Genomic DNA, 144,179 nt, shown 5'->3' on the forward strand with positions numbered 1-144,179 from the left:
CACACATTTGGGCCCCTAGAATGCCAGGGCAGTATAACTACCCCACAAGTGACCCCATTTTGGAAAGAAGAGACCCCAAGGTATTCGCTGATGGGCATAGTGAGTTCATGGAAGTTTTTATTTTTTGTCACAAGTTAGTGGAATATGAGACTTTGTATGGAAAAAAAAAAAAAAATCATCATTTTCCACTAACTTGTGACAAAAAATAAAAAATTCCAGGAACTTGCCATGCCCCTCACGGAATACCTTGGGGTGTCTTCTTTCCAAAATGGGGTCACTTGTGGGGTAGTTATACTGCCCTGGCATTTTCCAGGGGCCCTAATGTGTGGTAAGTAGGTAAAGGACCTGTGAAATCCGAAAGGTGCTCTTTGGAATGTGGGCCCCTTTGCCCACCTAGGCTGCAAAAAAGTGTCACACATCTGGTATCTCCGTACTCAGGAGAAGGTGGGGAATGTGTTTTGTGGTGTCATTTTACATATACCCATGCTGGGTGAGAGAAATATCTTGGCAAAAGACAACTTTTCCCATTTTTTTTATACAAAGTTGGCATTTGACCAAGATATTTATCTCACCCAGCATGGGTATATGTAAAAAGACACCCCAAAACACATTCCTCAACTTCTCCTGAATACAGAGATACCAGATGTGTAACACTTTTTTGCAGCCTAGGTGGGCAAAGGGGCCCAAATTCCTTTTAGGAGGGCATTTTTAGACATTTGGATACCAGACTTCTTCTCACGCTTTGGGGCCCCTAAAATGCCAGGGCAGTATAAATACCCCACATGTGACCCCATTTTGGAAAGAAGACACCCCAAGGTTTTCAATGAGGGGCATGGCGAGTTCATTGAAAAAAAATAATTTTGGCACAAGTTAGCGGAAATTGATTTTTTTGATTTTGTTCTCACAAAGTCTCCCTTTCCGCTAACTTGGGACAAAAATTTCAATCTTTCATGGACTCAATATGCCCCTCAGCGAATACCTTGGGGTGTCTTCTTTCCAAAATGGTGTTATTTGTGGGGTGTTTGTACTTCCCTGGCATTTGAGGGTCTCCGCAATCATTACATGTATGCCCAGCATTAGGAGTTTCTGCTATTCTCCTTATATTGAGCATACGGGTAATGAGATTTTTTTTTTCCGTTCAGCCTCTGGGCTGAAAGAAAAAAATGAACGGCACAGATTTCTTCATTCGCATCGATCAATGTGGATGAAAAAATCTCTGCCAAAAAAAGAAAAAGGAGGGGAAAGGCGTCTGCCAGGACATAGGAGCTCCGCCCAACATCCATACCCACTTCAGCTCGTATGCCCTGGCAAACCCGATTTCTCCATTCACATCAATCGATGTGGATGAATAAATCGTTGCCGGGATTTTTTTTTTTATATATACAAAGTGTTTGCCAAAGTATATGAACACCGCCACCTCCTCAGCTCATATGCCTCGGCAAACGTATCTTTTACTGCAGAGGAGAAATCTCGTCTTGCAGCGCCGCATACACCGACTTGCGTGTAATCTGACAGCAGCGCAATGCTTCTGTCCGAATGCACATCAGTGCTGCAGCTGGTCGATCGGTTGGTCCACCTGGAAGGTAAAAAAAACAAAACAAAAAAGAAAAAACCAGGCCGCAAAGCAATAACTTTATTAACTTTAGAACAGACATATTAACTTTTTTAAACTTTTTTAACTTTTTTACTTACCGGTAATTTTTTTTTTGTTTAGTTTTTTTTACCTTTATAGAACAAACCTCTCCTTCCCCATGGGACAATGTGCAAAGCGCAAATCACCCAAAGATGTGGCGAAGTACGTTATGCACTTTATCCCAGGTGAAAGGAGAGGTTTGCAGCAGCTGAGAGTAAAAGGGCCCTAATAGCCCTGTGTGCCTGTCCTGTGAGATGCAATCCCTATGCTAGGTGTACCTGTGTGTGGTACTTCCGGAAACACTCACCAAAGCATAGGGCAGGGTGGTCAGGACAGTCAGGACAGAAATAGCGGGTGTCACGCCTTATTCCACTCCTGCTACAGACACGACATCTTTTTCGGGGTGACGGTTGGGTTGAGGTACCAGGAACGACACTGGGGAAATGTCGCTCGTGTAGACGGCTAACTACACTGGTGGATGGGGCCACGGAACCTCCTGGGTAAAGGAGGTTCTTGATGATCTCTTCCTGGAATTTGAGGAAAGATCGTGTTCTCCCAGCCTTACTGTAGAGAACAAAACTATTGTACAGCGCCAATTGAATTAAATATACAGACACCTTCTTATACCAGCGTCTGGTTCTGCGGGAAACTAAATACGGAGACAACATCTGGTCATTGAAGTCCACCCCTCCCATGAGCGCATTATAGTCGTGGACACAGAGGGGCTTTTCAATGACACGGGTTGCTCGCTCAATTTGGATTGTCGTGTCTGCGTGAATGGAGGAGAGCATGTAAACGTCACGCTTGTCTCTCCATTTCACCACGAGCAGTTCTTCGTTACACAAGGCAGCCCTCTCCCCCCTTGCAAGACGGGTGGTTACAAGCCGTTGGGGGAAGCCCACGCGACTAGTTCGCGCGGTGCCACAGGCGCAAATCCGTTCTAGAAACAAATGCCTAAAGAGGGCCACACTTGTGTAAAAATTGTCCACATAAAGATGGTACCCCTTGCCGAATAAGGGTGACACCAAGTCCCAGACTGTCTTCCCACTGCTCCCCAGGTAGTCAGGGCAACCGACCGGCTCCAGGGTCTGATCTTTTCCCTCATAGATCCGAAATTGGTGGGTATAGCCTGTGGCCCTTTCACAGAGCTTATACAATTTGACCCCATACCGGGCACGCTTGCTTGGGATGTACTGTTTGAAGCCAAGGCGCCCGGTAAAATGTATTAGGGACTCGTCTACGCAGATGTTTTGCTCGGGGGTATACAAATCTGCAAATTTCTGGTTGAAATGGTCTATGAGGGGCCGAATTTTGTGGAGCCGGTCAAAAGCTGGGTGGCCTCTGGGACGGGAGGTGGTGTTTTCGCTAAAATGCAGGAAACGGAGGATGGCCTCAAATCGTGCCCTGGACATAGCAGCAGAGAACATGGGCATTTGATGAATCGGGTGCGTTGACCAATATGACAGCAATTCATGCTTTTTTGTCAGGCCCATGTTGAGGAGAAGGCCCAAAAAAATTTTAAGTTCGGAAACTTGGACTGGTTTCCACCGGAAAGGCTGGGCATAAAAGCTTCCCGGGTTGGCGGATATAAATTGTGTGGCATACTGGTTGGTCTCTGCCACGACTAAGTCCAAGAGCTCCGCAGTCAAGAACAGCTCAAAAAATCCCAGGGCCGAACCGATTTGAGCCGTCTCAACCCGAACTCCAGACTGGGCGGTGAAAGGGGGAACTACAGGTGCGGCTGAAGTTGGTGACTGCCAATCAGGGTTTGCCAGCACCTCAGGGATTCTAGGGGCTCTACGGGCCTGTCTGTGCGGTGGCTGCGACGGGGTAACTACTGCACGTGCCACCGTACCAGCTTCAACTGCCCTTCTGGTGCTCGCCACGTCACCATGTTGTACGGCAGTGCGGGTACTAGGTCCAGGGAGGGCTGCGCTGCTGGTGTATGCCTCACCACGTGATCCGGCAGCGACAGCCCCACTCTGCTGCTCTTGAAGCGGATCCTGCATAACCTGTGGTCTAGCGACACGGGGCCGGGTACGCCTGGTGCTGCCAGGGACCTCCACCTCCTCGTCCGAACTTTGGGTCAGAGAGCCACTGCTTTCCACAGGTTCATATTCTGACCCGCTAGATTCATCAGATGAGGGTTCCCACTCCTCATCCGACTGGGTCAGAATCCTGTAGGCCTCTTCAGAAGAATACCCCCTGTTTGACATTTTGGACTACTAAATTTAGGGGTATTCCCTGAGACTACCCAAGAAAAAAAGCAAGCCTGTCTTACAAAGGGGAGGCTAGCGAAGTACCGGAGGCCGCTGCGGTTGATAAAAAATATCAAAACTGATTTTTTTATCGCCGCAGTGCGTGTAAAATGAATGTGCAGTGATCAAAAAATATATATTTTTTGTCACTGCGGTGGGGCGGGCGTGGGTGAACGCACGTGTGGGCGACCGATCAGGCCTGATCGGGCAAACACTGCGTTTTGGGTGGAGGGCGAACTAAAGTGTCACTAATACTATTATAGATCTGACCGTGATCAGTTTTGATCACTTACAGATACTATAAAAGTACAAATGCTGATTAGCGATACGCTATTCAGCGAATAAAAGTGACTGCGGTGCGGTGGGGTGGGCGCTAACTGACGCTAACTACCTAACCAAGGGGCCTAAACTATCCCTAAAACCTAACAGCCAATACTAGTGAAAAAAAAAAAGTGACAGTTTACACTGATCACTTTTTTCCCTTTCACTGGTGATTGACAGGGGTGATCAAAGGGTTAATTGGGGTGCAGGGGGGTGATCAGGGGCTACAGTGAAGTGTTTGGTGTACTTACAGTTCAGTCTGCTTCTCTGCTGGATCCAACCGACGAAAAGGACCAGCAGAGGAGCAGAGAAGCCATATAACAGATCATATTTACTAATATGATCTGTTATATGACTTTTGATTGGATTTTTTAAAAATCGCCAGCCTGCCAGCCAATGATCGTTGCTGGCAGGCTGGTGACGAACTTCTTCTTTGAATTTTGCCGGCCCGCGATGCGCATGCGCGGGCCGGCTTGGAGCGAAATCTCGCGTCTCGCGAGATGACGCGTATATGCGTGATTGTGCGCAGCGCTGCCACCTCCGGAACGCGAATCTGCGTACAGCGGTCCGGAGGTGGTTAAAGGCGCCCGCTGCAAATTTTGGCATCATGAACAGGATGAATCTGTGTGTCTCACAACTACAAAGCCTATAGAATTTACAAAAACCCCTTTAAAAATGACTTTGTTGAATTTGCTGCGGAGCGACAGGCGCAAAACTGGCATCCAAAGGATTCATTCGCCATTTTTGCCGGTAATTGCGCATCATCTTCTTGCACAGACAGCGCGGGAGAGTAGAGGAATGCCCCTGTCTGAAGCGCGAAAATCCAGCCCTGCCCACAGGGAACAACATCCTAGCAAAGAGGAAGGAAGGGGAAGCTCCACCCCTGAAGCCCCTCCTTCTTCTCCAGTTGGTTTCAGCCAAGAAGAGACAAGATGGCGCTCCCAAAGCCAAATTGGGGAGAAATGTGTTGCGGTGATGAGCTACCTGCACTGTGCGATGACCTGAAGGAGATCCGGGTGTCGCAGCTCATGAGAAGATCAGGGAAGAAGCTGCCCACGTTCCCCATGCCGGCTGGCACTGCGGGGGCGGACGGAGTTCCCACTCCGCCGCCCAAGAAGCATGGCACCTTTTAAGGGCTAAATCCGATGGTGCCCAAAGAGGTAATAGCCCGTGCTTGCGATATGTGGGATTACCACAGAGCGATTGAGGACTGGGCAATCAGGGTATGGGATCGACCCCAGATCAGGGACCCGCTTTTAGAGAGGAGGACCGGAAGCGTGGTGTGGTTCTTGGTAGAGACGGGGTCTGGCTTTATTAGGGATGACAAGACCGGGCAGGAGCTTAATGTTAACAGACGCTCCGTGAAGCGCCCTTACCTGCCTCAGGACTGCCACAGCCTCTATAAGGGAGATGTGGTGGATTACGCCCTCATGGAGTACCTTCAAGGGCCCTTTGCTGTAGCCGTGACCTGCCTGGAGAAACCCCTGGTGCCGCGGATGGAACCGGAGGTATTGCCGGATGACGCAGCTGCAACAGGAAAGTAAAACTTTTTGGTCTAAACTTCACTCGTCGTGCTTGGAGGAAAAAGAAGGATGAGTTGCATCCCAAGAACACCATCCCTACTGTGAAGCATGGGGGTGGTAACATCATGCTTTGGGGGTGCTTTTCTGCGAAGGGGACAGGACGACTGCACTGTATTAAGGAGAGGATGAATGGGGCCATTTATTGTGACATTTTTAGCAACAACCTCCTTCTCTCAGTCAGAGCACTGAAGATGGGTCGTGGCTGGGTCTTCCAACATGACAACGAGCCGAAGCACACAGCCAGGATAACCAAGGAGTGGCTCCGTAAGAAGCATATCAAGGTTCTGAAGTGGCCTAGCCAGTCTCCAGACCTAAATCCAATAGAACATCTTTGGAGGAAGCTGAAACTCCGTGTTGCTCAGCAACAGCCCCAAAACCTGACAGATGTAGAGGAGATCTGTGTGGAGGAGTGGGCCAAAATCCCTGCTGCAGTGTGTGCAAACCTGGTCAAGAACTACAGGAAACGTTTGACTTCTGTAATTGAAAACAAAGGCTTCTGTACCAAATATAACACTGATTTTCTCACGTGTTCAAATACTTATGTTCAGCAGTGCAAGACAAATAAATTCTTTAAAAATCATACAATTTTTTTTTATTCTGTCTCTCCGAGTGGGAATGCACCTACAATGTGAATTTCAGACCCCTCCATGATTTCTAGGTGGGAGAACTTGCAAAATAGCAGGGTGTTCAAATACTTTTGTTCCTCACTGTACGAGAGCTAGGCACTCTTTTTCGATAGCTGCATAACTGACCTCCCTGGGCAATAGTTTCCGGCTCAAATAGGCCACTGGGTGCTCCCCCCGTCCTCTCCGACCTGGCTTAACACTGCCCCCAGTCCAAACATGGAAGCATCTGTATGGATGATAAAACGTTTGTTAGGATCAGGGGCAGCTACAACAGGTGCATTTCCAAGAGCTTGTTTCAAGGTTTGGAAGGCTGTCTCACACTCTGTGGACCACAGGACCTGTCGGGGTAAGTTTTTCTTCCTCAGGTCTGTCAAGGGTTTGGCCAGGGCGCTATAGTCAGGGGCAAAGCGCCTATAGTAACCGGCTGTCGCTAAAAAAGCCATAACTTGCGTCTTGGTACGGGGAGTGTGCCAATTGGCAACAATTTTCAATTTTAGCAGGCTCCGGTAGTTGTTTCCCACATCCTACCCTGTGTGCCAGATACTGAACTTTCGCCATACCAATGTGACACTTCTCGGGTTTCAAGGTCAAACCAGCCACTCTGATCCCGTCCAATACGGTCCCTATGTATTCTAAGTGGGCTTTCCATGAGTCGCTGAAGATTGTTATGTCGTCTAGGTATGCGCACGCATAATCCTGAAGACCATCTAGGAGACAATCTATCATTCTTTGGAATGTAGCTGGGGCATTCTTCATCCCGAACGGCATGACCCTAAATTGGTACAAGCCGAACGGGGTGATGAAGGCGGATTTCGGAACAGCATCCTCAGCTAGGGAAATTTGCCAGTAGCCCTTGCATAAGTCGATAGTAGTTAGATACTTCCCTCTAGCAATACGGTCCAACAGTTCGTCTACCCGGGGCATCGGGTAGGCGTCTGTAACCGTTTTATCAATAAGTCGCCGATAATCTATAATCCCGCTTCAGTACTAGTACCACCAGTGAAGCCCATGGGCTTTCAGAAGGCTCAATGACTCCTAAGGGGAGCATCTCCATTATTTCTTTATGCATCCCTTCCCGGACTGCCTAAGGGATGTGGTATGGGGGGGTTGCCTCAACTGACCCTGGCCTGGAGTCTCTACTCTGTGGGTTGCTAGTCTAGTGTATCCGGGCTCCTGAGAGAACGTGGCCTGTTTGGCTTCCAGAAGGGTGATCGCCTGTGTCCGCTCCTGCGGTCCCAGCTGTTCCCCCAAGTGCACCAACCCTATGGCCCTTTCTCTCTGGTCACTCCCTAGCAGATCAGGTAATGGTAAGTTATCCGTATCCTCAGAAGCTAGGGCACATACGGCTGCTACTTCCTCCTCTCTCCCTTTGTACTCCTTGAGCATGTTGATGTGAAATGTGCCCTTCACATCCTTGTTCTCACAACTGGCTATAGTGTAAGTAGTGTCACATATCTTCACAATATTCTGGTATGGTCCCTGCCAGGCAGCCTGTAGTTTGTCATGCCGGACCGGTTTAAGCACCATAACCTTCTGTCCAATTTGAAAACTACGGTGTCGGGCCTTCCGGTCATACCATACCCGCTGGCGCCGCTGGGCCACCTGAAGGTTCTCGCGTACCATCTGAGTCAATGCCTCCATATGGTCTCTCAACTCCAGCACATTTGGTACCACCGGGATCCCTGCTGACTCTGTGGCCCCCTCCCAGTGCTCCTTAATAAGATTGAGGGGTCCCCTCACTCGCCGCCCGTATAACAGCTCAAAGGGTGAGAAGCCCGTCGATTCCAGCGGCTCCTCCCTATAAGCAAAGAGGAGGTGAGGCAGGAAACGCTCCTACTCTCTGTAAGCACCTGTGAATGTCTTCAGCATTTGCTTCAGCGTTCCATTAAATTGCTCACAGAGACCGTTAGTCTGGGGGTGAGACCTTCCATAGCTGATGTGTTATGGTCGCTGTGAAATGGGTACCCTGGTCAGATAGAATTTCTCGGGGAAATCTTGAGAATACCTTAACCACGGCATCGCTGCTGTCTCAGCCTCAATATTGGGCACCGCTACTGCTTCGGCGTACCTAGTGGCATAATCCACTATGGTTAGCCAGGGGCCCTATTAAATCCACCGCTACCCGACTGAAAGGTTCTTCAATGATGGGCATGGGAATCATTTTAGCTTTAGGGTTGTCACCTCTCTTACCCACCCGTTGGCATACTTCACAAGTTTGACAATATCGTCGGACTTCATTAGAGATTTCTGGCCAGAAAAAGTTTTGGGTTACCCGGTATGACGTCCACCGAATTCCTAAATGGCCAGCTAAGGGGATGTCGTGCCCAATTCTCAACAGCTCCTGCCTATACTTTTGTGGAACTACTAGCTGACATTTCTGTTTGGACCCTGAGGCATTTGTCCTAGAATCGGTTAGCCTATACAATCTGCTACCTTCCCACACATACTGCTCCCCCTCCAGTCCCCCTTGATCAGTTACAGATTATTTCCGGTATTTTAATAAGGTGGGGCCTTCCGCTACCTCTTTCCCAAAGTCCTCAGGGGTATCCCAGGGTAGGGGCCCTACTGTCGCTGTCGGGGAAGTGGATCTTACCTGGGTCTCTGGAGTTTGTGAGGGGTTTTCTGTAGCGCGAATCTGGGCTCTGGTAGTTACAGCGTGAATCTCCTGGTTGGGTGTGGACATAAAGGCAGACGTAAGAGGACCCAAATCATTGCTGAGTATCACATCGGCGGGCAAATTCTTCATGACCCCCACCTTCACAGTTCCAGACCCCACACCCCAATCCAAATGAACCCAGGCAGTAGGGATTTTATAGACGGCTCCCCCTGCCACCCGAACAACAATAGATTTGCCTGGCTGCTCGTTGTCGTTGTTGAGCAAATGTCTCTGAATCAGCGTGATGGTGGCCAGTGTATCCTGGAGGCCTTGGACAGTTTGGCAATTAACCATCACCAGTTGACGGTGGTGGTGTTGGTTGTCCCCACTAGCTGCCTGTACCGAATTGGCTTCATGAAGGAACCCCAGGGGCTCTTCTCTGGTTAACTCCCGGGCCTCTCAAGTAGTGAGGACCGGGTAATCAATTGAGTGAACTGCTGCCCTGGCGTTGGTACCTGCTGGACGATTCCAAATCGGTCGGGGATGTTCCAGCGGACAGTCCCTGCGGTAGTGTCCCACTTGCTTGCACCGGAAACAGCGAGGTCCAGTAGTCGGTGAAGGTCGATAGGCCGCTGCTGCAGGTCGCTGAGGTGGTTGATGGCTCCCCCCTGGGGGTTGTGCTGGGGCCTCGACCCGAATTGGTTGGGGTTTGGGGAGAAGTCGTTCTGGCTTCCGGGCCTCCGTGTATTCATCTGCCATTCTGGCTGCCTCTTGCAAGGTGAGAGGGTTACGGTCCCCACTCTTTTACATCTGGCTGGAGCCACGTGAAGAATTGTTCCAGTAGTACCAATTGTAGTCCTCCAGGGTGGTAGCCTGACAGCCATTCACCCAGTGGGTGGCTGCCCTATGCAACTGGCAAGCCCATTTTGCGTACGAGTCCAACTCCGGAAGGTGTGGTGCAGAACAGAGGCACGGAACCCCACGGAAGCACTCCGTAATTTCTCTCTGTTCCTCCACACCACAAAAAAATATATGTTCTGTTTTTTGGCAGCGCGGACGGATCACGGACCCATTCAAGTTGAATGGGTCTGGATCTGGATCTGTCTGCGGCAGCCGCACGGATGTTGCCCGTACATTGGGACCACAAATTGCAGTCCCTAATGCAACGGCCACGTGCATGAGTCCTTAGACTAATGTGCATAGCCACCTTCAGGCAGGAGTGTAGTGGCAGGAACACGTCCAGCATGAAACAGACAGAAGTTATTCTGTACATCCCGATGGACTGTATTGTTCCTGTTTGAGGTAATAAATACCATTAATTACCAAAACTAAATAAATCCCACATAGGGAGCGCCCACCCCCTTTCTACTCTGGGCTTTCACTTATAATTAGTAGATGAGCGAGTATCAATTAACTCCTGAAATGCTCCTTCTCTGAACTATAATTATAGGGATTATATAATTATTGATACTGATGGCTCTTAGATATCTCTCAAATGCTGAGCTTGGAAAACCTGTTCACATCAGTGGGGGTCATTTACTAAGTGATATACGCCAGTTTTCTGGTGTATATCTGTCGCAGATTGCGGCGCAAAGGTTATTTGCAGCTCAGTCTCATGGCAGCACAACTCCCATTACTTAACCCCTTCAACCCCGGGCCTGTTTTCACCTTTCTGCCCAGGCCATTTTTTGCAAATCTGACATGTGTCAATTTATGTGGTGATAACTTTAAAACGCTTTTACTTATACAGGCCATTCTGAGATTGTTTTCTCGTCACATATTGTACTTCATGACAGTGGTAAAAATAAGTAAAAAAAAAAAACATTTTTATTCATAAAAAAATACCAAATTTACCAAAAATTTGGAAAAATTAGCAAATTAGCAAATTTAAATTTCTCTACTTTTATAATAGATAGTAATACCTTCAAAAATAGTAATTACTTTACATTCCCCATATGTCTACTTCATGTTTGGATCATTTTGAAAATTACATTTTATTTTTTGGGGACGTTAGAAGGCTTAGAAGTATGGAAGCAAATCTTAAAATTTTTCGGAAAATTTCCAAAACCCACTTTTTAAGGACCAGTTCAGGTCTGGAGTCACTTTGTGAGGCTTACATAATAGAAACCACCCAAAGTGACCCAATTTTAAAAACTACACCCCTCAAGGTATACAAAACTGATTTTACAAACTTTCTTAACCCTTTAGGTGTTCCACAAGAATTGATGTAAAATGGAGATGAAATTTCTGAATTTCACTTTTTTGGCAGATTTTACATTTTAATCAATTTTTTCCAGTAGCAAAGCAAGGGTTAACAGCCAAATAAAACTCAATATTTATTACCCTGATTCTGTGGTTTACAGAAACTCCCCCATGTGATGGTAAACTGCTGTACGGGCACACGGCAGGGCGCAGAAGGAAAGGAACGCCATATGCTTTTGGAAGGCAAATTTAGCTGAACTGGTTTTTAGATGCCATGTCCCATTTGAAGCCCCCCTGATGCACCCCTACAGTAGAAACTCAAAAAAGTGACCACATTTTGGAAACTAGGGGATAAGGTGCCAGTTTTATTGGTAGTATTTTGGGGTACATATGATTTTTTATTGCTCTATATTACGTTTTTTGTGAGGCAAGGTAACAAAAAAATGGATGTTTGGCACCGTTTTAATTTTTTATTTTTACAGCGTTTAACAGAGGGATTAGGTCATGTGACTTTTTTATAGAGCAGATCAATACCTAATATGTATACTTTATTATTTTTTTCACTTTAGCACAATAATAGCAGTTTTGAAGGAACAAATTATCATATTTTAGTGTCTCATAGTCTGAGAGCCATAGCTTTTTTATTTTTTGACCGATTCTCTCAGGTAGGGTCTCATTTTTTGCGAGATGAGGTGACGGTCTGATTGGTACTATTTTGGGGGGCACACGCCTTTTTGATCACTTGCTGTTGCAATTTTTGTGATGTAATGTGACAAAAATGGCTTTTTTTTACACAGTTTTTATTTTTATTTTTTAATGGTGTTTACCTGAGTGGTTAGGTCATGTGATATTTTTTATAGAGCTGTTTGTTACGGACGTGGCGATACCTAATATGTATACTTTTTTTTTTTCATTTTAGCACAATAATAGCAGTTTTGACACAAAAAAAAAGATGTTTTAGTGTCTCCATGTTCTGAGAGCTATAGTTTTTTTTATTTTTTGGGCAATTGTCTTAGGCTCATTTTTTGCGGGATGAGGTGACGTTTTATTGATACCATTTTGGGGGGCATACGCCTTTTTGATCGCTTTTTTTTACACAGTTTTTTTTTTTTTTTTTTGGTGCCCGCGCGATTACTATGACGTACTATTATGTCAAATTGCGGGAACTCATTGGTTCCCATGACGAAACAGTACGTCAAAGGTCGGGAAGGGGTTAAAGGGGTTCTATCCTCTGGATAGATCATCAGCATCTGATCAGCGGAGGTCCGACACCCGGGACCCCTGCCGATCAGCTGTTTGAGAAGGCAGCGGCGCTGGCAGTAGCGCCGCGGCCTTCTTGCTGTTTACCGCAGGCCTAGTGATGTCACAACTAGTATCAATGGGCAGGGCTAAGCTCCATTCAAGTGAACAGAGCTTAGCCCAGGCCATTGATACTAGTCGTGACTAGAGATGGCCAGTACGCACACATGCGATCTGCCATCTTAACTACCTGTGCCTCGCCGGACTTGTCAGTTAAGATGGCAGATCGCATGTGTTCGCGGGCGAACACTGCGAACTGGCCATCACTGGTCGTGACGTCACTGGGCCTGCGGTAAACTGCGAGAAGGCCGCAGCGCTACTGCCAGCACCGATGCCTTCTCAAACATCTGATCGGCAGGGGTTGGACCCCCGCCGATCAGATGCTGAGGATAGATCATCAGTTTAAAAAAACTGCAAAACCCCTTTACCAAGAATACTATAAGAGAAACAATAAATAAAGACACAGACAATGTGTGGATAGAATCGGCCGCGATTTTTATTTAGGGTTAAAATAAATAAAAAACAGAATAAAATATAATAAAATATCTATCATTTAATAAATAACTAGCTAAAACCAACATACCATACTGCACCCCTACAACAAACATCGCGACTGAAGAGGGGGAGGGAGGGAGGGCACAGTACTATAACTCTTCTGCGCCCCAACTGACACGAAACCCCAGATAACCGGTTTTAAATAGAGGAATCCTTCCCGCCATTGGAGATGATGACAAATCACAGCTGTCAGATTTTCCCGCTCTGGTTCAAACATCCAATTAAAACCCCTAGCAACCCGGGGCAGATTAGGACAACAGGCTCCCACTTCAGTACAGCTGACCTCAAGTTGACCTCATCTCCTCAGGTTCAATTACCTGCAATAAATAAATGTCACAAAAATAGATGAGAATAAGGGGGGGAGAAATAGCGAGAAACCCCAAAAATGTACAACCATATACATATAACTCCAAAACTGCCAGAAATGGCTTAATAGGGAGTGTTCCACCATGTGTCCCCACGAGCGAAAGCTCTTTGGGGGCCCTGACATTCACTTCAATGGGGCTGAGCGCAATTCCAAGCACAGCCGATATACACGTACAATGTACGGCGCAGGGCTCGGGAAGCTGCGAGAAGGCCACGGAACTCACAGGAGCGCCGGTGCCTTCTCAAAGAGCTGACCGATGGGGGTGCCAGGTGTCGGACCCTCACCGATCAGATACTGAGGATAGGTCATCAGTTCTAAAGTCTCAGAAAACCCCTTTAATTACTTATTGTGAGGATAGGTCATCAATGTCAGGAGCCTGAAAAACACTTTAACCACTTCCTGACCGCCCATTGACTATAAACGTCCTGGGCAGTCGGGTTTATCTCTGAAAGGACGTTCTGGAACGTCCTTTCGTGCAGCTGCCGAGCGGGGGGGGCCAGCTGTCAGTGACATCAGGGCACCCCAGAGAGATGGCAGAGACCGTTCCTGTATGTCCCTGCCTTCTAGATCGCTGTATACACAGCACTCAACAAGCGCTGCGTATACAGATCAGGAAGCGATCTGCCGCTTCCTGTCCCGGCCCGGTGATCATGTGACCGCCGGGGCCGGGAGAGTGCAGGAGCTGCCGAGTCTTCCACAGACCTCGATCAGCCCAGCACTGAGGCTGTACAGCACAGTATAAGGGCTTGTTCACACGACCGTGTGAAGCCCGTGCTGTGGACCGCAACTTGAATGGGTCCGCGATCCGTACGTTCCGCAAAAAGATAGAGCAAGTTCTATCTTTTTGCGGTGCGGAGGCACGGAACGGAACCTCAGAAAGCACTCCGTAGTACTTCCGTAGTGTTCCGTTCCGTGCTTCCGTTCCACACCATTCCGCATCTCCGGATTTGCGGACCCATTGAAGTGAATGGGTCCGCATCCGTGATGCGGAATGCACACGGAACGGTGCCTGTGTATTGCGGATCCGCGCAGCACACTTTCGTGTGAATGAGCTCTTATGCTGTACAGCCTCTCTGGGGGTGTATTTCCCCTGTAACTGGGGCTACTATGTCAGCCCCAGTTACAGGAGAAATCAATAGTGAAAAAATAAAATAAAATGAAGTTAAATGTTCCCCAGAGGTCTTGTATGACCTTATGGGGTACACAAAGTGTAAAATAAAACATAAAAAAAAAAAAAATTAAAATGTTTTGAAAAAAAAAAAAGTTTCACTTAAAAAAAAATCAATAATTCCCCCCAAATCGATTATTTAAAAAATGTAAAAAAATGGAAGAAAAAAAAAATTTGACATATTTGGTATCACCGCGTCCGCAACGACCGGCTCTATAAAAATATAATATAATCTACCCCATCAGGTGAACGCCGTAAAAAAATAAAAATAAACATTGCGCTCACCTCCCAAAAAACATAATGTTAATCAATCAAAAAGTCATATGTACCCCAAAATGGTAGCAATAAAAACGTCACCTCATCCCGCAAAGAACGAGCCCCCACACAAGACCATAGCCATGAATGTACTATGTTACTATGTTAATACTTGAGTGTGAAAATGAAAAATTACATTTTTTTTAACAAGAAAATGGTGCTTTAGGCCCAAACTTTCTTTTTCACAAAAAATAACAGGAGAATTATTTTTTCATTTTCACACTCAAGTATTAACATAGTAACATAGTACATAAGGCCGAAAAAAGACATTTGTCCATCCAGTTCGGCCTGTCATCCTGCAAGTTGATCCAGAGGAAGGCAAAAAAAACTGTGAGGTAGAAGCCAATTTTCCCAACTTTAGGCCTCATGCACACGACCGTATGTGTTTTGCGGTCTGCAAAAAAACGGATGACGTTCTGTATGGCATCCGTTTTTTTTTTGCGGATCCGTTTTTTTTGTGGATCCATTGTAATAATGCCTATTCTTGTCCGCAAACTAGAAAAAAATAGGACATGCACAATTTTTTTTGCGGAGCAACGGAACGGACATACTGATGCGGACAGCACACGGTGTGCTGTCTGCGTTTTTTGCGGACCTATTGAAATGAATGGGTCCACATCCTATCCGCAAAAAAAACGGACGGACACGGAAACAAAATACGGTCGTGTGCATGAGGCCTTAGGGGAATAAAAAATTCCTTCCCGACTCCAATCAGGCAATCAGAATTAGGCCTCATGCACACGACCGTTGTGTGCATCCGTGTCTATTGTTCCGTTTTCCGTGATTTTCTGCGGACCCAGTCAATGGGTCTGTTGAAAACTCGGAAAATGCACCGTTGTACATCCGCGTCCGTGATCCGTGTTTCCTGTCCGTCAAAAAAATATGACCTGTCTTATTTTTTTGACGGACAACGGTTCACGGACCCATTCAAGTCAATGGGTCCGTGAAAAAACACGGATGCACACAAGATTGTCATCCGCGTCCGTAGGCTACTTTCACACAGACGGATCCGCTGATCCGTCTGCATAAAAGCTTTTTAGATCTGAGTTTTCACTTCGTGAAAACTCAGATCCGACAGTATATTCTAACACACAGGCGTTCCCATAGTGATGGGGACGCTTCAAGTTAGAATATACTACGAACTGTGTACATGACTGCCCCCTGCTGCCTGGCAGCACCCGATCTCTTACAGGGGGCTGTGATCCGCACAATTAACCCCTCATAGCCCCCTGTAAGAGTTCAGGTGCTACCAGGCAGGAGGGGGCAGACCCCCTCCCTCCCCAGTTTTAAATTCATTGGTGGCCAGTGCGGCACCTGAAGAGTTAATTGTGCGGATCACAGCCCCCTGTAAGAGATCAGGTGCTGCCAGGCAGCAGGGGGCAGTTATTACACAGTTCTCAGTATATTCTAACTTGAAGCGTCCCCATCACTATGGGAACGCCTCTGTGTTAGAATATACTGTCGGATCTGAGTTTCACGATCTAACTCAAATCCGATGGTATATTCTAACATAGAGGCGTTCCCATGGTGATGGGGACGCTTCAAGTTAAAATATACCATCGGATTGGAGAAAACTCCGATCCGATGGTATAATAGGGACTCCTGACTTTACATTGAAAGTCAATGGGGGACGGATCCGTTTGCAATTGCACCATATTGTGTCAACGTCAATCGGATCCATCCCCATTGACTTGCATTGTAAGTCAGGACGGATCCGTTTGGCTCCGCACGGCCAGGCGGACACCAAAATGACTTTTTCCTTCATGTCCGTGGATCCTCCAAAAATCAAGGAAGACCCACAGAAGAAAAAACGTTCACGGATCACGGAACAACGGAAATCCGTTTTGCGGACCGCAAAAAAAACTGGTCGTGTGCATGAGGCCTAACTCCCTGGATCAACGACCCCTCTCTAGTAGCCATAGCCTTTAATATTATTACGCTCCAGAAATACATCCAGGCCCCTCTTGAATTCCTTTATTGTACTCACCCAATTAAAAATTCTATGAAACAGCTGTTGAGTGAAGTGCTCGCTACACCCTATAAAAATTCCTTGGGTGGTATAGTTTACAAAATGTGGTCACTTTTTGGGGGTTTTCACTGTGGGGTTATCTCAGGGCCTCTTCAAATGCAACATGGTACCCAAAGACCAGTCCAGGAAAATCTGCCCTCCAAAAACCATATGGTGCTCCTTGCCTTCTGCGCCCTGCCGTGTGCCCAAACAGCGGTATACGACCACATATGGGGTGTTTCTGCAAACTGCAGAATCAAGGTAATAAATATTGAGGTTTGTTTTGTTGTTAACCCTTGATGTTACAGGAAAAAATTTATTAAAATGGAAAATCTTCAAAAAAAGTTACATTTTGAAATTTCACCTCTATTTAGCTTTAATTAAGTTTTGAATAGTTTGAGGGGTGTCATTTCTAAAATGGGGTCATTTATGGGTTGGTTCTATTATGTCAGAACTGAACTGGTCCTTAAAAAAGTTGACTTTGGAAATTGTCTTGAAAATTTAAAAAATTGCTTCAAAAATTCTAAGCCTTCTAACATTCTAAAAAAAAAAAAAATGACATTACTAAAATGATGCCAACATAAAGCAGACATATGGGGAATGTTAATTAATAAATATTTTATGAGGCATCACTATCTGTCTTAGGCCTCCTACACACGAACGTGTGCGGCCCCTGGTCATGCTGCGGGCCGCAATGCACGAACACCGTTGTGGGGCAGCCGCAGCGGATCGCGGACCCATTCGCTTTTATGGGTCCACGATCCGGCCGTTCCGCAAAAAGATAGGACATGTTCTATCTTTTTGCGGAACGGAAGTACGGGACGAAACCCCATGGAAGCACTCCGTAGTGCTCCGGTAGGGTTCCGTTCCGTGCTTCCATTCCGCATCTCTGGATTTGTGGAGCCATAGAAGTGAATGGGTTCGCATCCGTGATGCGGAATGGCCACAGAACGGCGCCCGTGTATTGCGGATCTGAAAATGCGGTCCGCAATACGGCAACGGGAGGCACAGGAGGCCCTAGGGCTAATGCCCACTAACGTAAGGGCTCCATGCCCATGCTGCAGACCGCAAATTGCTGTCCGCAATGCACCGACCGCAGGGCAGTCGTATGCAGATCACGGACCCATTCACTTGCATGCACTACTTTTTTGCGGTGCGGAGACATGGCCAGAAACACCACGGAAGCACTCCATAGTGCTTCCGTGCGGTTCTGATCCATGCTTGCACACCACATCTCCGGATTTGGGAGATGAATGGGTCCGCATCTGTGATGCGGAATGCACACGGCTGGTGACCCATGTATTGCGGAACCGCCGTATGCGTTTCGCAGCACTGAGCCCTTACGTTCGTGGGCATGAGCCCTTAAAAGCAGTGAATCTTTTCAAATTTTCGTTAACTTTTGGATTTTTTAAAATAAATAAAGGTAAAACATATTGACTCAAATTTACCATTAGGCCGAATGCACTCGGACGTGAGCGGTCTGTGGTATCCCGGCCTGGCATCCTGCTGACAGCGCACGGCGTCATAGCAACCAATGACGCCATGCGCTCCTGCTGTCAGCAGGATGCCAGGCCGGGATACCACAGACCGCTCACGTCCGAGTTCCACGGCCGCGTGCATTCGGCCTTAACATGAAACATTCTCAGAATGGCCTGGATACGTAAAAGTGTTCCAAAGCTATTACCACATAAAGTGACACACGTCAGATATGCAAAATTAGGCCTGGTCAGGAAGTGGTTAAAAAACACGATAACCCCTTTGAGGCTACTTTCACATCTGCGCTTTCCCTTTCCGCTATTGAGATCCGTCATAGGAAAACGCTTCCATTTTGTCCCCTTTCATTGTCAATGAGGAGAAAAAAAGAACTGAGCGAAACGGAGTGCTCCAGAATGTATTCCGTCCCATTTGGTTGCGTCCCCATCGTGGATAGAATAGGGGCTCATGCACACGAACGTATGTATTTCGCGGTCCGCAAAAAATACGGATGACATCCGTGTGCATTCCGTATTTTGCGGAGCGGAACAGCTGGCCCTTCATAGAACCGTACTATCCTTGTCTGTAATGCGTACAATAGGACATGTTCTATTTTTTTGCGGAACGGAAATACGGACGTAAGAAAATGGAATGCAGACGGAGTACCTTCCGTTTTTATTGCGGACCCATTGAAATGAATGGTTCCGTATAAAAGGGAATGGTTCCCGCAAAAAAAGGGAAGGTACTCGATGTGGTGTGGAGCAAGACGGGTCCCTCCTGACACACTGTGCTGCCCGTCCTGTGAAGTAGCCCTGTTGGTCAGCAGGTTCTGTGGTATTGGGGTGAAGCCCCCGCAGCACTGACACACGTGTGCACGGGGTAAACATTCCCGCTGTGGACGTGACATGTGTTGTGGGAGGAGTCATACATGCTGGGGGGGGGGGATACTCTTCCATACTGGGGGGTTCACAACCGAGCCCACTCACAGATCAGGAGGGGGCGTGATCACCCGCCCCCCAGGACCTCCCATTAACCCCACAGACGCCGGACAAAGACGGCGGCCGCATCAGCAGCACTTGTTGCAGACGGCGCTGTGGCTCCAGGACTGTAGGGGTTAACAGGAGTCCTGCTGCGGGGATCCGGCGGCGGAAGTGGCGCGCGCTCCCGGGATCTGCCAGGGTCCGCTGTGTGCACAGTGTACGGCTCCGCTCTCCCGCTGCCCAGCATGTATTCACCCTGGCCGCGGCTGCTGGGATGGACACCGGGGGGATGCTGATCACAGGCTGGGTCCTCTGCCTGCTGCTCCGGACTGCGGGGGCGCAAAACGGTGAGTGGGGCCGGGGGGCTGCCCCGGGTATATACGTGTACATAGTGGGGGGCTGCCCCGTGTGTGTGTATATACGTGTACATAGTGGGGGTCTGCCCCTGGTGTGTGTGTATATACGTGTACATGGTGGGGGTCTGCCCCTGGTGTGTATATACGTGTACATGGTGGGAGTCTGCCCCTGGTGTGTGTGTGTATATACGTGTACATGTGGGGGGCTGCCCCGTGTGTGTATATACGTGTACATAGTGGGGGTCTGCCCCTGGTGTGTGTGTATATACGTGTACATGTGGGGGGCTGCCCCTGGTGTGTGTGTATATACGTGTACATGGTGGGGGTCTGCCCCTGGTGTGTATATACGTGTACATGGTGGGAGTCTGCCCCTGGTGTGTGTGTGTATATACGTGTACATGTGGGGGGCTGCCCCGTGTGTGTATATACGTGTACATAGTGGGGGTCTGCCCCTGGTGTGTGTGTATATACGTGTACATGGTGGGGGTCTGCCCCTGGTGTGTATATACGTGTACATGGTGGGAGTCTGCCCCTGGTGTGTGTATATACGTGTACATGTGGGGGGCTGCCCCGTGTGTGTATATATACGTGTACATGGTGGGGGGCTGCCCCTGGTGTGTGTGTATATATACGTGTACATGGTGGGGGGCTGCCCCTGGTGTGTGTATATATATGTGTACATAGTGGGGGGCTGCCCCTGGTGTGTGTGTATATATACGTGTACATGGTGGGGGGCTGCCCCTGGTGTGTGTGTATATACGTGTACATGTGGGGGGCTGCCCCTGGTGTGTGTATATATATGTGTACATAGTGGGGGGCTGCCCCTGGTGTGTGTGTATATATATGTGTACATGGTGGGGGGCTGCCCCTGGTGTGTGTGTATATATACGTGTACATGGTGGGGGGCTGCCCCTGGTGTGTGTGTATATATACGTGTACATGGTGGGGGGCTGCCCCTGGTGTGTGTGTATATATACGTGTACATGGTGGGGGGCTGCCCCTGGTGTGTGTGTATATATACGTGTACATGGTGGGGGGCTGCCCCTGGTGTGTGTGTATATATACGTGTACATGGTGGGGGGCTGCCCCTGGTATATACGTGTATATATATATGTGTACATGGTGGGGGGCTGCCCCTGGTGTGTGTGTATATATACGTGTACATGGTGGGGGGCTGCCCCTGGTGTGTGTGTATATATACGTGTACATGGTGGGGGGCTGCCCCTGGTGTGTGTGTATATATACGTGTACATGGTGGGGGGCTGCCCCTGGTGTGTGTATATATACGTGTACATGGTGGGGGGCTGCCCCTGGTGTGTGTGTATATATACGTGTACATAGTGGGGGGGCTGCCCCTGGTGTGTGTGTGTATATACGTGTACATGGTGGGGGGCTGCCCCTGGTGTGTGTGTGTATATATACGTGTACATGGTGGGGGGCTGCCCCTGGTGTGTGTGTGTGTATATACGTGTACATGGTGGGGGGCTGCCCCTGGTGTGTGTACATGGTGGGGGGCTGCCCCTGGTGTGTGTGTATATATACGTGTACATAGTGGGGGGCTGCCCCGTGTGTGTGTATATGTACATAGCGGGGGGCTGCCCCAGGAGTATATATTCGTGTACATGGTGGGGGGCTGCCCCTGGTGTGTGTGTATATATACGTGTACATAGTGGGGGGCTGCCCCGTGTGTGTGTATATATACATGTACATGGCGGGGGGCTGCCCGGGTGTGTATATATACGTGTACATGGTGAGATTACTGTGTGTGTACCTGCATGTGGTGGGGGACTGCTGTGTGCATGTCTGATTGCTGCTGTATTACACAGGGATTGTATCTATAGAGAGGCGCTGGTGTATATTACCGCACAGCGCACTGTTACATGTGATGCCCCTGGTCCTCCCTGGCGGTCTCCTGAAGCCCCCTGATAACTCTTCTAGTGGGTGTTGTGGACTATGAATGACATCTTGGGAGGACGGCGATTTGTGCTGTGGTTTATTGCTGAGATCTTCTTTCTTTATTTTTTTTTCCCCGCTCCACATTTACTAATTTACAGATCCCTGAAATCCATCAGTCATTACCCTACACCAGTCCCCCCCCCCCCCCCCATCCCACCAGTGTACTGTGATGTGCGGCTGCCCGCTCCCCAACACACAGACCAACAATAGAAAAAAATATATATATATGTGTGATATGTTTTATTTCTATTGTTGTTCGATGTGGTCCGGTATTGTGTGTACTATATGATCTCGCCCCTCTCCATATAGAGATGATACTGTATGTCTTTTACACCGGCCATTGTGTGTATGAAGAGCTATAATGATGCAACCATCCGAATACAGAGTTTTTGGTGTTTTTGTGTCATTGTTACATCTGATAAGAATTTTCCACATGGGTCACAGGAAATATTACCGCACTCTGCCTTTTGCTGCTGTTCTCTGGGGTTTCCACTGGAAAATTGTTAGGATCCCAGTGAAATCTGTCTTTGTGGATAGTGGTAAATCTGTTCCGCGGTCACAGCATATTGGGGCGGATGTAGCGGCGTCTTGTCGTTGTCTGGGGGTCCTGGAAGCTGCTGAGAAGTGGATGTCCCATTTATCAGACAGCTTAGGTATATATTTTTTGAAGATAAGACACTTGACATTTCTGAAGAGTCAAAGTGGAATTCCCCTTTAAGGACATTGTCCAGGCGTGGGCTGGTTTACTGCTGTCTGAGTAAAGGTATAAAGTGGCAGCAGTATTGCGGTATAATATATGGTGGTGTCATTGACTTCCCGTAGTAGACGCGCTGACCCTCCAGGAATCGTCGCCAGTCAACTTAGTTAACAGTAGAGCAGAATGAATGTGTTCTCAGGAGCGCGGCGATATTGATTTCTGCGCTCCAGACAGCGAGCAGCTTGTGACACGGACTCTGTGCTGTGTCTCGGGGGAGGGCAGGGGGCACCGGGTGGCAGCGTGAATGCACTGATCAGTAACTGATCTGTTCTCCGGAAAGCTTTGAAATATCAATGTGATGCCCAACCTGCGGCCCCCCAGCTGTTGTAAAACTACAACTCACACCATGCCCTTCTGTATGGTTAATGGCTGTCCGGGAATGATGGGAGTTGTAGTTTGCAACAGCTGGAGGGCCGCAGGTTGGGCATCTCTGACATACACAATCAATGTCTGACCAGTAGGGGTCACGGAGACACTTACTGGTTTCCAAAAAATAGGCGTTCTCTGTCCGTACTTGTCCCTGTTTCCGTAGTCTGTGTTAATGAAGAGTTGGGGCGCGTTCACACAGCTGTTGTCGGAACCATTGCAGTTTAGGGGGGCGTTCACACAGCCGTTTTTTTTTATCAGTCTATTGCAGGGATTCTCAACCTGCGGCCCTCCAGCTGTTGCCAAACTACAACTCCCAGCATGCCCTAATAGCTGTATGCTGTCCAGGCATGCTGGGAATTGTAGTTTGGCAACAGCTGGAGGGTCCACAGGTTGGGCATCCCTGGTCTAGACGTAGGACATGTCCCATTTCTGGTCGTTTTTACTGCCAGACAGACCCCAATCGATGGGCCCGTTTTGAACAGAACTTTGTTTAGGCTCTGTTCACATCAGCGCTATTATTTTCCGTTCTTCTCTGTTATAGGAGCAGAAGAACTGAAATAACGGAAGTGTCGGATCCAGCACATAACTGACATGAGCAGAAACTAACAGATCCCATTGACTATAATGGGATCCGCTTGGGAGAACATTATTTTTTTTCCTGCGGGGAGAACTTTTCTCTCTGCAATTTTTAATGAAATCTGTAACGGAAGCCCAAAACGGAGCCTTCTACGCACATGTGAACATAGCCTTACCGTACTTTCACACTAGCGTTTTTCTTTTCCGGTATTGAGTTCCGTCCTAGGGTCTCTATACTGGAAAAGAACTGATCAGTTTTATCCCCATGCATTCTGAATGGAGAGCAGTCCGTTCAGGATGGATCAGTTCAGTCCCTCTTACGTTTTTTGGACGGAGAAAATACCGCAACATGCTGCAGTTTTCTCTCCGGACAAAAATCCTGAACTCTTGCCGGAATGCCGGATGCGGCATTAATTTACATTGAAGTGTATTAGTGCCGGATCCGGCATTAAGTGTTCTGGCAAAACAGATCAGGCTTTCCGGTCTGCGCAATCGCAGACCTTTTAAAGATGCAAAAAAAATTAATACTGGATCCGTTTTTCCGGATGACACCGGAGAGATGGCACCGGTATTTCAATACATTTGTCGGACGGATCCGTCTGACAAATGCAATCAGTTTGCGTTCGAATCGCCGGATCCGCCATGCTGTATCGGCGACGGAACTGCCTGCCGCAATCCTCTGCCGCAAGTGTGAAAGTATCCTTAGATAGAAGTGCAGCCGCCTGACGGCCTTAAAAATAAGTGTATGAGCAGGGTGGAAGGGGAAAAAGCAAAAAAATAATAATAATAATAAATGCCGCACCACAGCCACGTGTGGAAACACTTGCTCCATACTGGAGGCAGCAGGACCTGACAATCCCAGCGTTGTGACGCCATACGATCATACTGGGGATTATTATAGAGTCATTTATCAAACTGGTGTAAAGTAGACCTGGCCTAGTTGCCCATAGCAACCAATCAGATTCCACCTTTCATTTTTCACTGCTCCTTTGTGCAACTAAGCCAAGTCTACTTTACACCGGTTTGAAAAAAATCTCCCCCTATATTTTTGGTCTGCATCCGATCCACATTTCTTGCAGATCAAACGCGGACCCGTTTATTTCAATGAGGTCGCAAAAGATGCGCACAGCAGAGCAGACCATGTGCTGCCCGCCTCCGTGTGTCTGTTCCGCGGCTCTTCAAAAAAAAAAAAAGTAGAACACGTATCCTTGTCCATTTTGCAGTCAAGAATATGCATTTGTAACATAGGGTGGGACATGTGGAAGGGGAAAATGCGCAATAATTGCACGTGAACTGTCCACCATGACGTTGGGACACGTTCACACAAGGCAGATTTGTTGCAGGAATTTCTTCAACTGAATATTTGTTTCATGTGAATGGAGATCTCTTCTTGGCAATCTCATGGCTTTCTGCGAGACCGATTCATACGAATAGGACCAATCCGCTGCATGTGAAGTCCCCCCTACAGTCAGACAAAGGGATTGCTGCTCTCATTTGGCGGATGTGCTTTGGCATTGTGGGTGGAAAATCTGCCGCGTATTACAGAACCAGCAAAGTCTGAGAGTCTAGAAGAACCCGCACACTGCGGAACACATCTGCAGTAAAAACGTACCTGTGGTGCAAATTTTATGTCTTGAGTATTTCCAACGCATTATATACGCTTTTCGGTGCCTGTGGATTTTGCCTTGTTTTCTTTGCAGATTTTCTAGATGAATCCTATCCAAATCCGTGGCTAAAACTCTGCCCCTGTGGCCATACCCTAAAAAAAGTTCTGGTGGTCTATTCAGTGTATCCAGTGGCACCAATGAGTTCTTTTTGGATATCGGTCTGTTCTGGTAGAGGAACAGCCTGCCAAAGTTCAACGTATCTGGCATAACCGGATGGGGCTGGGATTCAGATGGACAGAAATTGGTGCTTGCCCTAGTTTCTGTCATGCAGGAAACAGGCTGGATCCCCCCCGTCAGGTCCCGTTGTAGTCAATGGCAGTATCCAGCTATGCCTGTTATGGTTGACCTCCAGAAGGCTATTCCTGTGCCAGATTACCACATATGTGAAACTACCCTCATTGATTTTTCCTGGCTGTTGGACAGACCCCTTTAAGTACTGCTGTGTACCAGTGACTGTATTTGTGAGTTATAACCTCCCTTCTGATTCTCAGCTGTGTCATGTGACCAGCACTCTGATCTCCAACTGACACCGGACAGGACTTTGAGGCTCCCATAGGAATGCATAGAGCAGGCATGGCCAACCTACGGCTCTCCCACCATGCAGTAAAACTGCAACTCCCACCATGCCCTGCTGTGGGAGTTGGTCAGCTTGCGCAGTAGTTGTCACGAGCTTTCCCTTACGATCTTAAAGGTATCGCATATACGGGCAACGGCCATGTGCGCTCCGCCTCACGGATGTGGACCAATTCACTTGAATGGGTCCTCAATCCGAAAATAATGGTGTGGAGGCACGGAGCAGAAGCCCTACCGAGCCCATGACATTTCAGTGCGTGGCTCTGCAGAGCAAAAAAAGTAGAACATGCACTATTTTTTCCGATGCGGACGCATGGTGGACCCATTCAAGTTGAATGCGTCTGCCTCCCTCAGCACCAGCCTCTGACGGTGCACGTGCATTGGGGGCTGCAATTTGCACATGTTTGTGTGAATGAGCCCCACGGCTTAATTTAGAAATGTGGACTGTGCTGAAGCTGCACCGTTCTCCCGCAGCGCAATCTATTGCGGAGATCGTAGTCTGGTCAGGCCTGGATCGAGTGGATGCCTTTCTGGTCACTGGGATGGTGCAGAGCTCTTCCAGTAACCTTCATCTGCTAATCTGACACCATTTCTGGCCTTCACTGTGCAATATACTTAGCGAATGAATGTAAGTGATGGAGGGAAGGTTGTAAATCGCACACAAGTCCCTTTACAGCACAGCGGCCGCTGATTGCCGCTTTTGGCTTTGTCATTTTGCTGTGTAAAAGGTTATAGATTTTATTTTCCACCCATCTATTTGCATCTGGTTAATTTCCAGCTTCAGTTGTCAGGGGCACTTATGTACTGTTAGCGCCATTGCTCACTTTTTAGGATACGTTATGGCTTCATCTAGGCTTTTTATATCACTACGAAAAAATTGTGTCTGTAGGAATGCATTGACGGTCTTAAAAAGTCATCAAAATCAGGCTTAATGCACACGGCCGTTGTTTTTGTCCGCATCCGAGCCGCCGTTTTGGCAGCTCGGATGTGGACCCATTCACTTCAGTGGGGCCGCAAAAGATGCGGACAGCTAAAAAAAATAACATGTCCTAATCTTGTCCGCGCTGTGCGGACAAGATTAGGCATTTATATTGAAGGCTCTCCGTGCCGCTCCGCAGATTGCGGAAGGTGCACGGACGCCATCTGTGTTTTGCAGATCCGCGATTTGCGGACAAGAATAGGCGTTTATTTTGAAGGCTGTTTGCGGAACGTGCACGGACGCCATCTGTGTTTTGCGGACCGCAAAACACACCACGGTCGTGTGCATGAGGCCTCGCAGTAATCAAGCGAAATTCTGTAGAAATATTTTTTTTTTCTTTTAAATTTGATTTGCAAAAGGACATAGACCCACATTTTATTCACAATAGATAATGGAACACACATTGGATTTTGCCGGATTAAAAAATGAACTCGTGTAGAACTTGATGGCAGCAACGCATCGTCAAAAAGTTGGGCGATGGCAATGTCTACCATTGTATATCATCACCTTTTAAGAACAGTCTGTCTGGGAATCGAGGAGAACAACTGCTGAAGTTTTGGAAGAGGAATGTTTTTCCCATTTTTGCCTGCTGTAGGATTCTAGCCGCTTTGCTGGATTTTCCGTCTCATGGTGCGCCAAATGTTTTCTGTTGGTGAAAAGTCTGGACTGCAGGCCAGCTCAGCACCCAGACTTCTGCAGAGCCGTGCTCTTGTGATGGATGCAGTATGTGGTTTAGCATTGTCTTGCTCAAATATGCAAGGCCTTCCCTGAAAGAGACGTGGTCTGGATTGGAGCAGTTGTTGTTCTAAAACCTCTATATACATTTCATCTTTGATGGTTCCTTTCCAGAAGCTTCCCACACCATCAGAGATGCTGGCTTTGGAACTGTAGGCTGATAACATGCTGGATGGACCCTCTTCTTTTGAGTCTGCAGCACACGGCATCTGTTCCCAAAAAGCATTTCTAATTTTGATTCATCTTATCACAGAACAGTTTTCCATCCTGCTTTAGCCGAGAGGAGATGGTGGCATTTCTGGATAGTCTGGACGTATGGCTTCTTTGCATGAAGCGGGTTTAACTTGCATTGTGGATAAGACGGCGATCTGTGTTCAGGCAATGATTTCTGGAAGTGTTCCTGAGAACATGCCTGTTTTAATGCAGTGCTGTCTGAGGACCCATAGATTACAAGTAGGGATGAGCGAAGCGAGCGTCGGATCCTAGATCCGAAGTCGCTTCGCTCAAAACTTCGGTTTAATGCTGTACGGAGACCTGTCTCCGCACAGCATTAGAATATACTGCCTCCGACGATGCAAAGTCAGTTATTCCCAAAGTCTTGCGAGACCTCCGAGAATAACTTTGGTATTAGTTTTTTAAGCTGGAAAACAATTTTAAGCTTGGATCTAAGCGGAGTTCGGATAAAAGTTTTAAAATTGTTTTACTGAAGTTATAAACTGAAGTCTCGTGAGTCTTCGGGAATAACTGACTTTGCCTCGTCGGAGGCCGCACATTTCGGAGACTGATCTCGGTACAGCATTAAACCAACGTCTTGAGCATAGCGGCTTCTGGTCCAGGATCCGAAGCTCGCTTCTCTCATCACTAATTACAAGCTTTCAATATTGATCATCAGCCGTGTCCTTTGCGTACATGGAATTCTCCAGATTATCGGAATATTTTAATGTACTGTAATAATTTATGTTGAACATTTTTCTGGAATTGATCAACAAGTTTTAGACCGTTTTTCACAGATTGGTGAACTTCTACCCATCTTAGCTTCTGAGAGAACTCTGCCTCTCTAACGTGCTCTTTTTTTTTTTCATGTCACTTGCTTTCAAAATTAGACTACTTTCGTGCTCACGTTTTGGGCGGATCCATCATGGGTCTTCAAAAAAGCTTCCATCATGAACGGATCTGGTTGTATTAGGCCTCTTTCACACGGGCGTTGCGGAAAAATGTGCGGGTGCGTTGCGGGAACACCCGCGATTTTTCCGCGCGAGTGCAAAACATTGTAATGCGTTTTGCACTCGCGTGAGAAAAATCGTGCGTGTTTGGTACCCAAACCCGAACTTCTTCAGAGAAGTTCGGGCTTGGGATCGGTGTTCTGTGGATTGTATTATTTTCCCTTATAACATGGTTATAAGGGAAAATAATAGCATTCTGAAAACAGAATGCATATTAGGTGATCAATTGAGGGTTAAAAAAAATTAACTCACCTTCTCCTCTTGTTCGCGTAGTTCTCCCGGTCTTTAGTTCTTTAACCACCTCCGGACCGCCTAACGCAGGATCGCGTTCCGGAGGTGGCAGCGCTGCGCACAGTCACGCATATACGCGTCATCTCGCGAGACGCGAGATTTCCTGTGAACGCGCGCACACAGGCGCGCGCGCTCACAGGAACGGAAGGTAAGAGAGTTGATCTCCAGCCTGCCAGCGGCGATCGTTCGCTGGCAGGCTGGAGATGTGTTTTTTTTAACCCCTAACAGGTATATTAGACGCTGTTTTGATAACAGCGTCTAATATACCTGCTACCTGGTCCTCTGGTGGTCCCCTTTGTTTGGATCGACCACCAGAGGACACAGGTAGCTCAGTAAAGTAGCACCAAGCACCACTACACTACACTACACCCCCCCCCCGTCACTTATTAACCCCTTATTAGCCCCTGATCACCCCTAATCACCCCTGATCACCCCATATAGACTCCCTGATCACCCCCCTGTCATTGATCACCCCCCCCTGTCATTGATTACCCCCCTGTAAAGCTCCATTCAGATGTCCGCATGATTTTTACGGATGCACTGATACATGGATCGGATCCGCAAAACGCATCCGGTCGTCTGAATGAAGCCTTACAGGGGCATGATCAATGACTGTGGTGATCACCCCCCTGTCATTGATTACCCCCCTGTAAAGCTCCATTCAGATGTCCGCATGATTTTTACGGATGCACTGATAGATGGATCGGATCCGCAAAACGCATCCGGACGTCTGAATGAAGCCTTACAGGGGCGTGATCAATGACTGTGGTGATCACCCCATATAGACTCCCTGATCACCCCCCTGTCATTGATTACCCCCCTGTCATTGATTACCCCCCTGTAAAGCTCCATTCAGATGTCCGCATGATTTTTACGGATGCACTGATAGATGGATCGGATCCGCAAAACGCATCCGGACGTCTGAATGAAGCCTTACAGGGGCATGATCAATGACTGTGGTGATCACCCCATATAGACTCCCTGATCACCCCCCTGTCATTGATCACCCCCCTGTCATTGATTACCCCCCTGTAAAGCTCCATTCAGATGTCCGCATGATTTTTACGGATGCACTGATAGATGGATCGGATCCGCAAAACGCATCCGGACGTCTGAATGAAGCCTTACACGGGCGTGATCAATGACTGTGGTTATCACCCCATATAGACTCCCTGATCACCCCCCCTGTCATTGATCACCCCCCTGTCATTGATCACCCCCCTGTCATTGATCACCCCCCCCCTGTCATTGATCACCCCTCTGTAAGGCTCCAGACATTTTTTTGGCCCAAGTTAGCGGAATTTTTATTTTTTTTTCTTACAAAGTCTCATATTCCACTAACTTGTGTCAAAAAATAAAATCTCACATGAACTCACCATACCCCTCACGGAATCCAAATGCGTAAAATTTTTTAGACATTTATATTCCAGACTTCTTCTCACGCTTTAGGGCCCCTAGAATGCCAGGGCAGTATAAATACCCCACATGTGACCCCATTTCGGAAAGAAGACACCCCCAGGTATTCCGTGAGGGGCATATTGAGTCCATGAAAGATTGAAATTTTTGTCCCAAGTTAGCGGAACGGGAGACTTTGTGAGAAAAAAATTAAAAATATCAATTTCCGCTAACTTGTGCCAAAAAAAAAAAATTTCTATGAACTCGCCATGCCCCTCATTGAATACCTTGGGGTGTCTTCTTTCCAAAATGGGGTCACATGTGGGGTATTTATACTGCCCTGGCATTCTAGGGGCCCCAAAGCGTGAGAAGAAGTCTGGTATCCAAATGTCTAAAAATGCCCTCCTAAAAGGAATTTGGGCACCTTTGCGCATCTAGGCTGCAAAAAAGTGTCACACATCTGGTATCGCCGTACTCAGGAGAAGTTGGGGAATGTGTTTTGGGGTGTCATTTTACATATACCCATGCTGGGTGAGAGAAATATCTTGGTCAAATGCCAACTTTGTATAAAAAAATGGGAAAAGTTGTCTTTTGCCAAGATATTTCTCTCACCCAGCATGGGTATATGTAAAATGACACCCCAAAACACATTCCCCAACTTCTCCTGAATACGGCGATACCACATGTGTGACACTTTTTTGCAGCCTAGGTGGGCAAAGGGGCCCATATTCCAAAGAGCACCTTTAGGATTTCACAGGTCATTTACCTACTTACCACACATTAGGGCCCCTGGAAAATGCCAGAGCAGTATAACTACCCCACAAGTGACCCCATTTTGGAAAGAAGACACCCCAAGGTATTCGCTGATGGGCATAGTGAGTTCATGGAAGTTTTTATTTTTTGTCACAAGTTAGTGGAAAATGATGATTTTTATTTTTTTTTTTTTCATACAAAGTCTCATATTCCACTAACTTGTGACAAAAAATAAAAACTTCCATGAACTCACTTTGCCCATCAGCGAATACCTTGGGGTCTCTTCTTTCCAAAATGGGGTCACTTGTGGGGTAGTTATACTGCCCTGGCATTCTAGGGGCCCAAATGTGTGGTAAGGAGTTTGAAATCAAATTCTGTAAAAAATGACCTGTGAAATCCAAAAGGTGCTCTTTTGAATATGGGCCCCTTTGCCCACCTCGGCTGCAAAAAAGTGTCACACATCTGGTATCTCCGTAATCGGGAGAAGTTGGGGAATGTGTTTTGGGGTGTCATTTTACATATACCCATGCTGGGTGAGAGAAATATCTTGGCAAAAGACAACTTTTCCCATTTTTTTTATACAAAGTTGGCATTTGACCAAGATATTTATCTCACCCAGCATGGGTATATGCAAAAAGACACCCCAAAACACATTCCTCAACTTCTCCTGAATACAGAGATACCAGATGTGTGACACTTTTTTGCAGCCTAGGTGGGCAAAGGGGCCCACATTCCAAAGAGCACCTTTCGGATTTCACAGGTCATTTACCTACTTACCACACATTTGGGCCCCTAGAATGCCAGGGCAGTATAACTACCCCACAAGTGACCCCATTTTGGAAAGAAGAGACCCCAAGGTATTCGCTGATGGGCATAGTGAGTTCATAGAACTTTTTATTTTTTGTCACAAGTTTGTGGAATATGAGACTTTGTATGAAAAAAAAAAAAAAAAAAAAAAAATCATCATTTTCCACTAACTTGTGACAAAAAATAAAAAATTCTAGGAACTCGCCATGCCCCTCACGGAATACCTTGGGGTGTCTTCTTTCCAAAATGGGGTCACTTGTGGGGTAGTTATACTGCCCTGGTATTCTAGGGGCCCAAATGTGTGGTAAGGAGTTTGAAATCAAATTCAGGAAAAAATGAGGAGTGAAATCCGAAAGGTGCTCTTTGGAATATGGGCCCCTTTGCCCACCTAGGCTGCAAAAAAGTGTCACACATCTGGTATCCCCGTACTCAGGAGAAGTTGAGGAATGTGTTTTGGGGTGTCTTTTTACATATACCCATGCTGGGTGAGATAAATATCTTGGTCAAATGACAACTTTGTATAAAAAAATGGGAAAAGTTGTCTTTTGCCAAGATATTTCTCTCACCCAGCATGGGTATATATAAAATGACACCCCAAAACACATTCCCCACCTTCTCCTGAGTACGGAGATACCAGATGTGTGACACTTTTTTGCAGCCTAGGTGGGCAAAGGGGCCCATATTCCAAAGAGCACCTTTCGGATTTCACAGGTCATTTTTTACAGAATTTGATTTCAAACTCCTTACCACACATTTGGGCCCCTAGAATGCCAGGGCAGTATAACTACCCCACAAGTGACCCCATTTTGGAAAGAAGAGACCCCAAGGTATTCGCTGATGGGCATAGTGAGTTCATAGAACTTTTTATTTTTTGTCACAAGTTAGTGGAATATGAGACTTTGTAAGGAAAAAAATAAATAAAAAATCATCATTTTCCGCTAACTTGTGACAAAAAATAAAAAGTTCTATGAACTCACTATGCCCATCAGCGAATACCTTAGGGTGTCTACTTTCAGAAATGGGGTCATTTGTACTGTCTGGCCATTGTAGAACCTCAGGAAACATGACAGGTGCTCAGAAAGTCAGAGCTGCTTCAAAAAGCGGAAATTCACATTTTTGTACCATAGTTTGTAAACGCTATAACTTTTACCCAAACCATTTTTTTTTACCCAAACATTTTTTTTTTTATCAAAGACATGTAGAACTATAAATTTAGAGCAAAATTTCTATATGGATGTCGTTTTTTTTTGCAAAATTTTACAACTGAAAGTGAAAAATGTCATTTTTTTGCAAAAAAAATCGTTAAATTTCGATTAATAACAAAAAAAGTAAAAATGTCAGCAGCAATGAAATACCACCAAATGAAAGCTCTATTAGTGAGAAGAAAAGGAGGTAAAATTCATTTGGGTGGTAAGTTGCATGACCGAGCAATAAACGGTGAAAGTAGGGTAGGTCAGAAGTGTAAAAAGTGGCCTGGTCTTTCAGGGTGTTTAAGCACTGGGGGCTGAGGTGGTTAAAAGATAAACTATGGGCTAAAGGACCTTTGGTGACGTCAGATCACATGCTCCAATCACATGGTCCATCACCGCGGTGATGGACCATGTGATTGGAGCATGTGATCTGATGTCACCAAAGGTCCTTTAGCCCATAGTTCATCTTTTGAGAAGTAAAGAAGAGACCGGGATCTACGCGAACAAGAGGAGAGGTGAGTTCATTTTTTTTATTGATCACCTACTAAGCATTCTGTTACCATGTTATAAGGGAAAATAATACAGTGAATAGACTGTCACCTAGCAACCATGCGTGAAAATCGCACTGCATCCGCACTTGCTAGCGGATGCTTGCAATTTTCACGCAACCCCATTCACTTCTATAGGGCCTGTGTTGCGTGAAAAACGCAGAATATAGAGCATGCTGCGATTTTCACGCAACGCACAAGTGATGCGTGAAAATCACCGCTCATCTGAACAGCCCCATAGAAATGAATGGGTCAGGATTCAGTGCGGGTGCAATGCGTTCACCTACCGCATTGCACCCGCGCGGAAATCTCGCCCGTGTGATCGCAGCCTTAGGCCTCCTGCACACGGCCGGTTTTTTCCCCGTTTACTGGCCGTTTTTTGCGTTCCGTATACGGTCCGTATACGGAACCATTCATTTCAATGGTTCCGCAAAAAAAACGGAATGTACTCCGTATGCATTCCGTTTCCGTATTTCCGTTTTTACGTTCCGTTTTAACATAGAACATGTCCTATTATTGCCCGCAAATCACGGTCCGTGGCTCCATTCAAGTCAATGGGTCCGCAAAAAAAACGGAACACATACGGAAATGCATCCGTATGTCTTCCGTTTCCGTTCCGTTTTTTGCTGAACCATCTATTGAAAATGTTATGCCCAGCCCAATTTTATCTATGTAATTACTGTATACTGTATATGCCATACGGAAAAACGGAACGGGAAAACGGAAACACAACGGAAACAAAAAACGGAACAACGGATCCGTGAAAAACTGACTGCAAAACACTGAAAAAGCCATACGGTCGTGTGCAATAGGCCTTAAACGCAGTGGTGGAGCACAAAGACGCTTCCTGGTGAAATGTCTCTGAATGGGTATAACGGCCCCCAGCCAAACATGCTTACCAGATAGCGTTGTGTTGCTCCAGGCACAACTCTAGGTGAAGGAGTTTTGTGAACGCTGCTCCCTCCTGATCTTGGATTCTCAACAGGGTCCCGGTGTACAAGCCGATAAGAACAATAGGTAAAAAGCAGGATCTGCTCCTCCAGCTGTTATTTATTACTACTACTCACTTCTCCAGCCTTGTGTTGCCTTGTCCCAACGTTTTTCAGATGCATTGCTGCCATCAAGTTTTAAATGAGTAATTATTTTTTCTAATAAAAAATGGTAAAATGTCTTGCTTTTCAACATCTGATCTATGGTGAATACAAAATGGGTCTATGTGACTTGTAAATTATAGTATTATCTGTTTGTGTGTGTGTGTATGTGTGTGTGTATATATATATATATATATATATATATATATATAATTACATAGTGTCCTAGTTTTTTGGGGAACTGGTCTTGTATTTTTTGTTTTTTCTTACTCCCTATGTGCTGGGGTTTCTGAACTATTTTCAAAAGAAGTAGTAGCCACTTTGTACCTGCATATATAGCGGTACTAGGCGAGTAGTCCTTCTGACACGGAGTCCAGATTGGTACTTTATGTCTCTATTCCCCCTCCTTCTGCCCACCCCTCTGTGTCACCGCAGAGCTCCCCATGGTACATTGACAGGACTCATGAGCCCATGCATGCGATTGAGAGGACCTCTGGGGGATGGGGGGGGTATAGACATAAAGTACTGATCCAGAGCCTGTGTCAGCAATACTACTCATAGTAATGTAGTACAGCAGTATATAATCAGGGAGGTGACACACATCCACAGGATACGCCTTAAATGTCTGGGACCCTCTCCAATCTCAAGAATGGGGCCCTCGTCCTACACCACTGCAAGGAGCGGTGGCAGTGTATACGCTTCTCTCTCCATTTTCTGCTATGGGACTTCCGAAAATAACCGAATGCTTGCTCTCTCTTGCTGCCTCTGGTCGCACTCTTGCAGGCAGTGGTATTTTGGTTTACTCTCCCCATGCTTTAAGATCTGACCACGTGCCTTCAGAAGGGATTATCTTGGTTTAAAACCCATAAGAAAAATCTTGTCCAGCAGGTAATTTATCGTCTGGAATAACTACAGAAAACACGCGTTTCAGGCTACTGTAGCCCTTTCTCAAAGCTAAGGGTACTTTCACACTAGTGTTAGAAGAATCCGACAGGCAATTCCGTTGCATTGCAATACTGGATCAGTCTCTCCGTTGTCATCTGGAAAAATGGATCTGGTGTTTCTTTTTCACAGATTCAAAGGTCTGAGCATGCGCAGACCGGGAAACTGGATCCGTTTTTCCCGAACACTTGGTACCGGATCCGGCATTTCTACATTTCAATGGAAATTAATGCCGTATCCGGCAATCGGGAAAGTGTTCTGGAATTTTGGCCGTAGAAAATACAGCAGCATGCTGCGGTATTTTCTCTGACCAAATACCGTAAAATAATTCTGATGCGTTTTTTTTTCCGGTATTGAGCCCCTAGGACGGAACTCAATACCGGAAAACTTTAACGCTAGTGTGAAAATACCCTTACTGACATAGACATTCACAACATTCAATAATAAAATCAACAACCAAACAGATCAAAGAATCAATTAAGAATATGCACAAGCAATTTGCGGAATGTGTGGCACGTTCAACTCCATAATAAAGAAAACCCTAATTGTGTCTCTCTCTGTACATTGTACAAGTACATTCATATTCAAAAATGCGGATCGGATGCAGACAAATGATACTCTTGTGTGCATGAGCCCTTACATGGTGGCCACCTTACCTTTTCAGCTGCAGATCCGCCTGTTTCCGGGTTCCCCCAGTATTTTCGATCATCCACATTTATTGTGGGTCGGATGAGGACTCATTCACTTCAGTGGGGCCGCAAAAGATACGTGTGCCGTTCGCATCAGTTTTTTCCGTTCCGTGGCCCTTCAGAAATATAGAACAAGTCCTATTCTTGTCAGTTTTCTGGACAAGGATAGGACTGTTCTATAGAGGACAGGACGTTCCGTTCTGCAAAATGCGGGGCGCACACAGCTGCTATCTGTATTTTGTGGATCTGCAAATTGTAAACCGCAAAAACTGAAACGATGTGCATGAGCCCTTAATGTGTTCCCCCCCCCCCCTTGTACTGGAGGGTCGCTTTAACCAACCTTATGAGGTAACGCCATTCACACCCTTTCTTTTGTTCCACCTCCTTCCCATTAGCATTTATTAAGCAAGTCATATATTATTTTTTCCCAGTATACATATTCCGTCCTGCCTCTTTTTGCTTGCAGTGCCTCGTACTTTCTAATTAGCACGTGGGCCCCTGAGGGACAATTTAGTTAATGTGTATGTAGTAATTGTCGGCCACAAATGCCTCTGGTGATCCACACTGGCCATTGTGCTCTCCGGCTACCTTCTCAAACTTTATGGTACAATTTCTTCCGTTTAGCTACAAGGTTATTACACATGTGTATTAATACTGAATATATATTATATATATATATCTGGAAAAAGTTCTGTGAAAGTTCTTCAAATGCAACATCTCCATGTTAATTCTAGGAAGCATGATGAAGCCTAAAAGCCTTGCTGGCGAGAATACAGACCTTCCTGTGTTTATTGGGAGCGTACGTTCAGCTACATGGTGAGACTGGTGTAATACTCCATAGTCAGCTGACAGACTCGGGTCAGAAAGGCAAGGAGTTGGCAGAGGGCGGCGAATGTGTCTTCGTGAACTGGTTTGGCGTTATTCAGCATGTGTATCGCAGGGAACCATATCGGATGGTGAAGTCACGCAGGCTCGCTGCTGCAGCTGTGCCCAGTTATTCCGGTCAGGAGTTGGACTTTGTTCCACTTAATCTGTTGGGCAAGGCCCATGATTCAGGCTCTTTGCTCTTGATGTTGGAATTTCTCCTAATATTAGTTTTTTTTTTCCCTTTTTAGGTTTGCCGCAAGTTTCCGGTTGTGTGTAATGACGGGGGGTGGGGGCGCTCGTCAGTGTGAGAAAACACCCAAGTGAACAGCACTGCAGGAATTGTGCGGGTGGAACAGGGGAGGAGGGGGTTACAGCATCAGCATAAAAAGTTTAACCGCTGCATTAATGGCTGAAGCTTTCACACGCGAGGCTCATGCACACAGCGGTAGTTTTGGCTCATCTCACCCGTGTGCTGTCCACATCCGTAAGTCCTTAGCGCAGACCCGCAAAAAAAAAACCTTGTCTTATTCTTGTCTGTTTTGTGGACAAAGATAGGATATTTCTACAGGAATAAAAAAAATAAGAGAAAAATGTCGGCATGCACTTGGCCGGGATGACGAAACACTTACGGCCATGTGCATGAGCCCTCAGGACTGATTCACACCGCCATTCTCAGTCTGCATTTCAGCTACATCTCATGGTCCGATCCCCGCTCCCCTGACCCAAACTGTATCAGTGTTTTCTCATGCAGTCAGTTCCTGTTGCATCGCGAGTCTGTTTTACTGTACTCATATTATGGGTCCATTCACACGTCCGTTTTGGTGTTCCGCATCCGTTCCGATTAAAAACGGAACGTTATGCGGATTCATTCATTTTCAATGGAATCCGCAAATAATCGGACAGCACTCATGGTGCTCTCCGATTCCGTGATTCCTTCCGTTCCATGGGTTCCGTTATTCGGATCCTGGAAAAAAAATATACCCTGTCCTACTATTTGTCCGATTTTGCGTTCAGTCATCCCATTCTAGTCAATGGATCCGTCAAAAATGCGGATGACATGCTAAAAGCATCCTCATGTCATCCAGATTTTCGGATCCGCAAAAAACAGGAACGTTTATCTGGAAAGGTAAAAATACTGACGTGTGAATGCACCCTAACTGTGAGTACAGGACAATAAACCTGCTACCAGATGGGAACTGACTGTCCTAAATCGCCATAATGCAGTCAGTTGGGGTCAGAGGAGCCACAGTCCAGGAGATGTGGCCGACAACACGGACTGTTTCCCCGACCGAGCACGATCATGTGAATCAGCCCATAGTTTTGGGGGAGGGGGGCGGGGGAGAGTTGGTGGACTTTTGGCATGTAAAAAAAAACATGAAATTGTAAATTTGAGACGTGATGTAGTCTACAATGAGGGACATTTATCAAGACTGCAGTTCCCACACTCCAGTCTTGATCTCCCTGCGCCAGAGAGCGAGAGATGCCTACTTTAGGGTGCTTTCACGCGAGCGTAAGTGTTTTGCGGTCCACAAAACGCGGATACCGGCCGTGTGCATTCCTCAATTTGTGGACCGCACATGGCCAGCGCTATATAGAGAACGCCTAAGTTTGTCCGCGGTTGCGGACAAGAATAGGACGTGCTCTATATATTTTTTGCGGGGCCACGGAACGGAACAACGGATGCGGACAGCACACGGTGTGCTGTCTGCATCTTTTGCGGACCCATTGAAATGAATGGGTCCGCACCCATTCTGCAAATTTGCGGAATGAATGCGTATCCATTTATATGGTTGTGTGACTGCACCCTTATTAAGAGGCAGATGCAAAGTCCCGTCCCCTTCCACTAATCTCCTTCGCTTTCCTTGCACCATAATTAGCAACTTTTTTTTTTTTTTTTTTACACTTAAAACCTTTAGAAAATGCAAGCAAAATATTGGGGGACTTCTCTTTCAGCCCCCCTTGCTCAGGAGAAAGTAAAAAAAAAACACCACTACAGAAGACGCAGTGTTTGTAGGACATTTTATAATTTGTGTAACATCTGACCGCAGTATTTAGAAAGTGCAGAAAAAATGTGGCATTTTTTGGGGGGAAAAAAACTGTGAAGCCATACTAAGGTTCTGCATAAGGCTACTTTCACACTTGCGTTTTGGGCGGATCCGTCATGGATCTGCAAAAACGGATCCGTTACAATAATAAAACCGTATGCATCCGTCATGAACGGATCCGTTTGTATTATCTGTAACATAGCCAAGACGGATCCGTCATGAACACCATTGAAAGTCAATAGGGGACGTTTTCTATTGTGCCAGATTGTGTCCGTGAAAACTGATCCGTCCCCATTGACTTACATTGTGTTCCAGGACGGATCCGTTTGGCTCAGATTCGTCAAGCGGACAGCACAAGGCTGCAGGCAACGTTTTGGTGTCCGCCTCCAGAGCGGAATGGAGACTGATCGGAGGCAAACTGAGGCATTCTGAGCGGATCCTTATCCATTCAGAATGCATTAAGGAAAAACCGCTTGTGAGAGCCCTGAACGGATCTCACAAACGGAAAGCCGAAACGCGAGTGTGAAAGTAGCCTTACATTTTCAGTAACAGTAAAAACTGTTGCATGATCGAAACCTGGCATTTATTGTGAAAATCGCCCAGATCACTGCCGGACCTCGTTACAGTGTGAGATCCAGCTAGCTGCTCTGTGCCGGGTCTCAGAACGGAGATGAGAATGAAGCCTAAAGGGTTGTGCATCGGGTCCTCAGGATAGGTCATCCGTATCTGATCTGTGGGGGTCTGACTCCAGGCACCCCTGCCGATTAGCTGTTTGAAGAGGAAGCGGTACTCATGCCAGTGCTGCTGCCTCTCCAAGATTGCCCTGCGCGTCGTCTGTCTTGCAGCGGCTGCGCAGTACAATTACAAGTGCTTGTTCCATTCAAGTGAGAGAAGAGCGGTGCAGAGTATTTTTCTCTTTGTACCCGCATCATTGAAGTCTGTGGACATAATGACTACAGCATGCAGCATTTTAAGGGAGAAAAGGGCAAAAAACTAAGTCTGTGTCGGTGTTTTGCTCCAGTGTTCTCCTGTTTTTTAACAATTAAAGTCAATGGCCGCTTTATGCCTAGAGAGTGGTATGACCGCTAAGGCTGAACAGGGTCTTATAATAATTATTATTTTTTTAAACTAGTTTGCCGTTATAAAGACCTTGTAAGGATTCTGTTTTGGCGGACTCCATGATGTGTATGAAGGTCAGAACTGCTCGTCCAGCGTGGGAGTGATGTTCCTTCAGATAACTGCTTTCATCGGGCTGTGTAATGTGAGCTACACATCTGCTTTCAGGGTCCCCCATATCCAGCGTGCATCCTGCTGTATGTCAGCTTTAAGGTCCTTGGCTATCTGGGAGACTTGCGTACCTTTTACACTGACCGACACAGCAGGCAATTATCGGGAATGACTTGTTCGTTTCCAATAATTGCCTGCTCATCAGAGGTGGTGAGAGCTGCATTCACATCTGTTTGCGGACCGCAAAACACTTCTGATCGTGTCAATGCACCCTTCCACTGCACCGATGAGCAAGCGATTGTCTGGAAGCAAGCGTTCCCTCCCAACAATTGCCTGCTCATTAGTGGTGGTGAATTTACATGTAGCAATCCCCTCCACAGTACGAGGATGAGCAATGGCTACAACTGCATTGTTTCTGGGCAGCAGAGTATTGTTTAGACAGCGCGATCTGCTGCCCAGAAAGATTGAACGACTATTTTTGCGGCACCTTCAGACGGACAGATAAAGCGCAGATGTGAAAGTAGCCTAAATCCAGCATTAGGGGTTATTTACACGACCATGTGTATTTTGCAGTCTGCAGTCCGCATAACTGCAAAATACTGATGGTAATTGTGTTGCACCCGTTTTTTTTTTTTTTCTTGTTTGTTTTGCAAACCCATTGACCTCAGTCGGTCCATGGTCCGAATATGGATGTTCTGTCTTTTGCGTAACTGACATATGGATGCAGAAAGCACACAGAAAAAAAATGCTACGCGAACATCATCCGTATTTTGCGGATACACACTTTACATACCGCACAATACATATGGTCGTGTGAATATGCCTATAGGTCAGTGATGGCGAACCTTTTACAGACTGAGTGCCCAAACTGTAACCCAAAACGCACATATTTATCGAAAAGTGCCAACATGGCAATTTAACCTGAATACTACAGTCAAATATAGTATAGTCTACTATATCTATATCTATACTATTACTTTATCATTTAGCTATAATGGCCTGCCTACATTCAATGCGCTGCCCGTGCCGTTCACATCGTGCCCTGCACTGATGAATGGCAGGAAAAGTCTAAGGCATATTGGTGCACCATAGACTTTTTTCAGGGCATGGGTGCCCACAGAGAGGGCTCTGAGTGCCGCCTATGGCATCCGTGCCATAGGTTCGCCACCACTGCTATAGGTGGAGTGCGGCCAGATCAACATCTAAGATAAAAGTGACCAGATCGGCATCAGTGGGTGGTCCATTGTCAGCAAGTTGAATTCAGAGCTTTTGCTCCATAAATAAACCCCCTTTTTCATTAGCGAATGCAAGCCCTGCGACCCATCCCTAAATTCAACACCATTGTGCAGAAATGTTCATCATCTGCATATTGCTGCTGATTCATTTACCGTGGGAGGCTCTGCTTACATACGGATGATTGGCTGTATACAAAACAACTGGTGCTTGCACTTATGCTGGGACATCCTGCTGGGGGAGGGGATTGCAGAGCTTTTCTCAGAACTATAAAATGCCGTTTTTGTGATGGGAGTGCAGGTGTATCTTGTGCGTTATGGCAGTGGTTCTATCAGTGTCTTGAAAGCACAAATTGAACTCATGGATTTCCGGGAATGGGAGTGATCGCTGGATGCAACTTTTTTTCTGTGACCTTTTAGAGCAGGCCCATTAAACGGCCAGCCTCCCTGTTTATGCTGCGTTACTCATTGCTGCATGTGCTTTATTCTCAGCCGCTAGATGGACAGTAGCGGTGATTGATGCTGCTGTGGAGTGGGTTATTAATGGCCTCTTCTACAACTCCTTACAGACCCTTATGCAATATCCATTTCTGAAAAGCTGAAGAGCAAAACTTTAACTTTTTCACCTCTTTTATATTTGCATCCTTTGGTGATGTGTTCACTATTAGTTTTCCACCTGGACTAGAGAATCGTGGAAAGATGAGCCCCCTAACGTCTATCGTGTTTTCCTTAGCTGAAGCTCTTTTGCAATGTCAGACTTGATCATGTTTTGTAGCATGTTACGGCTTTGCTTAGGACATCTTGGGGCTTGTTCACTTCACCGTTCTTTTTCCATATTTCTCTTCCGTCAGAGGATCCATTAAAGGGGTTTTCTGGCACCTATCCTCTGGATAGGTCATTGGGATCTGACACCCGGGACCCCCAACGATCAGCTGTTTGAGAACGCTCTGGGGTTCGCAGTATGTGGTTGTTTAGCGGCTGTGCTTGGTATCGCAGACTAGGCCAATTCACTTCAATGTGGCTAGGCGCCTAGGCCATGTGACCGATAAACGTGGTGTCACATGGTCTAGGCAAAGAGAAGGTCATAGTTGTACTGCCTTCTCAAACAGCTGATCGGTGTGGGTCCCGGGTGTCGGACCCCCTTCAATCAGATACTGATGACCTGTCCATATGATATGTAAAATCCAAGAAGAGTAGGTCTCCAATATCGGATCGGTGGGGGTCCGACACCCGGCACCCCCGCCGATCAGATGTATGAGGAGATGGCGTGTGCACATGGCGTCTCCCGTCTTTCCTGTCCGCTGTTGTATGGATATGTCAAAGCAGCAGCGAGCAGGGAGACGGCACATGCACACTGCGTGCGCCATCTCCCCATACAGCTGATCGGCAGGGGTGCTTGGTGTCAGACCCCCACCGATCTGATATTGATGACCTATCCTGAGGATAGGTCACCAATATGAAAAGGCCGAACAACCCCTTTTAAAGGGGTTGTCTCACTTCAGTAAGTTTCATTCATCATGTAGAGAAAGTGAATACAAGCCACTTACTAATATATTGTTATTGTCCATATTGCTTCCTTTGCTGGCGGGTTTCATATTCCCATCACATTATACACTGCTCGTTTCCATGGTTACAGACCACCCTGCAATCCATCAGTGGTGGCCGTGCTTCCACAATATAGGAGAAAGCACTGGCCTATGTGCACTGCCATGGTCCTGGCCACCAGAGCGGCTGATGCTTTTTCCTACAGTGTGCCAGTACGACCACCGCTGATGGATTACAGGGTGGTCTGTAACCATGGAAACGAGCAGTGTATAATGTGATGGGAACATGAATGAAACTGCTGCATATGACCCATTCAAACAAATTGGGATTAAAACTGCCTTTTTTTTAAATGATGAAAAATGTAACACTGATGTGAACAAGCGCCAACCATGTACAGCGCTGTGACGGGATTGTATGTCAGCAAAAATATTCTTGATGCTGCAGTGTTTGTAACTTCTGGAAAGATGAAGAATATTCGCCATATCAGGTGAACACGCAAATGCTGGAAGTCTCCTGGAAACGAAAGGTAATGGACCTTGTATGGAGGCATTAGAGAGGACCTCTCCTGACGTGTATATTAGGCTACTTTCACACTGCATTTTGGTTTTAGTTTGTGAGATCCGTTCAGGGCTCTCACAAGCGGTCCAAAACGGATCAGTTTTGCCCTAATGCATTCTGAATGGAAAAGGATCCGCTCCGAATGCATCAGTTCCGCCTCCATTCTGCTTTGGTGTCCGTCTGACGAAACTGAGCCAAACAGATCCGTCCTGGCACACAATGTAAGTCCATGGGGACGGATCCGTTTTCACTGGCACAATCTGGCACAATAGAAAACTGATCCGTCCCCTATTGACTTTCAATGGTGTTCAAGACTGATCCGTTTTGGCAATGTCAAAGATAATACAAACGGATCAATTCAGAACGGATGCAGACGGTTGTATTATCGGTGCGGATCCGTCTGTGCAGATTCATGACGGATCCGCACCAAACGGCAGTGTGAAAGTAGCCTTAGTAACTACATGCATTCTCCATGTAATAACAATTCTGGAGCATCTATTCCCATGACTTTTAAATACATAAAGGGAATCAAGTCTGTAAAGGAAGAGAGAATATTTAAAAGAAGAAAAACTACCACAAGAGGACACAGTTTTAAATTAGAGGGGCAAAGGTTTAAAAGTAATATCAGGAAGTATTACTTTACTGAGAGAGTAGTGGATGCATGGAATAGCCTTCCTGCAGAAGTGGTAGCTGCAAATACAGTGAAGGGGTTTAAGCATGCATGGGATAGGCATAAGGCCATCCTTCATATAAGATAGGGCCAGGGGCTATCCATAGGATTCAGTATATTGGGCAGACTAGATGGGCCAAATGGTTCTTATCTGCCGACACATTCTATGTTTCTATGTGCCATTCCTTTATTATTCCCTCTAGAATTTACACATTGAATTGCCAGCAGTCTGCCGTGAAGGTCCAGATGGGTGTTACCAGTTGGAGGTGTGTCCCTGCATGATCTGACACTGGCAGCTCTGATTGGATAGTGTCAGATTGTTAATGGGAACACCCCTCTGGACCTTCATTACAGACTGCTGGCAATCCTTTCATAAATTCTAGCAGGAATAATAGAGGAATGGCACAACATAGTCATAAGGATAGATGCTCTCGAAAGGTTATTACACGGGGAATGCAAGAAGTTACTAAAACAGACGTCAGGAGAGGGGACAGGTCCTGTTTAACCCTGTGTAGGCAAGTGTCTCTGTATGGTTCTTGCATGAGGCACCATAATCTCCATAATATAGCATTCTCTTATAAGTAAAACGTGAGGGGGGGGGAAACTAAATGGACTACTCTAGTGCAGGAAACTATCCTGTATGTGAATTAAAGAGTATTTAATGCAGATTAACCCTTTTGTTGCTTTCGTCTCAAGCTGAGTGCGGCTGGCGATCTATTTCACCGTTTTTGAAGGCCTGACTGGAGGAGCCTGTATTTTCTAGCATTGGGTCTTGGTAGGACAATGTAGTTAGTGGGGTGAACAATAGCCCTGAATAGGTTAAATGCATGCCTGTGCTGCCCAGCAGTAATAGCCATCATTTAACTCTGGGTGTTCTTCTATTAATGGTTAACATGGTCGAGCGCTCTGCTGAATGCGACCCTGTGGGAATATACGGGGTCAATAGAGTGAATCAATACTAGATCAGTGGGAGTCCGATTCTCGGCACCCATGCCGGTCAGGTGAGTGAAGGGACTGTTGGGCTGAGGCCTGTACTTGATGTACCAGGCACACAGCAGTGCATGGTATAGTGGCTGCGCCTAGCAGCTCAGCCTCATTCACTTGAGTGGGACTGGGACGTACAATATCCATATGACCAATGGACAAGGAAGAGGCCTCGGCTGGCTGGCAGGAGCGCTGGGAGTCGGACCCCCATTAATCAGGTATTGATGACCTGTCCTCAGATTGGTCATCGATATCGGATCGATGGGGTCCAACACCCACCGCCCTCCACGATTACTTGCTTTTGGCAGCTTGCCGTTGCTGGAAACAAAAACAGTCAGTGGAAGCAGAAGGTAATGGCCGTGTTGTCGTACTGCAGCTCAACTCCCATTGTGGAAGAAAGCGGACTTGTTTTTCTCATTCTTGCTAACTACACAACCAATTTCTCAAACGCATTGGTGACTAAGATTTATATGTTTAAAAAAAAGTTTTCACATTTAGGGGCTGGCTACACGGTAAGATTTATCGCAGAAAAGTAGCCGATGGTGTCGCAATGTGGCATACTGCGACAGTTTTTAAAAATCCATCCAAGTTGGACTGGTGTCGCAGTCGCAGCATGTTGCATTGACTGCCATTAGAAAAAAAATTGGAAGACTTTTCTGCGACAAGAAGTCACCGTGTAGCGGTATCCTTTTTGTCGAGCGACACATCGCCGTGCAGACACACCCTTACAATTTTTACTAGTGATGAGTAAATCGTTTTATCTCCTCCACAAAAGTTTTGCCCCTGCAAGGGGCATCCCCGCAGCTGAAGACGCCTCCCCTGCCCCTTGATTGAGAGGGCCGCACATCTTCACTGGCGCCTGCGCCGCTGCCCTGCTTCCATTTCCTGAGCAGCATCTATTCACGTGCTGCTACTTTGTAGTGCAGTGGCGCATGCACAGTCGCTGCTACATGCATGCCTACTCGGAGGAGCGGCTGAGATGTGTGGCCCTGTCAATCAAACGGCAGGGTGAGTGTCTTCAGCTGCAGGGACATGCGCCCCCCCCCCTGCAGGTTTAGTCCTTTGGTTGATCAGACACATTGATTTCTTCATCTCTACTCTTAATGCATCCTGCAATTATGATCACCATTAAAGCTTCGCGTAGAGGTTTAACGTGCTAATGAAGCGATCCTGGTGATTGCACCAAAGGGACATATAAAGACGGGCAGCTGCACGGACGTGCACGCAGGATCCGCCGCCCCAGTTCACTGTTCCGCGATCGATTGGCAGTGGGCAGAAATACAATTTCAAGTGTTCTCCGCTTGTCAGAGCGGTTTCCTTCATTTACTGTGCACCTAATAAAATACCCCAGTGACTTGTATTCATTTACTGGGGATGTAATGATTTGCTTTCAGCTTAGTACAAAGACTTGCGGTTCTGCCGTATCGCGGAGAAGCGACTTCTGCCAATCATTGGTACTAATGCTGCACTAACGCCGTACAAATGTGAGCATATTAATGGCACCTATAGGCCCGGGTCTGGTGATGGTGTCTTCTGGGTTCCAGATTTATCAAATAAAACCTGTGTAGGCTTGAAATGGTTGTACTACGGCAAGTTATGTCACTGTCTATTATACCTTGTGTATGAATTTCCCAGGATTCAAGATCTCTGCATGCTGTCATTGAAATTCTAGGAGATGAAAATCGGCCCTGGCTATGTAACCCTTCTGCAGGCGCACTACTCGTTACGAGAGCAGTGCCGGAATGATTTGGGCACGTGTCGTTCTCTGTAAATACAGGCCCGTTTACACTGGGGGGGTTCTTGCTAACTGTCCAGATTTGAGGATATAGCAAGCTCGTTCAGCTCCCGTTACATGGGGCAGTCATCAGTTCTGTATGTGACTGAGCGATTGTACAGACGCATACACTTTCATTACTGTCCGCAGTCTGTCACCATATATGTGACAGTGTGCTGCCGACAACTCATGGTTTTTATGCCTGCGATGCATTTGATGACAAATTAACATTGCTGCAAAGGACGCATATCTCTGAAGTGCAGTGCTGCATGGAGGCACCATATGGCGGCACGTTTCAGTGTTGATGGTTCTGTAGTACAGGTTCATACGTACTCGTGTGTCTCTGTACAAGTTCCTGCGCATGCCTCTGCCGTGGACTATTGGACAGGATAGGTGTTACATGTCGGAAGCTTTGGGGGGGCCAGGGACAGGTAGTGCATACGTCACTCCACAGGGTAGATGATAACTATCGGATCAAGCTACTGGGACTCCCCATGTTCCCAAGAACGACGGGTCCTCAACTCCTCTGTCTGAGGGCTCATGCACACGAACCTATTTTGTTTCTGTGTCTATTCAGTTTTTTTTTTTGTGTGGCCCGTATGCGGATCCGTTCACTTCAATGGGGCTGCAAAAAAACCTCAAATTACTCAGTGTGCATTCTGTTTCCGTATGTCCGTTCCACAAAAAATAGAACTTGTCCTATTATTCTCTGCATTACGGACAAGGATAGGACTGTTCTATTAGGGGTCAGCTGTTCCTTTCTGTAAAATACGGAATGCACACTGACGTGATCCGTATTTTTTGCAGACTGCATGAGCCCTGAATAGTAGTGCTCATTTTGGTCCACAACTCCATTCACTTCATTGAGGCCGATGGAGAATCGTCTACATCAGCAGCTTTGAAGTAAATGGAGCGGTGGACCAACGTGGGCACTCGGGGGACCTTCATTCTCGGGAACGCACAGGGGTCCCAGGTTCCGATAATTATTACCTATCCTATAAATAGCTGATAAATATTTTCACGGGATAACCTTGTTGTGCATGCACCATGTTTAGTATCCTAAATGCAATGTTTCGGGCAGAGCCCTCTATCGAGCCGACTCGTGTGCAGAGCGCTATAATACGCACATCTATATGAGCCCTTACAGCTCACGGTTTCTTCTCGATTCACACCCAAAGCTTAAAAGGCCTGTCTCACTTCAGCAAATGGCTTTTGTCATGTAGAGAAAGTTAATACAAGACACTTACTGATGTACTGTGATTAGGGACGAGCGAACTTGTGTTTTCAAGTTCGGCAAGCAAGGTCCGGGTTATCTAAGAATTTCGTTCTGGATTCCGCTACCACGGACCATAACTTATACTTTCTCAGATAATGTGCAAGCGCGACCACCACTGCTGGATTGTAGGGTGGCCAGAACCATGGAAACGAGCAGTGTATAATGTGATGGAAAAATAAAGCCAGCCAGCAAAGGAGGCAATATGGACAATCACAGTACATTAGTAAGTGCCTTGTGTTCACTTCCTCTACATGATGCATGCCATTTGCTGAAGGGAGACAACCCCTTTATATCAGACTTGTGCTAGGTTCCTTGCATTAGTGATACACTTGAACTTTGGAGGTGAAAAGAGAATAAAACGTGGTCCGCTATTACTTTGCAGTATGGAGAAATGCCCAGGAACACTTTTTGTCTTGAACAGCCTGAATATGTGACATTTCAGAGGCCGGGAGCATTACCCGAGCCTCTGCTACAAGGCATTTATAGACCTATTGACTGCTCTTGAATCTCGGGAAGGAGACCCTTCCTGTCACGAGGACGCTGATAATAGGCTCAGTAAATGCTATAATTATGCATCTCAAGAAAACAATGTGCATAAAGAAGAGAGAAAGCAACTTTCATTCAGGATAAGAACAACCGTGATCCAGAAATACAGAGCGACGTCATTTCCCGAGGAAAGCCCGTGTTCTGGCGCCATCCCAACATTCCTCCGCAGACCGGCTGAGGTCAGCACCGGGTTTTGCTGTTAGTGATTCTCTTCATTTTTTTTATAATGGAGCTTGCTGTTTCCTAGAACAATTGTTAAGTCAATTTGCCATTTAATACTCTTGATGTCCGGGTCACGAGAACATTGGAACGCCTCGAGTCTGTTTTTGTCCATGCGGACTGGCGGAATAATGTCGACTCCGCTTTCCTGTACACTTGAAATAATAGTATGCTGACTGATCAGATGGGGCCAAAAGAACCCTCTTGCTGCTTGGTGAATTGGGGCCTATGGAAATAACGCACGCGCTGGGAAGTTTTTCCCAGCCTGTACGTTGGGCTAAGTGCACATGCGCAGTGTACCTTTTTATTGCTGTTGATTCACTTGGCTTCCGTAGCTGATCATACACGCAAGTTCGAACTTGACCAACAGTGTTTTACGGCTTCCACCACCCAGTCTGTTATGGCAGAGCCGTCTCGATTAGTGTTGAGCGAACTTGTGTTTTAAGTTTGGCGTCCAAAGTTCGGGCTCTCGAAGAATCGCGCTATGGATTCCGCTACCATGGACCATAAAGGAATTTGGAATCCATAACAGGATTCTTAGATAACCTGAACTTAAATCACAAGTTCGCTCAACACTAGTCACGATTCCTCCGTGCACATCAGACTGGGGGCCAAGAGGTGGCTTTACAGACGTGGAGCTCGTTCACCCGACTGTAAGGGCTCCGTGCCCATGCTGCGGACCCCAAGTAGCAGTCCACAATGCATGGGCACCGGCCATGTGTACTCCATGCTGCAGATGCAGACCCATTGACTTGAATGGGTCCACGATCCCCAAGATACGGCCAAAGATAGGACATGTCTTATCTTTTGCAGAGGGAAGGCATGGACCTGGAAGCCCATGCTTCGTAGTGTTTCCGTGGGTTTCCGATCCGTTCTCCCCTCCGCCAAAGATAGGACATGTCTTGTGGATCGCAGACCCATTCAGGTCAATGGATTTGCAGCACGGAGTGCACAAGGCCAGGGCCCGTATATTGCAAACCCGCTGTTTGCGGTCCGCAATACGGGCACGGAGCCCTTGCATTGTTCCGTATGAGCCCTTAAAGGGGTATTTCCCATATGGACATTTATGGCATATTGATAGTATATGCTAGAAGTGTCTGATAGGTGCAGGTCTCCACTTTGGAACCCGTTCCTTTCTCAAGAACGGGATTCTGCTGTGAAAGGAGAGAACGCCGCGCATGCTCAACCACCTCTCCATTCACAGCTATAGAACTCCTGAAAATGGCCAAGCCAGCGCTCTATTTTAGGAAGCCCAATGGCAGTGGATGGAGAAAGGTGTACAGGTGCGGTGCGCTCTCGTTCCTGGCAGGTCCCAGTTGTTGAGATAGGAGCGCTGTGTCTCCTGTCAAGACAACTGAAGCCTTAGTACAGTGGGCCCCCTTGTGAGCCAGTAGGATCCGGGGGCCCAGTGGTGCCCACCATGCAGAAGATCCGACACTGTGTCTGTTTCTATGACGCACATGTGAACAGAGCCTGACACTCAGCGCTTATTATCACTTGCGCCTTACTTTGCTATTTTCCGTGGCATTTGTGGTCTACACTGGGGCAGGGGTGGATGTCGGTGAAATATTTTCTTGTCATCACTTTATAACTGGTAAATAAAGGATGGTAAGAATAGATTGACATTTAATGGGCGCAGTGGTGGAGCCCCTTCTCCACCCTAAATGTTATGTCTCTCCTTACTTCAGTTATATATAACCGTCTTGAAGTATGTGTAGTCTGAAGTGCGACATGTTCTCAGAGCATACTTGTGGTCTAGCTGAAAGTTGAGGACCAAGTGTCACACAGAGGAATGTCATGTCTTTGATCTTGTTTCTGGGGAGGTGCTGTTTTATCTCGGTCTCCCCTTTCCCCCCCATCTTGACCACCCATAAATCTGCTCATCCTACTTAAACCAGGAGATCTGTCAGGGATTCTGTGCTATAAAAATCTAATTAACAGATTAACAAGTTTATAATAGAGAGACTAGGCTGTGTATCCTCCACGTCTGACCTGAGAATAAAAGCCTGTTTAAGCCTCGTTTGTAGATCCGGCACAGAGCAGCCTGCCGTATCCTCTATTTCACAGACGGATCCCCATTGACTGCAATCTGGTCCAGCGGTGATCCGGCTGATTTCCGACATGAATGCCAGGTTTCAGCCAGGCAAATGCCTCTGCGTGCAACGGGTGTTTGTCCGGCCGGCATTTGCTCCTGATCCCGGAAACTGAGTTGTGAATGCAGCCATAGGCTCCATTCAGAAGTCCGTAGAATGGGTCCGCATCCGTTCCGCAATTATCCGGAACGGGTGCGGACCCATTCATTCTCTATGGGGCCGGAATAGATGCGGAGAGCACACGATGTACTCTCCGTGGCCGTGCTCCAGAAACGCGGTGTTCCGGTCCGCAGCTCCGCGAGAAAATAGAGCATGTCCTATTCTTGTCCGCAATTGCGGACAAGAATAGGCATTTCTTTGGGGGTGCCGGCCGGGTGTATTACGGATCCGCAATGCACTACGGATGTCTGAATGGAGCCTTAGGGCTTATGCACACAAACCTTATTTTCTTTCTGCTTTTTTTTTTTTTTTTTTTTTTTTTTTTTGTGGACCGTATGCGGAACCATTCACTTCAATGGGTCCTCAAAAACAACGGAAGGTACTCCGTGTGCATTCCGTTTCCGTATTTCCGTTCCGCAAAAAAGTAGTGCATGTCCTATTATTGTCCGCATATCACGGCCCGAGGCCCCATTCAAGTCATGGGGTCTGCAAAAAATACAGAACACACACGGAACACATCCGTATGTCATCCGTATTTTGCGGATCCATTCTGTAGAAATGCTATGCCCAGCCCATATTGCTCATGTGTTTGGTGATTTGGGTCCATTCACACGTCCGCATGAATGGGTCCGCATCCGTTTACGCAACCACTTTAGGCTTTATTCACACAACAGTGGAAAATGGCCGTGTAACGACTGCTTTGTCCATTTCCATGGCCTGGCAGCCCCTGAACAATATCCCCCCCCCCCCCTTCCCACCCCCACAACTGTTTGTTGGCAGTCCTTGTTTTCTTAAGGGTACTTTCACACTAGCGTTATTCTTTTCCTGTATTGAGTTCCATCACAGGGTCTCAATCGGGAAAAAACGCTTCAGTTTTAAGCCTCATGCACATGGCCGTTGTTTTGGTCAGCATCCGAGCCAAAGTTTTTGCGGATCCGTGTGCTGTCCGCATCCGTTGCTCCATTCCGTGGTCCGCAATAAAAATATAACCTGTCATATTCTTGTCCGCGTTTTGCAGACAAGAATAGGCAGTTATATTAAAGGCTGTCTGTGCTGTTCCGCAAATTGCGGAACGCACGCGGACGCCATCCGTGTCTTGCGGACCGCAAAACACACAATGGTCGTGTGCATGTAGCCTTATCCTAATGCATTCTGAATGGAAAGCATTCCGTTCAGTATGCATCAGGATGTCTTCAGTTCAGTCCCTTTATGGTATTTGGCCGCAGCATGCTGCGGTATTTTCTCCGGCCAAAATTCCGGAACACTCTCCATTGAACGGATCCGGAATTTCAATGCATTTGTCAGACGGATCCGTATCCTGATCCGTCTACAAATGATATCCGTTTGCATACGGATTTCCCAATCCGGCAGGCAGTTCCGGCGAAGGAACTGCCTGCCAGATCCTCACAACGCAAGTGTGAAAGTACCCTAAGACCAGCAGCCGAAGCCAACAGACAAGGGTATAACAAAAGTCAGGCATGTTAAAGGGAGTTTGTCATTAGAAAATGACCTGCTGTGTAAATCACTCTGTTTAACATATTTTTAAAGAGTTTTTGATGTTTTTTTAATTGTCCATGTATTCCATATGTTTAAACAAAAAAGATTAAAATTCTCCAGTTTTCGCACTGGCCACTATGTCTAATAATTTGAAGCCAGTTCTTGGTTTATACAGATTACTTTACTGTAGTTATCTTCTTATCTGTCATTCTAATCCTGCCTGTAATGATATCACCTCTGTGTATAGATAAGACAGGATCCTCCATTCACAATAGGTGATTGTCCTATCTTTTCCTTTCTTGTACTATCTGCACAGGTCACAGATCATGCCATGGGGCTGCCGTAAAGCAATTTTCTTAATGCTTTCTAAGAACAGCTCCGGCAAGATGGCCCCCCCCTTAATCACTTTCTGGAAATGGAATAAAAAATATACAATCGGAAAATAAAAACTGATTAGATAAAAAGGAGATGTGACATTTTTAGTGACTAATTTAATTTAATAAGTGACCTTTTATTAAAATCCATGACCTATTAGAGGTATATTGGTTTGGGGGCTTCTGTGTCTGTATTGTGGCTGCATGGACAGTGTTTGTGTCTCCACCTCCAGGTCCCCTGTGTTGTTTCTGAGGTATTACATGGTAACTGAGCGGGTAAATAACCAGACAGCGGTGCAGACTGGTGCCCTCAGGCCTGTCTGAACAATTTCATGCAATTATCATTCTGTTCCAGCCGTTGAAGGGCCTTTTCTCTCTTTACCTTTGCGCCCTCCTGCCGATTGTTGTCTTTAGAGTGGAGATTATTTGAGAGCAATGAGGCTTGAAGATCTGTTTGAGCGTTATGTATGTGGTTCTTTAACAGATGTGATTGGGTTTTTTTAAACTATTTTTATTATTTTTCTGTTTAGGTGATGGCTGTGGTTACACGTTTTTTGGCCCCGGAAGTGGAACTTTTACATCGAAGAATTATCCTAATACGTACCCAAACAGCACTGTGTGCGAGTGGAAAATACAAGTGAAACCCGGTGAAAGAATTCTTCTGAAGTTCGGAGACTTCGATATTGAGGATGTGGATTCCTGTCATTCCAGTTACTTGAGGATTTATGATGGCTTTGGAGCCTCAAGAACCGAACTAGGTAAGTCCTCGTATGTTGTTTTTTTAATACAGAAGAAACCTGAGACTCAAATGGAGATCTCTGAAAGCTCACATACTTTATGTAATCGGGTATGTTCCTCAGGTGATCTGGAGAAGCAACACTGAGATGGAATTCTGGTTAAAAAATGAAAAAAAATCTAAAAAGACGTGAAAGGGCTTGTCCAATCTCTGCCTCTGAAGGCCAAGGTGGGGAAAACCCCTCTAAGGGCTCATTCAGACGGCCGCGTGAATAAGTCCGCATCCGTTCTGCAATTTTGCGGAACGGGTGCGGACCCATTCATTTCAATGGATCCGCAAAAGATGCGGCATTCGTGGTTCCGCTCTGCGGAAAAGATGGAACATGTCCTCCGGCCCCTATCCGCGATCGCGGACAAGATTTGCTTGTATTCCGTTGTTTTGTTTAATAAAAATTATCTGATTTAAAAAAAGACTGAACTGAAGTCGGCTGTAGATGAACAATAAAAAATGTACTAGTAAGGCTCCATTCACACGACAGTTTATTTATTTTTGCGGTCTGTAAATTGGGGATCCTTTGCCATTTTTGTTTTCATTTGTGTTTCAGTGTGTCCCCTTTTTTTTTTTTTTTTTTTTTTTTGCGGACCGGCAAGTTAAAAAAAAGTGTAATTTTAATATTCCCACCCAGGATACTGGTATATATGCGGATCACCAGGCAACTGATTCTACAAAAACGGACGTGGATGACAGACTGTTGTGCATCCCCATTTTTGGCGGTCCCATTGACTTAAATGGAACCGTTTTTCGCAGACAAGAATAGGACACGTTATATTTTTTTGACTGACTGGAACCACGGACACAGATAACAAACGGTTGACTATCCGCATTTTCAATGGCTCCATAGAAATGAGTAGGTCCGCATAAGAAACGCTAAAATCGGCGGAACAGACGCGGAAACAAACAATGGTTGTGTGCATGAGGCCTAAGGCTACATTCACACGTCCGTAGTGTATTGCGGATCCGCAATACGCCCGGCCGGCACCCCCATAGAACTGCCTATTCTTGTCCGCAATTGTGGACAAGAACAGGACATGCTCTATTGTTTTCGGGGGCCACGGACCAGGAGATCGGGGCCGCGCTTCGGAAATGCAGATGCGGACAGCACACTGTGCTCTCCGCATCCATTCCTGCCCTATTGAGAATGAATAGGTCCGCACCCGTTCCACGGACGTGTGAATGGAGCCTAACCTGTGTATTTGTGATCTCCCGCTGCCTGCACATAAGGAAATCTGAGACCTCTGCTGGTGACCATACTAGTATGAATGACGCCATCTAGTTGAACTTCCACTTCCTAACTTTTTCTGTGTTTGGACAGTCCTGCCTTTAAAGGTAATCTGACGTAAACCAAATCCACTGGTAGCTTCGCCATGGTCTCCTTATTCGGACGGTTTTGTCCCCTTGCAGATCAGTGCCTCCGTTGCTGAGAAATCAGGGAGCGGAGCTTTTGGTTTGTCGAGGTGCAAGGGTGACTTCCTTGTTGCACCAAACTGCTCATCTACAGTGCCTTGAAAAAGTATTCATACCCCTTGAACTTTTCCACATTTTTTCACGTTACACCCACAAACTGAAATGTATTTTATTGGGATTTTATGTGATAGAGCAACACAAAGTAGTAAGTCTGTGCGAAGTGCGAAGAAAATGAGACCTGGTTCTCAACATTGTTTAGAAATAAAAATCTGGAAAGTGTGGTGGGCATTTCTTTAGCCCCCCTGAGTCAGTACTCTGTAGGACCCCCTTTCTCTGCAATTACAGCTACAAGTCTTTTGGGGGGGGGGGTCTCTACCAGCTTTGCACATCTAGAGGCTCAAATTTATGCCCATTCTTTGCAAAATAGCTCAAGCTCAGTCAGATTGGATGGCGAGTCTTGCCACAGATTCTCATTGGGATTTAGGTCTGGACTTTGGGCCATTCTGACACAGGGGTACACTTTGGTGTAAACCACTCTATTGAAGCTCTGGCTGGATGTCTGAATGGTGCAAGGCTTTGGACATGGAATAGGTAATGGGTGTGCCCACAAGCACAGGTGATGTATATGATTGCTGGGACCCCATTCTCATGAGCGGTGGGGGTCTCTGCAATCATATACGTCAAGTTCAAGGTGTGAATGGAGCCCAACAGCTTGTGTAATGTTGAAATAGTGGTGACTGGCTCAGAGGTTCTTAAAGGGATTGTTTAGGATTAGAAAAGCATGGCTGCTTGGTTTCCAACACGGCGCCACACCTGTCCAAGGGTAGTTTCTGGTATTGCAGCTCAGCCCTATTATCTTCCAGCCTATGGCCTGGCACTGTTACTAGTAGACAGCAGCCATGTTTTTCTAATGGTGGACAGCTGCTTTGACCCCTTAATGACCGCCTATGTGTGTATTTACGGCGGTCATTAATAGGCATTACCTTTTTTAACTCTTGCCTATCTGCACACTTTTACGCACATCTCGGAATGTCCAGTAGGTCCTTTGGCCTTAGTCACATGGCTGTATTATCACTTTGTTGTGTGAACCCATAATATAGCCTTCGTAGCGGTGTAGTTGGACTTGCTGTATTTCAGATTTCATATGGAAATTCTCTTGGATCCAATAAACCTGCCAGCTGTCCCGGGACGTCCAGGTGGCACCCGGAAAAAAGGTGACATCTCCTGGGCTCCTGTTTCCTGGGAACAGCATGGAGGGCTTCCTTCTCGCAGAAAGCAGCCCTACGTGTACTTTAAAGGGTATGGACACATTTGGGGCCTCTTTATTAAAAAAACAATAATAATAAATTCAGCCTCTTTTCTCTGTACAGGGTGGAGATTTTCTATTAGCAGGCTTTGTGTTTAGTTTCTCTGAGTCCCATCAACTGAGGGCTTATGTGACGCTTATCTCTGATCTCCTGAGAGCTCAAACACTCATTATAGCTCAGCTTTTATCTTACTGATAAGAATATGGCTTATATACCTTAAGTGTAAGGGTTAGATGATGGCTCAAAGTGAAAGTAAGATGCTTAAACTTAACCCTTTATGACAAAAACCGCAGATTTTTTTATTTATTTATTTTAATTTTAATATAAAGACCAATTGAAAAAATAGCCCAAAATGAGTAAAACGAAGGTGTTCATAACCTTTAAGCATATACAGCACTGAGACGCAGCCCCAACGCACCAATGTGGTGGCGTAAGAGAAGGGTCGAGGTAACGTCCAATAGCGTTTTGGTGGCGTGCCTTCTCACACCGCAAAGTCCACTCTCCTGCAGGTCAAAAGTATTATATAGCCAAGCGGCTCCTCATGGGTTGCCCTATTCTGCCTAGTGTATTAAGGGGAAGATTTATCAAGACAAGCGCTTTCTGCTCCGCCGGACGATGCACCTAATTTCTGACCAGGCACAGGCTTCGCCCTAAATTAGGCGCATCCTCCTGCAGTCCGTGCTCCTAAACAGAAATCTACGACGGCTCAGAGCTCGAGTAGATTTCTGACTTCATTTGTTCCAGAAAAGTGGCGTAAATGAAGATATGGAGCCACATTACAAGCCACCTTACCAAACCCCCTTTATGGAAAGCTGTGATGGCATTGCAAAACTGTTGCGACCATTTTTTTATTTTTTTTTAAGTTGCATCTGTGACTTTTTAACACCACTTTTCAGGCACAAAGGCGATGATAAATCTCCCCCCCGAGTCCTTTTGCTGTAATTCCGTCCAGGGCTGACGCTCTATCTCCTGGAAGGTTTATTTTGCTGGGGTCGTTTGCTTCTTCAGCCTGGATTTAGTGCTTCCACTTCGCACTTTGTGGCGTTGGGTAGATGTTGGGGGTGTGAAGGGACGTCGGCGTCATCTAGTTTTATTAGGCAGGCGACTAAATCAACAGACTCGGTGTAGAATTTGCAATCCTGTCTGCTGAAAAGTGATAAACACACAGGCCCTTAAATGGCAAGGAACTCGGGCCTGATGTGCGTCTTCGCTCCGGCGTCTGATCTTCTCCAGGTCTCTGTCTTTCCTCTTAGCTTTGCTTGTTACTAGTAACAGTTTACATAATGCTGTAAGTGACTCCTATGAGCTGCGTGCAGCCAAAAACAACTGCCGGGCGCTGTCTTACCAGCCTGTACCCTTGGCCCTCACTCTCTGCCTTGGGGCCACTGACTTCTGCATGGTACCAGTAATGGTCAATGGCGCACTACATCTTTCAGCATGCCTTGAGTCCCTTTTCATGGGACGGGGAATATTCCGTTTTATATTGACATATACACTAAATCCTTCTCTCTCTCCCCCCCCCATCTGTGGTATATGGGGCCGTTACGTTAGATGGTTTGCAAAATCTGTAGGTTTGGCTGACATTGGGTATAGTCGCATCATTTACGTATATGTTCCAGTGGTCTCTGGTTATGAAATTTTCAATATACAGTAGTCTTTTCTGGACCATCATAACTTGAAGCCATGTTCGGCATAGCCTAGGCCGTGCTGAAGTACGGTACACGCAATTGGTTGGAAGATCCATGCAATCAGCATGGCCATTTCACTATTGAAGTGCATGCAGTGATTGCCCGTCCAGTGGCGCCTCTCTGCAGTACAGTATGGTACTACATATTGTTTGTGTCTCTTTACCTATGCCATAATGAGCTGTGGACATGAGGTAAGGGCGGCTCCATGACATTGAGAACGATGCTGGATCCTGAAGAAGCTCCTGTCCTCGAGATAGGAAGTGATTTACAGCTTCCTGCAGCTCTTTTATATGTAAGGACGGGCTTTATTAGTTGGCAACTTTATTTTTCTTTAGGGTCTAATTAAATTTTATATTTGGTGTAACATTTGTGGTGTTTGAGCATCAATTACTAGCGTTTCTTCTTTTTTTTTTTTTTTTTTCTTTTTTTTGTTACAAGTCTTAAAGAGGACCTTTCATCTGGCAAAACATTGTGAACCAAGTGTTATGATCTGTACAGCGGCGACCGGGGATCTCACTGCACTTACTATTATCTGCTAGGCCCTCCGGTATGTTCGGTCACTTGGTTATAGTAAGAGGAGACTGCCCTTGTTCTCCTGGGAGAAGGAGACGCCCAGGAGAACAAGGGCAGTCTCTTCCTACTATAACCAAGTGACCGAACATACCGGAGGGCATAGCAGGAGAACGGCGCTCAGGGATAATAGTAAGTGCAGTGAGATCCCTGGGCGCCGCTGTACAGATCATGACACTTAGTTCACAATGTTTGGACCGATGAAAGGTCCTCTTTAATAAATCCTGACCTATCCCATTTTATTGAGGTCAGTCCAGGTTTTTATTTTTGGCAAAAATAGTGCTGGAGATGAAACCATTCCTGCCATCGAAAATATTGCTGGAATGTGACTGCTGCAAATGTGACCAGAACCTGTACTGTAGGAAGTAGAGGGTGGACTTTTTGGTGAACTTTTTGTAAATGACCTAAAACCTGTTTGGTGGTTTATTGATCTGGATGGAAAAGCAAAGTGTTGAAAGTTAGCAACCTATTAGCTCAGATTAGCATTTTTATTTTTTATTTTTTTTATAATGTACACATTTTGGTTATTTTTATGCAATATGAGTATATATGAATACCACAGCCACATAAAGCACTTATAAAAATATACTCTTAAAAGGCCTCTGACAGCAGGATCAACCCATCAGATCAGGCATAATGCCTGCTTAGGGATGACCTCACTTAAAACCATGCGTTTCTATCTCCACTGCTTTGCAGCATTTAGGAGAGAAGTTTTTTTTGCAAAAGTTTGTTGCAAAAAAAAGTCCAACGTATGGATAAGATTTGGGCTCCAAAAATCCACACCAAAAACACATCCAGAAATCCCTCCAGAATTGATTTCAATGGGGAATCTGCATGTTAAAACTGATGGTCTTTTTTTTTGCTCTGAAATTCCTACCTACCCTAAATGCTGTGGATTTTCCAGCTGCGATTCCACTGCAGGAAATCTGAAGATTTTACGCTGTTTGGGGCTGTATCCTAACGTTTGGGGCACTTCTAGTGTGTCCCAGTCAGTTGTACGACTTGTCATTTATCTCTTGAGGAGGTTTTATGGTTTATATCGTGTTGGAATGTGCAGTGCAAAAGCGTCCAGAGCCGAGCGGTCTCGGAGACAAGTGCGGCAGAGGAGACGTGACTCTGTCAACAAGCTCTGCTGTATTTTCAGGCAACTCCCATATCTCTGGGGCCGAGGAACAGCATTTGCTTCTACAATAAAAAAAAAATAATTATAATACCAGATTTTAACTATATTCCTTTTTATTATAGCCTTTGTTACTGACCGGCTGATAATCAATATCTTTAAGTCCAGCATCTTTCAGGCTCCATTGATGTCATATTTAATAATTTTTTTTTCTTTAAAATGGAATTGTGTCTTCAAAACAGTCCTCAGTATATGCGGCAGTACAGCAAGGGTTAATAGTGATTCTCTTTTTTTTTAACTACTTTGCTCAGTTAATTTTCTTTGGGTTTGGAGCTGCTAGGTTGAGAACACACAGCAGAATATTTCTCCGAAGATCTCGTTGCGGATCCACCGCAGTTTTGCTGCGGATTTAAAGGGAATGTGTCGCCTATAATTTTTGTTTCTGCCAGTTAAAACCAGATAGCGACACGTGTCCTTTTTTTTTCTAAAACAATTTTTTTATTTATTTTCTGATTGCAGATTTTTTTAAATTCTGTTTCCAGAACATGATTGTGGGGGCGGCCATCTTGCCTGAGTGGTTGGTAACAGCATTTAGAGAGATGCTTTACAGCCACCACGGTCTATAGACCAGGGATGCTCAACCTGCGGCCCTCTAGCTGTTGAAAAACTACAACCCCCAGCATGCGAGTTGTAGTTTTGAAAGTTGTAGTTTTGAAACAGCTGGAGGGCTGCAGGTTGAGAATCCCTGCAATAGACTGAAGAGAACTCATTGAGCATTTCCAGGGTTTTCTGGACATGGTCTGTGACCTCTGCAGAGGTCAGGAGGGAGCTGATAAGCTATGAGGATCACCTATTGTGAATGGTGCCCCTGTGTTATCGCTGTATGTGATGGGTCATTGTAATCCCTACTGTGATAATGAGATGACTGCTGAAAAATGATCTGTACAAACCAGGAAGTGGCGACTATTATTTTGCTTTAGTTGCCTCTGCGAAAACATCACCGGTAATTCTTAAAAAATGTGTAACATAAAACTTGATTTAAATAGTTTTCTGATGATACATTCCTTTAATCATGCAAAAAATTATGATGGGGTCCTGCTGGTTTCCGGCATGGATACCGTGTGTTGGGCGGACAAACGCCGGTGCCCGCAGGGTTTTTTATGTGGCCAAAACCCGGCACTGATGCCAGAAACCAGACTGATCCCATCATAGTCACTGAGGTCCTGCAGTGAACGGCAGTATCTGGCTAAGGCTACTTTTCATTGCCGTTTCGGCTTTCCGTTTCTGAGATCCGTTCAGGGCTCTTACAAACGGTCCAAAACGGATCAGTCTGCATTCTGAATGGAAAAGGATCTGCCCAGAATGCATCAGTTCCGTCTCCAGTCCGCTTTGGAGACTGACACCAAAACACTGCTTGCAGCGTTTTGGTGTCTGATGAAACTGAGCCAAATGGATCCGTCCTGACACACAATGTAAGTCAATGGGGACGGATCAGATTTCACTGGCACAATAGAAAACGGATCTGTCCTCCATTGACTTTCAATGGTGTTCAATACAGATCCGTCTTGGCTATGTTACAGATAAAACATTTTAAAGGGGGGCAGTATAACAAATTAAGACTTAACTTTTAATAAAGTAGGTATAAAAAATACACAAAAGGGACAAGCCTAGAGAATCCCCTGGTGTAATGAACCCCCAAAAGGACGAACAAACATACAATCAAACAAAAACCACAACCAAAAAGAAGTGTGCTAGCATCTATAACATATACAGAAGCCCCCAGAGGGGTATCTTGAGCGGGTAGATCTTACCGGTCCGGTAGTATTGCACAATGCAGACGTGGCTCAGAGTTACATTCACTTAATGATACCTTTTTCACCTTTTGTGTTCTTGATGATCCTTCTTTCTCACCATCAAGCGTCATGTTTAACTTCTGCATGTGCAGGGGACGGGACTGGGGGTCCTAAACTGTCTCTAGTATGCCCTAATGACATCGCCCTGCAAAGAGCGTCCCCGCCCGGAACCTGGCCCGGTTAATGAAACCCTAGCAATATGTACAGTGATACCTGCTGGGGGAGTCCAGGTCTAAATTGATGTGCAGCGTGCGTGTGGCAGGGCTCATCCATGCAGGGACACCCGGTGGTTCCAATGTCCCTGCTTTCTTGTTGGCGTGTTGAGCAGCTGCTTCATCTCGTGCTTCTCAGGAGACCGCATACTGCGCTGTGCAGAAACGCACCTCAATTTAGACCTGGACTCCCCCAGCAGGTACCACTGCACACATTGCTAGGGTTTCATTAACAGGGCCAGGTTCCGGACGGGGCCGCTCTTTTCAGGGGGATGACCCCGTATTAGGAGGTCATTAGGGTGTATTGGCCTCATTAGGGCTTACTAGAGACATTTTAGGACCCCTAGTCCCGTCCCCTGCACATGCAGAAGCTAAACATGACGCTTGATGGTGAGAAAGAAGGATCATCAAGAACACAAAGGTGAAAAAGGTATCATTAAGTGAATGTAACTCCGAGCCACGTCTGCATTGTGCCATACTACCGGACCGGTAAGATCTACCCGCTCAAGATACCCCTCTGGGGGCTTCTGTATATGTTCTAGTTGTTAGCACACTTCTTTTTGTTTGATTCTATGTTTGTTCGTCCTTTTGGGGGTTCATTACACTACGGCAGTGGTGGCAAGCCTATGGCATGGGTGCCAGAGGCGGCACTCAGAGCCCTCTGTGGGCACCCGCACCCTGGAAAAAGTCTATTGTGTACCAATATGCCTTAGACTATTCCTGCCATTCATCAGCGCAGGGCGCACTATGAACAGCACAGGCAGTCCATTGAATGTAGTCGGGTATTATAGGTAAATGATAAAGTACATGGAAGATATACTATACTGGACTGTAGTATTCAGGTTACATTGCCTTGTTGGCACTTTGCCATTAAATAAGTGGGTTTTTGGTTGCAGTTTGGGCACTTGGTCTCTGAAAGGTTCCCCATCACTGCCCTAGGGGAGTCTCTAGGCTTGTCCCTTTTTGTGTATTTTTTTTTTTTATACCTACTTTATTAAACGTTAAAGGGTTTCTGTCACCCTGCAAAACTCATATTTTTTTTTTTTGGATAGTTAGATTCCTCATAGTGCGATATAGCAGAATATAATGCTCTTACTTACTTTCATGCGGCCGATTCTTTATAAAACGAACTTTTATAATATGTAAATGAGGGCTCTACCAGCAAGTAGGGCGTCTACTTGCTGGTAGCCGCAGCAGCAATCCGCCCCCTCGCCGTGTTGATTGACAGGGCCAGCCGTGATCTCCTCCTCCGGCCGGCCCTGTCAGTAATTCAAAAATCGCGCGCCTCGCGTCATTCGGCGCAGGCGCTCTGAGATGAGGAGGCTCGTCTCCTCAGCACTCCCTCAGTGCGCCTGCGCCGATGACGTCTTCTCTGTCAATCAACACGGCGAGGGGCGGATTTCTGCAGCAGCTACCAGCAAGTAGACGCCCTACTTGCTGGTAGAGCCCTCATTTACATATTATAAAAGTTCGTTTTATAAAGAATCGGCCGCATGAAAGTAAGAGCATTATATTCTGCTATATCGCACTATGAGCAATCTAACTATCCCAAAAAAAAAAAATGAGTTTTGCAGGGTGACAGAAACCCTTTAAGTCTTAATTTGTGATACTGCCCCCCTCTAAAATAGTTTTTTTCATGATTGCAGTATATTATAGGTGATCCTAATTTGTACCTCCTTCAGCTAGGCGACCCTTTTCATGTTATGTTAAAGATAATACAAACGGATCTGTTCTGAATGGATGCAGACAGTTGTATTATCCGAACGGATCCGCGCAAAACGGGAGTGTGAAATAACAACCTGCTGGATCCGCTAAAGGGAGGTGTGAACCTATCCTTAGACCAGCACCTCCGAACAATATGAAATGATGTGCAGATGCGCACGACCAGGGCTGATGTGTCAGCACCTATACATTGAATGAGTGAAATCCAGTGACAATTCACGACATCCTCAACATAATTTTGCTTTTTTCCCACTCCATACGGATGGCTTTCTTAAAGCCCCATCCACCTAGTCTGCGGCCAGACACAGCGCCCCATCTCTACATGTGGCTGTGCATGATAATGCACCTCAGCCCCATTCAAGTACATTTTCTGTAGTACCAGGCACACTGCATTGAAAGAAGAAATGACTGTTAACGTTTTGCTACTTCCCCTAGAAGCTGATGTAGCCATGCTGGAAGTCACTTGTTTCTCTCCATTAAACCTTTCCTGTCTTTCCCACTCTGGCCAGGGGCGAAGTACTGCGGCTTGGTATTAAAGCCAGAAGACGTCGTCGAGTCCAAGAGCCATGAGGTCACAGTGCTGTTCATGAGCGGGATCCACATCTCTGGGAGAGGCTTTCTGGCTTCGTATTCCACCTCAAATAAAACAGGTATCGGTTGCTTTGCATTGGCGTAAAGCTTGATGTTGTGGGGGCTGATTGGGGTTTCCTGGCGGTTCCTCCTTACCAATGTATTGCCTTCCATCTGTGTATCCAGAGGGGATGACGCACACTACACCGACGAAGACGTGCGTTGGTTTGACTGTAAGCTTAGCTTTGCCTTGCTTTCTGCAGACGTGTGTTCTGTGTATGCAGCCAGATTTATTTCTTCTTATTTTTTTTAAACGGTTTCTTAGTTATCAGTTCCCAGGAAAGCTGGGTGGCAACAAAATTATTATTTTATTAGCCTTTTGTAGATTCCAGAATGGCAAATCTTTCTAGTTAGTGACAGTACTTTCCTGTTTATGAAGATTTGGATGATCGCTGTGGGAATTGAAATGGGTGGAACATGAAATAGATAGAGATATTGTGAGACAGCCGCTAGCGACCTCTCCAAATCCCCCCTCCTACACATGCACGTTCTGTTTGGCCAAGCACTAGGCTTGAGCGAATCGAGCTTTCGATCATAGATCCGAAGTCGATTTGTTCAGAAACGTCGTGATTAATGCGGTTTCCATACAGTATTATGATGTATTGGCTCCGTGGAGCCAAACTTCTTCCCGCAAGACTTTGGTGAATTATTACTGTATTCCTATCTGTGTGTTTAAAAACGTCTTAAAATAGGAAATCCAAAGGGGGCTTTGGTACTGGCTGGTACCTCGGTACCAAAGCCCACTTCAGATTCCTATTTTAAAATGTTTATAAATACGCAGCTATGAATACAGTAGTAATTCACAGAAATATTCATTTTGTGATACGTTTTAATGCCGTACGGAAACAGCATTAAAGGGAACCTGTCGCCTCAAAAATGCATCTACACCCGCCAGCAGTACCACATAGTAGCCCGCAGCCTGTAAATAATCATATATTTCATCCTGTTGTCCAATGCTGCGCAAGTTCAAAACACACTGTTTTATTCTCCATCAGCGCTATAGTCATGGGGGCAGCGGCCTCCCTTCTTCAAGTCACTTGCGGCCGCACTGCAGGCTGTCACTCTCAGGCAAGAGGGGACGGTTAGGGGCCGTAGTTACCTTGACTTGAAGCAAGGAGGCCGCTGCCCCCTTCAACTTCAAGCTGGCCGGCACTACAGCGCTGATGGAGAATAAAACTGCGTTTTCTGAACTTGTGCAGCATCGGACAACAGGATGAAACATATGATTATTAAGGCTGTGAGCTACTATGAGGTACAGCTGGCCGGTGTAAATGCATTTTTGAGGTGACAGGTTCCTTTTAACCACAAAGTTTTTGAACAAATCGACTTTGGATCTATGATTCGAAGCGCGATTTGCTCAAGCCTACCAAGCACAGGTCCTCTTTAAATTGCTGTCCATCTCCGTTCTGTCTCTTCCCATTGTGCTCCAGTTATTTATTTATTCTGTCCCTTTTTCTGGAAGAAATATGGAAATCTCTGCTTCTGTCTCTGAGCCAAGAAGGCCAAGCTGTTTGTTTCCTCTCCTTACGAGCACAATGCCCTTGAGATCACATCAATTCCCTTTCATTTCTTCAGCTTGCCTTAAATATAAATGTAAAGACGTCTCATCCCGAGGACACAGAGAAGCTTCGAGTATTCAGACCTAAAGGAGTGGACGCTTTAAAGGGAACCTGTCACTAGTTCTATCCCATAAACCAGGGGTGATATGTTTAGAAAGATGCCCGTGTATGTCGTGAGTGATTTGGGGTGTGTTCATTGGTGGGTCCTTTGCCGGCATGCTGTGCTGTTTTGTCCAGGGGGATGGTCCCCACTGCTGTCAGTCATCTTCAGGATCTGCCCTTAGGATGCAGCAGAACAGTGGAAATGATTAGCGGAGGTGTGGAGGCATTGTGGACGAGTCCTTGTAGTATAACCTATAACAAGAACGTTTACTTTTCACACATCTCAGCATAAATCAATAGTCCCCGTGAATAGAAGAAGCTTTGTAATATATCTGATCAGAAAAAAAATGCCTTGTTCTGCAGTTATTGGCTGTTTTCTCGCCCCCCCCCCCCCCCCCCCCCCCCCTTTCCTGTACAGCTATTAAATATGTTGACAATTATCGGGAAGAAGCATTCGTAGAAACACTTATTCCTGATGATTTCAGTTGAGAGATGAGCAAATACTCGATGGTGGCAGATTGCCTCTGATTTTTAGCAGCATGCTGCCCTGTGTAATCGGGGGCGTGGTGCCGATAATCAGTAGAACTGAACGTGGAAGGATCACCTGCGGTAGCGATCGTTCCTCCCCCATATACTTTGCATCAGCCTATGTAATAAGCCGATACAAACAAGCACTGCTCGTCCTGTCTGAAGATTGGGGAGTGTAATGCATCCCTACTGTTCTCTCTGAATTATGTGATAATTCTGTGTTGTGAGGCCAAGACTGCTGCCTGTTCACTGAGGGATCGGGTTACATTATCCCATAGAAGTCTGTGGAGAGGGTTGGGGGAGGACGAGTGAGCAGCAGGTTTTATATCTGACCCCAATTGCATTATTCACATCAGTAATGCTCAGTACTTGTATATGAGGTCTTATATTCTGATTTAGAGTTAGGGAGAAGAATTTACTGTCTCTAGGTGCTGTCAATGGGGAGACATAATAAAGGCTACCATAGTCCTATCACTCATGTATACACACGTGGCAGCTTTTTTATCTGAAATGTAGGTACACTTTAAGATAGTCCACAATCTAGAGCGACGCTGCTTCCGCAGAAAGTTCTAGATCATACAGCTTTCCTCTAATATGCTGTTACAGTTCTCCGACCTCTGAGCTAAAATGAATTCAAGGGGTTTTCTGTTGTTGTTTTTTTTTTTTTTTTTTTTTTTTTTTAAATCATTCTAGGTCATTAGTGTTTGACCAGTGGGCGTTCGACACCCGGGACACCACAGATAAGCTGTTTTAGAAGTCACTGGCGCTGCAGCCCTCTCACAACTTTCCCTAGTCCATATGACGTCACATGACCTAGGCCCAGCTCATCCCCATTGAAGTGAATGGGGCTGAGCTGCGATACCAAGCACAGCCGCTACTGCTTAGTAAGCCGACTCAAGGCCGTGGCGCTACTGCGGGCGCTGATGACTTCTCAAACAGCTGATCGGCAGTGATCCCGAGTGTCTGACCCCCCCCACACACACACACACACAGATCATCAGTTAAAAAATTTCCGGAAACCCCTGAGCTGAACCCGGACATACCCATAATTTCTCCCAGGCAACCCCACTGATGTTAGTATTGGAGCATCTCATGCTCCGATGCTCTCCTTTGCCCTGCGTTGTGTTCGGTGACGTCACGGGCTCTGATGGGCGCGCTTTAGCGCTGCCCTAGCCGTTTTACTGGCTAGGGCAGCGCTAAAGCCCACCCATCAGTGCCGGTGACGTCACCGGGCTTCCTGGCAGCCCCATGGAGAGCCCGGTTCGTCACCGGAACTCCTGAAAATGCCTTTTGCCCTGCGCGATTTAGCACAGGGCAAAGGAGAGCATCGGAGCATGAACTGCTCCGATGCTCAAGTCAGGGGGGCTGCCCGGGTGAAAATGGGGATATGTTCGGGTTCAGCTCTGAACCCAGACAACCCCTTTTAAGGGCTCTAATGCATTTAACATAAAAAATCCAATCACATGTTCACCGGGCGCTCTGTTCCAGTGCTGAGGGTCCTGTCAATGCTTCTTTTGGTTCCCTGTGGACTGCAAGTGTAATATCCCGTCTCTCGTCATGTGTATCAGTGCTGCTATTCACTGCCCTCAGCCATGATGTGACCACTGGGACCAGTGAATGACTATACATTAGCAGAACACTGGCCGAACATGCCTATTTTGGCAGGATCTGCCGGCCATCTAATGTATATGGGCCTCCCAACTCTCCCCCATCGATTTCAACCTGCATAGTCCTTATTCTCGGAGGACATAAGTCACTGCTGGCGGTGTCTGGCAACAGCTTATTCCTTTCTCCATTTTGAGAACACATGCACGAGGATTAGCTGTCTGGCCGACGGATAACCTGGGTATATGGCCACCTTTCTGATCGGTTATCCAGTTTCCTCCCTCTAGTCGTTGAGGATCACGTGCGCATTACAGCCCTGTTGACTTTAGATTTGGCAATCAGAAAATACCTGGGTCAAATATGAAGAGACTGAGCTTCATATTACTGACCAGTGAAGGGCCCAGCCTGAAGACCCTAGACGTCTACAATCCGTATACTTATGTTGTAGCTTCTGACACTCTGTTCTTAATGTGTATCGTATCCTTCACTTTCCAGATCTTATAACCTGTTTGGAGAAGGCAAGCCGGTTTTCTGAACCTGAATACAGGTAGTGTGTTAAGTATCCATTAACATAATGATTAGGCTTATTGTGAAGATGTGCAAAATCGCTGTCCTCCAGAAGAAAGAAGACTGCCTCTTGTAGGGATGGGACTAGAGACCCTTTTCTTCACTCTTTTGCATATTTTCTTCCCGGGGAGCATTACACCTAAGACTGTCTAGTAGCTGGATCTCTGCCGGGAGAATCTGTATCTATCATAAAGACCTACCGTAGATATAATGTTAGATTCTAATAAAACACTTTATCTTAAAGGGGTTCTCCAGGAATTAAGAAAATAAAATTACAAAAAATGCTTTATTATAAATATATTCCCAAATACATTTCATTAGCAATAATGGTTCATTTTGTCTAGGGAGCAATTATTAGGAGAAATAAAATGGCCGCCGTCCTATTAGTACAGACAAAACCTGTCCTAATCACACAAGGGGACAAGTTACTTCACAACACTGAGGTAAAGAGCTCTGCTTGTCATGGATTATAATCCTGAATACAGCTTAATATGATCTTCATCTGAATCTCTGTTCAGGATCATAATTAGGGATGAGCGAATCGACTTTGGATGAAACATCCGAAGTCTATTCGCATAAAACTTTGTTAGAATGCTGTACGGAGCGAGCGCTCAGTACAGTATTAGAATGTATTGGCTCCTATGAGCCGAAGTTATTACTTTGCAAAGTTTCGCGGGACTTCAGGAATTAATTTGTACTGTAAAAAACCTTTTACCGGATTGCTCCCCAGACAAAACGAGACATTATAACTAATGAAATGTATTTGGGAATATATTTATAATAAAGCAATATTTAAGTATTTTCCTTTTCTTAATTCCCAGAGAACCCTTTAAAACTATTAGTGGGCAGCTGTTCTCTCGGGATAAGTTTTGCTTGCTGTCACCATAAGTAATACTATCTAGGCTGTGCAACAAAGTACTTATGGCCTTTTTTTTTTTTTCATAAATCTTGCAGAAAGTACTGTCCGGCCGGTTGTCTGACACCTTTTGGAGAAATCTCAGGAACTATCCCAGTTGGTTACAGAGATGTATGTATATTTTGTTTTTCGCTCTTGATTGTACAACTTTCTGTAGGAACCTATAGGTTCCTTTCCCTATGTACCATGTACACCTGTATTTCCCTCTGATGAAATGGCTGTAATACCATTTAATTCATTCTTTAAATGAGTTTTCCAGGAATACAATATTGATGGCCTGTCCTCTTGGATAGTTCATCAATATTTGATGGTGGAGATGCAACTTCCAGCACCAGTGATCGCGGCGGCCTCCTCACAGCATAGCTAACTCAGCGATATACATGGTTGAGTTACATGGGACTGAGCTGCCATGTGACCGATAAATGTGATGTCACTGGCCTAGGAAGAGGCCATGTGACCGATAAATGTGATGTCACTGGCCTAGGAAGAGGCCATGTGACCGATAAATGTGATGTCACTGGCCTAGGAAGAGGCCACAGCACTCACCGGAGCATCGCAGCCTCTTAAAACAGCGGGGGTGCTGGAAATCAGACCCCCTCTGGTCCAAGTTTGACTTGTCCTGAAGATGAGCACTATGATTGTTAAAGGCCCCACCTTGGGACTTCCCACCGGCCTGAGAACGAAGGGCCTGCAGCACTGGTTTAGTTTGGTGTCCCCTGTTTTTCCCTACAGTGTGGCGTCCGACCACCTGCTGTGCAGGAAGCTACAGCGCGATCTCATTTAAATGAATGGAGATGGCACACTCAACTACCGGATAGTTGAGTGTGCCATCTCCATTCATTTAAATGAGATCGCGCTGTAGCTTACTGCACAGCAGGTGGTCGGACGCCACACTGTAGGGAAAAACAGGGGACACCAAACTAAACCAGTGCTGCAGGAAGGGGCTACTCATTTCGTGCTGCGTCCTCTAAATTTTCCTTGCACAGCCGGACTGTGCAAGGAAAATTTAGAGGATGCAGCAGGAAATGAGTAGCCCCTTCATTCTTCATTCTTCCCAGTGGTGGGACCTCTACAGATCATAAAGTAATGGCTTCTCCCAGTGATACACCATGACATTGCAAGATGGGAATAGCTTTACCTAAGTTGTGGAGTCGTTATAAAGTTTAGTTTACCTTGAAGAAACTTTACTTGAGAACTTGGTGATCAAAGCAATTACTCTCTAGGTTGGGAGCTGTCAAGTCTTATAAGCTTTTTCCCAGTGCATCAGCTGTATGTGTCTAGGAATGCCGGGCGGCCAGGGCCTCCACACACGCAGGCACTTCACACTCCTTAAACTGATGGAATTACTGATGGCCTTTATTGTGTTATCCCGAAAAATTTCACAGTTGAAAAGTTCACTGAGTTCATGACCTTTGTGCATGTGATATTACAGTAAATGCTTTGTATATGATACGCCATGTGTGTCATCACAGTGCTGCGCCCAATGCTTAGCACAAACCTGTAGTTACTGTATATAAAAGATCCCGTCCACCTCCATAACGACGATCATCTGAGACTGCACCTTCTGGCTTTGTACGGTGGAGACGAAGTATAATGGTGATGAGCTGTCCTAGTCTAGGGGCTTTATGGACATGGCTATGGACATCTTCTGGACCCTACTGTACCTCTATTTGCCTCCTGTTTCATATGTCTGGTGTCACTTGGCTGCAGTTTGTTGGACAGTAATATCCTGTGCCTCATTGATCCCAATTATTTTATTTTTTATGTTACTATTATTTCATATAAATTCACTTTTTTTTTTTTTTGCCACTATTGCAGTAAAATGCTACAGATCTGTAGCAATTTTTAAAAAAACTGGTATGTTAATTACAGCAAAAAGTAATTTGATCACAGCACACACTATGAATATACCCGTAGCCAGTATAGCCAACCAATGATCCTCTGTGCTGCTGTGGTGGTATGCAGTATGTGATAGCATGTCTTGGTGATGCTGGTTGCACGGCTTCTCCTGGTAGTAGTGTGACAGTATAATTATATGAAGAGTGGTTATTCCATCTGCTGATGTCTATTGAAGATATGTTATTTTTCAGTCGTCGTTGCTGTGCATGGCGGGGATACATGCAGGGGTGGTGTCGAACGCACTCGGAGGACCAATAAGCGTTGTGATCAGTAACGGCATTGCGTATTACGACACTGCTCAGGCAAACAATGTTACATCTACGACGTGAGTATTAGTAGTAGTCCTCTGTTCCCTTTATTCCCTGACACTGGCAAACTGTGCATGTAAAATGATTAGTCACGGAATTGCTGTAAAACTGGATGCCGGTCCTGTCCCTGACCTGCAGGATCCTTGCTGCGGACAAAGAGACGAAGTTTTTCAGATTCTGGATGATTAGTGTTTTAACTATTGGAAAGTCTTAGAAAAATTATGCAGTTTCAAAAGTCCCAAATAAAATGCTTGGAGGGTTTTTTCTGGGACCTAAGAATATTAAAGGCCTGTTATTTTTTTTTTTCTTCTTAAAGGGGCTCTTTGTCATCTACACTCTTCACATTCAAGACTAGTGGTATGTATATTATTCATTGCTATAATAAAGTAATGGTAATTCTCAGACTCCTTTTCACTTGACTGCTTTGAAAGATTACAAGGAATCATAAATGTGTCATCAGAAAATGACCAGTTGTTTAAAATCACAATTTTTTGTTTAATTTACTTTTTTTTATGTATTTTTTTTTTTTTTCCTTTTAAGTAATTTTTTAAATTATGCAATTTTCACACTGACTGCTAGGCCTAAAATATGTTGTGACTTCCTGTTCTGTACACGTAACTTTTCAGCAGTCATCTCATTATCACAGACAGAATTACAAAGACAGATAGCACCTCTGTAATGATAACACAGGATCCACCAGTCACAAAAGGGAATATCTGAGCTTATCCGCTCCCTTCTGACTCTCCCATAGAAGTTAACAAAGTCATTGTCTTTGGCCCATCTGGCTGCTGTCAAATGGTAGGAAGTTTTGACTTATTTTTGGTCTAGTGGTCAGCGTGAAAACTGCATGTTTTTACAATTTTTTTTTTTTTTTTTTTTTTTTTTTTTTTTTTATTATTATACCAATAATAGATGGTGACATGGAGAATAAATTTAAAAAAATCACTAAAAAGTCTAAAAAGATTTAGGTCATTTTCTGATGATACATTCCATTTAAAGGGGTTATACCATGACTAACGTAAAAAATATAAAAATCAGAGAGATCAATAGAAAATGACTACCTCTTTCTAACAAAGCTAGAACCAGCCCTGTACCTCACATGGATCCAGAGATTTCATATTCACTGCTCTGCTAGATTTATATCCAGCTGACAGCTCAAGGGGAGTGTCCTTTCTGCTGCAGCTCAGGGGGCGTGTCTCAGCTCTACCTCTCACAGCTCAGGAGGCAGTTGAAGGATGACATTGAGCATGTGCGGCCATCTCAGTGAGCAGGTCAAAGAAATGGAAGGTGGCGCTATACAGATACATTCTTTTGAATAACTCGGTGGCTATGCTAAATGTTTAAATTGTTACATGCAATTACAAATGAATTCAGATCCAGGTGCTGATCTGAAAACTGTAGAATATTTTTCATGGGACAACCCCTTTAAGGCTATGTTAACACAAACCCTCTTACAAAGGCCACGATGCTGTGCCGTATCCATGGTACAGTGAATCCCAGTGGGTCCCAGAGGACACATTGACTTATAATGGGGTCCTGTGGGTTCCATCTTGGATTCTGGTGTTGTGACAGCAAGAGAAGCACCGTATACATCGCTATTCTTTCCATCAAATCTGACAAAATTACCAAATGAGGTTCCAACGCATATGTAAGCAGATCCTAAGACACAGATTTCATTTGTAAGCACAACTGGGTGCTAGACTTTTTCCAGATTTCCGTAAATTTGCACTAGATGTGGCTCGCTTCCCGCTCCGATTTCGAAGTATAGGTTGTAGTTTGTGGAGGTTACATTGATATCTGCCCATATTGGGTCACCACACTATGCAATACTAACCTCAATAGAGATGTGGAAATCCACATAAAATGTGCATAAAAAAAATATATAATGTAATCATGATTTTTCTATAGGCTGCTATGGATTTTTGGGAATGGAAAACGGGGCTATTCCTGATTCTCAAATAACGGCCTCATCGGTTCTGGAATGGACAGACCTTGCAGGGCAGATTAATATATGGAAGCCTGAGAGGGCCAGACTGAAAAAACAGGGGCCCGCCTGGGCTGCATCACCCAGCGATGAGCACCAGTGGCTGCAGATCGATCTGAACAAGCTGACAAAAGTCACAGGTCTGTACAAACTCTCATACTTTTCCTGGAATTGTGGTGGAGATTTCCATATTCATAGCCTTACAAGTTTCAATACAGCGGCACGACTGTTGCATAAGGTAGCAGTGCGCTTAAGGGGTCTCAACTGAAAATCATACTGCGCATTGTAAACCACAAAGAGGTGTAAGACTGACACCCTTGTAAAATTAAAATTACTTACCCCTGACCTGCACAAATCCTTCTCCAGGTCAAGGAGCCAGCTCGGAAACCCCAGATATACCTGAGTAGTAGTACCAGTCCCTGCCGTGACCATATACCAGTTGTTCTAACATATACAAACTACTCTTACTGACGCCCCCACCACTCCTAACAAAACGCACAATTCCATAATGTCCAAATGCCACCCCAGTGGCGTTAGAGGACCTGTCTGCTCTCCTGACATTCTTTTCAAGTAAATAATTCTTCTTCTACTAACCGTTCTGGAGCATCTTTTCTTGCACCTGTCTTGTGCCGTTCCAATTAAAAATATCAAAATAAATTGACATCTAGATATTACCAGTTGAGGGGTGTCCCTATGCACTCTGAAACTAAGGTTTACACACGAAATTTAGTCAAATATTGCCTCCAGTAGTTGTCACCAAATAGAAAAAACATCAACAAGTTAAAAACAAAAAGTGCTTCTATATCAGTCTGAATCACTGCAACCCTTGGTGGCATCTAGGAAACTACGTGCGAGATGCCTATTAGAGATGCTACATCCGAAGCCGCTTCGCTAAAAATTTGTTATAATACTGTACAGAGATAAGTCTCCATACAGTATTAGAATGTACGGGCTCCGATGAGCCGAAGTAAGTCATTTACAAAGTCGTGTGTGACTTCGTTGAATAACTTTGGTAATTTATTTCGGTGAAAAACCGCTTCAAAACTTGGAACCAAACTTTGCTTCTGTTCCGAGTGGTACCTTGGAACCAAAGCAGAGTTCACTTCCAAAGTTTTTCACTGTAATAATCAATTAACTAGGTCTCACACGACTTAGTGAATGACTTACTTCGGCTCATCGGAGCCCATACATTCCAATACTGTACAGAGATGAATCTCAGTACAGTATTATAACGAATTTTTTAGCGAAGCAACTTCGGACGTAGCATCCAAAGTCTCTTCGCTCATCTCTTATGTCTATCAGGGGCTGTTCTCGCTAACGGAGATTGATGGTAGATAAAGAGAACTTCCAGGCAGGTTATTTCACCTTTAAAGGTGTTGTCTCATCTCAGACAATGGGGCATATTGCTAGGATATGCCCCCATTGTCTTGTAGGTGTGGGTCCCACCGCTGGGACCCACACCTATATCGGGAGCGGAGCCCCGATAGTGATAGAGGGCGCATGCGCAGCAGCCCTCCATTCTTTTTCTATGGGGCCGCTGAAAATACCCGCGCGCTGGGTCGGTTATTTCCGTCGAGCCTACAGAAGTGAATGGAAGCGGTGGCCGGTCATGTGTGGTGCGCTCCCATTCACTTCCATGGGGAGAGCGCTTGGTGGTGGCCGGACTGGAGTCCTCCAGCCACCACTTTGCGGGGCTCCATTCCAAATATAGGTGCGGGTCTCAGCGGTGGGACCCGTATCTATAAGACTAATTTGGGCATATCCTAGTGATATGCCCCCATTGTCTGTGATGAGACAACCCCTTTAAGTGCTCAGGAGGAGGGTGCAATGTCGGCAGGAGAGGCAGGCGACGAGACAAAGCTGGAAGATTAATGATGGTATATTGCAAATTGTAAAATTATTTTAAACTCTGCAAAATAGAATTCTTACCTATGAAATCCTTCCCTCTGATAGGTATCCTAACCACTGGATCCACAATGTCCACCCACAATTACTATGTTACAGCATATAAAATGGAGTACAGTGAAGATGGTGCAAAGTGGACAATGTACAGAGAGCCCAACGTGGACAGAGACAAGGTAAAGGTAGCTATGTCTTAAGAGGTTCATGAAAGGAATGCACTATATAAAATCATCATTGTCAGGATTGTAGATGTAATAGACTGGTTGACCCCAGACCGGTAAATGCCAGTGATCGTATTACTCGTAATGGACAATTACTCCATTATGAACCCCTTGGTGCCATCTGCCGCACATATAGCAGGCTCTGTGGAGTGTGGTGGGGAGCACAGAGCTTAAAGGCTATGGGGCCATTTTCTTTGAGATTGCATTTTACTCATTTGGAGCTAAAAACTATTTTTTTTCAATTGGTCTTTATAAAAAAGAAAATTCATCCGTTTCTGAGTTACAAGGGTTAAAAATCTGTCTATTTGCAAGCAGTCGCAGTCTGTTTTCTTTGAATCCCATCATGTGTAGCTCTTATCTCTGCTCTCCTGACCTCATAACGGCTCAGTTCTTATCAAACTGATAAAACTATGGCTTAAATAAGTGTTTGAGATCAGGAGATCAGAGCTACACATGAGCCATCAGATGACTGGATTGAAAGAAAACAAACTGACAGCTCACAGACAGACTTAATTTTCTCCCTTGTATCTCAGAAACGACTGAACATTTATTTATTTTTTAGCCCAAAATGAGTAGAATCCCCACGTGAAAAAAAAATAATTGCTCAGGTGTCCATAGCCTTTAATACATTTGAAGATATTTATGCTTTGTAAAGTCTTGTTCTACTAGTGAAATAATTTGGGATAATGCCACTGGAGGTGTTTCAAACCCTAATTCATTTCTACATCTTGGACATAATCCATAAGCCTAAAGGCCATCCTGGACGTAGATTTTGACATGCGTTAGGCTCTATGTAATACATAGATCAGTCTACCCAATAACCTAATCGACTGACCAAAATTTCCTTTGATTATCTCGCCCCATATTCCCTGTTGCAGGTATTTCAAGCAAACTCTGACTACTTCCAAGAAGTCCGAAACAACTTAATTCCTCCCATAGTGGCAAGGTTTGTGAAGATCAGACCCACAAGCTGGAACCAGAAGATTGCCATGAAAGTGGAGCTGCTTGGGTGCCAGTTCATACCTGGTAAGAGACGGTTTATGTCTCTGTGTATGATGAGCCGGGTCCGTCTAGTTCTTAGTAAAGGGTTCTCTGCCGAACAAGAGGTCGCGACAGGTCTGGCCCCTGTGACCCCATGGTTGACTTTCATTGCCAGTGAAAGCAGTTATTTTATGTTACTTAGGCCGGGTTCTAATTACAGTTTTGTTTTCCGTTATTCCGATCCGTCAGAAGAACAGAATTCAAAAATAGTTTTTTGTTTTTGTTTTTTTGGGAGGGGAATTTGAGGATCGCAAACGAAAGTGACGAAATTGGATGCCAAATGAGCACAACGGATAAAACGTCCTGTTTGCTACTATAATGTTTCAGGTTCTGTACTGTGTATACATCTATAGGACAACAGATTTTAATTTCTATGTATGTTGTAACTTGTTTTTTCTTTGCCTTTTTATAAGCGTCCATTCCAAAACTAACAGCTCCTCCAGCATTTGTGCCACGTGCCAAACACAACCCGCTCCCAGTGGACAAGACTACCCCTCCTCCTGAGATCAAGAACACGACGGTGACGCCAGATATTACCAAAGGTAACCCGCTTACATGGAAGGCATGGTGCAGGCTTGACGGTGTCTGAGTGTTTGGCTCTTTAGTACAGAGCGGCTGTGTTCAGCTTGTAGCGTGACGCACCTAAAAACCATGGAAGGGTTTGGCTAGTTTGCTGCCTGCCTCCAGCTCAGGAATGTCAGGGCTGACATCAGAGCGCTGTGAACTCTGCTGAGCCGACTGACTCATCCTCCGCAGGCCGATGGATCTTCCTTAACTCTGTCATTCCCTGCAGGGCTTGGGTTGTACCTTTTTTTGGATTTTGGGATTTTCCACTCCTTACCTTACGCACATTTCTTCCAGATCCGTATATTTAGAAGCACATTCTCAGTATTCCTGCTTATGGACTCATTTTAATGCAATTGAAATAGGGGTTATCCTTTGTAATATAAAGTGCTCACTGTAGAGGGGAATCGTGACTAGGACCCCGCTCTCATCCTCATCTTTATGGCACGTCAGAAAATGAATTTGCATGGAACTCTCCTTTTAATGGTTATGCAGATGGTATGTGCATGCAGTATTGCCCATATCTATGTTAGGCTTTAAAAGATTTTTTTCCAGGCCTGATCTATCCTTAGGTTAGGTCATCAATATCAGATGGGCAGAGACCTGACCCCTGACACCCCTGCCAATCAGGTGTTTTTACTAGCTGCAGCACTGGAACACCGCAGCACCATGCACTGCATAGTGGCCGTGTCTGGTTACTGCAACTCTGCAACCATAATGGTATGCTGGGATATGCAATCATTTTATTATTTGTGGAGGAGGACCCACCTCTGGGACCCCCACCAATCCCGAGAATGAAGGGGCCACAGCATTGGTTGAACACTGTATTCCCCTTCACTTTTGTCCCTTGCATGGCCAGTCACTGTGCAGGGATCTGTAGCAAAAACCCATTCAATTGAATGTTTCCTGCAAAGACTGGTGGCCCGGAGGGACTCCCTAGAAAGAAACGTAGCACTAAACCAGCACTGTGGCCCCTTTATTCTCAGGATGGGTGGGGTCCTAGAGATTGCACCCCTACAGATCAAATCTCTTAGTGATACTGAAGCATGAAATCTAAATACCTGTATTTTTTTGACTATAAGACGCCTCCACAACAGGAAATTCTCTGGTAATTTAATGAAGTGGACGGGTCAATGTAACTAACGCTTAATGGTCTAGGATAGAGAGGGTTAACAGTTTATGGTCAGCTCCCGTTAATCCTAGTGTGTCATCTTTTGACCATTGAAACGGACAGCAATGGCGCATGTGGTCACATGATAGGAGTATCAGCAGCGCAAGTTGCAGTGTACAATACGGTACCTACTGTGAAGTCATCATCTTATTGGTCTGACTCCTCCCACTGGTGACATCATCAAGTCTTTTAGCTACTCTAAGTCAAGAGCTTTCGTGTATTTCCCTGCTGCCAGGGGACCTTCAGCATGAGGAGGGAGGTGTTTCTCACAGTCCTCTCCATGAGCTAAATGAGCTTTCAGCCTCCTCTCCTGTCTACACTAATCACATGGATTGTGTCGGGCAGGGAAAGAGAGCAGTCTGCAGATGCACAGCTCTCTCCTCGATCCAGCAGAGCACCGTATGTATGAGCGTTCTGGAGCGTCTGGCACTGCTGGAGCACCCTGACTGCAGACTGTAAGATGCAGGGATTTTTTTCCTGGGAAATAAGTGCGTCTTATAGTCCACAAATACTGTATACAACTGATACAGATTCGTGTTATATTAAAAGCTGATCCGAAATGGAAACGGCAATATAACGTGATTTGACTTGAGCTCTATTCACACTATAATCATAGCCTGTTGATTTATAATGGGATCCTTCAGGTTATGACACATTTCCAAAGTTTTGATGGAAAGACCAATGCCACAGGTTATATACCACATTATACCTTCTGCTCAATACAATACTTAATTGTAATATGTCGGGAAAAGGCACAATTATGCCCCACAAGTGCCATTACGTCATCCGTATTTTTTGCGGACCGCCAAATACAGGCGGTCGTGTGCACACCATCGGATTTACACACCATCTTACTGAGGTCATGGAAAATGCCAACCTGGACGTAGAAGTTAGACCTCGTTCACATCTCCAGCAGGCTGTTTTGGCACAGAGTAGCCTTCCGAATCTCACGGATCCTGCCGTGCTGGATCCTCTACCTTCACCACCAGATCCCCCCATTGACTGCAATGGGGTCTGGTGGTGAGCTGGCCGATTTTTATTTTTATTTTTTTGCATAAATGCCAGGTTTCAGCCACAGAAAAACCGTTGCATGCTGTGTTTTTTTTTTTGCCCAGCCGACAGCTGCATTTGCGCCGGATCCACCAGACAGATCTCTGAAACAGATGTGAACAAGGCCTTACAGATATTTTTTTTTAGATCTTATTACTAACAGGGATTCATTTCTTTTGCCTCCATGTTATCAGAGTCTTTTGCAGCTGATTTTTGCTGAGTGTGGTGTGAATTGATTGCTTTTGTTACACTGGTGACGGGGAAGAGGTTACTACTTCAACACCTACACAAGAATGTGGTCTGTGACCGGCGTGTAAGCCACTCTGTTCTTCTTTTTAATGGATTGCAGATGTACCCCTGGCAGCCATCCTGGTCCCTGCGTTAGTCATGGTCTGCACCAGCATCATCGTGCTGCTTGTTTGCGCCTGGCACTGGAGAAACAGGTTGGTCCGATTTTGACTCGTTGTATTGTGTTATAAGCTTGTGTATTGGAGAGGAGGGATCACACGGCTTCCCTAGAGGAACCATTTCTATGGTTAACCTTCTATAATCCGAGATCAGGTATTCCACTATTAGTTTTCATCACAAACTGCCTGGTTACGTGGCTTATTATAAGGATTAGATTACGTTTATTTCCTGCTATACAGTGATTTGTCTGCCTCTGCCCTCAGTGGGGCCCACAATATATTCCCGTATCTCGCACACTAGAGGCAATTTCATAGGAAACACATTTTTCAAAATTTAAATATTGATGACCTTTCCTCCATTATGTGATTTTGGTGGGAGTACGACTCCCGGCACCTTTACCAATCGCCTCTCCCTAGTGTACGAAACACAGCGCTGTACATTGTATAGTGGCTGTGCTTGGTATTGCAGCTGAATCCGATTCACTTGAATGGGACTGAGCTGCGCAAGCGCTGATGGACTTGACGTCATTGGCTGGGGAATAGGCCTCAAGATCCTTCACACAGCTGTTCTGTGCTGCCGAGAGTCAGACCCCCACCGATCTGACATTGATCAATATATTGAGCCCTGTAAACCCCTTTTAAGGAAACCGGTCATCAACTTTATGCTTGCCTCACTGAGGGCAGCATAGAATAGTGACATAAATGCTGATTTCAGCGCTGTGTCACTCCATGAGCATCCAGCATCATAAGCATTGCTTAGGCCTTGAAAAGAGTCAAATCTACCTGAGAAGAGTCATGGTTATCCATAATCTCCTGCTCTCTCTCACCCATCTGCTGATGATTGGCAGTTCTCTCCTAGACAGAAAGGGAGAAAACGAGGTAGAAGACGGTCAGTCATCAGCAGGTGGGCAGGAGAGCAGGACTTCATGAATAACCAGGACTCTTCTCAGGTGGGGCCGTGACTCTTTTCCAAGCCCAGTCTGCAATGATTGTGATGTTGGTTCTCGGCGACAACTTACTTTTAACTTCTAAATGACAGATCGCTGAAATCAACTCACCTGTCTCTGCTTTATTCTGCCGTTGGTATGGACAGCATAAAGTTGATGACGGGTTTCCTTTAAGGCTACTTTCACACTTGCGGCAGGACGGATTCGACAGGCTGTTCATCCTGTCGGATCCGTCATTTCGCCGTGCCGCCGCTCCGTCCCCATTGACTATAATGGGGACGGGGGCGGAGCTCCGATGCAGCACGGCAGTACACAACGAAAGGCCGACAGACTAAAAGTCCTGCATGTCTGACTTTTTAGTCCGGCGGCCTCTCACCGCGAACTGCCGTGCTGCGCCGGAGCTCCGCCGCGTCCCCATTATAGTCAATAGGGACGGAGCGGCGGCACGGCGAAATAGCGGCAGGATGGATCCGACAGGGTGAACAGCCTGTCGAATCCGTCCTGCCCGCAAGTGTGAAAGTACCCTAACATATGTGTGTGTTTTTGCGATAGGGAAGGACACCAGAGAACTCACGCAAACACAAGGAGAACATACAAATCTAGACTCCAATCCAGAATCCCAGCGGTGCAAAGCTAGAACTCTAAAACTCTAACCACTGAGCTCACCATGGTGATGGACCATGTGATGTTCGTAGTGATGTCACCAAAGGTCCTTTTACCCAGGTCCTGAAGAAAGAAAAGGAGATCCGCTACGCGACCAAGTGGATGAGGAGAGTTAAATTTGTTTATTATTTTTAACCCCTCAATGGACATTTTACTATGCATTCTGTATTAAGAATGCTATTATTTTCCCTTTATAACCATGTTATAAGGGAAAATAATAAAATCTACACACCACCTAACCCAAACCTGAACTTCTGTGAAGAGGTTCGGGTCTGGGTACCAAACATGCTGATTTTTCTCACGTGCGTGCAAAACTCACTAAAACGCTTTGCACTCGCACGGAAAAATCGTGCATTTTCCCGCGACGCACCTGCATCCTATCCGGCCCTCTCACGCGACGCCCGTGTAAAAGAGGCCTAAGTGTGATATTCTACTGCTGTGGGATTGGTATTTTTGGGTGTTTACTGAAAAGGTGACCTCCCACCTGCTCTGAGCAGGGGAACACTTAAAGGGGTTGTGTAAAATTAGAAAAACTTGGCTGCTTCATTAGTTGCAGCGCCTCTCATGTCCATGAGGGTAAGCTGCCATATGAGACAGAGCACCTGGACAAGAGTGGAGCTGTTCCTGGAAGAAAAGTGCACCCTTTACTAATGTGGACAACGTTTTTATGTATTTCCAACCTAGGACAAAAGTGAACATCCCAGTCAGGTGCTAGTTCCCATGTACATTCTTGATTTGCTGATATCGCAAGTGCTGTGAGTGCACCCTCCAGATCAGACGCAAGTGAAGCCACTACCTGGATGGGATCAGTTTGACACATATAGTTAAAAAAACAGTGCCAAAACTGCCACATTTGGTCACCCTGACACCCAAAAAAAATGGGAAAAAAATGATCAGAATGTACAAATAAAAACGTCAAATCTTCCCACAAAAATAAGCCGTCACACAGATCTGTTGATTGGTGAAAAAAAAACATGGCGCTCACAATATTAAAGGGGTTTTCCAATAGTGTGTGGGCTATTTTTTATTTATTTTTTCTGATGGCCTATGCTCTCAATAGGTCATCACTGTCTGACTCGCCCCCGCCGTTCAGCTGTTTCATAAGGCAAACAGGGTCCCAGGTGTCAGACCCCCACAGATTACATACTGATAACCTATCTAGAGGACAGGCCATCCGTTAGGCCAAAACTCTTAGAAAACCCTTTTAAAGTATTTTTGTTGTGCAGTATAGTAAAATATTGCCATAATCGTACTGACTCACAACATAATGATAACATGTCATTTATACCACACAGTGATCGCTGTAAAAATGAATTTCAAAATAATTTTTTTTTTAAATTGCTGAATTGCTGTTTTTTTTTGCATTTAGATACACCCCCGCCAACCCCCCCCCCCCCCGCCCCCGCCGCCGAAAAAATAAAAAAAAAACTCTTTAAACTTTATGTAAAATACAACTCGACAAAACAAACCCCCTTACAAGATTATTGGGAGAAAAATGAAAAATTTCCGAAAAAAAAGCAGGTTTTTAAAGGAGTTTTCCAACCATCAAAGCAGTTTTACTTTTGGTCCCAAAAGTGATTAGCATTAGGAAAGAAAAGTCACTCGCGCTCCTATAAGCGCCAAGGTTCCCTTCCTCTGTGGACTGAAAGTGTAACGTCTAGTAAAAACGAATTTGCATTAGTATCTGTTTATAATTGGTAAAAAAAAAAAAAATTGGTAATATATACCTGTTAATTAGAAGAGGAGGGTTATGGGGGAAGTGATGAGAAATTGGGGAGTCTGTCCTACATACAGTACAAGATGGTAACCTGGAGTCTGTACTTATAGTCACAATTAGACAGGTGAGAAACTCTGCTACTGACGAGCACTACACCAGCGACACCTGCTGGACACAAGAAGCTATTGCATGGCAAACGGCACTAATGCCACGTATAAGGAATATATATTGTATAGTCAGAATCGCCATATCTTTTCTGAACTGTTCCCACCTGAGACTGACTGCTAGATTTTATACAGTCTATGAAATATATTAGTTTTTAACACTAAATAGTCTGCACTAAAGGCCACTAATAATTATTTTATTTTCCTCCCTGTTAGAAAGAAGAAAACAGAAGGTACTTATGACTTGCCATACTGGGACCGTGCAGGTAAAATATATAGAAATGGGTCCATAATGTCACATATATTTGGCATTGTGGAATAGTATTCTTATACATTGTCCCCGCTTTGGATGATGTCACTGGAGATCCCTTGTTGTAAATCCTGTCGAGGGAGCAATGATTCCCTAAAATTGGCTTCTTTTCCTGCAGGCTGGTGGAAAGGAATGAAGCAATTCCTACCCGCCAAATCAGCTGAACACGATGAGACCCCAGTGAGGTACAGCAGCTGTGAAGTCGGCCGCCTGAGACCAAGGGACATGACCACCATGTCAGCAGGTAGTGTTCTCCGCTCGGTGGAGTATTACTTCCCCTATATGCTCAGCAGGTTTCCAAACATTCTATGGTATTTATATACAGATCAGTTAAAAAAGGAGCATTTCTGAAGCTGGATCAAAAGGTGGAATACCAGTCAGATTTTTTAAGCCGAATATGAGCTCCCAAATAGCCTTGGTCTGCAGCCAATTACTTCTGTCGTGGCATAGAGGCATGCATCATAGGATTAACCCGACCTCACCCTTCCCTATGGGAATAGAGGCTATTGACCTTGTGACCATTGCAACAACAACAAAAAATCCTCCTTTCTTTTTTTGCAATGATGGCAACATGGCATGCAACCTTTTTTTTCACCATAGGTGATAATTGAGCTGAATCCTGCAGTCTCACCTCTCAAGTGATATTCTGTCACCACAGCCTTATGGATTCTGCAGAGAAAAAAACACTATCTAATCTTTGTATAAGGGAGGGAAAAAGTTGGATTCCAGTCGTCGCAATGGATTTAAAGGTCTTGGCATCTGTGTTGGTTCCGTGTACATATGTGCCCACATTGCTAAGAAAAATGATGTTTTAATATATGCAAATGAGCCTCTAGGATAAATGGGGTTGTTACCCCTAGAGGCTCCGCTCTCTGCAGCTGCCGCACCCTCTGCACTTTGACAGGACCGGTCGTTATGACGTGTTCACTGTTTCGCTCAGTCAATCACAGTGCAGAGAGAGCTGAACCTGTAGGTGTAATGACAACGCCCCCGTTGCTCCTAGAGGCTCATTTGCATATATTAAAACTTTATTTTTCTCAACAATACGGGCACATATGAACATGGGACCAAGACAGATGTCTTCAGCGGCCAAGTGCACACTTCAGATATTTGGTTAGTTCTTTTCGGCAGCCAAAACCAGTAGTGAACCTACTCGGAGATAAGGAATAATGGAAAGATTTGCACGTGTTCTGTGTTTTTAACCCGTACCTGTTTTTGGCTCACAATCACTGATTGAAATAACTGAAGAGTGAACTCTGCCTTAGGGCTCATGCACACGACCATATGTATTTTGCGGTCCTCAAAACACGATCCGCAAAAAAACAAAAACGGATGACATCCATATTGCATCCGTTTTGTTTTTTGCAGATCTGTTGGAACAATTCCTGTCCTTGTCTGCCAAACGGAGAAGAATAGGACATGTTCTATTTCAATGCGAATAAATACGGAAACGGAATGCTCATGGTCATTTCTGGTTTTTTTGTGGGCCCATTGAAGTGAATGGTGCCATATACGGACCTGTAAAAAAATGAATGTGTTCCGTGTGCATGAGCCCTTAGCCAGTTTCTTAGGTACAATTCTGCCGACAGATGCCCTTTAAAGGAAAAAAAATATTCTATGTATGTTCTCATTACTTCCACACAATGGTAAATGTTCTTCATAGGTAAAATGTTTTTTTTACAGAATACGCCCAGCCCCTGGTTGGGGGAGCAGTTGGCACCTTACATCAGAGATCAACCTTTAAACCGGAGGAAGGTAAAGAAGGTGGGTATGCCGATCTGGATTCCTACAACTCCCCAGACGAGGACATTTACCATGCGTACGCCGAACCCCTGCCAACCAATGGACCGGAGTATGCTACGCCAATCATCATGGATATGTCGGCGCATCCTGCCGGAACCATGTGCCTGCCTTCAACGTCGACTTTTAAAGGGGCGGGAGGCCAGGCTCCTGTGCTAGTAGGGACTTACAACAAACTTGTGTCTAGGACAGACAGTTCATCGTCCACGCAGGTACTATATGATACGCCAAAAGTGACGCCGGGGACGTGTGCCGTGGAAGAGACTGTTTATCAGGTGCCACAGCCAAAAGCCAGCAAGGACGTCCCTCCTTAAATGTCGGCGCAGTAGCATGGACTCCCGTATGTATTCCTCTGAACAAAATGGCTTTATTTTCTCTGAGCACATCGTGTGTCCATCAATAAGTAGGTTGTAGTCGCAAATCATTTGAATCAAAGTAAAAACCACTGTTCACGAGCTTTATGCAGAAACACTAAACTACTTAACCAAAACACCTTTACCGATATGCAAGATCACTGGGTGGGTGCTGTGTACAGAAGACGGGAGCGACATGGGACGCCGGCCCCTCCTTCCCCAGATCAGAGGTCGGGTCTCGTAAGTTGTTTCTGGTGCTGATCTCCACTTTGACAATTATGTTATTTAATTTTGTTCTTTCTTTTTTTTTTTTTTATGCCGCGGGATCTGAAGTTCTGTGATTAACATGCCAATATTTATTTACTGCCTGTTTATCCTACTGAGCTCTGCCTTGGACCGCCGTGGTGTCAGCCCTCCTGTGCGCCACGCCTGAAACTGAAACATGCTGTGATTTTTTTTTATTTTAATTTTTTCTCCTACGTCTTTGGCGTTTTTAGTATGTTGTCAGTGGCCGGTCAAACCATTTCAGTATATGAAGAGTGAAACCTCTAAGAACGTTCTTGGTGTTTCTGATGATGGCGTTTGCAGTAGGCCAGTATTAGTTCGTGTGCACACTTTATAATAGACGGATGCATATCTCTTCCACTACATATATATAGGAAATTTACGGAGTGGAGGTTCAGACTGTAATGTGAATGTCCATCCCTGAACACCGTGTTTTTTTTGTTTGTTTTTTTATCTTAATGGGTCTGGAATAATTTGGTGTAGGTTAATTTCTTGATGTATCTTTATAATGATCAACACTCGATTTTATTATTTGTACTAATATAAACCTGGAAATCCCCTTCATAGGTATAGAGTTATTTGATGAAATTCTGACTTGCTGCGTCTAGGGGAAACTTACTTGAGCATTGGAGTTGTACATTGAACTGAAACAGTAGCTCCCTCCAGTGGTGGCTGCAAACGGTCAGAAGTGTATCACTTAAAATGGTTATGCCACCTCAGACATTGATAAAATATAAATAGGATACATGTCAGATAGGTGCAGGTCCCACGTCTGAGCCCGAACCTACCTCCAGAATGGGGCACCTAAGTGAATGACATCTGTGTGGAGTCAATTCACTTTTTTGGGAGCTCTGAAAATAGCTGATCAAGACACAGTGTCTGAGGTGACACAACCCCTTTAGAGGGGTTTTTCCTTAGTCAAGACTTATGACCTTTCCACCTAATAAGTAATAAATGTCGGACCTCTAGGGGTCTCGGTGCTGAGGAGCCAGCAATCACAAGAATAGGGATCCTGTCTCCCCATTCGAGTGGAGAGTTGGTTGCGCAGGCAGGCGGTCGCTCCATTTAAAGCCTGGGGAAAGTTGCCGAGCGCTATACTCTGCCGTCTGCCTCTCCATTCAAATGAGGGATGTGAGGTTCGCGTCCTTGTGATTGGTCGGAACACTAGCATATCTTGCTGGTACGTGTTTATTATGGAGCATCCTCTTTAAAGGGGTTGTCTCATCTGAGACAATGGGGGGGGCCATACCGCTAGGATATGCCTCCATTGTCTGATGGGTGCGGCTCCCACACCTATATCGAGAACGGAGCGGGCCAAAGTAGTGGCTGTAAGACTGTGGTCCGGCCGCCACCAAGCACTCTCCCTGTAGATGTGAATGGGAACGCATGACCGGCCAACGCTCCGACGGAAATAGCTGAGCCAGCGTTCAACTATTCGGCGACCCCAAAGAAATGTGAATGGTGGGTGGCTGTGCGTGCGCAGTGGGCCCTCCACCACTTTCGGGGGGTCCGTTTCAGAGATCCTAGCGCTATGCCCCCATTGTCTCGGATAAGAAAACCCCTTTAACTCTCTGTATTAATAAAAACACACCTTTAACTGCTATAAAGATACAGTAAGTGATGAATCGGCACATATTGTTAGACCTTTATACCGCATTGTGTGAACCTGGGTTTATTCTGACAATCAGTCTTTGAACCAGTTGAGGTGATTTGGGGGTCACTACTTGTATATTACATTCTACAGTCAATTAATTTTCTGTTTTGGATAAATTAAAAATGGGTGTATTAATCTGTTTTCTGGGATGCTAGAAAATTTTCCGGGGAGTATAGAGTTACCAGGCAATAGACAGAACTGATATTTGTGAAGGGAGGGAAATCTTACGTTTATGTCCACCTTTCTAAGCAGAATCTACCCTAAGGCCGTCTAGGGCATTAGTGCACTCTGTGGTACCACATTTATACACCCCAATAACATTTTACCTTTAAAAATGCACAAAATGTTTGCCAGATGTAAAAAAAAAAAGTTATCAATTTCTTCCTACAATATCCAACAGGTGACAGTTATGTGGCCGAGAAGGTGTGAGGTGACGGTGAATATTTACTTGAACTGAATATTTTCTGAAGTCATTTTGACACTTATGCTTTGGTTGGTTGAAATGACGACATATATATCTATAAAAAAAAATAATTGCCTCAGGGATGGTGTGATTTTTCTTCACACTAGATCTATTTCTTGAATGATCTTTTTATCTCGGTATTTGCTCATCTCAACTATCAAAATATATTTCTTGTTTTTAAAAATTTCAAATCCCATTCACACATGGCGGAAATTATGTTTGTGGACCTGAATCGGTCACGGCTTACGTGTGTGTAGTCTGAAAATTAATGGGGTCATTTATCAAACTGGTGTAATGTAGGACTGGCTTAGTTGCCCATTGCACCCAATCAGATTCCACTTTTCATTTTCCAAAGGGGCCGCCAAAAATTTAAGGTGGAATCTGATTGGTTGCTATGGGCAACTAAGCCAGTTCTACTTTACACCAGTTTGATAAATGATCCCATAAGTGTCTTTTTTTGCCCCTAGCAATCAATACCAGCACAGCTTTCATATTTTAAGACCACTGTAAGAAATGAGAGCTGTCCCCCCTTGGGAAACTTGTATGTGGAATTACAGTGTATATATTGGGGAGGATTTATAAAATGTATAATTTGTTGCTGTAGGCATCCAATCTGAAACGCGTTGGTTGTTTGATTCCTTGTAGCTTCCGTTTCATAAATATCCCCCATAGTGTGCATGTCTGGTGGACATACCCTAACTCCTGTGGTGCCTTCTTGCTCCTTCCCTTAATTCAAGGGCAATCTTGGTTTGGGATAAAGACCTAGACCAGGGATTCTCAACCTGCGGCCCTCCAGCTGTTGCAAAACTACAACTCCCAGCATACATGGACAGCTTACAGCCTACAGCGGGGCATGGTGGGAGTTGTAGTTTTACAACAGCTGGAGGGCCGCAGGTTGAGCATCCCTGGTCTAGGTAATCTTAGACTGGTTGCTACAGCCTGAAAATCCAGGTTTTTGTAAGGTAGTATATCCTTAGCCACCAGTCTGGTTGAACTGACTGCACAGCTGAAAGCTGGATTAGCACTGTGCTTATTATAGTAGGCAGAATTAATCCGATTTTTATATAAAAAAAAGGGACTTGTGCACAACAGGGATGAAGGAACAAATACTGAATGTGCAAAAGGGGCCTACATCTTATGACAGATTCCTTTTAAAAAGGGATGTCCTGAGTTTTAAAAAAAAAGGGGTCCCCCACATGCAGGAATGGCTGTAAAATAATAAAAGAATGTCACACAGGAGCTAGACAAATGGATTGCAAGGTAAATTGAAACTCTTTTACTTTACCGGAATACCCCTTTAATGATCATTCCTAGCTGTGTGGAATTAATATTATTATTTTTTTTTTAAACTGTGACAACCCCTTTAATACTTCAGATGTCCTATTCTTCTGGCGCATTGAGTGACCCTTAAACTTCCCCCTTTAATTGACCTGTATTATAACAGCAGGTGGCATTACAGGCTCAGCTTCCCTCTCTTTTTGGAAAGAATTGCATCAGTGTTTTTGTTTTTTGGCGGACCTATTGTAGCAATGCCTATTCTTGTCTGCCAAACGGACAAGAATAAGACATGTTCTATATTTTTGTGGGACTGCGGAATGGACATACGGATGCATTTTTTGCGGCCCCCATTGAAATGAATGGGTCCGCATCCGTTGCACAAAAAAACTGCCGATTGGATGCAGAGCAAAAATACGGTTGTGTGAATGGGGCCTTATTGTTGCAGTATCTGACATGGGAAAGCTTTGATAGTTACGAACTGAGTTTTTAACACTGAAAATCTGGAACGTCTTCCGTATGTTGTCCGAAGGAACATGTGAAGCATGTGATATGAGTAAGGTGGCGATCACTCCTTGCGTGCTGGTAGGCGCGTACTTGAATTACTGTGATGGCGGACTGGATATTCTTAAATGCCTCTATACAAATGAAATATTAATCTTGTACAGGATACGTCTCATCTGGGGCATTCTGTATAATTTGTCCAGATCCAGGCCTGTTATCCTCATACATACTGCAGATGTGAATGATGCATCACAGTTGACCTGATATAGACCAGGACACAGGGGGATTGAACACTTGCGTCTGGTGATACTCTGTGTTACTCAAGATCCGAGTCCGGGAACTGCTTTTGTGTGTTACTGTATGTTCATTGACATTGGGTTTGAATGGTACCAGAAAAATTCTTAATAAAACGAATGTACTGTAGACAGTGGGCAGAGCATTTCAGATTTTAAGGGGATTATACCATGACTAGAGATGAGCGAACCCGAACTTTACGGGTTTAGCATTCGGCCAGTGGAGGAATCCCGTTATGGATTGCGTTATAACGGAAGCCTGTACGAGGCACTCTGTTTTTGATCCGTCATAATAGTCTGGTTTCTGTTATGCAGGACTTTTGTTTTTCGTTCTGCATAGCAGACACCAGCCGGATTCGTTATGCCTGGCCATAGACTTGTATTATGACGGATCAGAAGGGAATGCCTCTTAAAGGCTTCCGTTTTGCATTCCGTCATGTTCCATTATAACGGAATTTCTTCACTGCCTGAACCCGAACCTGTAAAGTTCGGATTCTCTCATCCCTAGCCATGACTAATGTAAAAAAGTGAAAATCAGATAATGCAGTTTGATGACGATCTCTAATAAAGCTAAACTAGAAATGGAGCCAAACTGATGCATTCTGAACAGATCCTTATCCATTCAGAATGCATTGGGGCTGAACTGATCTGTTTTGGGCCGCTTGTGAGATCCCTGAAACGGATCTCACAAGCGGACCCAGAAACGCCAGTGTGAAAGTAGCCTAAGACCGTTCTACTTTACACCAATTTTGATAAATCTCCCGATTTAGTCTTTCTGCCAAATTCCAAGTCATCTTGATGATGATTACCAGGTTTCATGGACAATCATCTTGACCTGATAATATGATCTAAAAAATATCTGATCACCGCCATTGCCATGTTTGTACTGATTACATAGCCACATTTCGGAAACCACTGTATCCATCCTAGCTTAGCTGGGGTACTGGCTTTCCTTAACGGTTAACGGGACACTCCCATTATAAAGGGTATATTTGTTTATACATGGGGGGGGGGGGGTTTAGAACTTTTGTCAGTTTTTTCATTTTGGTAGTACTGTACCTTTGAGAAATAAATACTGTCCGTCAGCATAAATGCTAAGACCTCCTATATAGATGGGTAATCCCATGTCAGTTTACTGCTGCTGTGAGGAAAAGATGTTATCTGATAGATAATCCTCATTATAATAGTAGGTGTAAAATTAGGATGACAGTGTGACAGCTCTATTGTTCTCTGGCCAGGCCTGGATATAGATGCCCACAGAAGAGCATTGCACTTAGGGTAATGTGTGATGCTCTAAATCAGTCACTAACTCCCTTACCCTCTGCGGTCAGAGTGAATAGTCTGGCTGAGAACATCAAGCGAGATTGTATGCTGTGCTAATGGTCCAAACAAAGATGACGTTAAAGAGCCAGGACAGGAAGTAAAATGCATGAAGTGACTTAAAAAAAAAAAAATTATATCCAGAAAACCATCCACTGTTTATACATTATTTTTATTTTAATAATAAAAACTATTTACATATGGTAAAAAATAAAAATTGATGGATGCGTCCCCCTTAAAGAAGGATTCTGGTTACATTATTATTCCCTATCCACAGGATAAGGATAACCATTCGATCGGTGGCGGTCCCACCAATCACTAGAACGGGGTCCCCATACCCCTGCAATGAACAGAGTGGCTGGTTAGGCATGCGCATGGCTGCCCCATTCATTTCTATGGTAGTTCTGAGTACAGCGCTCCACTATCTCCAGAATTCCCATAGAATTGAATGGAGCAGCCACAACCAGCCGCTCCATTTATCTCAGAAGGGTACAGGGCCCAGGCTCTGATGATAGGTGGGGGTCCCGGAGGTATGACTCTGACTATTCTAGGGCAGGGATGCTCAACCTGCAGCCCTCCAACTCCCACAATGCCCTGCTGTAGGCTGTCCAGGCATGCTGGGAGTTGTAGTTTTGCAACATCTGGAGTGCCGCTGGTTGGGCATCCCTGATTTAGGGGATAACTTGGGTTATCCCATGTAAAAAAAAAAAATCTGCCACATATACTGTAGTACATGACAATCTCCTAAGGAAGCTAGAACCAGCCCTCACATGGGTCCAGAGATCTCCCCATTCATTGTTCTGCTGACTGCTCAAGGGGAGTGTCTTTTCTGCTGCAGCTCAGGGGGCGTGTCCATGCTCTACCTATCACAGCTCAGGAGGCAGTTGAAGGATGAAACTGAGCATGTGCGGCCTTCTCAGTGAGCAGGTCAAAGAAAGAAGGAAAAAAAAAGCAAAGGGCAGGTGGCGCTATACAGATACATTTTATTGAATAACTATACCACTATACCAATTTTTTTTATTACATGAAATTACAAAAGTATTCAGATCCAGGTTCTGGTTTGAAAACTGTAGAATATTTTGCGTGGGACAGCCACTTTAATGTAACCAGAATACCCCTTTAAGGAAACCGGCTTTGTATGGAGACTTACTGGCAATGATCCATGGGGAAAATAATATGTCAAGAGGTATCTCTGAGAATCAGAAGCATCTTGTTATGCCAACACTTCCAGTAGGTGGCACCATCCCGACTGTTCTTTCTGTCTGGGTGATAACTCTTACAATCCCATCCTGGGAAAATGTTACTGTGTGTAAATCAATATTGGTGTAGTATTTTGGGTTTTCAGGGTGACTGATGTCAATAGAGTATCTATACCCCAGCGCTTTCCAAAATAATGCTTTAACCAGTCCTCGTTATTGTACCATAGTGCTGGCCGTCTACTAGGCACTGACCAATGTACTGCAAACAAAGCAAATGTGGTAGTTCTTTATGTCTGTATGGTGATCGGCAATCACAACGTGGTATGAAACTGTATCCGATACTGCTGGCGTTGAATGTGAACAGAGTAGATTGCCTTTACTTCTTCAGGTACTGAATCAATTAGAAGCCTTCACTGTAATACGTCTTATAATGGCTACAAAATGTTTAGATTATTATTATAATTTTTTTATTTATCTGCTTGGAAGCGGCACATAAAATTGGACACAACTTCTCCTATTTTCCATATAAATCCACAGTGCTCTGAATGTAATTTGTTTGAAATCAGCATGTACTGTAGGCACTTTGTATCTGTATATGTTGTTAGACTGTAGATTGTATAAAAGAAGAAAGTTCTATGTCTTTTGAAGAAAAAAATAAAAGAATTTTGTGAGATTGTGGTTTTGTTTTCTTTTTATGGCGTAGTCATTTTGGGGGGAATTTATTAAACTGTAGAAAACTGACTTCTTTTGGTGTAAGCCCTGTTAGTACATGCCTTTGCTTCCCTATTTTTCCATCTACTACCGTATATCCTAGAACTGCATTCACAATCATTGATATTCAGTGGAGAATGGACCACGTACAAAACAAGGCCACGCACCTTAGTAACAGTATTTTACATAGTTTGCTATTAGGATAACGCATGCATCCTCCACATCCGTACGGAGGAGGGTTCTGGCTGAGTGTGATGTCTTGAATGCAGCTTAGGCTGCTGAATAAGAGACCAGCCTTGGGGAAGAGTTACTGGCAATGCTCTATGGGAAAATAATATGTAAAGCGGTATCTCCCAAGGAAAGAGCCTCCCGTGTCTCCCTGAGTCAAAGTCCACAAGGTGGCGCTAGCGAGATGGTTCTCTTTCCTTGGGCGATACCTCTTTGTACACGAAAGGCAAAATGGTACGGGTGCCCCATTAGGTAAAGATATTGCCTATAAGAGCTTACAAGTTATTAGGCAACCTCTGGCACTCCAGCTGTTTTAAAACTACAACTCCCAACATGCCTACTGGCTCTGCTCTTCTAAGAACACTCATAGAAATGAATGGAGCATGCTGGGAATTGTAGTTTCACTACAGCTTGAGTGCCGGAGGTTTGCTGACCTCTGGGTTAGAGTATGGAGTAAGTAGCTCTAGACCAGGGCTGGCCAACCTGCGGCCCTCCAGCTGTTGTAAAACTACAATTCCCACCATGCCCTGCTGTAGGCTGATAGCTATAGGCTGTCTGGGCATGCTGGGAGTTGAAGTTTTGCAACAGCTGGAGAGCCACAGGTTGGCCATCCCTGCTGTAGACATGTCAGGTGGAGGTAGTGCTTGAATACCAGTTGCCAGTACAAAGGGATAGGCTGAGAAGCAATCTGGCATAGCGGTCATAAGGACGCGTCAACATGAGAAAGCTTAACGTTTTACCTGAGGTGGTGCATAGTCTCGAGGTCACAAGACCGCGCGCTTAGCCTCTTTCCGGACGGACTAAGCTTGCAGTCACAGTTTATTGGACCATGTCAGAGTGATGCACACGACACCCTTGTTTTCCTGGGTCTCCTTAGGGCAGGGATCAGCAACCTCTGGCACTCCAGCTGTTGTGAAACTACAATTCCCAGCATGCTCCATTCATTTCTATGTGAGTTCTTAGAAGAGCAGAGCAAGTGTGAAACTACACCTCCCAGCATGCATACTTGCTCTGCTCTTCTAAGAACTCACATAGAAATGAATGGAGCATGCTGGGAATTGTAGTTTCACAACAGCTGGAGTGCCGGAGGTTGCCTACCCCTGCCTTAGGGTATTCCAGTTTCCTCCCAGTCCATTACAAGCATATGCTGTTATAAACAGCACCTTGATATCTACAGCTGATCACCAGGGGTGCTAGAAGTCCGATCCCCACCCCCCTATGAATCAGATGTTGACCTGTCCCAAGGATAAGCCATCAGTATTGAACTCCTGGAAAACCCCTTTAACCTACTTCTATGCTATGATCACATTTGGTGAAGAACATATTCACCAATGTCATTTTCGTTGTGTAAGGCCTCATGCACACGACTGTTTGCTTCCGCGTCCATTCCGCCTTTTTTAGCGTTTCAGGTGGAGCCGTTGAAAATGCGGACAGTGCACCGTTTGCCATCCGCGTCCGTTGTTCCAGTCCGTCCAAAAAAATATTTGTCCTATTATTTCTGCGGAAAATGGTTCGCGGACCCATTCAAGTCAACAGGACCACTAAACGCGGAGGCACACAAGATTGTCGTCCGTTTTTTTTTCCCCCTATCATTTGCATGGCAAACCTGACTTTTTTTTTACATTCCTTTGTCTGGTGGTCCTCCAAAAATAAAGGAAGACACACGGAAACGGATTCCCGAACCCCATTTTGCTGAATGGAACACAACGGTCGTGTGCATGAGGCCTAAGGCTGAGTTCACATCACTGTTTAGCTTTCAGTTATTCTGATCCATCAGAGAAAAAAAAAAATAATGATCCTGTTGCATCAGTTGTCATCCATTTGAGCCATTTCCATCTGAGATGCATTTCTTTAGACAGAAAAAAAAAAAAAAACGGATGACAACTGATGCAACAGGATCCATATTTTTTTTCTCTCTTCTGACGGATCAGAAGAATGGAAAGCTGAACAGTGATGTGAACTCCGCCTAAGGCCTCATACACACGACAGTTGTTGGTCTCCGCGTCTGTTCCGCCGATTTTAGCGTTGTAGATGCGGACCTATACATTTCTATGGAACCGTTTGCCATCCACGTCCGTGGTTCCAGTCCGTCAAAAAAAATAACATGTCCTATTGTCTGCGGAAAATGGTTCGCGGACCCATTCAAGTCAATGGGACCGCTAAAAAACACGGAGGCACACAAGATTGTTGTCCGCATCCGTTTTTTTTTCCTATCATTTGCATGGCAAACCTGACCTTTTTTTTACATTCTTTTATGTCTGGTGGTCCTCCAAAAATAAAAGAAGACACACGGAAACGGATCACGGAACCCCATTTTGCGGAACGGAACACAACGACGGTCGTGTGCATGAGGCCTAAAGCCTCATTCACACGTCAGTGTGCTGTACCTGTTCTCCACAGACAGCATGAGCTCCCTTTCATTTTAATGTATGTATTCACACATCCTTTTTTTAGCACGTATGCACGCTCTATTTTGTCTGTGTTCACGGATCCATCACGCCTATTAGAGTCTATGGGTCCTTGAAAACCATGGATGCAACACAGATCATTAGGAAGAGATACTAAAAACAGACACACTGACCTCTATGGATTTAAGCACTGACACAGATGAGGTGACTGAGGCTTAGGAGGTATGAAAGGAAATGCAAGCAGTGGCTAGAGTCTTAAAGGAGACAACACCTCCAGGGCCATTGTTTTTTTATTTACAAACAAGTAAAACTATAAAACGTTTGTCCAGGATTTTATCGATACTGGCTTATCCTCAGAATAGGCCACCAACGTCTCATCAGAGGTACTTCAACATCCTGACAGCTCTGTGCATGGTTTAGTAACCCCTGGCACTCCAGCTGTTGGGAAACTACAAATCCCAGCATGCTCCATGCACTTCTATGCGAGCTCGGAGTACAGCCTAGCAAGTGTGCATGCTGGGAATCGTAGTTTCACCACAGCTGGAGTGCAGGAGGCTTCTGAACCCTGGTGCAGTGGATGGAGCTGGCTACTACAACGCTGCAGTTACCAGATCTATCCACTACACAATGGACGGAGATGTGCAATTTCACGACTGGAGCTACCACAAAACAACGGAAGGGGTACATGGTGTAAGACTGCCGCATCAGATATGGATAGCCTGTCCTGAGTAGTACCATCCTGGACAATACCTTTCATGTACAGAGTGGTTGTAAATCCATGCACAGCAGGAAGATGTAGTCATGTGGACAAGTTAGGATCCAGAGAAGATGATGTCAGTAGATGTACCTAGAAACACATTGTCAGCCTGGCTCCGGGGATTTGCCCACACTTTGAGGAGGATTAATACTGTAACTTCTTATAGAAAGTCTTAACTTCCTTTATGGGTTTTCCAGAACAATATGATCAGAAAACCTCCAGTGTGAAATAGTCCTCTATTCCAGAGTCTCATCTGAGGTCTTCTTTCAGCCTCTGAAGGATCCGCTCACGTTCTAGATAGTTGTCTTTCCTATGGAGGATCCTTTGCAGTCTGCGGTTCATCTTCTCTCTTTCTTCCTCAGACATCTCACTATTCTGCTTCATATGCTTTAAACAGTAGCTGATTTGCTGTCTTTTTTTGTGCACATTTGCCTGAAGAACAGAACAAACAAAGATGTTACTCCAGAAAGGAACACATTTTTGCAAGTGAAAAATGACAAAAAAAAAAAAAAAAAATGTACAAGAAATGTGATTGAGCTGCAGGTTTGGGTACTTGCACACGGCAATAGAATGTATGCAGATTTTGACATGGATGTGCCTCAGATCTCTCCATTTGCGTTGCAAGACACACTGCAGATTTCAAAATACATTGTGTACATGAAACTTAAACCTCAAAGTCTCACTTCAGCAAATGGCATTTATCATGTAGAGAAAGTTAATACAAGGCACTTACTAATGTAGTGTGATTGTCCATATTGCTTCCTTTGTTGGCTGGATTAATTTTTCCATCACATTATACACTGCTTGTTTCCATGGTTATGACCACCCTACAATCCAGGAACTGTAGGAAAAAACGAGATTTTTGTATAACTTACCAGTAAAATCTCTTTCTCGCTCTTTCCTTGGGGGACACAGAAGACCTTGGGTATAGCTCATCTCCATAGGAGGCGTGACACTAAGTGAAAGCTGTTAAGCCCCTCCTCCACAGCTATACCCTCAGCCTGGAGAGAGAGACTGCCAGTTGCGTGTCCAAGCAGTGAGAAAAGGCAAAGTCCAACAAGGAACCAACAAGCCAACTACCCAACGGGTAACACAAACTCGGAAACCGTGTAGAGAAAAACAATGAATGGGTGGGTGCTGTGTCCCCCAAGGAAAGAGCGAGAAAGAGATTTTACTGGTAAGTTATACAAAAATCTCGTTTTCTCGCCCAGTTTCCTTGGGGGACACAGAAGACCTTGGGACGTTCAAAAGCAGTCCAAAAGGGGAGGGACCACAGCTCCAAGGCGAAGCACCCGAAGGCATCAAGGAACCTCCGCCTGCAGACCCAGGCGGACCAAGGCAGCATACGCCGAAGCCAGAGTATGCACCCTGTAGAACTCTGTAAAGCGTGCACGGAAGACCTGTGGCCGCCCTGCTCAAATGCATGGCCGAAGCCCAATGTCTCCGGCCCAGGAGGCACCGATCGCTCTGGTGAAATGAACGGTGACAGCAAAGGCAGAATCCTGCCCTCGGTGCGGTAACCTCAGCAATAGCCAATCTGATAAGGCGGAGGAAAACCACCCTGGAGTCCGTCAACTCTAAGTGCGGACCTCCAGGAAACCCAAGAGACCAAACGTCGACAAGAGTCGGAGATCTCCAAGTAAAACCGGCAAGGCCCAAACAACGTCCAAAATCGGTGAAGTGTTGAAGCGAAAGGCAAACACCACCTTCAGAAGGAAGGAACGGGATGTAGAACAGCCCTGTCCTGGGAAAAGACATAAGGCTCAGAACAAAAAGGGGCCATTCAGGCACCAGTCAGAGACACGACTGATACGGAAACACAACCGTACAGGACAGACGGGGTAGAGAGAACTTCTGTAACGGCTCCAAGGACAAGATTGGAGCACCGAGAGCTCAGTATGAAGTTCCCAGGGCGATACCGAAGGACAGTACAGAGGAACCAAAGAGCCATTTCGAGTAAGAAGGTCTTGACAGGCCCAGAGGGCTGGGGAACGCTGGAAGAGGAAGAACAGCGCTGACACTTGACACCTCAAGTAAAGGAATCCCAGTCCCAGGTCCAGGCCGGACTGGAAAAAAAGACAGAACCATGGGGAGAGAAAAGGTCAGAGTGGGGAATGCACAGCTTCCCACAGAACCCCAGACAAAAGAACCATAAGTCTTACGACAGATCCTGGACGAAATACAGCCAGGAGCGGACAGTAGCAAACCCGCTGGAGTCGCCTGGCAAGCGGGCGAAAAAAACCAATGTGATCAGGCGCAGACCAGTAACACGGGCAGAAGTCGACAAAACTGGTCCCGTCGGCCCCCGGGCAACGTTGTCCCGTATCCACCCTAGCGGGGGAGTAGAAGGACAGACTGAAAGGAACCAAAGGGCCCGCCCAGCATCCGCCAGATGCCAGGACAAGACAGGCTAAAGTCCATGCTGATGTAGCCATGTTCTACAGTCCCGGTGTGGGAGATCAAAGGACAATCTGGACCGAAAGGTAGTCCCCCCAAGTTACCGAGAAGGTAAGTCTACAGCAGGACCATTGACTTAGAATGGACCACGCAATCTGCACTCAGCGGGAGGACAGAACGCGGTAGACTCGGTAAATAGGCACAGCTAATACAGCCAGTGTGGACAAGGGAGACAGTACGAGGCCAAAAGGAACACCGGAACCATCCACATGAACAACCATGCTCTCCCCAGAGGGGAGGACAGTGAAGGAACAGCCTCTGAAGTCTGGCGGGACAGAAGCCACATCGGAGTGATCTGTACCGAGCGGGAGCCAAACAGAGCCGGCGAGATAAGGTAGTCGAGACAGAGGCCGGCATAACACCCTCCAATCGAAAGGAGGAGTGGGCAACAGGGAAGCCATAGGACAGCTCAAAAGCAGAACCCTGCTACACTGTGAGATGCCCGGTTCACCGCCTCGCAGAAGGCGAATACCCTGAGAACCCAAGGTGGAGGTCCTCCGGACCTGGGTAATCGAGCACCCAAGAGAATTTGGGTGACTTTCCCCGAGAAAAGCGGCCCGCACCTGGTAGCAGATCAGACTGAAGCGTAGAGGCGCCAAGAGGAAGGACTCATACCACACTACATCCGAAGAGGAGGAAATTGCAGCAGGCAAGGGAACCGCAGTCCTGCCAGAGCCAACAAAGAATTCGAGGGGCGCTCCAGACAACAGCACTCCCGACCATGTGACCACTAACGCAGGGAAGCAATACCGCGGAAGGACGAATGGGCACGCATCTAGGAACCACGAACACTCCCTGGAATAAAGGGCCAACTAAATGAATGAGTACCACCCAGCTCCGTGCAGCAGAGAGCAAGTAGAGCCCGTCCGGGTCAGGTGGACAGAATGAACAACTTAGAGACGAGTGCAAGGCTTGCGGCCAGCATCGTATCCCAAGAAAACAAAAGTATGCCGCAGGAAGCAGGTGAGGCATACGTACGAGCAGCCCGTAAGCAGTGAGAAGGCCAACCCACCTACAGGAGGAGAAGGCATAAACGGCCCAAACAACGCACAAGAACGTTCGCTCACTGCAAAAAGGTTAATTCAGCGAAAAAGGGGGCTCGCCACAGAGTGCCACAGCATGTACGGAATTGCAAAGTGCAACCTGAAAGGGAGTTATGCACAAGCCTAGTATAGCATGCGATGGAACGCAAGCAGTCCGCCCCGAAAGGGGGGAAATTGTATCTGGCAAACTGCAGTCTGCAAGAGTGCAAAGGCCGGTCCCAAAAGGGAGTGATGCCTAAGGCCGTACCTACTTCAGAGAAGCAGGACATACCCTATAATCCAGCAGGAGGTCCACCTAGTGAAAGGGGAACATGCACAGGATTATCCTAGCATTAAGTGAGTGTGCAATAATACACCCAACACTGATTTAGCGAGAGTGCTACTACTCTGCCAATGAAGGGGGACATGTACAAGTCCAGTACAGCCATACAAGGACAGCCGTGAATCTCATGAGCGTGCCAAATTCTGCCCATGGAACAAGGGGTGGTCACGCACAAGTCCAGCACCATATCCAATGGGAGTGCAAGCGTTCCACCCATGTTAGAGGGCCATGCTCATGGCCAGCAAGGTATCCGGTGAGAGTGTAGCATGCCGCCCAGAAAAAAGGGGGGGGTAATGCACATGGCCAGCATCTCATCCAGGGAGAGTGCGTGCACCCGCCATGTATGGAAGTCATACACATGGCCAGCAACGTACTGGTGAGAGACAAACACAGTCAGTGAGAATGTGTGTATGTCACCTGAGGAAGGAAGGCATGCCCATGGCAGGCAGAGAATCCAGCGAGAGTACGTACACCGCCCACGGAAGAGGGGTCATGCATATGGCTGACAGCGGATCCTGCGAGAGTGCAAGCACCCCGCCATGTATGGGGTACTTACACATGGCCAGCAACGTACCTGCGAGAAAACAACCACAGACAGAGGGATGTATTTATGCTGCCTGAATCATGCCTATGGCCGGCAGCGGAACCAGTGAGAGTGCAGCATAGTAACATAGTACATAAGTTCATCATAGCCCATCAGAGAGAGTGCAGCGTTCCGCCTATGGAAGGGGGTCGTGCACATAGCCAGTACCGAATCCGGTGAGAGTGCAGTATTCCGCCTAAAAAGGGGGGTCATGCACACGATCGGCAACAGATCCAGTGAGAGTGTAGCGTTCCGCCTAAGAAGGGGGTCACGCACATGGCCGACAGCGAATCCAGTGAGAGCGCTGCGTTCCGCCCATGGGAGGGGGTCACGCACATGGCCGGCAGTGAATCCAGTGAGAGTGCAGCATTCCGCTTAGAGAAGGGGGTCACGCACATGGCCGGCAGCAAATCCATAGAGAGTGCAGCATTCCGCCTAGGAAGGGGGTCATGCACATGGCCAGCACCGTATCCGGTGAAGGTGCAGCATTCCGCCTAAAAGGGGGTCATGCACATGGCCAGCCGGCAGCCAGGGAGAGTGCAGTATCCCGCCTAGGAGGGGGGGGATGCACATGGCAGGCACCATAACTGGAGAGATGATGAATGCTGCCAACGGAAGGGCCGCATGCACTTGGCCAGCGCCGTATCCTGGAAGAGGGCAGGAAAACTGCCTAAAAGTGGAAATGCCCTAGCACCGACGCAGGTTGGGAGCGCAACACTATGCCGCCTGTGGAAAGAGGGCATGCAGACATGCAGCACTACTGATGAGGCTGCAGCGTCCTGCGCAGTCCAATAGAAATATATATATATATATATATATATATATATATTATATATTTTTTTTTTTTTTAAAAACACAGCCTCTCTGAGGCTAAAGGGGGCCACCATATAGGGGCACAGATAGTCAGGAAAATGGGGGGGGGGCCAGCCATACAGGCCCATTGGGAGCCGGCCTGTACCCAAAAGGGTTAACATGGATCCGGCCTGGAGGGCGGCGCTGCGATCCCCTGGGGGCGGAGGAACCTCCCGGCGGGAAAAATTCGCGCCTGGAGAAGTTCCCGCCCCCTCCACCAGAGGCCGGAATTTTGCGGCCTAGCAGGCCGTGAGGCCGGGGTCTAAATTTGCGGCGCCCGGCATGTACCGCCGGAACCTGAGGCGGAGTGGCGCATCAAACCGGCCGCGGCTTGCCGGCCGCGGGAGCCCACCCCACCGGCCGGAAGAGTCAGGGGCCCGGAATAGCGTCTTGCCGGCCGCGGGAGCCCACCCCGCCGGCCGGAAGAGTCAGGGGCCCGGAATGGCGGCTTGCCGGCCGCGGGAGCCCACCCTGCCGGCCGGAAGAGTCAGGGGCTCGGAATGGCGGCTTGCCGGCCGCGGGAGCCCACCCCGCCGGCCGGAAGAGTCAGGGACCCGGAATGGCGGCCTAGCAGGCCGCGGAGCCTGGGCTAAGATTTTTGCGGCGCCCGGTCGCACCAGAGTACCAATGTCGGCCGGAGGCAGAAGGAGATTGCCGCTCTGCAGGTGCCAGCATAGATCCAGCAGGGGACTAGAGGCCCAGTATGGGGGTCAGGCACGCAGGAGACCGGGGGGGACGGGGACGTAGGGCTGGAGAAGCCTCTCTCTTACCACAGCCGTCTTCACCCTCGGTCCATTCCAGCAGGGTCGCCCCTTCAGTTACTGGCACCGTAGTGGCAGGACGCTGGAAGAGGGACTTGGCGTGCGGGCGACCCTTGGGCTGGCGGGATGCAGGGGAGCTAGGCTGCCCTGGTCCACCTTGCCTTCTGTGGGGGAGGCAGCAGTGCGGGTGACCGGCACTGGCGCAGCTCAACCCCGGGAGAACAGAGAGGTCTAGTGCGTCTCTGTTATCCCTGATGATCTGGAACAAAAAGAAAATAAAAAAGTAAAAATCTAAAATTTAAACAAGGAGAATACAGCCCTGCAGAGCAGGGAGTGTCTTGCCTCCTTGGACACTAAGCAAAAAACTGGCAGTCTTTCTCTCCAGGCTGAGGGTATAGCTGTGGAGGAGGGGCTTAACAGCTTTCACTTAGTGTCACGCCTCCTATGGAGATGAGCTATACCCAAGGTCTTCTGTGTCCCCCAAGGAAACTGGGCGAGAAAGTTCCGGCTTCTGGGAGCTCACATAGGGTGGTGCTTTCTCCCACGACCACCGCTGATGGATTGCAAGGTGGTCGTAACCATGGAAACGAACAGTGTAATGTGATGGAAAAACAAATCCAGCCAGCAAAGGAGGCAACATGGACAATCACAATACATTAGTAAGTGGCTTGTATTAACTTTCTCTACATGATGAATACTACTTGCTGAAGTGAGACACTGCTCTTAAATGAATAACTCCAGCCATATACTACTAGAGGGAGGACACTAAAAACAAACTCCACCAAGATGAGGCTGCTGCTAAACATCCATTTAAAAATATAACCAGAGCTGCTCATCTGTAGAACTGGGAGCGATCGGGAAGATTTCCTGGGACAGGGTCCATTTTTCCTCCCAATGAGGAATACTACAGAAAATATGGATTCTGTTCCAGTGCACGAAATATAACATACGGTATTTGTTGTGTGGGCGCCATCTGCTGGCCAGTCATGAAAACTATTGAGAACATTTCATATTTCCATAAAAGCATTTTTTTTTCCTTTAAAGAAAAACAAAAAATAAACTTCCCCATGATAAATAGTTTTAAATTAATTCAAGAAAGCATTTAAACCAGTTTCAAAGCACGCATACCATCTTGTGTGGTACAGGCTCCGAAACATAATGGTGCTTTTTCTTGTGAAAATCCGGTCCTCCAGAGAAATACTTCTTTTTATTTTTATGCACCTGGCTTCCCCTATGTTATCACTACCAGCTCTAAAATCTCCAACAAGGGGGAATGCTGAGTGTTGCTATCCAGGGGTTAGGGCCATCGCAGCAGCACAGATACTAGGTGGCCGGGATTGCGCGAGTGCCCATGTGCGCTCCCATGTTTCCAGCCACCAGAAAGGTCGGCTCTTTTTCCTATAGTGTACAAGCACGGCCACCGCTGTTGGATTGCAGGGTGGTCATAACCCCTGGAAACGAGCAGTGTATAATGTGATGGAAAAATGAACCCAGCCAGCAAAGGAAGCAATATGGACAATCACGATACATTAGTAAGTGTCTTGTATTAACTTTCTCTACATGATAAATGCCATTTGCCGAAGTGAGACAACCCCTTTAAAGGGGTTCTCCAGGCTTTTACTATTGATGACCTATCCTTAATATCAGATTGTCGGGGGTCTGACACACGGCACCCCTGCCGATCAGCTGCATGAAGGGAGGGCGCACGCAGTGTGCACGTGCCGTCTCCTGTCTCTCTTCCTGCTCGCTGCTGCTGTCCCATAGACATAGCAGCAGGAAAGACAGGAGAGGACACGTGCACACTGCGTGCGCCTTCCCTTCATACATCTGATTGGCGGGGGTGCCAGGTGTCGGACTCCCGCCGATCTGATATTGAGGATAGGTCATCAATAGTAAAAGCCTGGAGAACCCCTTTAAGAGTTGTTTATGGGTATTTAAATTATATATTTTTTTTTTAAATAGAAGCGTCCCACTGATTTTATAAAAAATGTCCACTTCTTTCCAGTAGCTTAGAGAGGACAATCAATCTCTATACAGCACTGTGGAAGGACCTCAGCTCCAGGTTCCCAATATGGCCAACACTATATTATGGAACAACAAAAACAGCAGTCATAATTCTGCAGCAGTGGAGGGCAGATCAACCATCTTGCTCTCGAGTATTTAAGAAAGGTTTTACCAGCTGTCCACAGAATAGGTGATAAAAGTGTGATGGCTGGGGGTCTGATGGCTAAGAAGAGGATCATTGTGTAAATTCTGCCGTTTGGCATTTGTGACCACTGCTCCATTCAGGTGTCTATGAGACTGGCAAGTACAGCACTCAGTAAATGGTCAATCCACACAGTGGACACACAACTCCTGGTAATGATGGTCAATGGGCCTAAAGGAGAGACCAGGCGTCCAACGTCGGCAGCCAATGGCGAAACGACTGTCCTGTGCACCTATGAGGGATGATAGATAACTGGATACTTGCCTCTAGCTCAGATCTATTTTCCTCTGAACGTTTGATCTGCGCCCTCAGGGTGGTCACTTCTTCCTGTATAGAACAGCAGATAACATGACAGCGGCTCACCACATTTATACACCAGCAAGTCATTCAAGTAACCCACAGAAGATGTATACAGCACAAACACAAAAGACAAACAGAGACGGGAATATAATGCCCGGGAACCATAAGGCTGGTTTCACACGAGCAAGTAAAAGTGACATCACCCCCTGGGGCGTCACCTGACCAACCATTCCATGACAGTATGCGTGCTTTTGTCCCTCTCTCTCCCCTTGTGCTTCCAGGACAGTATATTGGTGCATGCGCAGTATTAGATTTGTTCCTACTGTGCATGTGCCAATAAAACGTCCGAGATGCACAATGTGGGGGGAGACAGGGGACTAGGTGAGTTTGTACTGTGCATGACCTGGTCTTTGGATCATGCAAAGTACAAAACGTATCCAGTCCCCTGTCTCCCCATCCATCGTGCATCCAAGACGTTATATCGGGGCATGCGCAGTAGGCCTCATTGAACAAATCTAATACTGCGCATGCAGGAATATACTGACCTGGAAACACAATGGACAGGGAGACAGAGGATTTGGCAAGGTTCTTCAGCACAAGCCCTGGATTCAGAGTATGTGCAAAAGAGACAGAGGGACGGGAGTGCACAAACACATATACAGTCAGTCGTGTTAGTCAGGTGTCATTTCCTCCTCCTTCTCCAGGACGTTATGTCACTTACACATGCCGCAGCATTACGTACTGACGACAGCTGATTACGCCACAATTGAAAGGGATCAAACATACTGGTATTTACACTGTTATAACATATGGATATTGCACTATATTTATAGGAAAATGGGCAACCCCTTTAATAGTATTGTGACTGGCAGCTTAGCATCACACCCACCTTGTCCAGGTTGGAACCATGGTATGGCCCCATACTTTCTCATTTGTGACAAATATTGTGAGAGTAGAGTGCCCGTCATGTCAGTATCACTAGGGGTACTCTCCCTTCTGGGTTGTGCTTACTTTGCTTCTTTGTAAGAACACACTTTTCAGCTGTATAGCAGCCCTACAGTATGGGCACACAGCTAGTTCCGGCTATCTGTTGCAATTCAGGGGCGTTTGCTGGTGCATTACAAGTTTGAGGATTGTGAACTCTAACAGTACATCTTAGTGGGGTGTCTCATGACAATACTTATTAGGGCATACGGACACCATAGGGGGGAGTCTCTCCCTTTCTGGTGGACCAGAGCCAGCCATTCATTTGAATGTAATACCACATTTCCCCTACAGCAGCAGTGCCTGGCTGGCCATGGCCTCCACTGGCAACACCAGCTATTTGCTGGGGTATCTAGAGTAGAACCAGGGGCAATCAGCCTATCACCCTGGGACCTGCATTCTGAAAGGGTTTGTCTGATGAAGCCACCCCTCTAAAGAACCATAATCCTAATCGTACCTTCAGCTGCTGGATTCTATATTGTACCTCCTTGACGTGCTGCTCAGAGGACTCCAACTTCAAAGTCAAGGATCTACGAGAAAGGACACAGAGCATCAAATAGTCATGCAAGACAACCCTTACCTTGGTGCATGATACAAAACAGCGAAAAGAGAAGACGACATATCTGGAACAAGTAGTCAAGACCTTTCATATACAGTATATTTGTGAGTGCGCCCCATCCCATGCATCTTATACAGCCCCTATGAGAAGATCCTGTGCAGGAGATGTTACTTTACCTCTTGTGATTTTCACCCAGACTCGTTCTGTTGGCCGCGTCCTCCTGTCTTCTTGCAAGTTCTTTCTCAGCCGCCGCAAGTTGTTGTCTCGTCTGCTGATTCACATTTTGAATGGTCATAAAGTTCAGCTGCTTGAGCACGTCATCGGGGGAAAGATCGGCAATGCTGGTCGGCTCCTGCATGCTGCTCAGCACCCCCCTCCCCAGCTCCACAGTCCTAGCCCGTGAAAGATTCTACAAAACCAGAACAAATCACTTGAAACTGTGGGCAGATGTGGACATCTAATAGGGATATCAAAAATGAAAGTGCGCATTACCATCTTCTCAATGTCTTCTTCAATCTTCTCCCTCTTGGCCAAGACCAATTCATTTTCTTGCTTTGTGGCTGCGAGATCTTTCCTTAGACACAGTAGTTCTTTCTAAAGAAAAAAGTGACAGAAATTATCGTAAGGGTGGCACCCAGGGGCGTACGCAAAGGAGGTGGTGAACCCCACCAGCTCTCCACCTAAACACATAATCTTAGAGTCTATTTGTGGCAGATTTGGTGCAGAAGTTTCTGCTGAAAATGTCTTCCATTCATCTGCATGGTGTTGTTTCTGCAGCAATCACACGGAATAAGACACAGATGAATGGGACAGTTGTAGACATTTCTGTGACAATCTGCTGCATGTGAATACCCCCTTACAACTCAGTGGCTCAGCAACCAACTCATTCATTCAGTTTTATGCCGTCCTGAAATGAGAAACCAGTGGCTGCCTGCACTGCAAAGAGCCTGCTCTTCGGAAAGAGGGTGTGCATTGTGTTTATGGCACCATTACTTTATTACGGTATAGTCACATTTTCAATATATGGCAGCATACAGAGGTAGCTGTCAGTCACTGATAGCTGTACACGGGGGAGGTGTTATCAGTGATAACATTTTCTGTGTAAGTGTGTATACAGAGATAGATGTCAGTCACTACTACCTGTGGGAGGTGTTATCAGTGATTGATAGCATTCTCTGTGTAAGTGTGTATACAGAGATAGCTGTCAGTCACTGATAGCTGTACACGGGGGGGTGGTCTTAAATAGAGATGATCGAATGTCATATTTTGAAATTCGTTTGCGGTTCGCTTTGTGGTATTTAGTGAAATGCATTATAGATTCCGTTACCACGGACCATAATGCAATTCCATGACGGAAGGCATAACGGAATGCCTTTAGAGGCATTCAGTTATTCATGGCAATTATACAGAACATATGTCCCATACACATCAAGCATCCAAAAATTATACATTAAATATACAATTAAAACTTAACATGTGAGAGTGGATATAAACCAATGGCCATGGCCTGTTTATTAATTCATAAATACAACCAATAACCATAACATATTTTTAGAGCCTAGTCATAAACTCCGACACAAACCGTAATAATACTAATAACCTCAGAGTCCATCCTATACACAGGATGACCTATGTAAAATGGCTGGAAATTTTCCCTCCAAAACCCAATTCTAAAAAATAGGGTATTTTTGTGCTTACCTGTAAAATCCTCTTCTCGCTGAGTTCACTGGGGGACACAGAAGACCATGGGTATAGCTGCTGCCACTAGGAGGCGACACTAAGCAATCTACATACCAGGTGGGAGCTGTGTCCCCCAAAGAACTCAGCGAGAAAAGGCTTTTACAGGTAAGCACAAAAAAAATCTTATTTTCTCGCTCGTATCATTGGGGGACACAGAAGACCATGGGATGTTAAAGAGCAGTACCGTGGGGAGGGAACAAGAACAGAACGAATCCAAGGCCGGTCATAAGGAAATGCGGGGGAAAGACACACCAGGAACCCTGAAAAGGGACAGGAAGACCCATTCCCCGGAAGAACAGCCAGAGAGCGGTTGAATACGCAGAGGCTCCGGCTGGGCAGAAGAAAGAACAGCCCAGGGAATATAAGCCACGGCTTAGGAGACTTCGATCAGATATTTTTTTTTATTGATTTTCAAAAAATTTACAATTTGCAAAGTGTAAACATACAGTCAATTCCAAGATATAAACATGTTAACATAGTGGTAATCATCACTTTATATTAATAGAGATAGTCAGTAAATGCAACCCCAAAACTTCCCCCCACCCTCCCCACTCGAGACGGACTAACAGACAGTGTATATCTTGTAGACAGTTCTAGCAAAATAGCAGTAGTACAAATCAATCATATATGGTTTAAGTACCGAGATAAGAAGGGGCATTGAGGCTTTTCCGGGGTATCAACTGCACCCCCCAGGACACCCACAAAATGAATATTCCTGCACTCTCACTGTATAACACTTCCCACACCTCTAGTAAGAGCAAGCCAAGGACTACATACTCCAGATCTATCGATCCAATAAGACCCAAACAGCCTTGAATTTCTGAATGTAATTTCGCTTACGATATATCTCCCTTTCCAACCGTATTATACCATTCAGCCATAAGTCAGTTATGCTAGGAGGAAGCGGCTGAATCCATTTTGCTGACAGTGTTTTACGTGGCCGATATAACATTCCTTTAATTCTGGTAATAATAGGGGTTTGTAAATTATCAGAATAAAAAATGCCAAGTAGGCACAATTTGGGGTTAGGAGAGAAGTTTGTACCAAATACTGTATTGAGTAGGTCTAGAATGTCTCCCCAACAAGTTCCATAACATGTGGATTAAATCAGCCCCTTCCTCCCGACACTTCGGACAGGAGGAATCTCCTCTATAGCCAATCTTACATAGAAATAGTAGGGTCCTATAGACCCTGTGAATCATTAATAACTGCGACAATCTTGCTGCTTCGCTGAGGCACAGGTTTGGGGTCATGGCTAGCGTCTCTTCCCATTGGGTATCCTCTATAGCTCCCAGATCTTTTTCCCACTGCAATTTTACCTTGAGCGGGAATTTCTTCAGGAATTCTCCATGTAACGACAGTTGAGATGGCACCCTTCACTGACCCCATCCCAAGGACCTGACTGAGCAGCTGATTAGAAGTAAATTGCAGAGAAGATGTTCTGGATTGTGACTCCAGAACATATCTAAGCTGCAAGTATTTGTAGAAATGAGTAGAGGGTAATCTAAACTCAGTGCAGAGGGGCTGAAACGGTTTCAGGATTCCATTGGAGTAAAGCTGACTTATATTCCAAATTCCCTTCTTTTCCCAAAGGGAAAAGCCCGTCAGACAAGAAAGTTCCGACAGGGCAGAGTTATTCCAAATGGGCGAAATATTCAGTAGCCCAGAGATACCCAAGATTTCCCTAACCTTTCCCCATACCTTTTTCATAAGCCCGATGATTGGGGAAGATTTTAATCTTGACTCCACATCCCTTTCCAAGAACGCGACAGGGGGAGAGCATCTGGATGCCCATTCTATAAGCCCCCCACACTTCCCAGCACCCCCAGTCACACTCCATTCCTTAAAATGCTGTATCTGAGCTGATAGGAAGTATATAAAGGGGTTAGGCAAGGCCCCCCGTCTCTTTACCCCTCGGTATAGGAGACTTCAGAAGAGTGGAGAGCACACAGAATATCCACAAGGTGGACAAGAATGAAGACAAGACAGTCACCAAAAGCAACGGAGCGATTGCAGAAGATACAGGAGAGAAATACATAGCCTGGATCCAGAGGAAGAAGATGAACTGAAAATGGTGTCTGGATATCAAGGGCCAAAGAACTGCAGATGCGACAAAACTTGCCCCCCATGGGGGAAGAAGTAGGGATGCCCGAAGGCAAAGGCCCCACATACCATACCGGACTGCAAGAAGAGAAGAACCCTCCAGCGGGGTCATGACGAACAAGTCAGGACTAGAGAACCTGGAAGTCAGGCATGAGAATGCCCCACAAGAAAAACATTCGAGAACAAGTGAGGAGAGAAGCCGTCTGATACTCCACGGAAGGCTGCCTGAACTGGCAGACCTAATCGGAAGCTGCAGACAGGAACTAAGGGAGTGTGGACCCCGAACGCCACCTGCGCAGACACCCCACAGCAGAAAGGGGGCATACGAGAACCCAATGGCTATGAACACTGCCCGAGCAGTCAGTAACAGTAGGTGGGGAAGCGCAATACTCGCCCTGCGGAAGGGGCTTAGTAGAAAACCAGCACTTAGGGGTGACAACAAGGGCAGTACGACCGCTCGACCCAGTGAGGGGAGCCATGTAGACAACTCACATATGCAAACTGAATAAGTGCACACCCAAACACGGAAGGAACGCTGATGCTGTCACCGTAGTATTAGCCCAGCTAAAGGAAAGAAAAAGAGAAAAATGAAAAGAACAAAATAAGCAGACCTGCAAAGCAGGGAGGTCTGCCTCCTACAGACACTAAGCTATAACTGATTAGCTCCGTGTCTGCAGGAGGGGTATAACAGAGGAGGAGCTAACACTTTTTTTTATACTTAGGATTAGCTGCTGCCACTAGGAGGCGACACTATGGTCTTCTGTGTCCCCCAATGATATGAGCGAGAAATAGTATCTTAATCACTGGGCAGAAATCAACCTCTGCCCAGTGAAGAAGACAAACTTTAACATGGGACAAATGCTGATATGGCCATGTGGATCCCTCCTTAATGTCCGGGATCTATTCATTGCGTCATAATAGAAGTCTATGGCCTGCATAACGGATCCGTCCTCTTTCCGTTATGCTGGAGAAGACTGGGATAGTAATCAATACCCCTTTTAACTGCCCATATGCCTTTAATAGCGGTCGGCTTAACATGCATGTGTTTCCAGTGGTAATAGAGGAGAAAACTGCTGCCTGACACCTCTGTAGGCAGCTTATCTCCGACCAGAAAAAAAGGATCGGGTCGTGTAATCCTACATCTCTGATCCTTCAGGAGGCGCCATGTGACTGACAATAATCTAATCTGTATTGGGAGCTATAGACAGGAAATATCCATCCTGTTGGATTATTGTTTCCTGTGGCACCAGCCCTCCCCGGGGAGACGGGCAGAGACAGACAGCTGGTACCTTTAACACTTTAGCTTTCTCCTGGTTTTCCACATGCTTTAGAAATTCTAGGTCCTCATTCCGATACTCATAGCCGGCCATCTTCTTCAGCACACCTGATATACGCATCTGATTTAATCCTATATTACGTCATACAGATGATAAAGTAATGAAAACTTTATTAACAAAACATCCAAACGTTAGCATATGTCTGCAGATAGCCTTTAAAGGGGTTATCCGAGTTAACTTAATTTCTCTCTATGGCTTTATTTCCCCTATACATTAGTTTTCCTAAATAACTTGCAGTACCTATCTTGTGCCGTTTCTCTGCTACACTAAACAGTCATGTGACTGCCCACGTCATCAGCTGTGACGTTCCGTTTACATGGAGCTCTCTGCTTGTCGGAGTGACTAAGCCATGTAAACGGAACGTCATCAGCCTTGGCCACGCCCCCACCTCTCTGGATTACAGTCCGTGCGGCTGTGAGTTGATCGCGCATGCGCGATCCTCACTTGTGCCGCGGCTACCTCAAAGTTCCTCCCTGCGGCTAATAGGTGATCGCATATGCGCGATCATCAGGCCAGGCAAAACCAGCAATAGCTTGGGGCCCCGAACTGGTTGGGGCCCCGAGCTGGCCAAGCAGAGTAAAAGTCAGAAGATCCAATAGTATAAAATATTCTATCCCCCAGGCGTTCCCATGGTGACGGGGACGCTTGCCTGGTTAGAATATACCATCGGATCTGAGTTTTTCGAGCTCAGTGAGATCGTAAAAAAACTCAAATCCGATGGTATATTCTAACCCCCAAGCGTTCCCATGGTGACAGGGACGCTTGCCTGGGGGTTAGAATATACAGGGCGCTGTAGTGAGCTCTTTACTTGCATTCTTAGCTCTGTACTCCGGTAATAGCAGAGCAGGCAGTTCGGGGGGCGGCGCTCACTCACTGTCACTGACGTCACGCGCCTGCTCCTCCCACTAGGCGGAGCAGGCGCGTGACGTCAGTGAATGAACGCTGCCTGCACTGCCTGCTGTTGTTACCAGAGCTCAGCCAAAGTAAGAGTCAGAGACTCAGAGATTTCAAAATAATAAGAAAATAGCTCTGCATTGAGAAATGAAGGGACTGATTAGTACTGCTGCTGTGAGCGTCGGGGAGGGGGATCTGTGGATGGCACTGTAGGGGGATCTGTGGTCTGTGGATGGCAGGCAGTGCCATCCACAGATCCCCCTACAGTGCCATCCACAGATCCCCCCTCCCCTAAACAGTGCCATCCACACAGATCTCCCCCCTAAACAGTGCCATCCACAGATCCCCTCCCACAAATATTCATGAGGGAGAGATGAGTCATTGTTGTTACTGCTGCATGTAAACACAGCAATAACAGAACCTAGAAAAGGTGTAAAGATCGTTTTTTTTAAAAAAAAAATCAAGCTTGACTAATGTATATGTATATCCTGATTAATTTTGTTAGGTTTTATTTTTTTTCCCATAACTCGGATAACCCCTTTAAGGCTTTTTTTTTCTTGTTGATATTGGCTATGTACACCTTTGGGGGCATTTTTTTTATATCTTTGCATTATACTCAATTTGAGCTAAAATCTATTTTTTAAATTGGTCTTTATTAAAAATATGACATCCTTTTTTCTGTACAGAGCTGAGATGCTCTAGTAGCACTCTTTGGATTTTCTGTCTTTTCCGTCAGACCAGGAGCAGACGGGCTCCTTATCTCTGTTCTCTGACCTTATAAACACTCAAACAGTTCTTATCTTACTGATAAGAATGTGGCTTAAATAAGTGTTTATGACCTCTCACAAAGTGAAAGTATGATTCACACTTCTAGAAAAACAGGTAACGCTTTGTGACAGAACAGCTCAATATTTTTTTAAAGGCCAATTGAAAAAAATGATTTTTAGCTAAAAATGAGTAACATGCAATCATAAAAATAAAAAAGATAATAAAATCGCCTTCGAAGGTGTACATAGCCTTTAATTTCCCTTCATGTCTGTTACGCCGCCCACAATGACCGCCTTTTATCACGTCAGGAACATTGCGCTGAAGGCTACATTCCTTGTTGGCATTACTCATTTCACATTTTTCTACGGTTCTAGTATGTAAATGTGTGTCTGGGAGTGATATGAACTAAAAAGTGACTGTATGTGGCCAGACCGTTCACCAATTTTCTTGAACCATAAGACCCCATAAGTGCCTCATATCCTTGGACGTGCACCTTATAGATTAGATCAGCCTCTGCATACAGCATAACTTGTGTCTTCTCTCTCAAGGTGCACAACATATTGCCCGATCAAACCTACCATTAACAGACGATAATGGCGCACACTTACCTCGGACAGGCATTTCACTTATCCTCCTATTGTTCTGTACCACTGGCCTGCAGAAGGCGTCAGTATCTTCACTTATTGATTCCTGTAAAATATACAGGGGGGAGTTTATCAATGCTGTGTGCCCACTTTGTGCAAGCGGTATTTTGTACAAAACTTTGTGACTTTTTGGAATTTTCTTTCACTCACACCAATTAAAAAAAAAAAGTGGGTAAGGATTAAGGATGTCCCGATACCGATACCAGTATCGGGACCGATACCGGGCATTTGCACGAGTACATGTACTCGTGCAAATGTCCCCGATACCACTGCCGATACCTGTGCGCCGCTTCTATGTGTCTCCGCGGCCCCTGCACCTCCCACAGCTAACAGCTTCACAGGCAGCAGCAGGCAGTGTAATTGGAGCCTAGAGTGGAAGATAGCTCCGCCCCGCCCCTCCCCGCCCTCCAACCAATCAGAGGCAACCAGCACTGACTCACAGCACAGGGAGCGTAGTGCAGGGACTCAGAGAATCGTCTGACAGTTTATTAGTTAAAAGAATCGTCACCGAGTCCCTGCCAGGCTTCCTGCTCTGCGGCTCCCTGTCCGTCCGGGGTGAAGGGGGGGCATTATTAGCATAGCATGTAGTGGAGCTGTGTGTGTACAGGGTGCATGTAGCAGAGCAGGAAGTCTGGGGTGACACAGTCTCTGACTCATTCGATTCGTTTTAACTAATAAACTCTCAGACGATTCTCTGAGTCCCTGCAATAACTATAATTACATCACAGTCTGCTTCACTGCAGCAGAGCTGTGTTTGCCAGGAGCGAGTCCCTCTAAAGGTGATAGTGTCTGTCTTCTATGGCCCTGGTCCTTCCATTCCTGCCTGCAAGCTGCACATTGATCTCTAAAAGCAGGCATTAGGGCAAGAAGAAATATACATTACTGTATGATGGCCACAAGACTATTATACTGAGGAGGGGGGGCTTCAAAAATTGTTGTCCTGACTCCTTACAGTAGCGTCTCCTTGTGGCCCCCCATACAGTGTAACATCTCCTTGTGGCTGCCCCCATACAGTATAACGTCTCCTTGTGGCCGCCCCATACAGTGTAACGTCTCCTTGTGGCCCCCCATACAGTATAACGTCTCCTTGTGGCCCCCCATACAGTGTAACGTCTCCTTGTGGCCCCCCATACAGTGTAACGTCTCCTTGTGGCTGCCCCCATACAGTATAACATCTCCTTGTGGCTGCCCCCATACAGTATAACGTCTCCTTGTGGCCGCCCCATACAGTGTAACGTCTCCTTGTGGCCCCCCATACAGTATAACGTCTCCTTGTGGCCCCCCATACAGTGTAACGTCTCCTTGTGGCCCCCCATACAGTGTAACGTCTCCTTGTGGCCGCCCCCATACAGTATAACATCTCCTTGTGGCCCCCATACAGTATAATGTCTCCTTGTGGCCCCCCTATACAGTGTAACGTCTCCTTGTGGCTGCCCCCATACAGTATAATGTCTCCTTGTGGCCCCCATACAGTATAACGTCTCCTTGTGGCTGCCCCCATACAGTATAACGTCTCCTTGTGGCTGCCCCCATACAGTATAACGTCTCCTTGTGGCTGCCCCCATACAGTATAACGTCTCCTTGTGGCTGCCCCTATACAGTATAATGTCTCCTTGTGGCTGCCCCCATACAGTATAATGTCTCCTTGTGGCTGCCCCCATACAGTATAACGTCTCCTTGTGGCTGCCCCCATACAGTTCACACAAAAATGTAAGGTAGGACAGCACCACTTACTTGATTACACTCAAGCAACTTTGCGGCGGTGCTCGTGGCGTCAGGTCTCGGCCTCAGAGACCCCCAATATACCAGCAAAAAATGAAGAAGGTCACGGCACTCCAGAAGCAGATTCAATGTGTTTTAATCCACCAGATATTCAGCAGCAACGTTTCGACAACAGTCTTTATCAAGCTACATACGTAGCTACGTATGTAGCTTGATAAAGACTGTTGTCGAAACGTTGCTGCTGAATATCTGGTGGATTAAAACACATTGAATCTGCTTCTGGAGTGCCGTGACCTTCTTCATTTTTTGCCCCCATACAGTATAACGTCTCCTTGTGGCTGCCCCCATACAGTATAACGTCTCCTTGTGGCTGGCCCCATACAGTATAACGTCTCCTTGTGGCTGCCCCCATACAGTATAACGTCTCCTTGTGGCTGCCCCCATACAGTATAACGTCTCCTTGTGGCTGCCCCCATACAGTATAACGTCTCCTTGTGGCTGCCCCCATACAGTATAACGTCTCCTTGTGGCTGCCCCCATACAGTATAACGTCTCCTTGTGGCTGCCCCCATACAGTATAACGTCTCCTTGTAGCCCCCATACAATATAGTCTCCTTGTAGCTGCCCCATACAGTATAACGTCTCCTTGTGGCTGCCCCCATACAGTATAACGTCTCCTTGTGGCTGCCCCCATACAGTATAACGTCTCCTTGTAGCTGCCCCCACACAGTGTAACGTCTCCTTGTAGCTGCTCCATACAGTATAACGTCTCCTTGTAGCTGCCCCCATACAGTATAACGTCTCCTTGTGGCTGCCCCCATACAGTATAACGTCTCCTTGTGGCTGCCCCCATACAGTATAACGTCTCCTTGTAGCTGCCCCCACACAGTGTAACGTCTCCTTGTAGCTGCTCCATACAGTATAACGTCTCCTTGTAGCTGCCCCCATACAGTATAACGTCTCCTTGTGGCTGCCCCCATACAGTATAACGTCTCCTTGGAATGTTATAGTTCTGTTTTTGGGCCTTTTGGTTGGTCAGTGGTCAGAAAATAGCAGATGGGGGTGGACCTCCTTGGACAAACACATTTATCATAATTTAATTGGCATAAATTATAACTGAAGTCATAGCTGGCATAGAGTTCAGTATATACAGGGAGTGCAGAATTATTAGGCAAATGAGTATTTTGACCACATCATCCTCTTTATGCATGTTGTCTTACTCCAAGCTGTATAGGCTCGAAAGCCTACTACCAATTAAGCATATTAGGTGATGTGCATTTCTGTAATGAGAAGGGGTGTGGTCTAATGACATCAACACCCTATATCAGGTGTGCATAATTATTAGGCAACTTCCTTTCCTTTGGCAAAATGGGTCAAAAGAAGGACTTGACAGGCTCAGAAAAGTCAAAAATAGTGAGATATCTTACAGAGGGATGCAGCACTCTTAAAATTGCAAAGCTTCTGAAGCGTGATCATCGAACAATCAAGCGTTTCATTCAAAATAGTCAACAGGGTCACAAGAAGCGTGTGGAAAAACCAAGGCGCAAAATAACTGCCCATGAACTGAGAAAAGTCAAGCGTGCAGCTGCCAAGATGCCACTTGCCACCAGTTTGGCCATATTTCAGAGCTGCAACATCACTGGAGTGCCCAAAAGCACAAGGTGTGCAATACTCAGAGACATGGCCAAGGTAAGAAAGGCTGAAAGACGACCACCACTGAACAAGACACACAAGCTGAAACGTCAAGACTGGGCCAAGAAATATCTCAAGACTGATTTTTCTAAGGTTTTATGGACTGATGAAATGAGAGTGAGTCTTGATGGCCCAGATGGATGGGCCCGTGGCTGGATTGGTAAAGGGCAGAGAGCTCCAGTCCGACTCAGACGCCAGCAAGGTGGAGGTGGAGTACTGGTTTGGGCTGGTATCATCAAAGATGAGCTTGTGGGGCCTTTTCGGGTTGAGGATGGAGTCAAGCTCAACTCCCAGTCCTACTGCCAGTTTCTGGAAGACACCTTCTTCAAGCAGTGGTACAGGAAGAAGTCTGCATCCTTCAAGAAAAACATGATTTTCATGCAGGACAATGCTCCATCACACGCGTCCAAGTACTCCACAGTGTGGCTGGCAAGAAAGGGTATAAAAGAAGAAAATCTAATGACATGGCCTCCTTGTTCACCTGATCTGAACCCCATTGAGAACCTGTGGTCCATCATCAAATGTGAGATTTACAAGGAGGGAAAACAGTACACCTCTCTGAACAGTGTCTGGGAGGCTGTGGTTGCTGCTGCACGCAATGTTGATAGTGAACAGATCAAAACACTGACAGAATCCATGGATGGCAGGCTTTTGAGTGTCCTTGCAAAGAAAGGTGGCTATATTGGTCACTGATTTGTTTTTGTTTTGTTTTTGAATGTCAGAAATGTATATTTGTGAATGTTGAGATGTTATATTGGTTTCACTGGTAAAAATAAATAATTGAAATGGGTATATATTTGTTTTTTGTTAAGTTGCCTAATAATTATGCACAGTAATAGTCACCTGCACACACAGATATCCCCCTAAAATAGCTAAAACTAAAAACAAACTAAAAACTACTTCCAAAAATATTCAGCTTTGATATTAATGAGTTTTTTGGGTTCATTGAGAACATGGTTGTTGTTCAATAATAAAATTAATCCTCAAAAATACAACTTGCCTAATAATTCTGCACTCCCTGTATATTAAAGGGGTTATCCCATCAAAATGACTACAGGATAGGTGATGAAATAGACTGCTGGGATCCCAAGAACCAGAGGTCTCAGTGTCTCCTCTTAAAATAAAGCAGTTGTGCCCGTGTCGGTCCGCTGCTCCATAAACCTATATGGGTCATAGACATGTCACAGCAGTGAATGGAGCAGTAGACTGACATGCGCACTACCACTCTATGTAGGGCTGAAACGACTACTCGATTGAATCGAGTAATTCAACACAAAAAAATCCTCGATGAGATTCGTTTGTGTCATGTGACCACAGAGCGGGAGTGAAGCGCTTGCTATTACTCACCGCTCTGTGGTCACCCGCCGGCCCGTACCGCGCTGCACTCCACTGAGGGAAACTTTGTGCGTGCGTCCAGCTGCCATGCCGGTTGGCAGTCTGCTGCCTTTCAATGTGTCCCCGCTGGGTTCTGGGAGCGGACTGGGCGGATTGGTCCCCGGAGGCGGAGTGTATGGGTTGCAATGGTTGGGCCCCGCGGGACGGAAGATTTGGTGTTCAGCAGCTTCATCACCTTGTGTTTCGAAGCCATCTTCTTCCTCCCCGACTCCCCCAAACTGCTGAGTGGAGTGTACTTCCAGCAGCCCCCCCGCAGCCTCCGCCTCAGCGAACCCCCTTTGGTCGTGGCCTGCAGGATGAAGAGGACGGGGGTCGCCTCGCCCGGATACAGGAGGTACATGAGAGGGCGCTGCGAGAAGCCAAGGAAACACTGAACAGGCCACCCGAGCAGATCAAGGGGGTGATCTAGGAGGAGAAGGACCGGCTGCGGGCGCAGGGCAGGGGCAAGGCCGTGGACAGGTTAAATCCCTGGCCCTTCAAAGACCCTTTCAGGGTGGTGGGCAAGGAGCCTGCAGATCCTGATGTCAAGCAGAAGCCGGACAAGATCCTGGTGAGGAGCCTGGGGAGGGGGGGGTTGGTGTAACAGGTGATGCCAGCTACTGCTGGTACCATGTGCTGGCACTGGAGGATGACAGGTCGCACTGCTGCAGAGGAAGGGGCGAGCCTTACAGCCTAGGTGGCACTTTATGTCCTGGTTTTCTGTTGTACATGTGGGATCAAGGCTCAGTGCCAGTTTACAGCGGTATGTGGGTTATGCAGCTTATTGTGGTAGCTGGCATCTACCAGGCATGATGCTGCTCCACAGCTTATGCCTTTGTGCCATGGTATAAGACGGATTAGCTCTATATCTGTCTATCCATCATATCGGTAACATCTAAGGACATGGCAATATAGTGTCAACTTAATGTAGTGGTCTTTATCTCAATGCCAAGTGCAACCTCCTCGTCAGTGTCAACATGCCAGGCCATCAAACATTACATATGTAATCCATTTGACTCCTAAGACGCTATGAAGTTTTGGGTAGAGATGAAGTTGTTCCTCTTGATTGCCTTGTATGTTAAGTTATGGAACCGTTCATGAAACGCTGACATGTTTGACAGGGTTTCTTGAAGGCTCCAACATAACTCCACGTTATCACATTTCCTTGATGTCACTGGGGGGCAAGCTGGTGGCACTGGGGGGAGCCTGATGGCACCGAGGGGGCAGCTGATGAGTTTTTATAAAGAAAAACATTCTTTTGATTCGTTTTTTGTTATTAGAGTACTCGATTAATCGTTGGATTAATCGATAGACTACTCAATTACAAAAATAGTCGATAGCTGCAGCCCTAACTCCATGCCCTAAAACCTTCAATGGTTAGAACCAATTTCCCACAGAAAGGGTTCAAGGCAGATTTGAAAACCACAACTAAAACTGCATGTACTAATATTCTTTATGGGGGTGATTTATCAAAATGCAAAGAAAAAGGGGAGAGGTGGCCCATAGCAACCAATCAGATGTCAGGTTTTACTCTAAAAAGGCCTTTGAAAAAAAGAGGGTTGGAATCGAATTGGTTGTTATAGACAATGGCGCTAGTCTTCATTTAAAGAGGACCTGTCCCTGCTCCTGACATGTCTGTGTTAATAGTTTCACGCATTCCCCATGTAATACCAATTCTGGAGCCTCTATTCTTATGTCTCTATGTTGTGCCATTCCTTTATTATTTCTACTAGCAGTTATGAATGAATAGCTAGCAGTCGGCAGTAAGGGTACAGAGGGGTGTCACCAGTTTGGAGTGTGTACCTGCACAGACTCACTCTATCCAATCAGTGCTGCCATTGTCAGACTGTGCAGGGACACATCCCCAACTGGTAACACCCCTCTGTACCATTACTGCAGACTGCTAGCTATTCATTCATAACTTCTAGTAGAAATAATAAAGGAATGCCACAACATAGAGCCATAAGAGTAGAGGCTCCAGAGTTGTTATTACATGGGGAATGTATGAAACTATTAATCAGGTATGTCAGGAGAGGGGACAGGTCAAAGTGAGAGGCAGAGACTACTGCTGCTCTAAGTGTTTTTTTATCACCTCACATCCGGATTCACAGCTACACTACTGCTGTATAATGTTCCCCATGATGTTGATGAGAGTGTGCTACAGAGATATCGGGGAGCAGGATCTCCTCTTCTGTGTGCTATCCATCTACCCTCTCCATAAATTTCTCTGGATGGATTTGAGAGAGTGAACAGTTTAGGAACCTGATAAGTTCAGGCCCCCCAGAGCGCCTAGCTTAGGGGACACATGGGGGCAATGACACCTTAATGTATGTTAATGTATTTGTTCTCCCCATTTCCCCCCCTTTTCGTTTTGGTGGTGTGTCTTCCCGCCTTTATTTTACAGGTATTACCTGAGGTAATTTGGAGATCCAGTTTTTTCCGGTTTGTGCTGGGTCTGGTGGAAGAAGATATACAAGGGGTCAAGCTGAGCATCTGATTGGTTGCTATCCGTCGCTGGGGGAGATTTCCAGGCTTCTGATTTGTTTGTGCTCCCACGGCGGGAAGCTTCTCCCCTTTATAATCGACCGGTTGGCCAGTGCTTCAGGGACAGTTGAAGAAGATTTAATCGGCGCCCGCCCCTCCCCCGCCCATAATTTGAATGGGTCTATTGTCGCATTGCTTTATTAGGGGGGCTGTATCGCTCAGCTAATGCGGAGTGGATCTTGGTTCATATGGATGGTTTAAGATGGGTCTATTTATTAATATGGTTTAATGGTTGGATTTATTTAATACTATGTTTTTATGGTTACCCATAATAAAGCACTGCAGCCATTTTATTCCATTAAGTCGTTGTCTGCAAGTTTTATTTATTTATCTAGAGTTAAGCTGTGGGTTTAATTAGGGTCATTTGCCTCCATGTGAAAAAGAGGCATTTTCTCTAAAAAGTTATATTACCAAGCTTCTTATCTTTGCTTACTCACCCTCTGCATGGTCAACATGCCACCCCTTGAGGAGAGGTTCTCTAGGTCTGGTTCAAACATCTGAGAGGCTTCCACGGGTAAATCCCGAGGATCCAGTGTGCATGGAAGTTGGTTTCCAGTATGGAGGACATTCCCAGGGGAGGGATAAGCCGGGGTTTTTAACTTGTACTTGTTCTTCACACGTTTTACTTCTGGATCCTTTTCTCGTTCCTCACGTTTTTGCTCAGCATACACCTGGAGGAGACTCCGCGTGTCCTGTTCACTCAATGTAGTTTGTGAGCAGCCCCCCGCTGATGACCTTTTCTCTCCGCCTGGCATCACCTGCAAAAAAATAAAAAGAAGGGCGGATTTTGCGATAGTTTTTTAACCTAAATGCCATGGAGCCGCTCTCAGTTTAGCCCTTTTGCAGTGCAGCCTCCGACTGAAAACAGATTCCACTGCCGGAGGCTTCGTGATGCAACATCTGCACCAAATCCCACCGGCAAAAAATCCCACTTGAACGGTGGATACGCTGCCGGCATCTGGTTGCAGAAAATCTGCAGTGCTTTACAGCATCAGCAAATAGGTTTCATTCACACACTGTGGGTCACATCTTAAAGGGGATAGCGGTTATCCACAGGATAGGTAATAACTATCAGATCAGTGGGGGTCCTACTGCTAGGACCCCCATCAATCACGAGAACAGGGGCCCTATACCCTGTGGGGCCCCCTGAAATGAATGGAGCCGCAGGTCCGGAAATAAGTGAGCGCTGTATTCAGATATCTCCGGAGCTCCTACAGAAATAAATGGAGCGGCAACGCGCATTTCCAACCAGCTGCTCCGTCCATTTCAGGAAGGGGGGGGGGGGGTCTACGGAGCACAGGGCCCCTGTTCACGTGATCAGTGGGGGTTATCCCCCGACCTAAAAGTGAACCTGTCAGGTGACTTCTGTGGCCCTATCTGAGATCGCTAGGATAGCGGGAGAGATGCTGAGCTCTGTGATATACAGGTTTATATCATTTGGAGCAGGACTTGTGAGTAAAAAGCTGAGTAAGGCCTATTGCACACAAAGTGTGCGCTCTGTGGCCATATTGCGGACCGCATTTGCGGATCCGCGATAGACGGGCACCGTTCCGTGTGCATTCCGTATCACGGATGCGGACCCATTCACTTCAATGGGACCGCAAATCCGGAAAAAAAAGCGGAACGGTGCGGAACAGAAGCACGGAACGGACCCTACGGAAGCACTACAGAGTGCTTCCACGGGGTTTCGTCCTATACTTCCGTTCCAAAGAAAGATAGAACATGTCCTATCTTTTTGCGGAACGGACGGATCGCGGACCCATTAAAGTGAATGGGTCCGAGATCTGCTGCCCCATGGACGGTGTTCAGCAGAAGGGGAGAGGTGGCCCATAGCACCATATATGTAGAAAACATCCACAAGGGATGAAAACCCCTCTAACCAATAGCCCATCCCAGCAGGTACTTGCGTGGAGAAGTATTGTACACTATTTTTCACGTATCGCTCAGCTGACAATTGTACAGAGGTTACTCACCTTTTGCGCGGTCATCATGCCACCAGCAGAAGACAAGTTCTCCAGGTCTGAAACTACTTCAGATGCTCCAGGAACTTCACCGTTTTCATCACTGCCTTTACTTCTTGCTATTTTGCCTTCTGCTGCATCACAGATCACGGCGCTGCCCCCGTCCACTACGTTTTTAGTTGTGCTTTTTAAAGTTTCGCCTTCTTTTACGTTCCCCTGAACTTCCCTCAATACATTGTCTTTTATCGGAGTCCGTGGCAGCTGACGACCAGACGGGACTGTGTTGTCAGTGGTTTTCACTGCACATGAACTGAACGACTCCTCATCCGTTCTTGGCTCAAAAATCTGAGATGGCAGAAGCGGTAAAATCCCAGGACCCGGAGTACGCGGAAGCTGCTTCCCAGTACAGAGAACATTCCTGGGTAAGGGATAAGCCGGGGCCCTTAACCTGTACTTGTTCTTCACACGGTTCATTTCTGGGTCCTTTTGCCGTTCCTTACGTTTTTGCTCAGCGAATTCCTGGAGGAGACGTCGTGTCTCCTCTTCAGTCTGCGCAGTTTTGGATTGCCTCCATGCTGATGAGCTCCGCTCTGTGTCTTGTAACATCTGCATGGAAAGGCATAACATCTGGGTTTAGAAATACAGTCACTGCATAAAGTTTTGCAAATTGGCTTCAAACTTTGTGTTCCACTTCCTCACATTTTAAAGATCTCTTGCTGTCACTGAATAGAATTATTCTTCTTTCCAGAGACTGCAGACCCAAACTTTTCTCTCCGGCCAAAAATACTGAACACTTGCCGGAATGCCGGATCCGGCATTAATTTACATTGAAGTGTATTGGTGTCGGATCCGGCATTAAGTGTTCGGATCCAGCTTTCCGGTCTGTGCATGCGCAGACCTTTAAAAATGCAAAATAAATAATACCGGATACGCTTTTCCGGATGACAACAGAGAGACAGATCCGCTATTTCAATGCATTTGTCAGACGGATCCGCCATCAATTTGCGTCCGGATTGCTGGTGACGGAACTGCCTGCCGGAATCCTCTGCGGCAAGTGTGAAAGTACCCTAAACCATGCCTGCCATAACCCCACCTTCAGCTGCCAAGCGCACATGTAACAGTGTCATAGGGACAAAACTGCTGACAGATGCCCTTTAAATGAGAATCCGCCCCATTGGTATACTTCATTTGCTTAGGCCAGTGATGGCTAACCTCTGGCACTCCAGCTGTGGTGAAACTACGACTCTCAGCATGCTCCATTCATTTCTATGGAGCACTGAGAACGGCCAAGCAAGTGTACATCTCGAGAGACGTAGTTTTACCACGGCTGGAGTGCCGGAGGTTAGCCATCGCAGGCTTAGGGCAAGTTCACATGGAATGTTTTCGGCACGGAAAGCCACGCCAAAAATGCTTGCGAATCATCTCCATTGATTTCAATGGGAAAACCGCTTGCTAAGGCTACTTTCACATCTGCGCTTTCCCTTTCCGCTATTGAGATGCGTCATAGGATCTCAATAGCGGATGAAAACGCTTCCGTTTTGTCCCCATTCATTGCGAATGGGAACAAAACTGAATAGAACGAAACGGAGTGCGCCTGAATGCATGCCGTTCGGTTGCTCCCCCATCGCGGACATGTGGTGGAGAGCAAGACAGATCCATCCTGACACAATGTAAGGCAATGTGGACGGATCCGTTTTCTTAGACAGAATCAAACAAAAAGGGATCCGTCCCCCATTGGTGTTTATGACGGATCCGTCCTGGCTATAGAAGCCATAATACAACCGGACCCATTCATGATGGATGTATTATTATGACAGAAGCGTTTTTGCGTTTCGCCAAACTCCCCGCTGAAATGGGCAGGATCAAAAACGCTGCTGAAATAAAGCATGAATGTGTGAAATGAGACCCGAGCGGGTAAAGTGTAGGGTGAGGGCATTGTGCCCATTGGACACACCGTAACACACGATCAGTGCTGTATGGGGTGGACTATTATCCTCACTGCCATCACTAGGAATGATGGGGGCTGTTACCAGGCACGCAGGTGGACCAATAAGATTCCGGGGCCCCAGCAGTCGCCCCTTTTAATTTATTGGTTTTCCATAAATGTCTGGGAGGGTGAAGCCTCCTAATGTCCTGGGCTTACATAAAGCCTTATGGGAACAGAATATCCGCTGTGACAACTTACAAACTCAGCTCTGCTACACATGTATGTCTATTCAGAACATCCTGCGAGATCAAATGACCTGTGCCCTATCACTGTGTGTCCTGCACGTGCAGTACAGTAATCATTCCTGGCACAGACACCTAAAACTAGATGATTCGGGCCCATTCGTGTTCCAGCATTGTATATCGGCCGAGCTCTGCAGGAAGGACACGATTCCTATGGGCGCGCACGGCATGCCGGGACTCCCACCATACAGCAGAGTACATCGGATACCTAGAACGTCAGGTCGCCAGTTCATTACCGTCAGTCGCCTGCCCCCGGCCGCCGCGCCCGCTCATCCGTCCCCGGGTCCGGTTATCTGCAGTGAGATTTAAATGTCGCGCTACTTCCGTTCAGAATACAGCGATCCGATTGGATGGTGAAATGGAGGAGAACGCAGCGATTGGCTCTGCCGGAAAACCAATCAGCGGGCAGTCAGCTGCCTCGATGCCATCTGCTGGACACAAGTGGAAGAGCACCCTGTGTAATGTACGGTAGGCTGTAGGCGCTGCTGAGGAGCAGGGGGTTCTGGAGTCTCCCTGTCCTGGGCCTGTAATGCATTATCTTTAACCCCTTAAGGACTCAGCCCTATTTCACCTTAAGGACCAGGCCATCTTTTGCAAATCTGACCAGTGTCACTTTAAATGGTGATAACTTTAAAACGCTTTGACTTATCCAGGCCATTCTGAGATTGTTTTTTCGTCACATATTGTATTTCATGACACTAGTAAAATGAAGTCAAAAATGTATATTTTTATTTATAAAAAAAAAATATCACATTTGCCAAAAATTTGTAAAAAAATTGCAAATTTTCAAGTTTCAATTTCTCTACTTCTATAATTTATAGTAATACCTCAAAAAATAGTTATTACTTTACATTCCCCATATGTCTACTTCATGTTTGGATCATTTGGGGAATGATATTTTATTTTTTGGGGATGTTACAAGGCTTAGAAGTTTAGAAGCAAATCTTGAAATTTTTCAGAAATTTTCAAAAATCCAATTTCTGAAGTCACTTTGCGAGGCTTACATAATAGAAACCACCCAAAAATTACCCCATTCTATAAACTACACCCCTCAAGGTATTTAAAACTGATTTTACAAACTTTGTTAACCCTTTAGGTGTTCCGCAAGAATTAATGGAAAATAGAGATACAATTTCAAAATTTCACTTTTTTGGCAGATTTTCCATTTTAATAATTTTTTTCCAGTTACAAAGCAAGGGTTAACAGCCAAACCAAACTCAATATTTATTGCCCTGATTCTGTAGTTTACAGAAACACCCCATATGTGGTCGTAAACTGCTGTACGGGCACACGGCAGGGCGCAGAAGGAAAGGTGCGCCATATGGTTTTTGGAAGGCAGATTTTGCTGGACTGGTTTTTTTGACACCATGTCCCATTTGAAGCCCCCCTGATGCACCCCTAGAGTGGAAACTCCATAAAAGTGGCCCTATTTTAGAAACTACGGGATAGGGTGGCAGTATTGTTGGTACTAGTTTAGGGTACATAGGATTTTTGGTTGCTCTATATTACACTTTTTGTGAGGCAAGATAACAAGAAATAGCTGTTTTGGCACCGTTTTTATTTTTTTGTTATTTACAACATTCATCTGACAGGTTAGATCATGTGATATTTTTATAGACCCGATTGTCACGGATGCGGCGATACCTAATATGTATACAATTTTTTTATTTATGTAAGTTTTACACAATGATTTCTTTTTTGAAGCAAAAAAAAAATCATGTTTTAGTGTTTCCATAGTCTGAGAGCCATAATTTTATTGGCCCTATTTTGGGGTGCGTGTGACATTTTGATCGCTTGCTATTACACTTTTTGTGATGTAAGGGGACAAAAAATTGTTTATTTAGCACAGTTTTTATTTTACATTTTTTACGGTGTTCATCTGAGGGGTTAGGTCATGTGATATTTTTATAGAGCTGGTCGATACGGACGCGGCGATACCTAATATGTATACTTTTTTTTATTTATGTAAGTTTTACACAATAATATCATTTTTGAAACAAAAAAAAATCATGTTTTAGTGTCTCCATATTCTGAGAGCCATAGTTTTTTCATTTTTTGGGCGATTATCTTAGGTAGGGTCTCATTTTTTGCGGGATGAGATGACGGTATGATTGGCACTATTACGTCATGTGATATTTTTATAGAGCCGGTCGATACGGACGCGGCGATACCTAATATGTATACTTTTTTTTTATTTATGTAAGTTTTACACAATGATTTCATTTTCGAAGCAAAAAAAATCATGCTTTAGTGTTTCCATAGTCTGAGAGCCATAATTTTTTCAGTTTTTGGGCGTTTACCTTGGGTAGGGTATGATTTTTGTGGGATGAGATGATGGTTTTATTGGCACTATTTTGGGGTGCATGTGACTTTTTGATCGCTTGCTATTACACTAAGGTGACAAAAAATGGTTTATTTAGCACAGTTTTTATTTTTTATCTTTTACGGTGTTCATCTGAGGGGTTAGGTCATGTGATATTTTTATAGAGCCGGTCGATACGAACGCGGTGATACCAAATATGTATACTTTTTTTTTTATTTATGTAAGTTTTACACAATAACAGCTTTTTTAAAACAAAAAAAATGATGTTTTAGTGTCTCCATAATCTGAGCCATAGTTTTTTTTTTTTTTTGGCCGATTGTCTCAGGTAGGGGCTCACGTCTCTGAGCGCATTGTACCCGCGCGGAAATCTCGCTTGTGTGAAAGGGGCCATACACTGGTTACATAATTATTTGAGAGATCGTGTAACAACATAGACTGGTTAAATGTTTGTTAGAGATCTACACAGGACCAGACTCAGACACCGAAAAACCTATTAACTGCCCCCCGACATGTTTCACCAGCAAGCTCTATGTTTCTATGTTTCTATGTTCTATGTTTCTATGTTTCTATGAGGAAGATCGTTGCAAACAAAGTATAAATGACCTGCTAATCCATATTCTTAGGTAGTGGACGAATCTAAATTCCCCTCCAAAGGATGGGGGGAATAGAGAAAGGGAGAAAAAGGGGGGGGGGGGGGGCACAATAGGGTAGTATGTTCATACAAATAAAAGAATAAAGTGAGGAGTTTGGAGGCTCACCTTGTGGGGTTGTGCTAATATAGGCACAACCCTACTGTAAACTTATATAAATAAGACCTTCACGCCGGGACTGCAGCCGCAGACTGGGTTGTCTTTTGGATAGGATGTCCAGTCCCCCAAAGGATACTTGCAGTGGAAAGAGAGAGGTTCTGCTTCGGCGCAAAATCACCGGTGGAGACGGTCTTAATGGATGAAATTCTTCTTATTTAATTGCTAATCCATATTGACATCTATAATGTCCAATCAGCTGATGAGACATATCGTTGCCATAAACACCCAAACCTTGGATGCGCCTATCACTTTGCTCCGGATAGTGACTCCTCCTTAACATTCCACCTATGGCGGTGTGCTGGTGGGGTGTTACACATGACGTCATGACCATTAACAATGTGCGCTTAGACTTATATTGTTTTAAACAAAGTCCCTTTTAGAGACCCTCGGGATATTTATATTCGTGCGCCAATGGTCTCTTGAGACCTACAATCCCTATAGGGGTCCCTAACAGATAATAAAATATTTATCTTTATTAATTATTTTTTTTAAAGTTTTTGTATTCACAATAACACACAACAAAAAAGATGAACTTTTAAAATTGTCAGTGTCCAGTGATCTATGGGATAATGTCCGTTGGAGTGGTGTACTTTCTTTGACACTCATCTGGTAAGAGCCCTCTTATTTGATATAGGGTAATATGCACGCTATTTATAGGTTGGTTGGTTATTTGCATGTGTATACATATAGAGTTCTGGTGGAGGTATTGCTCCTGCTGAGATTCGCTACTTTTGGCCCTTAATCTTAAGGTTACCATGCAGCTACGATGTTGCTGTCCTTTCAATAATTGTAGCTATTTATTCTCTGCTGCAGGGCTGCCTCTGTATCCCTATTCGATCTTCACTGCTGTTTCCTAACTCGCAACCTATACCGCAGCTATACTAGGTCCTCTATTCCTATTCATAGAGGTCTCTGTAATGCTGTGAGTATCTATTGTCCTCACTACTGACACTCTCCTATCTGCTGCATCGTGCTGTATAACATCAATTTCCCTGCACGTGGACACTGTATAAAATTGTCACACTATACCACCCCTCCCGACATGTTTCGCCACATACTGTGGCTTCGTCAGGGGATGTGGGGTATATGTGCGCGCGCGCTCGCTAAGACCTTCCTTTATGTCTTTCCAGGTACCGCCCACCTGCCGGAACTCATCACTTGCGACCAATCACAGTCGCTTCCTCTGATCCACTCCGCTGCGTACATGCCGGGCCCGTCCATAGACGTATATCCTGTGCGCTCACATCTTGATCCTCGTCACCTATGGCACCAGGTAAACAAAACACATTGTATGAATGAGTGGGCGGGAGGGGGTGTTTACGGTCCATCTTGTGATGAATCCGATAGTTACTAGTCTCCACCCTCTTCTACTCATCACACCTCTTCCTCCTCATCAATTGCGTTTTACTCCATTCATACCTTCTAGAGGCGTCAATCTGACCATATAATATATTCTGCTATCCTCATGGTCCATTATTCATCTCTAAATCGAGACAGACATCAAAGGAATAGGTGAGGAGGTCTAAAGGCTTTATTATTTTATTATCTTTTATTTTTTGTCAGGGTTATCAAGATTTGATCCATCCACCATTCTTTATACTTCTCCATGGTAAGTGACACCATGGGAGTGACATTTATTGTTAAAATTACCAAGATATATATTCCATCCACCCTTTTCTACTCTTCGTATCTCCTCCTCCTCATCAGTTACGTTTTGTTCCATTCTTACCCTCTTAAGACGTCAGTCTGTCCATATAGTATGTTCCACTACATTATTCATCTCTAAGTCGAGACAGGCATCAAGGTAATAGGTGAGGAGATCTTATTTATATATTATCAGAGTTGCCAAGATTTAGTCCATCCACCATTCTTTATACTTCTCCATGGAGGTGACCATCCACCATTCTTTATACTTCTCCATGGAGGTGACATCATGGCTCGGTGCCATGGAGGCAACACCACGGAGGTGACATTAATTGTCAAGATTACCAGAATGTATTCCATCCACCATGCCTCATATTCTTCCAAGGAGATGGCACTAATGCCAATTTGCCTGGAAATGATGATGTAGCATGAGTACTTTTGAATATGTGACTGTCCTACAGCAGGCCGGCGGTACCAATCTTTATATAACATGAGGTCTTTTATAATCTTTCTTCTAATTTGTTGTCTCAATGTATTGTATTTTTTTATGTATTTTTTTGTATTTTTGATTTCTTTCACTTATTTATTATGCTATGTTGGGTTTAGATGAAGGCCGTATATGAGAAACCCTCATTTAGGTCACCTGGGCTAAGGGTCTGTAATTTGTATATCCATTTGGCCTCTTCCTGTAGGAGTTTGACATCTAAATTGCCTCTTCTTGGTCCCAGAGTTTTTTTCTCTAGGCCCCAGAATTTTAAAACCTCCAAATTTCCACCATGGGCATAAGTTATATGCCTATATAATGACGTGTCTTTTCCCGTGTTGATAGCACTTATGTGACCAGATATTCTTCGCCTCAACTCCTGTGTGGTCTTACCCACATATAATTTAGGACAATTACATGAGGCGATGTAAATAATACCACTGCTCCGACAGTTAAAGAAATCTCTGATCACATAATCACGTCCGTCTATAGGGTTTTTGAATTTTTTTACTCTGGGTAAGTATTTGCAAAAGGTGCAATTTCCGCAGGGGAAAGAGCCAATGATACTGGATTTTAACCAGCTCATATTTGTCCTCTGTTTTTCAGGAAGGAAGCTATGAACCAGCTTATCCCTCAGGTTTGGTCCTCTCCTATATGTGACGCTGGGATATGGTGGTAGTACAGTTCTCAATTGGTCATCACTGGTAAGTACCCTCCAATGTTTCTTTAAAATCTTCATCACTTGTTGATTACCACAGTCATAGGTCCCTATGCATCTGATCCTTTTGTCTTCTCCTTCTTTTCTCTGGCTGGCTTTGTAGTCCTGAGATATTAATTCATCCCTGTTTATGCTTTTGACATGGTTAAACGCCTTTTTTAGGCATTGTACCTGGCTTTAGACCTTTGTCAAAGCCTTGCTGCAGGAAATTCAGGATATCCTGAGTTGTAGGAGACTGACAAGATACTCCATTTTTCTCACACCAAAAATCAAACACCTTTTTGACTCTGATGTACACTTTATTAGTTGTATGTGCTCTGGACTGCGATAGCATTCTAATTACCGCGTCTGATAAGCCCTGTCCTGCTAGAAGGGGGCAGTCAACATCCAGGCTGTGAATTTCAGGTGGTGTAGATCTGTTATCCTAAGTTACTAGGTGTGGAATCTGTGGGAGCCTCCAGAAGGCCTCCCTATTTATCAGCATTAGTTGTGTAAACCATGCCCTTTTGGGCCAGTATGGACATATCAGGATTGTCGAGACCTGATCCCGTTTGATATTTTGTAAGGCCTTTGGAATCATAGGAATGGGCAGAAAGATGTAGGCAAACCTGAAGTTCCAAAGGACTGAGAGGGCATCTAGGGCCCAAGGGTTCTCTTCCCTGAACAGGGAGCAGAATAGAGGCACTTTTGCATTGTCTCGGGTAGCCATCAGATTTATCTGGGGTCGATCCCAAAGCATCTTGAGTTGAATGAATATTTCTGGGTCCAAAGACCATTCCCCTGGGAGGGGAAAGTCGCGGCTTAGCCTGCCTGCGACAGCATTCTTCCTTCCTCTGGTGTTTACAGCTGACAGCTGTTGAATATTGGCATCCGCCCATACCAAGATCCGCTCCACCACTTTGAGGAGGGATAAAGATCTAGTACGTCCCTGGCGATTTAAATACACAATAGTGGTCATGTTGTCTGACCTGACTCTTATGGCTTGTCCCTTGACCAAGGGGTGGAAATGTGTTAGGGCATTAAATCCAGCTCTCATCTCTCTGAGATTTGAGGATAACAGTCTCTCTGTTGGAGTTCAGGCTCCTTTTGCTCTCTGGCCCCTCATGTGGGCACCCCAACCTGTAGCCGAAGCATCGGTAGTAATATCGGTCCATCTGGGAGGGGAAAAATATTTTGCCATTCTTTAAAGCCATCCACCACCTCAGTGATGTCCTCGTCTCCTTGAAGACGATTGTCGTACTGTCTAGAAAATTGGGGTCTCGATCCCACTTCTGCAGAATTTCACATTGCAGGTATCTTGTGTACCAATTTGCCCACAGAATTGTCTGACTGGCTGCGGTCATAAGAGCGAATGTCTTCATCATTTCACGAAGGGATATAGGTCTGAACGGCCTCAGAAGCTGTACATTCCGGGCGCAGACATTCCTTCTTTTCCTTGGAAGGGAAACGGTCATCTCCATGGTGTCCAGAATGAAGCCCAGGAACTGTTTCTGCTGAGATGGGACGATACTGGATCTTTGTCTGTTGAATATCCAGACTAAAGACTGGATGCTGTTGAAGATTAACTGAAGATGCGCTTTGAATCTCTCTGTGGTCTCCCCCCTTTACCAGCCAGTCTTCCAGATATGGGATTATAGTTATCCCCAATTCTCTGAGGCCCGCAACAACAGCTGCAAACACCTTTGTGAATGGGGTTGATGAAACCCCGAATGGTAGTGCCTTAAACTGCAGATGACATAACTGGCTATGCGCAGTCATTTTTGATGCTTTTTGAATGTGCAGATAAGTATCTTTTAAATGTATTGTAGCGAGGTAATCTTCTGGTTCTAGCAGGTTTAGCGCAGACTGAACCATTTTTATATGGAACTTTTTCTTGCGTCTAAACCTGTTTAGATACCTTAGATGCACAATAGTCCTCCACCTCATCTGAAGTTTTGGGACTAGGAATAACTTTGAGCCCTGAAAACTGTCTCTTTCTGGGACGGGCTGTATTTCCCAAGTCAACGGACCAGGGATTCCCAACCAGCCAAAACTGGCAATTGCCCGTCCTCAAGCTGTTTATCTTCTGCGATCTGACGAGTGCAGATACGTTCAGCCTAGAATAACCGCTGACCTTCTTCACAGAAGGAAATGCCCCTCTTGACACAGATGTCTCTCCACTCCGATCTTCTACACTCCCTTCCTCTATTGGTAGAGCAAATTTAGACCTCAATATCATTGAGCCACTCTGGGGAGACCTCTTTCCTTTTTAGCAAGATTACCACTTTAGCATAAGGAAGGGACTTCCATTTTTTTATTTTTGACAGATTTCCATAAGTGGGTCATTCTCTGGTCCGAAAAGCCTATTCGGACGATAGTCCATTGCATAGAGTATATTTTTTGAGTGGACATCTGCCCCCCAAGGTTTTACCATAAAGATCTTCTACACACTGTACCGGATCTGACTAACGCCAAATATCGGGCCGCAAATCCGACCCGCTGTTAGAGGCAGCCTCTGCGCAAAGCACCATCCAATATTCCATCCATCGGATCAGCAAAAACTAGACCCATCCTCACCAGGGACCAAAGTGTATCTAAATAATTTTGATATGGTTACATCTATTTTAGGGGGATCTCCCTACAGTTTTACTTCTTGCTCTGTCATACACATGGTCTTAAACCTCTTGTTAAATATTGGCCTCTTATATGGCGTTTTCCACTCATTGGCCATAAGCCTCTTCACCATAGGTCTACCTTAACCCCTTAAGGACCAAGCTCATTTTCACCTTAAGGACCAGGCCATTTTTTGCAAATCTGACCAGTGTCACTTTATGTGTGAATAACTTTAAAACGCTTTTACTTATCCAGGCTATTCTGAGATGTTTTTTCGTCACATATTGTACATCATTTATAAAAAAAAAAAAAAAAAATTTACCAAAAATTTGGCAAATTTGCTAATTTCCAAGTTTCAATTTCTCTACTTCTATAATACATAGTAATACCTCCAAAAATAGTTATTAATTTAAATTCCCCATATGTCTACTTCATGTTTGGATCATTTTGGGAATGCCATTTTATTTTTTGGGGACGTTACAAGGCTTAGAAGTTTAGAAGCAAATCTTTAAATTTTTCATAAATTCTCCAAAACCCACTTTTTAAAGGGATTCTGTCATGAGATTTGAGGCCTATAACCTAAACATATGGCCAGGTCCCTACTAATACCCTGAATCAGAAACAGACCTTATTAAATGTGCCTGTGGCTCTATTAGCACATAAAAGAGGTTTTTATAACCTGTCATTCACGTACCTAATGTGTCCAAGGGGACGTCTCATCATGCAGGGTGCCCGGCTGCAGCCATCTCCGTCTGGTGTCCAGCGCCGCCTTCCCAGTTGAAATCGCCGCCTTCCTCACCTCAGCCCCGCCTCCGCAATCGTCCGGTCCCTCTGCCAGATCCAGCGCGTGCGCACTAGGCATAACCTGAGGGACCGGATGATTGCGGAGGCGGGGCTGAGGTGAGGAAGGCGGCGCTGGGCACCAGACGGAGATGGCTGCAGCCGGGCACCCTGCATGATGAGACGTCCCCTTGGACACATTAGGTACGTGAATGACAGGTTATAAAAACCAGTTTTATATGCTAATAGAGCCACAGGCACATTTAATAAGGTCTGTTTTGGATTCAGGGTATTAGTAGGGACCTGGCCATATGTTTAGGTTATAGGCCTCAAATCTCATGACAGAATCCCTTTAAGGACCAGTTCAGGTCTGAAGTCACTTTGTGGGGCTTACATAATAGAAACCACCCAAAAATGACCCCATTTTGGAAACTACACCCCTCAAGGTATTAAAAACTGATTTTACAAACGTTGTTAACCCTTTAGGTGTTCCACAAGAATTAATGGAAAATGTAGATGACATTTCAGAATTTCACTTTTTTGGCAGATTTTCCATTTTAATAATTTTTTTCCCGCTAACAAATCAAGGATTAACAGCCAAACTAAACTCAATATTTATTGCCCTGATTCTGTAGTTTACAGAAACACCCCATATGTGGTCGTAAACTGCTGTATGGGCACACAGCAGGGCGCAAAAGGAAAGCAACACCATATGGTTTTTGGAGGGCAGATTTCACTGGGATAATTTTAACTTGCCAAGTCACATTTGAAGATGCACCCCCAGAGTAGAAACTACAAAAAAGTGACCCCATTTTGGAAACTATGGGATAAGGTTGCAGTTCTGTTGGTACTATTTTAGGGTACAGATGATTTTTGGTTGCTCTATATTACACTTTTTGTGAGGCAAGGTAACAAAAAAATAGCTGTTTTGGCACTGTTTTTATTTTTTGTTATTTACAACGTTCATCTGACAGGTTAGATCATGAGCTATTTTTATAGAGCAGGTTGTTGCGGACGCGACAATACCAAATATGGTTGTTTGTTTCAGTTTTATATAATAAAGCATTTTTGAGCCAAATTTTTTTTTTTTTTGGGTGACCGTCTTATGTAGGGGCTCATTTTTTTCAGTATGAGATGACGGTTTGATTGGTACTATGTTAGGGTGCATATGACTTTTTGATCGCTTGGTATTTCACTTTTTGTGATGTAAGGTTACAAAAAAATTGCTTTTTTGACACCGTTTTTTTTTTTTTTTACAGTGTTCACCTGATGGGTTAGATCATGTGATATTTTTATAGAGAAGGTTTTTACGGATGTGGCGATACCTAATATGTCTACTTTTTTTATTTACACTAATATTTTAGAAACAAAAAGAAAATCATGTTTTAGTGTCTCAATAGTCTGAGAACCATATATTATTTTATTTTTTTGGGCGATTGTCCTATGTAGGGGTTAACTTTTTGCGGGATGAGGTGGCGGTTAGATTGGTACTATTTTGGAAGGCATACGCCTTTTTGATCGCTTAGTGTTGCACTTTTAGTGAGGTAAGGTGACAAAAATGGCTTTCTTTGACACTGTTTGTATTTTATTTTTTTATGGTGTCTATCGGACAGGGTGGATCATGTGATATATTTTTTTTAGAGCCGGCTGTTACGGACACGGCAATATCTAATATGTGTGTTTTAAATTTTTTTTTAAAAAAAATTTTATTATAAAATTAGGGGAAAGGGCGTTTTTTCTTTTTCTAACTTGAAACTTTATTTTTTTTATTGAAAACACTTTTTTTAACTTTTTTTTAAAACTTTATTTCTGTCACACTCTGGGACTTCAACTTTTGGGGGTATGATCCCCTCTGCAATGCATTACAATACATCTGTATTGTAATGCATTGCCTGTAAGTGTATGACACGGAGTCATACACTAACAGGTTGCCTAGGAGATGGGCAGGTTGCCTAGAAGGAGGCAGGTCCTGATGCCGTGCAAGGCATTGGGCAGCCTCTGCACAGCATCGGGCTGCCTTCTGAGACATTGAGTCATCACCACAGCAGCGTGGGGACTCGATGGGCTCCTTTAACCACAAACCCCTTCTATGCCACGGTCCGCGCTGACCGAGGCATAGAAGGGGTTAATCCACAGCGATCGCCGATACGGGGGGGGGGGGGTCACAGGACCCCCCTCGGCATTGTCAAAGGGTGCCTGGCGGTGATCGGAAATACACAGGGCGTACCTGTACGCCCTGTGTCCTTAAGGACTCGGACATCAGGGTGTACAGGTACGCCCTGTGTCCGCAAGAGGTCAAAGGCTCTGGATTTTTTAGGGATACCATCGTCCCCTATTATCCGCACCTGTAATACGGCTTCAGGCTCCAAGAATTTTACTAACTTTGACATTTTAGACCGAGACATCACATAGAAAATCAGAAGCCAGAGCAACTTTCTTAATATACCATCCCTTGGTACACCTTTACACCTTTATCTATGTCTTCCTCCATTTGTAGAAACCAGATGTGTTTTTTTTTAGAAGTTGTTGCCTAGCTTCCCCAGACTGCTGAATTCCAAAATTTGCCTAGTTAGGTATTGATGAGACTTGCACTTTTTCATTACTTTGGTGCAATTGCTGGCTTCTCAGCACACTGGCTGAAGTGGTATCTGAACTCACGCCTCCATTTTTCTCAACCGTATAAGAGGATAGCCCTGCCTGGCCTGAGGCCTTAGCAGTCGACTGTTTTAATAAATCATAGACACAATCCTTCATCCACAGCAATACATGCCTATTGGAAAGGGGCTGATCCTCCACAGGAAAGTTGTTAGCTCTGCAGGCTGACCAGAATTAGAAGTCACTGCCATCAGGCAAGGGAGTGTTACATGATCTGCATGACATATGTTTGCGTTTCCCAGCAGACTTCCGTAAGAAGAAGTTTCTATTTTTCTAAGAGAAATCTGTCATCTGATGTAATTTATATTATGTCTTCACAAATGTGCATGTAAAACCATGTTAAAGGGAATCTGTCACCTAGTTTTACCCTATAGAGCTGCGGACATGCACGGATAGATCTCCGCTAACATGTCCGCAATTTACCTGTCTAATAGCTCTGTGTGGTTTTATTTCGTTTAAAAAATGATTTTATTGATATGTAAATTAGCCAAGTAAGGTGCGCCCAAGGCGTGGTTACTTACAGTTAAGGAGCCCAGCACCGCCTGCATCCAGGAATCTCCTCCTTGCTTACGAAGTTACAGTGCCGTAATCTCACGATGCGTGAGCTAGCGCATGTGCAGTTCGTTCACTGAAGCTGATGCCAGCAAAGAGAACGAACACTTTGCCGACACTGCGCATGCGCCAGCTTGCGCATCGCAAAATTACAGCACTGGAACTTCGTGAGCAAGTTAGGAGACACCGTGACACAATTATCACCACCCTATAGAGACATTATAGGCCATTACACCACTTTGGCATTCCTAATCTGGGACGTCCGTTATAACACCTTGGAAGGGCCCTGGGGTAGTACCCTGCGCACGCTGCAATTGGTGTCACAAACAAATACAGAAGTTTAAAGGGGTTCTGCACTTTCATTTAACTGATGATCTATCCTCTGGATAGATCATCAGCTTCTGATCGGCGGGGGTCCGACACCCGGGACCCCCGCCGATAAGCTGTTTGAGAAGGCACCGGCGCTCCAACAGCTGATCGGCGGGGGTCCCGGGTGTCGGACCCCCGCCGATCAGAAGCTGATGAAATATCCAGAGGATAGATCATCAGTTAAATGAAAGTGCAGAACCCCTTTAAATACCAATATCCTGGCCATTGCAATATCAGCATTTTATTTTATTTTTTATTTCTGTGGAAATCTGAACTCACAACCTTCTACATTAAAGGCAAGACCCTAAACCACTGGGCTATAAGAGCCAATCTTCCGAACCCTGAGACATTTACAATAGGGCAGAGTAAATGTATAGATTACTCTGCTTTATTGTACTAAATATAACAGTTACACCTAAGTGAGTCCATTTAACAAGCTCCACTTAAAGAAAAAAAAACAATAAGGAGGACACCCACCCCCCAGCATTAGAGACTCTGTACACAGAAGAAGTGAAGGACTTAAGCGAGATGCCTAACAATCTGGACGCCATTGCGCCCCTTACCTTGTAGGGAGCACTGCAGAGCATGACAGAGCGGCGTGGAAGGTGGGCACCATGTTTTATCCCTCTCTTCTCCCCACGTAGCAGTGCATGCGAGGTGAGACACGCATGCAGCACCGGCAAGGAGAAGGCGGAATCTCCAGAGGGAAGCGCCACTAAACCAAGACACCCTCCAGTAAGCCCTGCAAGTTAACAATGAATAATTTAGGCAGAATTTTAACCTGCATACTAGAGACATATTTAAGTGAGTTTGCACCACACTAATAAAGAACGATAGTACACTGCAGCTGTGTCAAATATCTGCTAAAAGAGGGCACAGACCTAGGAGTAATACAATATAAAGTTAGTATTAATAAAAAAACGTATACTTCCCAACATCACCACCTCCTTCATTAGGCCGAATGCACACGGCCGTGTTCCGCGGCCCTGAGCGGTCCGTGGTATGCCAGCCTGGATTCCTGCTGACATTAGGAGCGCACGGCGCCATTGGTTGCTATGACGCCGTGCGCTTCATGCCGCCGCTGCACTACAGTAATACACTCGTATGATCTATACGAGTGTATTACTGTAGTGCAGCGGCGGCATGAAGCGCACGGTGTCATAGCAACCAATGGCGCCGTGCGCTCCTGCTGTCAGCAGGAATCCAGGCCGGCATATCACGGACCGCTCACGGCCGCGGAACACGGCCGTGTGCATTCGGCCTTAGAAGGAGGCTATCCAGGAAGGACAGAAAAAAACACCGTAGGAGGTTCCAACCTAGGGAGTAATAAAGGATCTGAGATTAATTGACATCTCCCTGTCCTATGTTTCAGGAGGATTAGAAATCCCCATGGGTGCTGCGGAAGGAAGACAAGGAAAGAAATGTATTGTTTTAATCAGCATGATAAGCCCTACCAGGCAGTATGTCTGGTTTAATAGGGTTGATCCTGGTGACAGTCACCCTGTATCGGCGATTGCTGTGGATTAACCCCTTCTATGCCGCAGTCAGGTCAAGGGGCTTGTGGTTGAGGGAGCCCATCGAGTCACCCGATGGGTGAGAAGGCAGCCCAATGCCGTGCAGATGCTGCCCAATGCCTCAGGCCTGGTCTCCTAGGCAACCTGTTAGTGTATGACTCAGTGTCATACACTAACAGGCAATGCATTACAATACAGATGTATTGTAATGCATTGCAGAGGGGATAAGACCCCCAGTTGAAGTCCCAGAGTGTGACAGAAATAACGTTTTAAAAAAAAGTTAAAAGAAGTTTTTCAATAAAAAAATCAAGTTTCAAGTTAAAAAAAGAAAAAACGCCCCTTTCCCCTAATTTTATAATAAAAATAATAAAAATTAAATAAAACACACATATTACGGTAGATATTGCCGCGTCCATAACGGCCAGCTCTATAAATATATCACATGATCCACCCCATAAAAAATTAAAAATTAAAACCGTGTCAAAAAAAGCCATTTTTGTCAACTTACATCACTAAAAGTGCAACACCAAGCGATCAAAAAGGTGTATGCCCCCCAAAATAGTACCAATATAACCGTCACCTCATCCCGCAAAAAATGAGCTGCTACATAGGACAATCGCCCAAAAAAATAAAAAAAACTATGGCTCTCAGACTATTGAGACACTAAAACATGATTTTTTAAAAAGTTGACATATTAGGTATCGCCGAGTCCATAAAAACCTTCTCTATAAAAATATCACACGACCTAACCCCTCAGATGAACACCGTAAAAAATATAAAAAAAACTGTGTCACCTTACATCACAAAAAGTGCAATACCAAGCAATTAAAAAGTCATATGCACCCTAAAATAGTACCAGTCATCTCATACCCCAAAAAATGAGCCCCTACATACGACAGTCGCCCAAAAAATATAAAAAACAATGGTTTTCAGAATATGGAGACACAAAAAAAATGTTTTTTCAAAAATGCTTTATTATATAAAACTGAAACAAACAAAATATTTGGTATTGTCGCGTCCGTAACAACCTGCTCTATAAAAATAGCTCATGATCTAACCTGTCAGATAAACGTTGTAAATAACAAAAAATAAAAACAGTGCCAAAACAGCTATTTTTTTGTTACCTTGCCTCACAAAAAGTATAATATAGAGCAACCAAAGATCATCTGTACCCTAAAATAGTACCAACAGAACTGCAACCTTATCCCATAGTTTCCAAAATGGGGTCACTTTTTTGGAGTTTTTACTCTAGGGGTGCATCAGGGGGTCTTCAGTTAGGATAAGCGGGCGCAGTACAGAGGCAAAATTCAAGTTCGTAATTCAAAACGTCACTTTTGCAGTGTTGGTGTTACTTCACACCCAATGGCAAGTTAATATAACAAAAAGTCACCTTGGTGGTAGTTCTGCCTCAGAAAGTCCAAATACAGGCTTTAGGAGGCCTGTTCCCCTGAAACACGGGTCTCAGCTCTCCAGCCCAGCACAGGCCTCAGATCCCAGCACACAGACATGGCTTCTGACCCAGCTGCCTATTTAAGGACAGCCAGGTGCTGCCAAAACCGGGTCAGCACTTAAAATCCTGTCTGGTATTTGACCTCATCTGGCTGTAAATCAGCCCAGCAGCACATGCTGGGAGAAAAATACCTGTTTTCCCAGACCAAACCTCTCACTGTGTCACATACCTCCCCCCCTCAGTTCAACCCTGAGGGGGTGAACACACGCCAGACAGTATACCCGGGACAGGACATCAGTGTTTCCCTGTAACTGGTCTGCCCGGTATGGTTTTAACCGGACTTTGGCCTGAGATTCCGTGACAATATCATGCTGGATTGTGGAAGTGCGTCCGGAAAGGTCTGAGAACACATCAGTGTTCCGACTAACGAACTCCCTGGCCTCCTGAGCCTGTTTAGAGGATAGGCTGTCAGTAACTTTTACGGCGGCAACAGCTTCCCTTGCATCAGACAAAGGGGCTGGAACCTCTTCCCCTAGAAAAGCCGGACGCGGGCTGTCTTCCGTACAGGTCTCCCTATCCTTCCACAGCTTAAGCAAATTAACATGGTAGATCTGTTCCAGCTTTCGCCGCCCTGGCTGGTGTACCTTGTAGTTCACATCTCCAACTTTCTCGAGTACCTCGTAGGGCCCCTGCCACCTAGCCACGAACTTACTGTCCACGGTCGGTACCAGTACCAAAACCCTATCATCCGGGTTAAATATCCGGACCTGAGCCTGCCGATTATAGACCCGACTCTGGGCTCGCTGAGCTGCCTCCATATGCTCTCTTACAAGAGGTAACACTGTCTCTATCTGTTCTTGCATCTGGGTAACGTACTCTATAACACTTTTATACGGAGTGGGTTGTTGTTCCCATGCCTCTTTGGCTACATCCAAGAGACTGAGAGGGTGTCTGCCATATAGCGGTTCAAAGGGTAAGAACCCAGTAGAGGCCTGGGGTACCCCTCGCACTGCAAACATGAGATACCGTAGGGCAGAAAAAGTCCAAGTCCTTCCCATCTTTAGCCACCACCCTTTTCAACATATTTTTTAATGTTTGGTTAAACCTTTCTACCAAACGGATCTCCGTAGCTGTTTTATGTGCAGCAACTTACAGAGCTCCCTCATCACCTTGGACATAAAAGGGGTCCCCTGATTGGTCAAAACCTCTTTAGGTAGTCCGACTCAGGAAAACATCTCCATTAACTCCTTAGCTATGAGTTTGGCCGATGTATGTCGCAGTGGCACCGCCTCCGGGTACCGAGTGGCATAGTCTAGGATGACTAAGATGTGTTGGTGCCCTCTGGCAGACTTCAGTGCGGGGCCTATGAGATCCATAGCTATTCTGTCAAACGTTACCTCGATAATCGGGAGAGGAACTAGGGGACTACAGAAATGTGGCTGGGGGATAGTGATCTGGCAGGTCAGGCAAGACTTACAAAACTCTTCTACCTTTCTGAATATGCTTGGCCAGTAAAACCGCTGTAATATACGATCCTGTGTTTTCTGCAACCCCAGGTGACCCCCGAGAGCATGTTGGTGGGCTAGATCTACGACGAGTTTGCGATAAGCCTTGGGGACCACCAACTGTTCTAAATGCTCACCCCGTTGTTGGTTTACCCGATACAGCATACCCTGATGAACCACAAAAC

General features: G+C 45.6%; 2 protein-coding genes across 3 annotated transcripts; one reads left to right on the forward strand and one right to left on the reverse strand.

The window, feature by feature from the left end:
- Positions 1–19,481: 19,481 nt before the first annotated feature.
- DCBLD2 (discoidin, CUB and LCCL domain containing 2) lies at positions 19,482–86,536 on the forward strand. 2 transcript variants are annotated; one of them, XM_040423289.1, is made up of 15 exons: positions 19,482–19,731; positions 53,878–54,105; positions 64,529–64,669; positions 68,939–68,990; positions 69,965–70,037; positions 72,017–72,150; positions 72,450–72,490; positions 74,042–74,257; positions 76,071–76,195; positions 77,119–77,266; positions 77,695–77,823; positions 80,416–80,509; positions 84,181–84,197; positions 84,393–84,518; positions 85,958–86,536. In XM_040423289.1, the coding sequence occupies exons 1-15, from the start codon at positions 19,659–19,661 to the stop codon at positions 86,386–86,388; spliced, it is 2,028 nt and encodes a 675-aa protein (XP_040279223.1). In that variant the 5' UTR covers positions 19,482–19,658; the 3' UTR covers positions 86,389–86,536. The 2 variants fall into 2 exon arrangements, with proteins under 2 accessions (XP_040279223.1, XP_040279222.1); XM_040423288.1 differs by having other exon boundaries at positions 19,483–19,731; positions 84,181–84,230.
- A 19,383-nt stretch (positions 86,537–105,919) lies between these two features.
- On the reverse strand, positions 105,920–126,925 carry LOC120993625. Its single transcript, XM_040422102.1, has 9 exons — positions 126,808–126,925; positions 124,383–124,976; positions 122,847–123,167; positions 115,042–115,123; positions 112,724–112,842; positions 108,084–108,185; positions 107,768–108,000; positions 107,490–107,562; positions 105,920–106,075 (listed from the first exon to the last, which is right to left on the reverse strand). The coding sequence occupies exons 2-9, from the start codon at positions 124,974–124,976 to the stop codon at positions 105,920–105,922; spliced, it is 1,680 nt and encodes a 559-aa protein (XP_040278036.1). The 5' UTR covers positions 126,808–126,925.
- Positions 126,926–144,179: the final 17,254 nt, after the last annotated feature.

Source organism: Bufo bufo, chromosome 3, assembly GCF_905171765.1.
Source record: "Bufo bufo chromosome 3, aBufBuf1.1, whole genome shotgun sequence".
Lineage (NCBI taxonomy): Eukaryota > Metazoa > Chordata > Amphibia > Anura > Bufonidae > Bufo > Bufo bufo.

Bases quoted from the DNA above. Each gene is read 5' to 3' on its own strand.
- LOC120993625 (XM_040422102.1), bottom strand. From the start codon at position 124,976: ATGTTACAAGACACAGAGCGGAGCTCATCAGCATGGAGGCAATCCAAA. The intron at 112,843-115,041 runs GTAAGTGTGCGC...GACGTAATATAG, and splicing joins AAGTGAAATGCCTGTCCGAG to GATTAAATCAGATGCGTATA. The intron at 108,001-108,083 runs GTAATGCGCACT...CTGGTTTTGTAG, and splicing joins AAGAAGACATTGAGAAGATG to AATCTTTCACGGGCTAGGAC.
- DCBLD2 (XM_040423288.1), top strand. From the start codon at position 19,659: ATGGACACCGGGGGGATGCTGATCACAGGCTGGGTCCTCTGCCTGCTG. The intron at 74,258-76,070 runs GTCTGTACAAAC...TCCCTCTGATAG, and splicing joins CAAGCTGACAAAAGTCACAG to GTATCCTAACCACTGGATCC. The intron at 84,231-84,392 runs GTAAAATATATA...CTTTTCCTGCAG, and splicing joins GCCATACTGGGACCGTGCAG to GCTGGTGGAAAGGAATGAAG.